General features: G+C 37.9%; 2 protein-coding genes across 2 annotated transcripts; one reads left to right on the top strand and one right to left on the bottom strand.

Moving 5' to 3' along the window:
* The first annotated feature begins 5,866 nt into the window (after window positions 1-5,866).
* On the top strand, window positions 5,867-54,522 carry LOC139739853 (casein kinase I-like). Its single transcript, XM_071650454.1, has 7 exons — window positions 5,867-6,420; window positions 9,258-9,364; window positions 11,712-11,838; window positions 18,700-18,798; window positions 20,330-20,469; window positions 51,732-51,885; window positions 54,134-54,522. Exons 1-7 carry the CDS (start codon window positions 6,256-6,258, stop codon window positions 54,386-54,388), a joined length of 1,047 nt encoding a protein of 348 aa, XP_071506555.1. The 5' UTR covers window positions 5,867-6,255; the 3' UTR covers window positions 54,389-54,522.
* Window positions 54,523-64,564: 10,042 nt separating this feature from the next.
* On the bottom strand, window positions 64,565-92,138 carry LOC139739880 (ATP-dependent RNA helicase SUPV3L1, mitochondrial-like). Its single transcript, XM_071650483.1, has 15 exons — window positions 91,705-92,138; window positions 88,254-88,331; window positions 87,547-87,769; window positions 86,809-86,977; window positions 85,707-85,818; window positions 84,534-84,611; window positions 83,851-83,994; window positions 81,890-82,018; window positions 80,963-81,056; window positions 78,551-78,641; window positions 71,311-71,520; window positions 69,787-69,963; window positions 68,437-68,585; window positions 67,053-67,243; window positions 64,565-65,588 (listed from the first exon to the last, which is right to left on the bottom strand). Exons 1-15 carry the CDS (start codon window positions 92,084-92,086, stop codon window positions 65,215-65,217), a joined length of 2,601 nt encoding a protein of 866 aa, XP_071506584.1. The 5' UTR covers window positions 92,087-92,138; the 3' UTR covers window positions 64,565-65,214.
* Between the last annotated feature and the right edge of the window lie 14,223 nt (window positions 92,139-106,361).

The following is a 106,361-nucleotide window of genomic DNA, read 5'->3' as shown; positions in this document are numbered from 1 at the left end:
CATTTAGGAAGAGTTTCGAGAATTACACTGCAGGATTTCTCTTCTTCGACTGTAGGCGCCAACGTCGGACATAAAATGGAGGTCCCGTGTATGAGAGAGTCACAGCTCATGCACGTAAAAGATCCCGCTTCATTCATTCATCGCAAAGAGCAGGGTGTCTAACCCGGTGAAGTGGTCCCACCCCACATCCAACTGGACCCCATGGAAGACCAGCTTAGTGTAGCTGAATATGGGCTATCCAGCCATCTTCACAGATGGAAAATGAACAACAACAACAACAACAACAACGTGAGAATTAGCAAGTGTAATATAAAATTTCTTTTCAGACAACGCCCCTTTTCCTGATCGCGAAAGAGGTTGGCCCAGATTGCTTTCTTTACACCACTGGCGTTTGACCCACTTACATTGAGCCTGAGGTCAATATAAGCAACAATGTGCAATCTCGATATAACTTCTATCTGGCCTTTTCAGTTCCACAGTCAATATTCTCTGCTCCGAAGTTGGCTATTTTCCTCCACTTATGCGTGTGTGTCAGTTTCAAACACAATATGACCAATAAATTTGAGAATTTTCACCAAGAAAAGGCTGAGACATCGTCCACAGTTCAGATATGAATATTAATAAGCGTTGGGTTATTTGTCATAAAATCTTTTCTCCAGTAAATTGCAGTCTGTTATGTTGTCCCCTTTATAGAGAGACATTATTGACAAACCACAGGCCCTGTGCGTGTAAAGTCCATGGATCCAGCGCTTCGCTCAGTGCAAAGGGCGTGCATTGTTCTAAAGGGCTGCACGAAACTGCAGCCATTTGCTTCATAACAATAGTTGCGATCACATCGACGAGTTACCTTGTATACTTTGGCGCTGGTTATTATGCAACAAATTTAGTCAATCACGTGCAGCGTCATGCGGACAGTATTACTAGTATTCAAAATGTTGAAGGAAAACGTTGGCCTTTTAAGATATTCCGTATGATAGTTCGCACATCAAAATGTTCTCCATGAGACATGAGAGAATGACTGTTAATCAAAAGTAATACTTCTATCTTACCTCACATCCACATGTGAGTCAACATGCCGAGAACACCTCCCTGGAATAACGAACAATAACCATTGACAAGGCGGGGTGGGGTGTAAAGCTGGATCGAAATTTGTCAACGGCACACGACGAATGATGAGTGCCGTCTACGGCACTCATATCAAACTGTACACACCGCCATCTGTAGTCGAGGCACCACTTTCTTGGACGATGATTCATAATGTGATTTCGTTGAATAATACTAGTTCCGAACACGTCATGTTTTGGACTCTAGCCTGTGGCGACGGGTTGGACCAGTTGCTCGATCTCTGCCATGCAACTTTGCCTGTAGATTTTGGAAATGATGAATGGGCAGAGTTTTGGTTGGTTATACATTGACATTTGTGATCTGTGTCTGAAAAGTGTGTGCATGTGCGTGTTTGTGTCTGTAAATGTGACATTTTAACTTTGTGCTATGGGGATGGGATGGGAAGTTGTATTTTTATATAAAAGATTTCATTCACACTTGTTTAGTGTACTCGTTGACAGGAGTTATTATGTTTTATATATTTATTTTTTTATATCTGAATAATATTCATATAATTGAACAATTATTTTGTTTACCTGAACATGAAAGTAACAATTCAAGTGTACTCCGTCACAGGAGATAATGACATGTTTCGTATATATATTCATTTCGTATATTTGGACATTCAAGTGGAACATAGCAACGAATGATATCAAAATCAAAATACACATTTGCATAAACTGTGTGTGTGTGTGTATGTATGTGTGTGTGTGTGTGTGTGTGTGTGTGTGTGTGTGTGTGTGTGTGTGTGTGTGAAGTGTGCATGTAGAAAGGAATCGTCACCGTCCCAAACATGGCATTGTTCAACTTCAAACGGATCCATTTCCCGGTCTCTGTTACGTCAGATTTAATGAGTCACATAGCAAGAATTACATATCACATCATTGATCTTATCTTTTGATAATATGACGAGTGCATGAGAAAAGAATACAGAATCATTACGAGCCTAATTCACTGTTTTCGTGATGAAATATGCATATATAAGGATTCATACATTTATAATATTTTTCCCCGGCCAAATACATTGTTTTGTCATTAAATTTCATATTAGAAGCATTCATTTTCGTCAAATCTGCCCAGGCATAAAATCGCATTTGCGCGTTCCAATTCATTGAATACGAATACATTCTCGGCAATAGTTATTTAACTTCGTCTTCACCTGTCGCCAGCTCTTTCTGCATATTCAAATTGAGATATGGGCAAAGAAGTTCATAAAAGGAATATTCAAATTTGACCTGTACAATGTCCATTTAAAAGTACATTGTATATTACTTGCAAAGCGTTTTGAATTGAATGAAACGTCTACATGTGGATCACACATGATAATGCAAATAGATATAGATGAAGATCGGAAAGCTGTATGATGATCATAGATATCAAATGAAGATTGTAAACACAATATGATGATCTTATGAAAAATATGTAAATTAGAGATAAAGACAACCGATGACATGACGAAACGGATTTTATATTTAAGTTTACATATGTAACTTGTTTAGTAAAAGAAAACAATCTGGATGTTCAAATAAATAAATGCTGATCATGATGAAAATATCAAGATAAAAAGTAAAAGCCACTTCCAATGACTAGCTGGACACCTATTCATAAGTACACTTGCATTACGAAATTGAATGCTCAGTTGTGAAAATCGCTTGCTTAAAAATGAAATTGAAAGTGCTTTTAAGTGCTTATCGAGTCCATCGCATACAATTTGAATGCATAAACTTGGAAATCCGTACCCAAACACGAAATTGAATGCTCACATCCGAATTAAAACTTGGGACCACTTATCTAAGTGTCTAGAAACGAATATGAAAGCATTATGTGAAATCGTTTGACCAACGTCACTGCACCACTTCAAATATAAATTGAAAATAAATGACATTTTAACGAAATTGGCAGAAAAAAACCTATATGATTTGTAGACCTAAATGAACAAACAATGACGTATATACACAAAAGTGCTTTGAAACGTCAGATACTTCCGTGATCTGCTGTATCAGCATGTTTTTAGAGGGGGTATCGAATATAACATAGGGTAGGCCGTATAATTTCCTTGTTTTTCTTTTTTCAGGTAAGACGTGCACTTCCGTCACTATCATCTCTGTTGTTACGTCATAATATCTCTATTCCGAATTAGTACTGCCTCCATGTCTCTTTTTCAAGCAGTGTTTTACAACATTTAAAACCAAAATTTCTATAAAGTTAAGGTTCGCAATTGCCTTAATGAACTTGCCACCTGATAATAATGATAATGATAATAATAATATCATTTATATGACCATTTATACGAGTGGTTGGAAAGCCCCCTGGTGCTTTATTCATACAAAAAACTAGCAAACTCAATAAACAAAGGACAATGCAAAACAAAATACAGTATCGAAAAAAAAGACACAATTATGAGATACAATCGCAACTAACCGAGTGCACCTCCGGAAAAAAAATACAATTGATTAACAGGATAAGTTTTTGAAAAGAATTTTAATTAATTCAACAGATGAGACATTCTGAATATAAAAAGAGAGTTATTCCAAAGGGGGAAGCAATGAAATAGAAGGCTAATAAAAAAAATGATACAGTGATGATCATGATTTATCTTTGATATAATTACCATACCATATTCGATTGCGTTATAACATGAATTGACAAGGAAACAACGCCAAACCCCATTCAACTAACTTATGCTGTAACATCAGGGGAAAACATGGGAACTTTGATTAGTTCAGTGTATTGTTCTGGTATCATTATGCACCCCTGGTTCACATGGGGTAAAACAAAATAACCCTGATCATCTGACGTGGACTGTATGTATGTATTTATCTATCAATTATTTGATGACAAAGTGTCACGGTAGGAGAGTAATATCAGGTTCATGTGTACTCGAATGAATTGATTACTTTTTTTCTTGTCCGGTAAGTAAGGACGTACGTTTTTGGCAGCATTTGAACTCAGAAATTAAATGAAATGAAACTAAACGAATTGAATTGAACTGAACTGAACTGAACTGAACTGAAATGAAATGAAATTAAATGAAGTGAAACGAAACGAAATGGAATGGAATGAAGTGAAGCGAAATGAAAGAAAATGAAATGATTTGAACTGAACTGAACTGAAACGAACTGAAACGAAATGAAATTAAATGGATTGAAATTAAATGAAATGAAGCGAAATGCAATTTACCAAATACTAACATAACGAACATTGTCAATATAGTAAAAAAATAGTCAGTAGTAGTTAAAGAACACTGTTTGTAAAAGAAGAATCGTCATTAGCGTGCAGGCTAGTCGAGGCCAGTCCTTTCGACAATACAAATTATATTCCGTATTTGCAATATTTGTAGAAGGTATTGTCTGTGCACATATTTACAGGTTTTCATTGGGGATCGTTTAAACACTATTCGATAATAGATATGTTTGAAGGTCAAGAGTCTTCGTATCCTCCAGACTTGTACAAACAATTTGATACGATTATCGACAGCGCAATTATTTTCAAAATTAAGCAAAATGAGGGAATACGTAATTAGGTTATTATGGTCAACATTTTTTTCTTTCTCTCTTTCCCGATGATTGTTCTTATTTACATGTTCATGTATCTATTGATTTGTTTTTTATTCCAATAAAACACATAAAAAACAAACAAACAAACAAACAAACAGCAAATATGAACTAAGTAATTTATTCTACGGGTGGAACTTCTTCTTCTTCTGATTAAGTCTGCCTCCTTCAATAGACTGAAGATTCTTGCAGACTGGTGCTATTTACTTTATAATACAATTTATTTACAGATATTTACAAGCACATAGAAAATTTGACGAAAATAACTAGCCACTGTGATCAACCGTTAGACGGTTTCGAAATGATGCCACAGATGGCGCTGAAACAATTTCTGACGACAGGGAATTCCAGTTCCTTACAGTTCTTGGGAAGAACGAATGGCGATGTGATTCAGTTCTCGAACTTTGGAACAATAATCCCCAAACATTCACACAATAAAGTTTGCCGTTTAGTTGAAAGATCAGAAATGTATATGCCTACGACTGGAATCAAATAGCTGTCATTGAAAGGTCATTGCACATTCGGGTTCAGCAATACCCAATTATGACTTGGTCATAAATGCATCACAATTAATCTGTTCTTATCAAAAAGACAGTAAGAACATGATTTATGTTGTGGCTATACTGTTCAAACACAGAATAATCGTTTATTTACGTCGATGAAGTGCAATTTGTCAATCAGTTTACACAATAAAAGCTAGTCGACGCAAGAATTACTAATCTTACATTTGGATGAAAAAGAACAACTCATCTCAAAGTAGCATTCGTGTGAGGAATCTTGACAGTGTTTAATTTCTTTCTGGTACAGAGGCGTTTTCGCCCAAAATATCACAGAGGACTGCAGGTCACGTTCCACCCTTCTTATCCCCTCCTCGTATCGACCCCGCCCTAAAGGGCGTTACTCTCCGTGGGCAAGTTGCTCTGGTTACAATTATTGGATTCTTATTGTCCCATAATGCAATACGAAGGGAGCCGAATTTTGTTGTGAACAGCAAAGAGGTCAAAGTCTTTGTGTCGTCCGACGGCCGCACGCGCGGATTCTCGTGATTGGTATCCAAAATATGATTGCAGGTACCATTGTACTGGGTAGGTTCAGAGGGCGTACGTACGCGTACGCATATCAAACGTGCGGTTACGGGTATGCGTTTTTCACAGAATGTTGTAGGATGCTGTTGTGAGGCAAGGTACGTACGCACACATACACTGTAATGTATGGTGTGTCTATCGACGTGCGATTGATAACGTTGGGGAACCATAACGTTAGATCCGAGACTCGGGTACACCACCGTGGACTGTGTATATGTACTGTGTTATATGTGATCCAATGATACGTACATTACACATAGCTGTGCAGTAATCATATTCCAGGAAAAGCGGCGAAGTACTTTTTGTTGTTAACCGATTTTGTTGATTTATCAACAAGTACAATGACTGTGCTTTCAAACGATATTTTATTGGTAGGATAGAAATGTAGTGTGATGTTTATCCGCAATGAAACCGGGTGAAACACCGTCAAAATTGTGCTTTTCATTTCAGTATTCCTGTAGATAAAGGTAGAGTCTCAGTTGCATAGATAGGCGCAATCTTAGGGAGAAAACATGTCGGCTGCGCCTTCAGCTGCAGGTTTGCATGCAGGAGCATGCCAATCGTCTGGACGTGAATTCTTAGTTGGTAGCGACAAATATAAGTACCGTCTTGTGAGGAAAATAGGAAGTGGGTCGTTTGGCGACATCTACTTGGGGATCAACACTCAAAATGGAGAGGTAAGCGTCACTCTTGAATGAATGCTTGCTGACTAAACTTGTGTCGAGCAGTGTTCAATTCACACTGTTCAGTGTCCATGGTCAAACTGATTTTCATTGTAACTAAAGATTACTGTTGCAATGGAATTCACGAACATATGTATCATTAATTGTACTTTGTATTCTTCATTAAAATTCACAAGCTCCATGGACCATGATCCGTCTTAGTAAATCTATTCTTGGATTATCATTAAGCGTTCTATTTTAAGCGAAGACGCAATGAACAATGAGATTACGAAATCTTTTGTTTGTGCAACATTGATTAGTGTCACTTAAAGTTTCAGATTCCAATATATATGATATAAATTTCTACTAATGTTAGTATGGTTGGACCTACTACTCATCGACCGCCTAATGTTTATTTGCTTGATAAGAATATTTAACACTGAAATTCACGTAAAAAACTTGACCTACGTGATTGAGAGAATCCAGCTCTATCAAATGCCATTGTTCCCTTTTCGATTCGAAGTTTCAGTGCATAAATATCGCCGTCAAACTTGCGTGGCCTCGTTTCAGCTCCCCGCGGTAACACTCCTTATTGAGATCGACCGCTGTTTTTGCATTGACAATGCACACAAACCGAGTTGTATCAGTTCGGGAAACCCACTCACAAGGGGGGCCCCTCCTTATAAGTAACCCGTCCCCCTTATAAGTAACCCCGTCCCCCTTATAAGTAACCCCCGGGGCACCCCTTATAAGGAGTCTCCACGCTTTTTTGCAATGCAACGCGAAAATGAAAGGACTGCGGCAATTCGCTTGATTATGTCCATATTAAAAGCTTGACAAGTTTCCTAGTTACTCACGAAATTTGAGCAAAATCGGTTTGAGGCATCATATCTAAAATCATGGATTTAAATGCGATGTCAAACGACCCATGCGAATGCTGAAATGCGAGCGATTACTGGCGTGAGTGTCGCCAGGCGCGGCGGCGCAGCAATGCTTGAGTGCAGACGTGGCGACCGAGTACGGTACTCAGTCGCCACGTCTGCACTCAAGCATTGCCGCGCCGCCGCGCCTGGCGACACTCACGCCTGTAATCGCTCGCATTTCAACATTCGCATGGGTCGTTTGACATCGCATTTAAATCCATGATTTTAGATATGATGCCTCAAACCGATTTTGCTCAAATTTCGTGAGTAACTAGGAAACTTGTCAAGCTTTATGGACATAATCAAGCGAATTGCCGCAGTCCTTTCATTTTCGCGTTGCATTGCAAAAAAGCGTGGAGACTCCTTATAAGGGGTGCCCCGGGGGTTACTTATAAGGGGGACGGGGTTACTTATAAGGGGAACGGGTTACTTATAAGGAGGGGCCCCCCTTGTGAGTGGGTTTCCCGAACTGGTATTGAATACCGTGTTGCAGCCGAAGCTTTTTAGAAACTTCCATAGACATTACATTACGATTCAGTGAAAATATTCATTCGAAATTTTGTCCTTGATTAAAACCATTAATGAACAGTGAATTTTCGCGTTTTCCCACACCATCCTCATCAACAGTCGAAGCCAATGCATTTTTACGTGCTTTGCGCGCAGTGAAGTGCGTACTATTAAGCGTTCAGTGCGCCAATTAATACGCGGTCAGTTTTAAAGAGGGTGGTCGATAGTAGTAGGGCTATCATACTACCTTCTAGATTCTCTGTAGCGGGCATAGGCCTACCCTTGGCCTTACCTATTTTGGGCATGGTCAAATTTGGACAGAGGCTTGGTCAAATTTTGGTACAGAAGCCATACAACTGTACATTTGTAGTTTAAAGGAACACAAAAGGAATATTACTCAAAGAATAATGTTTGATTTTAGTAGTGTGGACATGTGTGCTGAATCTGAGTGACTAATTTAATGATTCTGGAGTGGAATAGTGGTTTGAGTGGTTAAAGATTGTTAATGACAGCATCCTGCTGACGATACCCAGTTAATTTTCACTAAGTTTGCATTAATTTTTACAAAAAGGAAAATGGTGCACCTACATGTACGTGTACACGAAACACTTGTGTTAACTGTACATACGACAAACACAGATGAAGCATGGTGAGCTGAATTCACAACATCACTCCTTGAGCTGAAATTTCCAGGCTTACATTTTTAAATGTTTAAAGATTATAATTTATGACACGCAAGCAAGAGATACATGTATTCCATAGTAGTATAGTAGACATAGCAATTTCTTACAGGAACAACTTTATCCAGGCCAGGGTGAAAGTGCAATCCCACTACTCAACCATAAATCGAACGTTAAGTCCTCCATCCCCACAGTACAATCACTGATTCGCACATGTATTGTAACCAATAGTCATGGGTGCTAGAACAGTAGTTGTGCATACCGGCATGCGGCGCATCACATACGGTATATCATGACCACTACAGTAGCTGTGGATGATAACTTGTGAAGTATTGATATTTTATTTTCAATTCCAAACAAACCACATCAATGTGTAGCTGGCTGGAGATAATGCTTGAGGTGTCAAAAGGAAAATTGGAAATCACAAACTTTATCAAAACATGTGCTTCTTTAAACCTGAAGAGTTTGCCTGTTTATTCATTATTCATGTAATTCACTAGTGAGCACTTTGAAACATTTTTTTTTTTTTTTTTTTTGCGGGGGGGGGGGGGGGGGGGGATGTGCTTACAGTGTCCACTTCTTTAGTGCCCAAATGAGCAGAGTGTGCTGTATCTAACATCTTAGTTTTCTAAGTTGGCAGTTTGACGATAAGGCATTGATTCTGCCGATTGATATTAAGATATTTACATGAGCTCCTGAGCAGATGTACACAAACTCATCAGTTTGCTTTAATTCTTTGCAGGAAGTGGCTGTCAAATTGGAGGCAGAAAAGGCAAGACACCCGCAACTGCTGTATGAAAGCAAGTTGTACAAAATACTACATGGAGGTCCTGGTATTCCAACAATGAAGTAAGTGGATGGATATTACCATTGTACTCAGACACATGATAACCAGTACATTAGCCATCACAAAGCTGCATGTACATTTTCAAGTCAAGAGTCCTGTACTTTTTATCATGTTTGATAAAAGAAGCAATCTATTCATTCTGTCATCAGATTCATGTAGTGCTGCTTCTAGAGTATGGATAATGAAAATAGTGAGATTGTGATGAGTATGATATTAAAAGCAGGAGCTGCTTTTGTGGATATTATGATTAACATGGTAAGTTGCATGAGTTTTTCCATGTATCCTTGATCAGCTGACTCATACCATTGTTCTCTCATGGAAAGGGATTTGTTCCAATTCATCCACTGCTGACAGTCAAAAAGCAAACTCACTGTTCTCCCATTAGAAAACTTATTCATGTTATTTGAATAAACACTTATTATAATGCAGTCACACTCATACTTAACTTCCAAGCTTATACACCCATAAGTACACACATAAACATTTAAACAAAATACACTTATATAATTTACTGCCTCTTCTTCCACTGTAGGTTTTTCTTTTATGTATTTATTATATACACTTGTACATATGTATATTGTGTATATATATATATGTAGTTTTTTTTTTCTGTCTGTCTGGAAATCACATTATTTCTTCATAGGAACTTCAATTTTTTAATTCTTGATCAGCTCTTACAATGTAATAACTTCCTCTTATGATTCTCTCATGTTTTTTTTATTTTCTTTCCTGTAATGTTTAAGTTGCATAGCACTGATATCATGTCTGAATTCTGCAAAATGTTGGTGTTGACTTGTTTGTTTATGTCAGACTTGGACTAACGTGCAAATGTTTGCACATGATATACATAGGGCAGTCTATGTGCATGTATTTCAGTGATTACTCATCACACTTGTCACCATGGCATGTGTTTCAAGTGAATTCCAGTCAGTCTGCAGATGCATGACAGTGAAAATTTGATAGAAACCAGATAAAGATAATAAAGTTATGAAATTGTGAAGTTTCACTAATTTCCATGAAACACTTCTTAAACAGTCTGTAAATTTTGCATAATTATGAGTGAGTTGATGTCATCTCCTTACAAATTGCCATGTAGTTTGTTCACAGAATCTTTACATTATATTCAGGTTTTTATGTTTAGACGCAATTATGCACCAGTCTCAAAACCTACATGTAATACACGATGTATCTGAATGACTGTAATATTTTGAACAAATTCAGCCACGAATAACATGATATTTTACATTTTTATGACTGAAAAATTGCATTTATGTCATTATTTTGTTCAAGATCAATGTAGAATTGTGAGGTGATGACATCATAAGCTTATTCATTTGCATGTGTACTGTTCAAGATCTGTTTTGAAAAAATTAACATAGTTTCACAAATTTATAATGCCATGATTTTTATCTGGTTTTAATCAAATTTTTAGATACAACTGATGTGCTCGTAAAATTTTACTAATTCCTTTCAGAGAAATTAATATCGCGATGAAATTTTATTGTGTTGGATGGTATTCAAAGAAATATCCTTGCCATGTAAGTGAGTCATACAATGTATGATTGGTGTAACTCTTATAAATGATAATTTCCACCATAGACTTACAATTACGTGTGGTCTTCTGATATAAGATGCTGACTGAGTAAACAGTAACATTGTTGGGAATTTCCTGATAATCATCAGCATCAGTGCTTAGAATTGCGCATTGCAATGCGAAATATGTTAATAGGTTATACATTTACATTAATGCCAATACTGTCCACCACTTATATTACATGCATTTTTGCACAGAGTGAACTCAAGTTGTAAAGAAGCATTTGGCCTTTTACTGCATTTCATGAAATCGCTTTAACTAGGGTAAAACTTTTTTTTTTTTGCTTGATTTCTTCTGGAAAATGTGTAGTATTGAGACTTTTCATCTAAATTCAAATTGCGCAACTTTCCTTTTAAAGGTTCTGTTTACCTTTTGGAGCAGTGATTTAGAAAAAATTTTCAAGATATCACATTTTATGCATATATGTGTAGGTCTGTTGTGTCACAAAACATCCTACCATATAAAATTTTTACAATAAAGCCTAAAATATAAGGAGATATCAGTATTTTTCTCATAAACCATAACTGTAGACGATTACTATTGTTCACATTTTGTGTATTTAACAATACTTTAACATCGATAAATACGGATTCAAATTTTTACAGTGGTTGTTTCTATCCTGAACTCAAATTTTAGAACTATTTTAAAGCACTCATGCTGGGTTTTTGTTTCTTCTGCAAATGGTAAAGTATGCCTTTAAACTTTGTGCTTCCAGTGTGAATGTCATTGGTGATTTCATTTTGATTCTCTAATAGGTGGTTTGGACAGGGACACAGCTACAACATCATGGTCATGGAACTACTTGGGCCCAGTCTTGAGGACCTATTCAACTTCTGTGGTAGGAAGTTCACAATGAAGACCGTCCTCATGCTGGCTGATCAGGTATGTACACTGTATGGGTCACATGTAAGATTATTCTGAAATGGAAGTAAAGCTGGAGGATGTCAGTGGTTAAAGGTGAAAGAAAAATCTGAAATTTTACCATTTATGCTGTGAATGAGAAGTGTTTGACATAATATCACTATTGTTCATGGATTTCTGGCAGAGCAATTTCATGATTGGAGTAGGGTTCCAGTCCAGGAATATGCGATATTGAGTGCAGATCATCCTGCATTATTTTATTAACGACAGTGCATGTGGTATACTTCACAATGTTTTCGTTTTTGCAAGTTTTGCAAGTCAACCAATATTTTCACAAAATAAGCATAAATAAGTGTGTTTTAAATTTTTATCTGAGTTTGGGAATCACAATTTTTCCTCTGAGAAGTACTTCTTTATCATTTCATCAGTGTGGTTGTTACATAGTCACAAATTCATCCAGGAAAGTGTCAAATTTAAGCACTAAGATAACTCCAATAGACAAGAGACATCTCAGGTACATTGTACTTTGCAATGAGGGTCATTTTGTATTTGTCAAAGAACACTACTGTATGTTATACAAAAACATACATAAGTATGCCAGTTGGTTGACTTTTGAACTATATGCTGCATACATGATTACAGTATATAAATCTCTGTTGTATATTTTCCTTCTCCAGCTGTATAGATATGACCTGCTCTCATTCTTATGAATTTTTTCTGTATGATATATCTCTGTGAGGAGTATGAAGCCCACCAATTTTTTCGTTCAGCTGTAGGTCTGTTAAGGGTCATCCTCATTCAAATGTTGCCTTGCAGCTCAGGGCCACTGATATACAGGAATTTTTCGGCCTGTTAAACATATGCGCCAGTGGCTCATACAGCATTGCCACGGGAAGACACTGTTTTATTACATCGTTAATTAGTAGACCTTTAAGTACACATTATACAGTAGAGCTATATTATAACATGTACATTGTATACAGTGTGATTGGTTGTGTGTGTGTGTGTGTGTGTGTGTGTGTGTGTGTTTAGATGGGTGTATTACTTCCAAAACAAAGCCCTCATTGTCTATTTGATATCTAATTAAGTGTAGAATGGGGAGGGGAGGACAAGGATGATCATTGATTGGTGTTTTGTATTATTGAATCTTCTAATGGCATTCACTCCTATGCCACGGCTGATTTTCCATTGGAGTACAGCCCATATGTATGTAGGGCCTATATTGCTGCACTTCAGTATTTGAGCCATTGCATGAAAAGGTTGACTGTTTGTAAGATTGGTTGGTTATGTTAGATTTGATTAATCCATTTCCGAATTCAGTGTCATATTGTACTTTGCCACTTTGATAGTCATGCCAGAGAGCCATCCATGTACAGTACCTGTATCACACCAACTTTAGGAACAGTGCAGTGAATTACTTTACCCTCTCAAGATTGACCAGGATTGTCGGATGTTCCTAGAGAAAAACATGTGCTGGCTGCACGTACATACAGTATTTACAAGGTCGGCGTACATCAACGATTTGGCCAGTCGCACCACTTGCTTGTAGGAGAAGGATCTACCAGTTTAAGCTGATTGTCACTATGAGTAATATTAATAAAGACAAATAAAGAGCCCTAAACGCGAGTTTGTACATGTATCATGTCTGTACACCGTACCTCCAAATGTACGGTACCGTCACAAACAAAGACAGTAACAAAGTTCAGTCTTTACCTCACGATACTGTACATGCGCACATTTAAAACATAATTGTAAACACCCTGAAATACCCTGTCATCTGTAGTGATAGTCATTTTTGCATACTGATTTTATACAATGTGCAATGTGATGTGAAAGCCGCACAACTACTTTGGATTATGTTAGGCGTGTGCATCATGCATATAATTTATGATGTGTTCAGCAGCAATTACAGTAGTTATCAAGGCTGTAGATATGGTACAGTGTATTGATATTTAAATACCATTGTACAACACACACTTAAAGGAAGAGAAGCTGCCAGTCCATAAAGCTGAACTAAAGACATATTTTAAACAAATCACATAACCTCAAATTGTTCATGAGCGTGCCTCTTTACCAAATACCTGATATACTAACTTCTAAGATTTTATGGGTTCAAGGCAGATATTCAACCAGGAACCATGCAAAAAAACAAACAAACAAACAAACAAATCCAAACAGGCTAACTGTAAATTCTATATATTTCAGAGCAATGTTACCAGTACTGTATCTTTCAAGGAGAAGTCCTTGTTTGTGCTTTGTGACTGGTGTTTCCACCATCCTTGTGGCCAGTGATGATGATTGCACACAATGTGTGAAGCATTTTCCTGCAGCAAAACCAATGACAGCTAGCAGCTGATGTCTCACCTCTCTGTCCATATTAATCAACTCCTTGGCAGATTGCCCTTCAAAGTTTCTAGCGGTGTGAAATGAGTCATGCACACTCTTTGTGCTTTTACTTCATATTTACCCAGCTTTTAAAACTTCATTATGTGGACACTGGCTAGATTATGTACACTGTACATGTACACATTATGTACAATGTACAGTGTACAATGTATGTTCTCATTTTGCATGTCATGGAAAAACTGGTTCAGAGTGTTGTATCATGCACAAATAAGTACTGTACCGGTATACACAATATATATATATAAAGTGAAGTTTTTAATTTTTGCCAATTTTGTGAGTCAGGTGCTAATAATTCACAGATTGAATAACATGTGAAATCATCAACTCTGATCTTGACATGAATACGATGTGCACATGTACAACGGTAAGTTCATGTATACATGCTCTGCATTACTGTACTTCAAGATCATGAATTTAACCAAAAAAGTTAAATATTAAATATATGGCGTATACGGCAATAGTTGACGTACAGTGTACATACATGTACATGTATTATGTGCATAAATTCCATTTTGATAAATGTGACACTAATTTGCTATCAGTTGTACCAGACCTGTAATGATGATTATGTATTTTCATGTTTGTGTGGTATGCTCGAGGATCATTTTCGCGTCAAAAGGAAAGTTAAGTTGTTTGAATTAAATCGTGTGATCACAGCAACAAATCTGTGAGTATATTCACACTATTCAATTTCTGATAGACATTAAAGTCACAAAAGTTTAAATGTCAGAAAATCATATTTAAACAAGTACTGTAAAGTTCCGTGTATAAGACGCACCCCTAATTTCGGACCTAGAATTAAAAAAAAAAACAACCCACGAATATGTCCACGCAAATATTGCGTGTGTCATACATATTATTTCAGCTCAAAATTTCCCTAGAATGCAGCATGTATTTGCTCTATTTTTCGTTTCCTTTTATATTTTCTTTTAACGGTATTCATCGGACATCAACAAAATATGGAAGACGCAAAATGCGAGACTTGTCTCGGTACTCACTTGCTATTGTTTCGCCTTTCAATCGTGGTACATGTGTCATGCATATCGTACTCATGAGTGTACAGTACGATCTTTGCTGTCATACATAGCAGAGGGTGTCTCGCATATTGACACATGTCAGACTGGAAGGTTCATAACGAAAAATAAGAAAAACATCAACAAGTGTAGCAGAGGGATCATACGGCAAGACGTACGGTGCGTACGGTAATTACACTCATGCACTGTTACCAGTAACATGTGTGTCTCTTCAAGGAGCTTCAAACACACTCCTTGGTCTCTTGTACCATGCTTGTATGCGCAGTGCTAGCCTTTTGCAAAAGGCAGCTCGCTATAATTTCAGCACACGCACACAGAGAGCAATGGACTTGCACACACAGCGCGCAACGGGCAAGCGCGCTTCGATCCGATCGCTGTGTGCACGCGAGTCCATTGCAAAAGCCTCTCTGCAGCTGCTGCCTTTGCCAAAGGCTTGCTAGCTAACTAGCTAGCTAGCTACAGTGTTGTAGCTATGCTATCCTAGCTGGCCTCGCACTCGTGAAATGAAGAGCAAACGAACGACATGGATATGCATGCATGCTTCACACATCGTTCATATTTACGGTGACAGAGTGTCGATCCTACTCCGTATTTTACAGCTTTTGTCTATGGTCATATTGATAGTAGTACATTGATTAAGTTTTACGGTATCGGTAATTTAGTAATGATACCTGTACATCGCGTATTCCAGCTACTAGGTTGGCTGTTGGTAGCTTGGTAGACTGACATCGGTAGCATACAGCAGTGCTGTTACAGCTGTTGTCTATGGCCAGATTGATATATCGTTACTGCACAAGGCCAATGTAAGTTTATCTCGTATTTGCAGCTTTTGTGTGTGTCCAGATTGAAAGATCGCTCTTTTATCCGTAAGTTTTAGTGATTGCTTACCTTCCAAACGTCGATGGGCATACATGGCCCCAAGTTGGCCTTATAAAATTGGGTGTACATGACGGATTTTTTTCCGTGATTGGACTGTACCCGTGTATACGACGCACCCCCGATTTTCAACGTTTTCCGACGAAAAAATAGTGCGTCTTATACACGGAACTTTACGGTATCCTGATATTGAAATAACAATCTTAGTAATTTGTAACAACAATTTTTCCGTTTTATAATTTTGCAAATGTTGTTTACACAGAGAAATCAAAGTAAGACTTTTGTCAAATTCACAATGAAGAAACCTACAACTGCACTTCATTTGTAGGATGTTTAATAATCCACTATCCTATGTACAAATGCATCACACGAGTCATCAAAAAATATGTCCGTAATGGAATTTGCTTGGAAAACCAAGTAAATATTATTGTGCAAATAACATCACAGCCTATAACTAAAGGTAGTGTACATGTAGTGTACAATTTGTAATCATGTGTACACTGTATGTCACATGAGATGAATTATCATTCATACATTATGTGATATACAATGTACAGTTGTACTACACAATTGTCAAATTTGTATTCATCTTATGAAGACTATGATACAGTGTATAAATATATATATATATATATATTTTTTTTTTTAGTGCAAGGACAAAACCTTTCAGATATTTTCATTCGTGTTTATGGGGGTTTACAGTGTTTTACAGTGTATTTGTAAACTGTACAACCTGTATGTACAGCATACCAGTTCTACACTAATGTGCATGATGTACTGGTGTAGGCTACATGTACACGTACCTCTTTATATCACATACAGTTAATACAGAAGTGTATTCTACTGATATTGTGTATGTTTGTGGTTTTCACCAGTGGGAACAGATTCCAGTTGTGGCAAGTGGCAATGCAGTGTGTATTATCTGTTCTGATGCTACACCATAATATGTACACATGTACACGTTGTACATTTGCCCACTTCGGAATACTAGTACATGGTGTAAAGCAAACTAACCGCCTGGTGAAAATCATGCATTTCCTGCATTTTCTTGTCTGCCTTCTGTGTGTGTGTGTACAGTGTAGGTCAGCTACATAACGTGTAGGCACAGATAGAGAGCAGGAAGCTACGTTGTAAGTCAGGAACAGTTATCCACACACTCAAAAGTATACTTACTGTTCACACTTCAGCCCTTTCCACAAGTGCTAATGGTTGGTAATGAGAGACTAATGTAGAGTTTGTCATAGCTGGGTTCAGTATTCAGTGTAGTCCAATAGACTACCATAACTGTGGGACCAGTTGCATTAAACTGAATGATACAGTGTCACTTTACAATGAATATTCTGCAATCAGTAGTACAACTACCATCGCACCACCAATCAAACCCAAGAAATCAGTGCTATTTTACATCATTTGTACCATCAAATGTAAGGTTGTCATGTAGTTTTATACACGAGGTCACTTATTTTTATTGTATAATGTGTTTGTAATTAGTTTATGTTTTTATATTTTCATTAAAGACTTGTTTCTGTCTGTAATCATTCTGATGGAAAGCACCTCAGACTTCCTGTTTATTTGTTGTATTTGAAGATTGTTCATGCTTGAGGTTTGTGAGTGAATACAATGACATTGCATAATGACAAATCAAATATTATGGCCCATGCATTTACTGAATTTTATTTCAGAAGTGCGTGTATGGAAGCCTAAATTGCTTAGCATGTTTACAGAAGCCACTTGTGTGGTATACTCCCACTATGCAAACTAAAACACAAGCTTTCCACATGTGTAAACCATACATGATAGTACCAGCAGTCTGAACCACAGTCACAGAATTAGTACATGACTTGCATGCAGTTGGTACCCCCTTTTATAGGATACCGTACCAAGTTCTTGCATTTATAAAATGCAATTGCCCTAATACACATGTTCCTGGGGAGTGTATTTATTATTTACACTCTACTTGAATGCTCAGTCGGGCAAGTGTACATACATACATGTATGTAGTGTAAGACATCTATTTTGAAATTTCTATGGCATCCACAGCAATGTTATATGCATATTGCTGTGAAATATTTGCATCGATAAAGTTTTATACCAAAAGTTATGTGGAGCTTTAAAGGGATGGTACAGTATTGGTGGAGATGAGATTTGGGCTTTAAACTTTTTGCAAGATACCAAGAAAACACTTATGATAATTTGTACAGAGCATACCATTTTAAGAAGAATTCAAAGTTTATTTGATGAAAATCGGGTCTGGAATGAATGAAACATCCAAAAACAAAGTAAAACAAAGCGATCGTGAAAAAGTGTGGGTCCCACACTTTATTAGAATCGCTCTTGTTTTTTGGATATCTCAGCCATTTGAAAACCAATTTTCATCAAATGAACATTGAATCCTTCTTAAAATTATGTGCTCTTTCATATTTGGTAAGAGGTTTCTTGATCATTATCTCACTTAGGAATGTTCAAAACATGAATCCCCGCCTCAACCAGTACTGTACAGTCCCTTTAATACATTGGAGAGACCAGATATTACAATTTGGGCCATGTTCATTTCTTCCTTCAACAGATGATTGCAAGAATTGAATATGTCCACACCAAGAATTTCATTCATCGAGACATCAAACCAGACAACTTCCTAATGGGCATTGGCAGGCACTGCAATCAGGTACAGTGTATGATGATCAAGTCTGCATTCTGGAAGGCTTGGATGGAGAAAAAGATCTCACTTGTAATCATGTCTTTCAGGGCATGTTTCAAAATCTTGTGTAGAGTCTAGACGATTCAAAAACAGATCCTTTGCACAGTGTGAAAGCTGCAAACAGCAACATCCCTTTGAACAGCAGTGTGTTGCAACCCCATGAAATGTCAGTCAAACCCAAAGCTCTTGAGGTGCATGCATTCAAAACACTTGTCTATGTGCATGCACCCTACGTTGTATACCTGTATGTGTGTCTCCATAGAGCACAGGGTATGTTGATGGAAGTGAATGAAAGGTCAAGCTAACCACTGCCTTCTTCAGGATGTGTGTTTCTTTTTCTTTTTCTTTTTCTTTTCTTCTTCTTTGGTTAAATCACTCAGAAGGTACTTTGGACATTTGAAATTAGTGAAATTTTATAAAAAGCTACCCTTGACCTTGTTTTACTGAACATGATCTACAGAGAAAAGTGATTGCACAGATGAATCTGATACGCTGTCAAATGTGATAGCCTGTAAAGTGCATTGAAATGGTTACTGAACTAGCTAGTATTATAATTTTGTTATTTGATGTTCAGAAAACCAGAATGGGTAGCATGATACTAGTTTTTAAAGGTGTTTACAATAGCCTCTAGGCCATCTTTGCATGAATCAAATTGTATTCATGTACAAGTAAGGACACTGATGCCTGACTATAAATATTTAACAAATTTGATAATTTGCTTTGCTTGTATGATGCTATTATGGCTTCATCAGTTGAATGCATGTCAACAGGCAGTATTCATTATCATTAAAATGCTCTCTTTAACCAAGTAGAAGGCCTTTAGTAATCAAGGCAAATTGAAGGAGACTTGCTTGTGATTTTTCATTTGAACATATATTGGTCATACTGGGTACAGGGTTTCAAATAATTTATAGTGATAAAGATGAGGAATAAGAATGTTTTCTAAATACATTATAAATCACAATGAACGAGGATGATGATGTAGCAGTTTCACATTAGAATGTATGAATGGGTGCTCAAGGAAGCAGAGCAAAAGAAGAAAGCATGCGTAAATTCTACACAGAAAAAGTTATTTAATATACAAGTTGTATTGTAATGAAATTACATTGATACATTACTGGAATATGTTAGCCTCTACAGGTACAGTTATGTCATTATCTTTGTGGAAATGTAATATGTCTTGGGGTTTTCAGAGTATTGGTGTATCTGCTCTAAGACCACAGTAAATTCCACACATCTCACATGGCACTATTGATTTATGTGCTACATGTTGTGAAATTATAAATATCATCTGGACTGTCCCTTTGAGTATAAAGTTGTTTAAAATTGTAATTATAAAGTCAAGAAATCAGAACTTCCCACTTGGGATAATGACAAAAAAAAAAATTGATTTTGTGTTTTGAATAGTTACTGTCTTCATAGCCATTTAGGGCATGTTGATCTATGTAGATTACACATTCCACTGGTCATCAATGTCTTGTATTCTTTTTATTTGCAGCTTTTTCTCATCGACTTTGGTCTTGCGAAGAAGTACAAAGACTCAAGAAGCAAACAGCACATACAGTACCGGGAAGACAAGAATCTGACGGGAACAGCAAGATATGCCAGCATCAATGCACATCTTGGAATTGAACAAAGGTAAGGAATGCCTCTTCCCCCCCCCCCCCCCTTCTTGCTGTTGATTAGATCAGGGTCCTGTTGCATAAAAAGATACAATCATACGTAAGTCACAAAATCAAATGTAAGTCAGGTATCAGCCAATCCGAAGTAAGTATTCAAAGACTTATTGGGTATGTTTGATTTCGGACTGTTTGATCTTGAAACTTAATAGTGCAGCAGGGCACAGGCTAGAGCAGGTTTCCCATAAGGCTAGTGATTTTTTTCCTATTTGATTGATTGATGTAAATAAGGATGTTTACTATGTCATTATATATTCAGGTTTCCATCCAGTTTTGATGGCCCATTCACATTCATTATTAATTCTGATAGTTCACGCTTTACTGATAATGTCCAAATACCCAGTATGGTACAAATGTGGTATGTAACATGTAGATGATAGAAGCATGCAACACAATTACACTGAGTAGAACTTTTGGATTTGTGGTCGCATGTGATGAGGACAGATGTACAGCTAAAGAATGTTGAATCAATATCTTTTGGCTTTCAAAAGCTGGTTTTTATTATGAATGATTTCTTTTGCAGCTGGTGGCATTCCTTGGGTGCCAGAAATTTCTCCTAGAGCATAAATTTACAAACAAGGCTGTTATCCTGAAGTCATGGTTAATATTTCATTAAGGCTATTAAAACACTGGTTGTTTGCACAACAATTATAAAGCAAGTTATTCAGAACACTGTAACAGAATGTACCAAGTTTAAAACAAAGGAACTCGGAAATTTGATTTTCAAAGAGACAATTATTGGTCAAGACCCTGGTTTTTCGATTGAGAATTCATCCTTTGGTAGTTTCCCTGCAGTAAAAGTGACAGCATAATGACACACCGTTATCATGCAGGTGAAATACATCAATGTTAAAAGAATGTCATGACCATGTGAAAATGTCAATAATTAATTCAAAATGGCTTTCTACCATCTGATCTGAGAGGATTTTTGCGGTCAATTTTAGTACCCATCTAACACAAAGAATCAGTCACATGGGTAAAGCCTGTTACTATGAAACCCGTAAGAGGTCAGTTTAGGCTAATAAGTACTGAATCTAAGTTTGTTACTTGTATTTCAAATTTTTACTAACATGATTCTCTTATTAAGTGATGGTTAGTGTACGAGTGCTTAATTGTTCCTTCAGATAAATCTGTGAATCACATATGTACGTTGCTGCCTGTGTGAGAATTTTCTACAGCTATGAAAGTTGCATGATACAGTATCTGCTGTGCAATTGTATGGTCAGGAAATGTGGAATATGTTGGAGTCAGAAGTGAAAAGATGACCCATGTCCAGGAAGTTTGCCAATGAGCTGTCAAGCTGATTTTTTTGGTACTTTTTTTGTATAGTGATTGTGTGTGTGTGTATGTGTGTGTGTGTGTGTGTGTGTATGTGTATGCGTCTGTGTGTCTGTGTGTGTTGGGCTCACACTCACAGATCTAATACATTGTACATTGTTCTCAGATGTGGTTGAGGTGGTTTGTACTGTACTTTAAAACCAGAAATCTTTGTGTGCATGAAACTTTTGCAAATTTTATGAGGAGCTACAGTTCACAGGAGTAAAATGCACATGAAAGATTTTGTCATTGCAATCCAGTGCATGTTAATTATATGTACTCACAATTTTTCCATTGCCTGCAATTCGCAAAGATTCATGTTGTGAAAAAGGCAGTCTGGTCCAAGTTGTGAACGTTTCATGCTGCAAATGTCTCTGGTTTTGCTGCAATGCTTACATACAAGTACATTAGGAAATCCTTTAACATATCATTCATTGTGATTAGTAAGGATGATTAAGAGAAGTATTTGGTGAGGAATCCACATGCTTGGTCGCTGAGGTAAAAGAGGTGTGCATGGAAAGAGGCTTTGTGGCTTTGTTTATTCCAAACTTGGCAGTGAAAAAGGGATTTCCCATATTTTTTTTGTGTGTGTGTGTGTATGTGTGTGTGTGGGTGTGTGTGTGTGTGTGTAACAGAGGCATCTGTTATTTCCAAGAAGTAATTGTGCTGTGATACTTGTACAGCTGTATGGCCGTGGGGGAGTAAATAGTAAAACAGGATGTATGAGATTGCCAGTAGCAGTGCTCCTATCCTTGTATGCTCATGCCAGTCTACATTTAGATTGAACCTTGGTGTGTATACCTCTTTTTACAAAATCTGTGTAGTAAGACAGAACTTGTCTTTTAAGTACAGTATTGAACTCTTGAAAAATAATTGCAGTATGTACTTGTATGACCTTGGTCGAGAATGACAATTAGTACACCTGTATTTTTCTATTACAACACACCAACATCTACATTGTATCCACAGAACGTACAATGTACGTTTGACATTGCAGAAAATCTGTAGCAATGGCAGTTATGGTGATACATATCAAATGTGATTGTATGTATGTGCGTACATTCATTGTATAGCCACACAACAGGATATGTCAGGGTTCAGCCCTCTGACCATGAAGAGTAGGAAATTGCAAATTACGGAAGAGTAAAATCATGTCAGAAACTGCTGATTTCAGCAAGAGGTACATTGTACATTGTATTTGGTAATGTTTTGGTGATCATTTTAAGGAGAAAACTCACCGCTGCAAATTTGAATTCTTCATCTCGTGTGTTCAAACTGTTTATAGTGCAAGTGTTCAGTTCCTGCAACTAGGGCTGTTCAGTAAAAACAATCGCTCATGCACTGGAAAAGTATCTCATACCTTTCCAGTAAAATTAATTTGCTGTTTCCCCATGATACTATTTGTGCATTGGTGTTCATGCCATTGACAGGAATGGGTAAATCTCCAGCCATTTCAGGAAATGTGTTATTTCTGTATGGTACATGTTGTACAATCAGCATGTCATGTAAGACATACACAGGGCTGCCAACTCTCACGCATTGAGCGTGAGACTCACGCATTTTGGTCCTTTCTCACTCTAAAACTTAATTTCATTTGCTTGCATTTCTATTGATCTAACTCATTTTGACTCCTAAATTATAGCATTGGCCTATGGGAGTCTCACTCTCAACTAGTTTCCAGTGTTGGCAGCCCTGCATACATGAACATTGTGTAATGTATGTCTTCAACCATTTTGTGCATTTGAATTCATAATGTGCTCTGTAGAAATATTTGCAGAAACCATGGGATAATACAAGCCATGGGATAATACATTCAACAAACTACAATTGTGTTGTATTGACTTCCATGACAGGCCAATTTAAGATACAATTGTTGGATACCATGCACCAGAAAGTACAATGTCCTACAAAATGAACATGTGTATTCAAGTACTGTAGTCAATCTTATACTGTGTACTCAAACATGAGAACAACACTACATGATATTGTAGTGCTAGAGATTTTAGTAGTTTCCATTCACAACTGTACCACCAGATTGTACATGTACATAAGTATGTACATATGGAGACCAAAACAAACAAACAAACAAACAAACAAACAAACAAACAAACAGATAACAAGTGGCATGTTACTCTGCTAATGTCATTTTTTCCCTTTCAAAATATAGGCCTACTGGTAATCTTACTCATTTTGTACTTTGTGTAGGATATGTTTCTGCTGCAGGTACATTGTACATACAACGTTGTAGTATGTAATGTCATACATGCACTGCTCATACGCTAGTTAATTACAGTATTGATAGTATGCGTTTCATAGTGGAGGATTGATATCAGTGCAAAGGCTGTCTTTATTTTTTAGTTTTTGGCATTGACTTACAATGTAAGTAAGGGACTCGACATCTACTGGAAAGATATTTATTTTCTGGCGATCCCAGTTTCAGTTTGCGTTGCAAAGTTGCTTGGTGTCACAAGTATTAACCAACCGTTAGGGGAGGATGTTAAGCATAATCTCCCTCCCTCTCTTTCTCTCACACACACATGCACACACACATACACACAGCCCTAACTACGAAAACAATCACTTAAACAATACAGGAGAAATAGAATTCCGTTTCTCTGAAGCAGAGATGGTTTGCCTTAACTTGAAAAAAATAAAAAAAGGGTAATCATGGCTCGACACTAACTTTTTTGTTTGATGGCCCGATGGGGCCACCAAAATCCTAAATTTCAAATTTTTGGTGGCCCGAGAGAAAAATTTGGTGTCCCGAAAAAAAACCAAAAAAAACCATTAAAAGTCCTTTTTTTTTAATGAGTCAAATATTTAAGATTTATGATAGTAAGAATTAGAAGTTGGACATATCTACTCATAAATAAACTTCAACAAACTTGCAACACTCACTCTCAGGCACTGATTCAGTCCTTTTCATCCATCCTTTGAACAAATTTAACTGCTAATTTCCGGCGCAAAAAGTTACGAATTTATTGACATACTTTTCAAAAATTTTTGGTGGCCCGAGGCGGGCCACCAAATTTGCCCCTTTTTTGAAATTTGGTGGCCCGACTTTCATTTTTGGTGGCCCCGGGCCACCGGGCCACCGTTAGTGTCGAGCCCTGGTAATGGAGGGGGGTTTGCTTACAGCTGGCTCTATGCTTGGCGTACTGAGTGCTTTGTTGTGCGAATGTAAGAATCATAAAACAAGGGTGCCAGTTTTCAGGCAAAAGCCTGAATTCAGGCCCTGGTAGTATCAAAGTTCCGGCCCTGTCTTGTACACTGTACAAAGTAGCCTGATATGTATACTACAGTTGCTGTACATGTATGTGTTTCAGGCCCTTTCATTCATACAATGTACTGGCATCCCTGATAAAAACAGTAGACACTACAGTTTCCATTGTGAATAGAAAGCTTGACCCAGCAATTCCATTGCAGAATCACAGAAATTAACAAGTTATGATAGGGGGGGGGGGGGGAATTCATTTCTATTTTCAGTTGATGGGGTTCAGAAATTGTGGCTGGTAATGGGTATAGTGATAAAATAGTGATGTTAAGACCTGCTGCATGCAAATACAGACCTACATGATTTACAGAAATGTTGGAATATGCATTGTACTTTGTAAATTGCTACATTCGTGCATACAGGGTACACATGTGTTATTACTCCATGCCAGAAGTCAAAAGTAATATCTGATGCAGCAAGTTCTGGTTTCAATATGTACTTTGTGGCATCACGGTAGGTCTACATGTGTGCGGTAAGGCCAGCTACAGCTTGAAGTTGACATCAAAGGTGGCTTGCTTGCTCACAGTACCTGAGGGGTTGTATGTTGGCTGTGAAGTGCGGGCAGTCCAGCTTTCAATGTTTATGCCTGGTTAATGGATGTCTTGGCAGGGTTTCAATTCGAGGAATTCCTCACAGCAAATCTGGCTGGGGCTGGCTGGGATCCATCCCACATGATGTCATTATTTGAATATAGCATTGACCCGAGATAGATTTCTCATTTCATGCCCCTTTCCTCCCCCTCCCCCCCCCCCCCCCCCCCCTCTTGACAAGCACGCATACATTTAGGGCCTCTGTGTTTGATATTCAACTCAAGTGTGTCATCAAAAGCCCCCTCCCCCCCCCCCCCAAAAAAAAACAACAACAACAACAAACAAATAAATAAATAAAAATAAAATAAAAATAAAAAACACAACAACAACAAACAAACAAATGAATAAATAAATAAATAATAAAAATTAATAAATACAAAATAAATGAATAAATAAATAGATAAAAATATATAATTCTAATAATGTAAAATATAAATGAATATGTAAATAAAAACAAATAATTAAATAGATTTTTAAAAAGATGAATAAATAAAAAAATCTGTCATGTACCTGTGGTATGCATCTACAATGTACAGTGTACTGTATGCCATATTATTGTGCAGCTTACCAAACATGCAAATTGTACACAATGTACACATTTGTTTTTAAAAATACAGTGTACAATGTACTACACGTACACTGACATGTGTTGTAGTTCAGTATGATCTTGGTAAAGTCAATTTAAATTCGAATGCAGACATGTACAGTGCCGCTCACCAAAAAGTCTGACACGTTTACACGATTCGGAAGAGTGCCCACACAGACGCCAGTATCGTGTATTTGGCACGACTACACGTTTCAAAAGGTGTTCGGAGTCAGTGCGCTCGCGGGGAAACGCGTAGTCGCGCGAATTACACGTTATATCGGAAGCCGACCTCCGCTGACCCGAACCGTGTAATCGTCGAAACGTGAAGTATTTACACGATTCGTCCGCGCGCGCTCTCCGACTCGGAGATGCATTGCCGTATACAGTACACACAGTGTGTGTGCAGTGACATCGCTCGCCGCTCCGACCCGCTGTTTAGGTGGTTTTATGCACAAATGTGTACGTACAATGTACGTACGGCCGGCCGGCCGGGGTATACAGCTGTACAGTACCGTACAGAAGACTGTGTGTAAGGTTGGACCTACTACTCATCGACCGCCTAATGTTTATTTGCTTGATAAGAATATTTAACACTGAAATTCACGTAAAAAAATTGACCTACGTGATTGAGAAAATCCAGCTCTATCAAATGCCGTTGTTCCCTTTTCGATTCGAAGTTTCAGTGCAAAAATATCGCCGACGAACTTGCGTGGCCTCGTTTCAGCTCCCCGCGGTAAATCTCGTTATTAGGATCGACCGCTGTTTTTGCATTGACAATGCACGCAAACGAGAAGTGCGTACTACGTGTTCAGTGCGCCAATTATACACGATCGGTTTAAAAGACGGTGATCGATATGCAGTACAGTAGGGCTACTTCTACATGTCGCATGTTGTAGGTCCATGGTGTAGTAGGCTAGTGTGGCGTAAATTTTCTAGGTTTTCCGTCCACTTTCTTTCACTTTTCTCTCTTCATTCGTATCATTATATCCCTTTATTTTCAGAGTGCAACCGTACTTCTGAAAGTGTTTTATTCATTTTTTTGTTTTGTTAAGTGATTATCTCGTTCGCAACAATAACGAGGTGAGTTTTTGTTCGGGTGTTTATTATTTTTTTTCTATTCTGATTGAACGATCGGACATGGCATGTCACGTCGTGCGAGAGGACAAAGTTTGAATAATTGCACCCACTCGTTTGTTTCCGTGTTATGTTAGTACACTTCTGGTATTTTTACCGTTAAGTGTCTTCGTCGTTCGTCTTCAAGCTTCATGTTTTCACCCTGGGTTTCCTCATCGTGGTTTACCACTGCCATTTTTTTTTCCGGCACAAGATGTTCTGTGTGCATTATATATACCTGTATATATATATATATATATATTTTTTTTTTTTTTTCGGTGAAATGACATCGTCGATCGTCTTCTTGTACAGACTACAGTATTCAATTCATCACTCTACATAACTTTACTAGCTTAACACTACAGTACATTGCATTGTGGTAGTTTTACACCTCCCATTTCATTTTTGCTAGGTAGGTCTGCGATGTTTGAATCGTTTGCTGATGCGATGTGTTTTGTGACAGTGACTATGATGGAAGTTATTTTAATTAAGTTGCTGTGGATTAGATTGGCTGTAGGCCTATACAGTACCATGATAACAATGATAATGAGTCTTGAATCTTTGTGGTATTGATGTAAGAGCTCTGATGATGCAATTTTCGAGTGACCATGACCTTGACGACGGCGATTACGATTAGATCTAGCCTAGATCTAGACATCGAGGCCCATGACGCGAGTGACACAGACAGTGCACGGGGGCTGACGCTCGCTCGTGCACAGAAGTGGTCTAGTGACCAGCATTTTCTTTTTTCATTTATTTTTTGTTTCTTAACTTTGCTTGTTCACTCGGATGTAGTGCTACCAAAATTTATGTCTCTGAAGAAATTCAACCACACTCCTTAATTTGTAGACAATCAGTTTGCTCAAATCCAGTCTGTAATGCTAACTTAATTTCCATTTTAGAACTCGATGGAATCCCATTTTCTTTGCTTATTTTTCCACTATCAAATTATTTTGATATAACTCTACGGTATTTTTGATGTACATGTATTGCATTCACCATTGTACTACTGTATATCGATAAAAAGCGCCTGCTGAGCAGGTGTTTCGTGTTTTTTTTTTTCTTCATTTCCTTCCTTTCACTTTCTTCTTTGACCCTGGATGAAAAAAAGAAATCCAATCTTGCCATGTAAAGACAGAACAAATACCATCGTAAAAATATGACAGTAAGCTAATAAAAAGAAAAAAAATAGGCGAGCAATGAAAATACTTGTTTGCAGGAAAATCATAAATCAAAAGTGATTTCTTATGAAGCACATCTTTCAAACATATATGCCCTACAACAGCTTAAATGATGAAGTAACTGAAATCTGAAAATTATCGTGGCAGCAAGTCATATTGGTAGCGAGTTCTGACTAAAAAAAATGATAATAATGCCTCCACTCCGGCACCATTTCGTGGCGGAGGCATAAAAAAAAAAAGAACTGTCAGACCATTTTATAATGTCTGAATACGTATTTTTTTCACGTAATGGAGAATGTTATGAAACCAAACGCCACCGATAAAATCACAGTCGCTAACAACTACAAAACCATAACAGCTGATTACTTATGCGTCGTATCTCTTTAACTTTGAACTTTTATCTTTCGACCCCTTCCGGAGTATGAGAAATGTTCACATTATGTTTACAATATTGTACAGCATTAAAGAATCACAAAATGGCAGTTTTGAAAAAGAAAACACGCAAGAGATGAGATACTATACCTAACAATAAACTTTTCACAAGAACTATGAGCAGAACTTCTGTAATATTACTTTAACAAACTTGGCAAGTTTAAACATCACCTTCATATTTTTAGTATTAAATAACGCATTTATTTTCAAAATATTTTGCCTAATTACGTATTTCTTTGGAATATGAATTTTCCGTTCCTCGGAAAAGTAATCGCACTGGAACATTAATGAAAGTCATCACCAATCGAACCGACGTACTGTATAAGTGGTTTCTTTCGCGGTGGCTTTATTTTCGCGCTTTGAGGTTGAACCGCGAATTTAACATCACGCGAAAATGTTTTGAACTCGTAGCTTGTTACAACGCTATCATTACCGACCGCGAATTTAAACACACGCGAAAAAGTCGGCACCGATGGAAACCGCGAAAGTTTCTGTACGCGAAAGAAACCACTTTTACAGAGTATATCTGACGCCAACTAACTGCAAGAAGGCGCATGAAATTTAGACTTAAGTCAAGAACTCTGCATATTATCATTACATTTTGAAATTCAAAATTCATGGTAAGAAGATTCCTTGGACTGAATTGGTATTTATGAACGGGAAGTCATTACTTTTGTTGCATCTGTTTGCCGGTTTGCATCGACGTAAATATGCACGGCGATGGAGGTATTCAAAATTTGACAATACACTGTAATTGTAAGAAAGAGCAAACCAAAATAAAATGACCGGACGCAAAATGAATCATTATTATCTTTGAACTATTTATGCTAATTACTAAGCGATGATGATATCTAGCGTTAAAGAACATGAGTACCAGTTTGCATGCATGTTTGTATGCAGGTACATGTATTATCCGTGTTTGTATCCAGATATAGGTGTATGTGATGCACATGCAGGCACGTGTAATGTGTGCACGTCTGGTAATTTTAACTACCTTTCAAGATAGTATACGTGATTAATGTTTCATGAAATTGCACAAGGAGTATAATCCTGCCCCTTTTGTTACAATTCCCGACCTCAAAAACATCAATCGACTAACTGCTGCTTGTATTTCAAAACAACAGAAAGAAATACAGAATTACGACATTCAAAATCCAGGTTTGGGATCATAATGATACGATGTCATGCACAGTTACTAGTATGTTAATAACGAAGTGAAGAGAGTATTTAGACAGTTTTTAGATCCATGAGGCAAGACTACGAATTCACAAATTTAATGTTTAAAGTATGCATGAAAGCGTATTTCTTATGTAAGACAGTTTATGTAAGACCGTTTGTGCAACGATACGCACGCATATTATGATTGCACTGTATAATGTTTAGATGTAGAAACAAGCTCTACTCACCCAAGCTTTAGCATCCATTGATGCTACGAATATGATTTCCTTATTTGCATATTTTGCTACAAGTTGGTACATGACTAAATTTATGTCATAGAATTTGAATTTGCATTTAAGACCATACCAAATAACGTGATTGCCAAACCGGCTATAAAAGTGAGTTGGACAGGAGACTAACTTCATCAAAGCAACATGGTGTGCTCCCAACTTACTCAGTTCTGGAGCGCTGATAGAACCTGAGCCGTATATGGAGTTTCAAACATCATTGTCAAGGCGAAACAGGGCCGATGATTTCGCACATTATCTTCCAACAAAGGGATGTATTTGAGGAATCATGGACCAGGTGCGCGTCGGTCCGTCCATGAATGAAGACAAATCACGGATTGGGCGCGCGTCGGTCCATGATTAAAGATGCGGGTTTCGCCATTACGTAACACACATTCAAATGGTTTATATTGTCATTGTCAAGGCGGAACAGGGCCGACGATTTTGCAGATTATCTTTCAACGAAAGGATGGATTCGACGAATCATGGACAGAGCACGCATCGGTCCATGATTAAAGACAGGGTATCCGCAAAATCAGCTGTTTCCAATCGTCAATATCTAGGCGGAACATGACCAAACTTTAAAAAAAAAGAAAAAGAGAGAGAGAGAGAGAGAGAGAGAAGAAACCTACGTCAATGTCGCATGACCCAATGTTACTTTGTGCACTTGTAGGCCTTATTATACGTTTGTATGTGTCTAGGCACACAACTCCCTTCTTAAAACTGTGATGTTGAAATATGCAATGAAATCGGCAATTCTGTTTTTTATACTTGTCTATTATAATTATTATGATTGACCGTAAAGCCACTTTTTTTTTTTCTGGGCAGATCGTGAGATGAATGTGACGCTGTCATGGTTGCCATTTTTGTCCTAAATAAAGAAATTAACCCTTACTACTTTGCTATGGTATAAGCCATATCAAATTGTCCAATATACTATAGTATCGTTTGTATTTATGAACGGCATTTAACGGAAAGTCATTACATGTTTGTTTTTGTTTGTTTGTTTTTTGTGGGGGTTTTTTGGCATTTGATTGACAGTTTGCATCGACGGGACGCATGGCGATGGAGGTAATTTGACAATTAGTACTAAGAAAAAGCAAAACAAAATAAAGATGACGGGACGCAAAAAGAATCGTTATTGTCTTTGAATCATTTTTTTTTCTTCATGCTAAAGACGAAACGAGGATAATGCTATATACACCTGTTGTAGCTTTAAACAACATGTGTATAATACATTGACATGCATGTTTGTTTGCAGATAGTGTCTGTGATGTATGCAGGCACGTGTGTGTGTACTGAGTACTTGACTTACAAACGCGGGTAATACCTGCATACAAACGTACTTTTATACAGTCATGCATACTCGTTTACCAATGTATCAACGCTATATGATAAATAGCGTCAATTAGTTGGAGAAGAAAAAAAAAAACACAAACCAAAATAAAAAAGACTAGACGCAAGATAATTTTGAACTATTTCATGCTAAAATCTAAAGACGAATCGTGGATAATAATCGTTAAACAACATTGTATGCATGTATGTTTGTATGCAGGTATTATCCGTGTTTGTATCCCCGATAGGTGTATGTGATGTAGGCTATATGAAAAAAAAAATAAAAAAAACATGCAGGCACGAGTAATGTGTACTTGATGGTTAATATAACTGCCCATTCAAAGATAGATACATGCATAATAATGAATAATATTTCAAGAAATTGCACAAGGAGTTTCAAGCCTGCCCCATTTGTTACAGTTCCTGACCTCAGAAACATAAATCGACTAAACAATGTTATTGCTGGTTATACATGTATTTCAAAGCAAACGAATGAAATACAGAATCGTGACGTTCGAAGTCAAGTTTGGAATCATCATAATGATACGATGTCATGTTTATGTTAACGAAATGAAGAAAGTACTCAGACAATTTTAGATCCATAGGCGAGACTGTGAATTAACAAATTTAATGTTTAATGAATGTATGCATAAAAGCGTGAATATTATGCAAGACAGTTTGTGCAATGTGTATACGCACACAATCATGTGTGTATTAATGTTTAAATAGATTCAGCTAGTATTATACATGCTCACTACATAATGGTACGTATAACAGGTATATAATACATGTATTTGGGTTTGCGATGTTCTTCACGCCTGTTTTCTCCGTAAGTGGGTTGATCATTGTACACTATCTTTTTTTAGCGCAAATATACCCTGTATAAAAATTTCACTCTGTTAGAACACCGCAACAAGCCACGCTCATACAAATACTATAACACCACGATGTCTTTTGTCTTTGGTCATGAAAATGGCATGCCAAATGATAACTCTATAGCCATCTGTTTTACCTGTAGAGGTAATTATTTCATGTAAAGATTAAGGAAAATTGAGAAAATTAGCAAATTTGTGGCAAGACACATTTTCTTCTCGGCGGGAAAACCATCAGCGTACCAACCCTCCGCGAGCTTTGTTTAATTAATCCAGGGAGGTGAGACTCACCTCCCTGATTAATCCCAGTGCCTTCGGTTCGCACTGATCTCCAAGATCAGAAGAGGGTCCACTCTGTTCCGCTTGGATGCTATAGTGCGGGACAGATACTAGCCGCTCACTCAATTAGCTGTCCCTCTGAAAGGATCGTCTTTCCGCGGTCACCTTCATTGTAAGCTGTCTTTTATCACCAACTCCGATTGTCGACCTTGATGCCTGCAAAAAGATGAGACGTTTTTGTCCCTCCTCATGCCGATTTCGTATAGTTGATGCCGAGAAGCGAAACACGAGCTAGCAGACAATTGAGACATTTTGTTTGTCTTTATCGTCCACCAAAGTACTAGTTCTCTCTCCCTTCTTCTTTATCTCCTTTGAAACTGTAGTGAAGTATAAAAAAAGTAGTATGTTGCAAAATCATTTATCCGCCCGCGGGACTGAAAGTGATTTTGCAGCACACATGAAAACTAGCTTTTAACATTGTGTTTCATGTTTTCATTTGTATTCTCTTAATTCTGATTACATCGTGAACGTGTCTTGTGTGTGTGTGTGTGTGGGGGGGGGGGGATTGGATAAATTTTGACTAAGCTTGCTTGGCTCGTTCATGTTTTCTTCTTAAAAAGCGCTGAAGTCCATCTGAAATGATGCTCGTGACGCTGTTAAATAATCAGCATGAAAAGTACGTAAGACAACCACCGCATGCGATTATTAAATAAAATTGTTCGATATCTTATTGGAACAAATGAAATGCAAAAACAAACGATATACACTATACTTGTGCATAGCGAAATACATGTCAGAACATAAGAAACCCCAATCATTATAGCCTATACTAACGATGCATCCCTGTGTAAAAAACAACATCAAATTATAATGTTCCTGTAACTGAAAATTAAGAACTAAAAAAAAAAAAATGATTTGAGAAGTTGTGTAAAGGAACTGTATGGCAGAAGACTTCTGACGGAGAAAAGGGGAAAGACTGTTCCAGAGAGAAGGACCGATGTGGAAAGGGCTGTGATTTCCCAAGAGTAAGAGGATCTAGAACCAGGAGAGGTAAGTACCTGATGCACAGAGTCTTCGAGGGGGTTTATATGAACATTATAGAGTTGTGGGGGTATATACGAGGGAGGATCCATGGACTTTGGGATGCGTATAACACCACTAATATAGACAAGCATCACAACTGGGCTACGGTGGGCTGCCGATGTTGTTGCTGTTATTTGGTTTTAATGGCGTGTATGTATTACGCAAGATTCTTGGGGCGACGTTAGCCTTTATTGAAGCCCGTCTATAGTATTTATATTTGTGTAATCATTTTAATTATTCATAAAATCGCAAACAAAAAACTTCATATATTATATATTTTGGAAGCGTAATAAAAAATATTTTGGGGGTTTTCAGTCCAAGGAAACTTCTTGTTTTGAATAAAAAATTCAATGATAATATGCAGGGTCTTTGGCTCAAGTCTAAATTCCACGCGCCTTCTTAAAGTTACACATGGATACGATGCATACAAAGTAAAAAAAAAAACATAATAGGTATGCGACGAAAATCCTTGTTTGTAACATTATAAATCAAATGTGATATCCAATAATCTTATGAAGCAGTACTTTCAAACACACAAAAGCTTCGGTAATGAAGCACGTGAAATCTGAAAACTAATGTGGCAACAAGCGATACTGACAGGGAACTCTGCCCCCCCCCCCCCAAAAAAAAAAAGACAAAAAAAACAACAACAACAAACTGTCACACCATTTCATGTTTTAATTTGTCTTATTTTTTTTTTTTTAATGGGTGAGATTATGAAACCATAAACGCCACCGATAAAATCACAATCGCTTATACAATTGCAATCTAATGCAGAGCTGTAGGGTACAACTGAGCTACTCCGTAACAGTTGATTACGGGTACTAATTACTTACTGTGATTCTATTGGTGGCGTTTATGGTTTTAAAATCTCACCCATTAAAAAAAAAGGGAAGAAGACAAATTCAAACATGAAATGGTGTGACAGTTCTTGCCAGAGTTCCCTATCAATATCACTTGTTGCCACGCAAGTTTTCAGATTTCACGTGCTTCATTACCGAAGCTGTTGTACATTTAAAGAAAAATAACTGCTTCATAAAATATCACCTTTGATTTATGATGTTACAAACAAGGATTTTCATCGCTTACCAATTTTTTTTTATCAGTTTAATGTCACGATACTTCATGGTGGTATGCGTTCTGTCTTTACATGGCAAGATGGGATTTCTTTTTTTTTCCATCTAGGGTCAAAGAAGAGAGTAACAGGAAGGAAATTAAAAGGATAAAATGAAATAGAGTCTACATAATGTACCTGCCCAGCAGGCTCTTTTATAACCGATATAACACAATCAATAGTGAACACAACACATCTGAAATTCAGTACCGGGTACACTTCTGGATAATTGTTCAGCGGAAAAACGAGCAAAGAAAATGGGATTTCATCGATTTTTATTAAAATAGAAACTAATTACAGACTGGACATGATGCAACCTACATTGTCTCGGCCTAGCTTTTGGTTAAGTTTCTTCAGAGACATGAATTTTGGCAGCAATGAAACCGAGTGAACAAGCCAAAGGAAAAAAATAAATCAAAAAGAAAAAAAGAAAGGAAAAAGAAATTCCATGTCTCGACTAGACCACTCCCGTGCACGACGAGCATCAGCCCCCGTGTCAGTGTCTCTCTCGTCAAAGTCATACTGGCCATCGTCGGCGTCATGATCACACGAAACACATTGCATCAGCATAAGAGTTCGTATATCCACACCACCACTCATTATCATCACTATTCCAGCCAATCTCACTCACCGCAAAACCCTCATAATTACATCATAGTCCCTCTCACAACACTTAAACAGCAAACAATTCAGACATCACAGACCTAGCTAGACATTTTGACCTTCATAAAAAAAAAAAAAATGAAAGGGAGGTGGGGGGAAGAGTTATAATGAGCACACGAAGACGATCCACGATGGCGTGTTTTACCGTAGAAAAAAGATACACAGAAAATCTTGCATCGGACAAAAGGAGGTGAAAAACTACGATGAGGAAAACGAGGGTGAAAATCCGATGCTTGAAGACGAACGATGAAGACACGTTACGGTAAAAATAAATACATGTACACTGTACTAACATTCTTTTTGAATACATGTACACGGAAACAAACGAGTGGGTGCAATACAAAGAAAGTACGAATACTACGATGTCCTCTCGCATACTTAGATAACCTAGGTTCTAGTACTTCTACATCATGACATCATTGACATGTAGTAGAATCTACATCGATCAATAAAAACAAACCTCACAAACACTCGAACAAAAACTCCAAATTGTTGCAAACATGGTAAAAAATAAACAAAACACTCTAAGAAGTACGATCGTACTCTAAGGCTAGTAGGCCGTCCACACGTGTAAACGCGGCAGTGTGAATTTACGATTACGTACATGTACGCGTACGCCGGTACGGCAGCATCAAGGCAGCATGCAGCAGCTCTATACATGTAACATGTACACTTTTATTACGTTTGCGATGTACTACAATGTATTGTGTGTATCATTATGTGCCACGTATTGCGACTGTGGTGTCACGTCGACGATTTTAGTGCTGTGCATGCTGTACCAGTGTTGGTTATTCCGCACGCAGAATTTTCCCGCAGGCTGGTGGCAGCAGCAGCTAGTGTACGCTCGTTGGTATGATACGACTACTAGTTTTATCCAAAGATTGTACACTATGCGACGAATACGATCTTTGGTCGTCTTTGCGTGCATTTAATACGTACGTATCCGCTATCCATGCTCGAACGTCGTCTGCTTTGGAAACTGAGCTGATTCGATTCGATCAGCGCGCACATTGTGCACACGCATGCAGCGCGCCCGAAACGTGTAACAGGAAAAAAACACGTTTCCCTCGTTCCCAACCACGTCGGACATCGGCACTGAATCGTGACGTTCTGAACGCTACACGTTTCCCTCTGCGGGCGAGCCTGTGCGAGCGAATCGTGTATAATTCACTTCTACTCGATTCGCTCACGCGAAACGCGTGAGCGAACCCGAAACGTGTAAACGTGTCAGACGAATTGCTGACCGGTACTGTACTCCTTTGGGTACGTCATAGGGTAGGGCATTGCATGATTTTTTAAAAAAAAAACCCTCATGTTGTAAAGATTACAGTAGGTCTATGGCATACCAGGTATCTACACCATGTAATACGTGTTGTATGTACAATTGTACAAGGCAGTGAGTCACTGCTATCTCTTTTACAGGCGAGAGCACATACTACATGTATTACAATTCCTAGGAATACCAGCCCCTACTGTTTATCCCGGTGCCTGTTTTCTGGGTTGGATTGAAATAGGATATGGGGACACTGCATGGAGGAAGTGCAGGGGGAAATCCACACACACAGTGTTTTGCACTGAGTTACTTTAGGGACTGCATTGCAAATGTACACTACAGAACTTTTGTGTACCGGCAGTGTAAATATCCAGAGGACTTGCTCATAAAATATGGCTGCTCCTCACAATGATTGTATCTACAACATTACCTGCAGTGCTGTTCAAAGTGACAATAATTCAAGTTTATGTTCCACCCATATGCCTTATTCACATGTACTTTTATATGTTTGTTCGAGTACCACTGCATGCTCCTTCAGTTGTGACAAATATGCTCAAATGCCTATTATGCAGTTTATGTTCTACGCTTGGAAGAGCCCACAGTGTGGTTTACGATGTTGTATTTCTTTTTTTTTTTTAGCATGATGTATTATTATTGAGAGGAATCTTTACACTGTTCGATATGTTTGTTTTTCTCCATAAAGATTTTGAAAAGATCTTGTCAAGGAGGCCTGTGCTTCCCAAGGTTGTAATATACAATGTCAATATGCAAAGTGTAAAGTGAGTGGGGGACCTTAAAATAAAAAGTGTTTTTCAGTGAGAAATCTCATGGCATGAGAGGATTAATTCAGTTCCTGAACATTTCACTCATTCAGCTATTAATGTTGTCAACATCTTATCTTGACAATAGTTTGTGAAGACAAGCCACTGTGAACACAAGATGGGGGGGGGGGGGTGTTCAAATGATTGTTTTCTTATTAACTACAAATGTATAGCTTATTAAATGCACTATCTGGTGACATTGTTCCTGTATTGAGAACTCCTTTTCATTTAAAATCCCCATGATATAACAAGTGCATAATTCTAAACACTACTTCAATGACTGTAACATTATGAAACATGTAGGACACTATACGTTTGCACTGCAGGGTTAAGCCAGGCTGACACTTGCACGATTCTGTGGCACGCATTGGCACGACTCGAGTCGTGCCAGTGCGCAAACTAGTCGTAAACTGGCGTGAACTGTACGTAGACCCGTCGTGACCTGCGTGCCATGTCCGGACGAGAATTTTGAATTGTTCAAAATTTTGGTCACGACTTGCCACGACAAAATCGTGGCCAAAAGTCGTGCAAGTGTCAGTCTGGCTTTATACACCTGTAGGAAAAAAAAAAAATGAATAACTCCCTCAAGTTTGATGGCTAGCTTGCTTCCTCTAAAACCACTAAATGCAATTCATCTAATGTGTCTATTTTCGTTCCTGTTGATTAGATATCTTATTATTCTCTCTACCTCCCCTTTGTGACACACCCAATAATTGACAAGAATGAGCATTCAAATGTTTACTGTTTGATTTGATTTGATATTCTCTTTATTGCATTGCTTTCAAATAGGTCATACATCAATTGTCAACAATTCAGTTGGATATGATATACATTGTATGGCATTGCACAGTATGGTTATTTTACTAATTTCAACAATTTTCATTCCATACATGTACAAAATTTTATAATTACACTGTAAAAGTTGTATTGTAATCTGTTGTGTTGTAACGTGTAATGCAAGTGGGGATGGTGTGGTGCTATCCTTGTAGCCTCATCCTTTACAGATGACTCACTACCTAGTAATGGTGTTTTCCTCCAGAAATGGACATCATTCCAGTACAGTGAACTTTCAGAGAGCGAGAACAGTAGACACTGTGTATAAAGTCAGTAACTGAACAACAGCGCTGCATGACAAAGTCCCCACTTTAACACCCATTGTGGTCTTTTGTGTCTATCCATGACTGTATGGAAGTGCTTGTCATATGTGGTGTGCATATGCCTTTGTTTCTTTGTCTACCTCACCATTTGGTGTTCAGTAACCTTGTTTGTGTCTGTCTTTTATGTCTTTATGTGTTTTCTTCTTCGAGGCTGTGGTGCACAATACAGGTCTTTAATTTGTTGCATACACATGTGCATAGTTATGTACATGTACATGCGTCCACAAAGTATGTGTGTGCAATGCAGGACTGAAGGTCCTCTATCATTTAATTAGCAAGATATGCCTCTGAGCATTTCTCATTCAATATTAATAAAGACTGCAGTTTCTAAGACTTGTCTTCATGTGTTCAAATTATAATTACTTTCTGATCATGTGAAAGTGACTTGCTATGATTCAAAATACCACCTCTTACCTGTATAAGCTAACAAAGGAATTTTGTTCATGGAGGTGTGCAAGAAAACAACATGAATACAAAACTGTTAGTTCGCTTATTTGATAGAAAAAAAAGTTTATATTATAACGTTAAAAAAAATACTTAAGCTTGAAAAACAGATGCTGAAGATGGAAATTTTGGTTATCCAATAACTGAAAATTTTATTTTTCTTTAAAAAAAAAAGTAAGTTAAGTTTTTGATGACACTGCAGTGTATATTGGCCCACAAGTAAACATGTATATTTTGGTGTACAATGTATATTTGTGCTCTCAGTAATTTTAAGGTTACAACTTTTGTGCAACATGTTTGTAGCTGGTCTGAGGTAAATATTTATAGTTTTAAAGTTGATTGATCAGTCCGTGATCAGTCTCATACCATATTTGGATTAACATCAATAGCCAGCCACTCTATGAAGTCATAGAATACGCTCAGGCTGTTTGTGTGATCAGAATGACTGTGAAGTAAAGAATGTATCAAGTTGTAGGTAAATTTCAAGCTATCATGCTGATTTCTTAAATTCTCACTTATTTCTTGCTGTGTGTGTGTGCTGTCTTGATATTGGAATTCTCAAGGGCAAATCATAATCTGGGTGAATGATAGGACTAATAGGAGAAGAGCAAGAAAACCATCATGGCCCAGAATCATGTTATTTAAAGGTGTCATGCTGTGACATGCTGAACAGTGCAGAGATCTATAGATGCAGGTGTACTGGGAATATAGATGTCTGTGAATGAAGGCATACCTATGGTATAGGCCTAGTTCTGTAGCATGATAGGCAATAATATATCTGCTGGTAGGAAGTTCTGGTGGCAGAGGTATTTTGTGTTTTAAGTTCTCTCAGACATTCTAGATGGTACTGAAGCATTTGGTTTGGAGTTGTTTTTTTTTTTTTAGTCTTGTCTTTTTTTTAATGGATAATAAAGTAATGTGTGATATCACAAATGAAATAAGTACCATGTACATATAGTCATGGAGAGTTCTTGAGATGAAAGAACATATGAAACTGACTTCATGTATAATGTCTTAGACTTATCTCATGATGACTACTGTAAGCATCATTAATTTCACATGATGAGCAACTTCAAACGTATTAGCAGGTTCCTGTAATACAATAACATTGTATGCACTGAGCATTTGCCTAAAGTATGTTATCTACCAATTCATACACTCACACAGACCAAAGGAAAAAGAAAAGAAAAGTGTTATGACATTACTATGCATGAATATTACTACTTTGATACTGGGCAGCATGCATACTGATCACAATGTACGTGCACATCTTGCCTCACAACAATTTGGCATTACACAAGTACATTTGTACCCACATTTCATTCACAGACTCAGTATACACACAAACGATCCATTTGAATGTACAGCCAGCACAGGAAGATACTAGCATGCACATATGTGTAGAACCTTGTAAAAGTGGTAATTTTTGAGATGTTGAAATTTTCACGCATTTCGCACCACCAGAAACTAGTGCAAAGATAAAAGCACACGAACATCTTTGCTTGCCATATGTTCCTGTACTTAGTGTTTTGATTCTATGGAATTAGAAATATGCGAAACTCTTCTTACTCAACCAAGCGCGAAAAATTAGTTGTGTGAAAATATCAACTTTTACAGCAGTATAGTTTATCATATGACAAAGTGCTTGATTCAATCTGTTTGAATTGAAGAAAATTGTGAAGACTTTTTCGTGGGGTTTAACCCTATTTTAACTGGGCTATTTGAGACCAAGTTTTTACTGGGGGGGTCAATTTGACCCCCCCCCCCTTCCGATCTTGGCCACCGATCGCGCGATCGCCGCAAAATTTTGCCTGAACGTAGAGCCGGGTGTCAACTACAAGATTACATGGTCATACAATAGGCAAATGTTGATTTTATATGTTTTAATGAATTAATTATGCAAATTTACGCATGAAATCATATTTTCACCTATAGCTCCATCAAAAAGACCAAAGAATTGCTAGATTTTTGTGTCAGAGTTCCTCAAGAAACATCAAACAATTTTCTTGTAAAAAAATAGCGCAATCAAAATCATCAGTTTCTTTTGTTTTTTATTGTTTTGTTAATTTCTTGTGTATTTTATTGCTTTTTCAACCTTTTGTTTTTTATTCTTTTTTTGCCAAAATTTGTTGCAGGCACTTTTTCAAGCTTATCTACATTAGAATTAATTAATTTCAATGGTTAAAAGTTGAAATAATCTAATTTATATCAATTTAAACAAAAAAACACAATTTGCATTGGATTTGCACACGAAATCATGTATTTGAGCTGTTTTCGGGTTGACATGCATATATGCAAAACATTGCGTAACTTCAGAACGGTGTGCCCGGACGTCGCAAATTTGGTCTCAAAATATGCGGGAGACTTCAATGAAAAAAGTCATGAAATGACGCGGCAAAATCTTTGCGCGTTGTGGAATCGTGGCGCGAAATTTCGAGGGGGGTTAATTTGACCCTCCCCCCCCCCCCCAGTTAAAATAGGGTTAAAATGAGCTAAAAGTAGCACAAAATCTGTTAATTTTTCTGTGTTTACAGCACTAAAAATTACAAATGGGTTTGTTTTGCTTCAGTACATTGTAAGAGGATAGTAAAATCCTTACACTCTCATGAATCCAAGAGTTTTTTTTTTTTTTTTTTTAAAGATGATTTACTTTCATATTTACCATTTTGATTTTACCTTCAAATATTCATAAAGTTGCCTTCATCTCTTCTTCTTCAGTTGGAAAAATTTCTTTCTTAGACTCTTTAATGGTTTCAGGTTGCTTCCCTCCTCTTTCAAGTTGTACTGTGGGTAGATCATTGCTTCAGTGCAGCCTGTTTTCATTAATTTTTCAAAGTTATTTGGTACATGCTGTCTGATATAGACTGTGGGATTATAAATGGAACCAATGTCAGCAGGATGTTGATAATTTCAAGCCACCGATAGTGAGAAGGACAGGGCTAATTCAGAGGGTTATGATACTATAGGTACAGTATATGCAGAGCTCTGTATACTATGTTACATGCTAGAGTGCATAGCCCGCAAAATGTGTGTACACCTCTACATATTGTATGGATATATGTAATGAATATATACAGGTATGGTGAATTCTTAAGAGAGATAATGTTCAGTATATTGTGTGCTCGGTGCCAGTTGAATGATTGTCATTTTGAGCAAGTTTAAGCATGATGTATCAGGCTAAACATGATTATTACCTTGGAAGTAATACCTGAGCTGGTATTTGTACATGTAGATGCTGTACAAGTTGTACATTACATGATACATCATACTACCAGGTATAGATGGTGAGATATCCTTGTTGACTTCATACTGTGCATATTGTATTGCATGTATAGGGAATGATGTGTTGACTCAGAAAGGCCATTTTGCATGTTTTACATGTTGCGCCAATGTTTGCTGTGACGATGAACCCTTGGACTTGTTTATTTCAGGGAGTGCAGTATCTGGGGAGTAGACACTGATGTAATCTTAAAGGTACATATCAGACACAGTGTATTCAATAGGATGCATTGTAGGAGTCCTCAGCTGTACTGTGAACATGCACATGCAGCAACTTACACGGTGTAAGTCCAAGTGTGGTTTTTGGAATCTTCATCAAAAAAGAAAAAAAGAGTATGTCTGACCTGAGCTTTGATTTTATAATCATGTTCTAACAAATGCCTTTGTAAATCTGTGCAGATGAGCCAAAGATGTCAGAACCTCCTTTTGACCAGAAGTTTTGATATTCGCATTCTGAAAAGAGCCCCCCCCCCCCCCCCCCCCCCCCCGATAAAGCAAACAAAAGTAAAGAAAAGCAAAGAAATTACAATCGTCTACATGCATGCCTTGGCTTGCAGTTGAACCCGACATTGCGTGCATAGTGCAAGGTGACAAAGTTAGTGGTGATTAAACAATACTGGAACACTTTATGAGATAAAAACAAAACCGCCCAGTATTCAAGGAACAATTTCTTTTCACTCTCCTGAATGTCGAAGCATTTCAAAATAATCATCCAGTCTCAACATCATAGCAAAGGCTGTGAAGTTCTGCTCTGAACTTTCAAAATGTTATCAATACTGAGTGAAAATTACATTTTTTCTGCTGATAGAACAGGACACATGGGGCTTCATTGTGCACCAGTATGTACTGGACACAAATATATGACATCCTAGCTATTCCATCCTTATTTGCATGGCTTCAAGCATCGCCATTATTAAAATTGTGACATACCTGTAGGCTGACCTTTTAAAAAGAAAAATTTGTTATTGGAATTATGACTTTTATATTATTGTACTTCCCAAGTGTATTGTGCATTATCATTGCTTTACTGGGAATCCATCATAATGAAAATGGCATGGTGAATGTTGCACATTAAGTTTTCTCTTACAAGAGGACTTCACGATTGTATAAATATCTCTGCAGCTTGGCTTCTGCCACTACGAAATATATCCAGAGCTTCATTGTACTGTATTGAATGGAATTCATTAGATTGTGTGTGATAAATTGTAGTTTTGGTACAATCTTTGAGTGTGTATTTTGGAGGTTGCAAATATATGGGATAGCCGAGTCATAAAATTAGATGTAAAAATTGTTTGATTCAGCACATGAAAATTGTAGATGTGCTATTACAGTACATGTATGTAAATTGATGGACTTGTTCAGATGAGCCATATTGTTCTTGACCTCTGCCATATTTAACATGTTATATATTTATGTAGCAGGGGCCACAAAACATTCTTTTATTTATTAATGTGAAAGAGGGGTCAGGGTCGATGCTACCTCCTCCGCTTTTAGGTGCTTAGACAGGAAGAATCTTAGGACAGAACGGAACCTTTGAAAAGTCTTGGGTGCTGTGCTTTTTTTGTGTGTATTTGTGTGTTGTTGTTGTTTTTCTTCAATTTATTCCCCATATGTTATATGTGGTTTTGTTTTGTAGAATCAAAACAAGTATGTGTGTTTGTGTATGTGTATGGGGGGGGGGGGGGGGGGGCTGCTGTAAACTACCCAACATATGATTTTGTACAAAGGAATTGCAGAAATACATGCAATGTGTCCATAAAGCACTTGCATATTGTATTGAATACATTTCATGGTTCTTGATTTTATTGAACAGAGGTACAGTAATAACGTCTCTTTCTTGTTCTTTTACGTAGCTCCCACAAGAGATGGGTCGCTAGTGTGCACTTAGGTGCAGACACAGGGACCTGAGGATCACATATCACTGGATGTGAATGTTTCAATTTGCTTTATTGGTTTCATCTCAAATGCAGTTTACACAAGAGCATTGATATAAGTTGCAAGATATTTCCGTACATTCGGTATGGGTTGCTGAATATTGTGTTTTGTAGTGGATATTAGATATAATATTAACTCCGTCAACCCCCTTCAGGGGTATGAGAGTATAACACATAGGCCCTACAGTGTACTAGTATGTACAATAGTATAATATGAGAACAATATTCATGTGCAAAAATATGATTCATTAGGAAAGTGAAAGTTTAAGTATGTTTACTTTTTTAGAGTCAAACAGGAAGCAAAAACCTATATTATGGAATGCACTTGGCTTCTTGATTTGAGGTGATCATGTGATTTAAAGTCCCACTCTGAACATGTCCATGTATACGTGTTGTCAGCCAACTCATAAAGGCTATTCTTGGGGTGTGATAAGTCATAGGAGTAGACACACTGTTCAGATGTTGCTTTTTAATCACCTTTAAGAGAGAGAGAGAAAAAAAAGCACACACTTAGAGATCAGCCCTTGCTGACTCACTGGCAGGCTGGATCTAGGACAACAAAGCAGCGACAACCCTATCACACTGCTTGTTGAGGGCTGTACACAATGTGAACGGTACAGTATGCCACAAGGCTATTGACTGAGATGTGTGTAGGTTTTCCCTTTCTGTGTAGACACCCACTCGAATTGCACAGGGCAGGTCCCTATGGTATTAGAGTACATGTACTGTACTTACAGTTTGAACTTCAGCTTTCAGAGCTGAAGGAGTGCAAGTTAGAACATTAGTATGAATAACTGCAAGTCATGGAAGGCAGTTATTGATCCGAGTGATTATCATGAGTGAACACCTTACACTGGAGACTTTGTGCATGTACCTCTCTACCTCCATATTGTCATGTTCCTTGCATCCATCTTTGCAGTATTATGGCCAGGAATCATATTCTTTGTGTGCAGGTAGTCATCTGTAGATTGCACCTGCAACTGTGGTCCAAATTGTTGCCATGTCATTCAGGGCTACTGTAAAAGTGGAAATTTTCGCGGTGTTCTAATTTTCGCGCATTTCGCGCAACCAGAAACTAGCGCGAAAATAAAAGCACGCGAATATTTTTGCTTGCCATATGTGCCTGTGCGTGATGTCTTGATTCCGCGGAATTAAAAACACGCGAAACTCTTCCGACCCGGCCAAGCGCGAAAAATTAGTCACGCGAAAATATCCACTTTTACAGTAATTGATTAATAGTAAAATCATGGAATGATTTTCCCTGACATAGATTTTCCCCATCTTAGTAGTATATTCCAGAAGAATTATGATTTTCAGTCTATTTTTTAAGTTTCTTATTAATATTAAGAATTGATAAAAAGTTCTAGCTGTGAACCATTCATTCTGTAATTACTGAAGAAAAAACAGTATAATAAAAAAAGCACATGCAGCATCATAAATGGTACAAGTAATTTACCTCCATTCTCAATCTGGTACAGATAATACAGCATGCTGGAAATACACATGTATGTAAAATGAATATTAATAGCCTGTAGAATAAATGTGGCTGTATGTAAGCCCACATACCACACTCGCCATGTCCAATATCTGTCGGCACCACTAAACATGATGCATACCTGTGCATCTGTATGATCTGTGTAAATGTTCACATTACATTGTCTGTCACAGTGCTTGTTTATATAGAACAGATAATACAATATGTACCATGTGTATCAAATATCACAGTCCCTGGCTGATCAGTAATAGAAAGCTGTGTCAGGTTAAAATCCCACTGCTGTGTGCTCAGCACAGAGAGTGCTGGCTGTGCTGCATAGACCCATTGACCCTCAAAACAAAGACTGGTTTTGTTGTTGTTTTAGCCTTTACAGGAACTCTCCCCCATCCCAAAACAATCAGTTTCTTTGTGCCCTAGGTACAGCTGTCATGACACAGAACACAAGGGAACAAAGACTTTCAGGGTGTTCAGACGAAAAAAAAAATCACTTGTGTGTGTGTATGTACAAGAACGGTATAGCTATCCCAAAACGGTTTAGCTGTATGATGACTTTATACGTCTGAACGCTGACTAACGAAACGATGTATAACGAAACGACAGTCAGAGCATCGTTTTGAACTAGAACTCTATAACGAATCAGCATTCCATCGTGTCCATTGTGCTTCTGAACGTATGGTGACCATAGAACGGTATAACTAAGTGGGCAGGCACGAAAGGTGACCCCATAGCTGTTGCTCAATAACATACATTATAACAGCATGCGCAGTGGGAAACTGCACTTCTATACGATGTTTTCCAGAACGGTCGAGATTAGCGTCTGAACGGTCTGTCGGCTATACAATGATGCTTTATACGTCGTTTCTTTGTCGAGTTTCAGTGTAAACTGGCTTGCGTTATGAACTGGGGGTTTATTTGGGATAATATGGAGATATTGTCAGTAGTTGCATTCACATTAGAATCACTGTGGTATTAAAATACCATGGTAATTTGTTGTCCCTGTTCTTGTTCACAAAATACCATGGTATTTCTGCCCGAAAATACACATCTCTGAGGTGTCCACTGTGCAAATGTACAGTGTATATCTTCTATAGGGAGTAGGCAGTTGTGTTATCATAGGCCACATGAGAAATGCAGTGCTGTATGATGAGTGGTAATTCATGTTATTATTATGATTCACACTCAAATCTACTAGGTATATATTTCATGCAAAGTTTGAATTACCATGAAACCATCCACAATGTAAGGTAAACATACAGAAAATTCAACATACTTTCACTTTTCTTGCATAATGAAAAAGAGCACTTGGCTTGCCTCTTTCAGAAGACACGGGAGATAATATTCCCCTAAACATACATCAGTATTATATAACAAGTCAAGGGAATGTTTGCTTTTCAAAAAAAGATGACATTTTGTTTAATTTTCTTTATATTTTCTTTATATTGTTCCCCGCATTAGACATCACTATTTACTGTAGTAGTCTTCTCCTCCAGCGATGGCAGCACTGAAACTTCAAAAATCCCTAACTTTTGGACAACTTTTGGACAGAATGTCCGATTTCCCTGAACTTTCACTGATGTGTTCTGTATACTAAAAGTGCTGCATTTACTCAAGCCAAACATAAGGTGAACTTGTCCTTTCTTATATGCACATTGTATGTTCAAATGTGATTAGTTTTTCAACCTTAAAACAGAAAAGATCATCTCCAGCCAGGACTGCAAATACAATTTGTATACTTCTTGGTTCTGTAAATTCATTCTGCCAGTAGCAGTGTGCAATGTGTCTCCATTTATCTAGTTGCTCCATACAGTACATGTAATACAGCCTCTGTGTTAGCTTTGAACTGTTGGCCACTACTGTATGTGGTCACAGGCCAAATGTGAGTCGTGTGTACAGTATCATGCTATGTGGTGCATTGTCAGGCAACAAATCTATTGCCAAAGGTTCCTTCATACACATACAATTGTACATGTTGTTTCCATGACTAGCAAGAATCTTTTGATTCCCAATCCATGGCTACATTTATTGACATCCTTCCGTAGTAAAATCAATTTTACCTTCAGTTTCAGTGTGTTTATGACTGTGATAGGAGGTATACAATTGTAGTTATAAAATACACACTTTTATATCCCATTTTTATGATGTCTTCTCCATCAAAGCAGTGGAATAACAGAAAATTTATTTATGTTGCAGTAACATTTTTTTTTTTTTCATTAGGGTGGTACATTATATTTCCATTTACCTTAGCCCTGATTTAACAATCGCAACTGTATCTTTCTATGATTCTGCGAGAGATGTTACAAAAAGGGCATTTTATACATAGTTGGTGAAATACAATGTACCATGGCTTGACAGTATACCAAGATTAAGCGCGAATGGTGTCACAAAATACCACCTACAGTGTGTACCTTACAGCAATGTACAGTATAATCTCATGTGACCCGACACACTTTTTGTATTTTTCCTGTGTGTAGGAGATACATGTACATGCGCATGTGCAGTGCTTTAATACCAGAAATATCACAGTATTTTGTGAATGACAATGTTACCAAGTGAATTACCAAGGTATAAATGTACCAATCAAAGGCTGCAGAACATTTGAACATGTGTATGCAGCCACCTCCCTGGTGTATGTGTGTGTAGGGGTAACATGGGGAGGGGGGGCTGTGGAGTGGGGAGTCATGGGTCAACCCCCTGCCCATTCCTACGTGGAATGTAGTGGTGTGTGTGTGTGTGTGGTGGTGGGGGGGGGGGGGGGGGGGTGTTCCAGCCTCTTCATACAGGGCTGATATTTTCACCTTGACCTCAACTGCTGTCCAGTATGCCAGGTTCCTTGTGGAGTTCCACTTCCTTGGCATACATGGAATTATACACCAGAGCAATTTACCAGTGAAACTGAAGAGAACATATACAAGGGGTGTATGTAGGCAGTGCAGTGTATTGGGAGGGGGGGGGGGGGGGGAGAGATGTGTTACAAGTAGGTGTTGTAGTAGAAAGGAATGGGATGGAGCCGTTGTGTACTGCAGCTAGGAATATACAATGCATGATGCAACTGTGAGTATGGGATGTGAAAAGAGTGTAAAAGTCTTGTACAAATTCTTATTTGCTCGTTAAAAACCAGAGCCAAGAATGAGATAGATAGGCCTAGTACATTTACACAGTATTTAACACATAGGCCTTCATGTACTCACAAGTTTGCTTTCCAGTGTAGTAATGTATTGTAGCTCAGTAGTGCAGGATTGATGATCAATCATCCTGAGTCATTTTTACATACTTCCTGTGGCTCTATTGAAATTATCATGCCATTTAATAGAGAACTTTATCCTTTTGTTTTTTTTTTCCTTACACCCAGGAAGAGCTGGTGCAAATGTCAATGTACGTGTATAGGCCGACACTATAGCAGGATGCTACATAAGCACTTGCCCAGGGCAAGTGAAAAATCAAATTTGGGCAAGTGTTTTTGAACAATGAGAACAAATACTTGCCCAAATTGGGCAAGCAAAAAGTTTTGAAGCCACCTTTTTTTTTTCTTTTTTCTTTTTTACTTATTCCCCCCAACAAACCCACAAAGTCAACCATACAGGAACCCAAAGATTGTTATGGTTGTTTACTGATGCAACATACTTAATATTTCATTTCAGCAATTTTCCTACAATTTATGTGAAGAAGCCCTGTTGCAATGCAATGGCAATATTTGATCAGACCAAGTGTGTTATTCCATTGCGTTTAAGCGTGCAAATCAATGTGTGATGTGTGCTGTTTATTCCAATGATTGTGTTTTATTAAGCCCTTGATGAACACATGATTTTCTATATCATTTCCTTATATTTCAGACTTTCTTTTCGGGCAAGTAAAATTAATGTTCGGCCAAGTGTTTTGCAGCAAATTTGAAAATCTGCTAGCCCGACTGGGCAAGTGGTAAAATAAAGTATTATGTAGCACTCTGACTATTAAAGGATTGTTTTGTGTACAGATCAGCCATGTCCCATGCCATGCCCCTTGAGCTACATGTATACACCATGTCAACAGAGTACCACTGTGGTTGTGCAGCTGCTTGAATGTATTACACTGTGCATACATGTGTACAACTGTTTTCGTTTCTCGAGCCAGTGCTGTTCCCACATCCTGTGCAGAGCTTGAATTCTGCTCCTGGATGTGTAGTGAGAAAAACAACAATAACAACAACAACAGCAACAAAACTTATGGCTGTCTGTAAGAGGAAATGTATGTACAAAGTGTATTTCTGGCATTACCTTTAATAACTCATGAAACACGGTGATAGAGTGATATTTGCATAAATTCATTTTGCTGTAAATGCCTTCTTAGAGTGCAGGTACACCTGTAGCTTTACATACGATATGTAATGATACATGTATGCCAAGGGATACAGCCCACATGCTAGGATTGCATGCATCATATCATGCTAAGACAGGGAAGAAACAAAGAATCTGTGATTTCTATCCAAATATCTGTACAATAATTATCACAAGTGTTTAGTTTGTGTTGTACAGTGTATGGGTTATGTTGTAAATACAGTATTGTGCATATGCATGTGTAGTTATGATAGGAATGTGTAAATGACAACTGGAGTTCTGTTGATACTGGTTCTTCATATAGTACACGTAGTCACCATCACCCTTGTATTCCAAAGTAATAGAAGCTTACTGTGAAGGTACAAGCCAACCGATAGTTGATTACTGTAATTCACAGACTACCATGGCAGTTTGTGCCATGGATGGATGTTGTAATAATTCGTGACTGTGCTTTTACAGTCCCAGGTTTTGTATCAGCATGCCGCTACGAATACAGTATTTTTCAATTGAGGATGCATGCTCATTCATTCTTTACAAAGTTTTTTTTTTTTTTTTTTTTTTTTTTTTTTTTTGATTGGCAGCAAAGGACACATTGTACATGAATGAATGAATGAATGAATAAATGAATGAATGAAAGAACAGGTTTTTTTTTTTTTGGGGGGGGAGGGTTGGGTTTTTTTTTTTTGGTACATGTTTGTGTGAAATGTATTCAGTGAGCGTAGTCATTTGTCATTTTACCGCAAGTGGTGAGAGTAATACCATGGAGCTATTGTATTGTTACAGGTTCCGTGGTAATGCACAGTACTGCAGTCACAGTGTGATCATTCAAACATTACTTTACTTAGCATTGACTTGTATGTAATTCATGGAAGGATTGATTTCGATGTTTATGAAGAGAGAATCAGTATCTACTCATCTTCTCTCTCTTTCTCATAGTCTCTCTCCCTCTGGTATCCTCCATATATTGTCTTTCTCTAATGTTTACAAGCAGTGTGTAGTGATAAAAAACAGAGACCAAAACTTTCATTATTACAGCTGTTACAATTTTGTGCACTCTGTAAACTACAAACTGGTAGCTATTAAACTATAGACAATGTAGTAACTTGTAGTAACCAGTTTTCTTTTCTAACCTCAGTATGAAAATTACACAATGCAAATAAAGATTGAGTGACCGTGTTGTCTTGAAATAATGTTTTTTTCTTTTCTCGGTTCTGTCCTTCACAGTCGGAGAGATGATCTGGAGTCACTGGGCTACGTGCTGATGTACTTCAACCGGACCAGTTTGCCCTGGCAGGGAATGAAGGCTATGACAAAGAAGCAGAAATATGAAAAGATCAGTGAGAAGAAGATGTCCACACCTGTGGAAGTGCTCTGCAAGGTAATAATTACACTTTCTTCTTTTTCTTTCTTTCTCTTTTGTTTTGTCAGAAGAAGTCCTTTACTGATACAACACATCAAACTGTGGTTTCCTCATAATTCTGCAGATTGTCCAAAAATGTCCTCCCACGTACATGTATAATGTTCAGTAGGCCTTTCTTCATCTGACTGAAGTTTCAAAATGGCATGCTATTTTGTAGTTTCAAATTAGCCTGATGTCAAAATAACCCTCCAAAAATCTTGGTCTAGTTTGTGAATTAGCACGCTACTTGGGTTGCTTCTTCATCAACCCGAAATGTTTTCAATCTCATGCTTCTGATTGAACAGCACTCGAGCCCACACAGCTTGGACACTGCGGTATGGCTGCACAGAACCCTCCGTAGATTAGAATTCTGTGGCTGGAGTGAGTGAGACGAGTAATGTGCTGGTTTCGAACTGATGAAGAAACACATTCGTAACATCGAGCTATTTTCCTAAACTGCAAAATAGGCTGCTCCTTTGAACTTCGGTCTGATGAAAACACACATATTATTTGATAGCCCTTCTTGCAGGCAGATCCTATTTCTATACAATGTGTACATACATTTCTTATCATTCTGGTGTCGAATTGGTTTCATGCATGCTGCCAGCTTTTCATGTTTGATGAAAACATTCACACTTTTCTCAGGAAACAACCTTTGGTTCCTTTCTATTTTCTTTCTTTTTATTATCTGAATATCTGATGTAAGTTAAGTAAGGAAGATGGAAAAATACCTTTTTTTTTTTTAATTCAAATTTCACTTACAGTGGTTCGAAATCGTTAAGCGTCAGAGTTGGCTTGGATGTTCACAACAGATCATCCCTTAATCAGAGTTCTCTGAATTTCCATTAGGTCTGTCCCCCCCCCCCCCCCCCATCCTTTCAGTGTTTGCCCAAGGCAGTTGAGTGAATTCATTCACATAAAAAGGTAGATGTATAAGTACAATCATAATTCCCAGCTACGGTGAGTGTATTTCAATGAGAGAGCTCTTGAGAGTAGAGCTATTTCCTGTAAAGATCACGCAGCCAGTTTCCGGAATAAATTTTATTGATTGTCAGCCTTTGGTATTATCACACAATAACCATGCAGTATATTATGCATGGAGCAATTAGAAGTGCATTCATATCTATTGTTCTTTTTACATACTTACAACACCCACCAGTCATCTTAAAGGGCCTAAGTTTTCTCCTACAATGTAAATGCTGAGTTTCAGTAATGAAATTTATTCTGTGCTTTGTTAACCACATTAACTGTCATTCCAGAGGGCTGAGAGCCCCAATTCTCTTCCCCCCCCCCCCCCCCCCCCGCCCACTGCCATTGAATTCATTGTTACACCTGTTTTCTCTTAGACAATCAATTTCAACAAAGCATATCACACACACAAAAAAATAGATAAAAGAATGCACTCCTGAATGTTGTTTTTGGCTGATGTTCACACGTTTCTAAGAGTTAGTGGAAGGAAATAACAAGGTCCAGCGATTTGTGTATACAGCATATGTATCACCTTATCGTATGTGTGCCGAGTCCAGTCCCTGCCTAATCATGTCTGGACAAGCCGGCATCCTGGTTTTGAGGGTAAATAGTTGTCAAGGGAGATATTGCTTTCTATCCTTGTCTGTAAATATGGGCCTCAGATTACCAAATACCTGCCCCCCCCCCCCCTCAAAAAAAAAGGTTGCTTTACCATTCATGAAGCTCTTAGTGAGAAACTAGGGATGAAGGAATTAAAGTGTGGAAAGCATCACTTGTTGTTCTATTTCATTTGTTTGATAGATTCACATGAAGTGGGCATTCATGTCTTTTTGTAGCTGTCTTATACGAGGCACAATTGTTCCTTTTTCTTTTATACATTATGAACCACAAAAAATTAAATGCATGTGTCTTTGTTTTGAAAAGAATAGATAAAAAGTTCAAGGTAGCTGTTGTGCTGTTATGAATTGTTATCTTGTTATTTGACAGGTCTCTCCAGTTGTGTCTGAAAACATTTTTTAGTGACACTAAATGTTTTGAGGGCATTAGTAATAATTTGGAAATTGATATGCCTTGTTTTCGATATGTTCTGCGAACAACACTGAAAATTTCAGTGGTGGGAATTCCTAAAAAAAGGAACAAAAAAATGCATTGCCTAGGTTGCTAGTTTGAATTTAAGAATGAATCAATTTTTCTGATGTTCGAGATTTGTGATTTGAAATCTCACCTAGACTTATTGATGTTTTGTTTCCATGTGTAGGGATTCCCAGCTGAGTTTGCCATGTATCTCAATTACGCCCGTGGGCTGCGCTTTGACGAGGGACCAGACTATGTGTACTTGCGCCAGTTGTTCCGTATCCTGTTCCGCACCCTCAACCACCAGTACGACTTCACCTTCGACTGGACGCTTCTCAAGCAGAAGGTGACCCAGCAGTCCGCCTCGGCCAGTGTCTCAAACGGTGTCAACGCCGGCACCACCAAGCACTCGGAGAGCAGAAGTAAAAGCAAGCGCTGAGGCCGGAGACGCGCAGAGGTCACGCCAAAACCCGCACACTTCTCACGGACAGCAGCGAATGTTCAGCACACACGCATACATAAATGGGCAGTCCTTTTCACTATCAAGATATGTGTTGCCGCCAATAGATATAGACTGATCCTTGTCGCAGAGCCTAAGGCAATATAGCAAAATGCAGACCAGTCAGAGACTCGCTCGCCTGTTAACAGGACTAGCACAGAATGGCTCGAGAGACACCAAACTGGCAATCTCATGTAACTTAACTGTCTCTTGTTACTTGGAACAAACGGTGAATCAAAACAAAACAAACAAATATACATGGATACGTAGAGAAAGCCCATGGAAGCATCAAATACAGGATGGCGCCATGTTTTATGAACATTGTGTATTTTTTTGTTGAAGATGGAGTAAGTGTATTACTTGTTAAGTTGGTTACCCTGAAGAAAATTGAAATTACACCATTTTATGCAATTGGTATGTCTCAGTGAATTATTTACATTGTAGACTGATAGTGAATTTTTTGGGTTTTTTGTCCATGATTGTTGTACCAGCATGTTAACTATAAGGTGTTTACTCTGTCAGTGGTAACCATATAAATACTTTTCACTATTTTGAGTCATGTTAGAACTATCACAACAAGATCTGCTAAACATTGTATATGATGTAGACTTAAGATTTCCTTTGATTATTTGACAAGATCTGTATACAGAAAACAAAAAATGTCTATAGCATTTTTGTAAAGAGAAAAAGAAAGCACACATATCAAAATCTTTTCTCCATTTTATACATGTAAGAAGTTTTCCTTTGGTGACCAAATTCGGCTTAGTCCAGAAATATAAATGTATTAGGATACTGCCGGATTGAAAGACTATATACAATCAGATCTTTGACATTTGTTGGACTTAATTCACAGTAGCCTGGTATCAGACGCGGACTGCTGACACTGTATACATGATTGATAGTCTTCACTGTATAAACAGGAGGCCAAAATGTGACAGTGTGATCTAGAATAGGGGGGATGAGACTTATAATGGACTGACTGAGAGAGAGTGAGAGAGACAGAGAGAGGGAGAGAGAGAGAGAGAGGGATCACGAGTTAGAGATGGTGAGGAAATGTGGAGAGATGCCATAACGTGTAAATATCATCACACAGAAGATACAAATTTCTGTTCCGTATTGCATGTCAGTGTTTTCTTTTGTGGAATAAACTGTATATAGTGTAATTGTAGAGTCTATGTGGACAGTTCAAAAAGAAAAATACGAAAAAAAAAGAGTCATTTCTCACAATGGTATACAATGACATGCAATACCACTCGCTTTTCAGTTGTAAGCCGATGTTGGAAATTGCGTTGAGCTTGTTTTTTAAAGGAGAAGTAGAGCTTGATGAATTTGATTTCATGTAGTCCCTTAAAAATGTTACGTATCACTGGCACATTGGGACAAATGGAGCGTGTTTAGCCCAGGCCTGGTTTTGCTGTGCCATTTTACAGAGAGATAGTGAGCTGCTTCTTGAGTTGACTGGTGACAAGCTGAGTTGAGGAGGTTGTTCCAGTATGGAAGCTTGGTGAAAATGGATTAATTTCAGTTATTTTCTTTCGCCTTATGTTGTCTACCCATTGCTATATAGAATGCTTTAATCATTCTTCCTTACATCCATTCTTCATTTATTTTCTGCACTGAATCTCTTCAAGACAAGCGTTTTTCAGTCATTGTTTGGAAAGCTGATTCCTTGTACTTTGAGTTCAAATTTTTGTTCATATCCTTCAAGGACAATATTTGTATTTTGCCTTCGTTTTATTTATGTAATAGGTACCATTAGGTCATTGTGTTTGGGGATTTTGTCTTCTACCTGTTATGAAAAAAAAAAAATGAAATGAAATTTAGCATTTACTACAAATTTACTACAAATTTAGCATCTACTACTACTGTATGTAATGAAGAAAAACTGGGACATTATCATTGGTCAAACAGGTAGTAGGTGAGAATCTGTGCCCATACTGCTTTTTTTTTTTTTTACAACAGGAATTTACTTACCATTTAGATGAGGGTTGCCACATTTAGAACAGGTTGGCCCTTGCAGACTTCTGTGCTTCTGCCACCGTGTTTGCAAAGGAAGCAAGTCTGGTAGGTGGGCAGTACGGCGACATGAATCCTCCACTTCGGTCAGACCCAACTTTTGACAGCCATCTTTGGGAAGAGCCCCATCCACCTGTGTGTACTGATTAATGAGACAGTGGGGCCTCAGTAGCTCAGAACATTTGTCAGGCGTCCACAAACCTGTCACTCGCGATGCTCTGATTCCCGTGGCTAGACAACGCTGACTTGCTTCCAAGTCAGAGGTGCCATAGATATATGAAGGGAGTCTGCAAACTGGAGCAAGAGACTCTCAAATAGGAATACAGGTTGCCAGATTTTCAGAAGAAATTTTATGTTATCAAAGCATATCTAGATTCAGATTGCTGGTGACTTGTATTTAGGACATTATTGTTTGTTTATAGTAAAAACATGCTGGATTAATGAGGTCAAAAGTAACATTTCTTTTCTTTTTCTAGAAGACGTTTGATCAAGTTTCAGTTTCTTTGGCAGGGTAGACACTGCCTATATGTATATGAGACAATGAAGAAAGTGGTAGAGAAAATCTTCATTCTCAAAGGCACATCTTCTTCCTCAACCTAGCTTTCAGTTATTTTGTGAATTTTTCCAAACAACTCTCAGCATGTTATATTTCAGCTGGTTAAGTGTTCTTAGAAGCTGCGTGAATAATTTTCACTGCTAGACTTTTTCGTATGATTTTTTTTTCTGTGATAATCAGCTTGGTGTACTTTTGAATGTTAACACCATGTTCCCGTGTCATTGTCAATTTCTCCCTCTGTACGTTTTGTTTCATACCTGCATTGTGTAACATAAAGTTGTACATTAACTTAATTTTCTTGTGATGTTTATAATAGCGCTAGGATTATGTACAATTGTGTTTCTTTTGTTTTAGGTAGTCATCGTGGGTCATTGAAATCTTGCAAGACAGACGCCATTCTGTCACCGTGCAAATACTGTGTGAATGGAGAAGGAGCGACGATAAAGGGAAGCGTATTTGTGTCTGTTGCATCATTCTTCCCGAGCATGTAATGGAATGTATTTATTTGTACTTTTGTGTAAAGAATTCTCATATTTGTGAATGTGAAACTGTCACAGGGAGAGGAAAAACCGGAGCAGCAAAAATTTCGCCGCTCCCCTATCTTTTTTTCTTTTTGAGCCGTAAAAGTCTTTTGATACTATGTCTCACTCTCTCTGTTGTCAGGGGCGAAATCAAACGTGGATTATTCCTCTGTATGTTTGTATCCTTATTGCTTACTCCAGTATGTCGTGGTTATGACTTCTTCACTGTTGAATTCACAAGCCTGGGAGTTAACGATCACCAAATATTGTATTGTTACCTTCTCCTGTTGAGATATACAGAGCGAAGGGAGTCGTGCACTATCCAGTGCTCTGTACAGCAAATGTGAATTTGTCGGTAAGGTAAATAATAAAAAAGTAGGCATACTGCTGTGATATACATTGGAAAAAAAAATGAAGAAACCACTGAGGCTACCTGTGTCCTTTGTTCTGTGTGAGTGAAGTTACGGTTGATTTAAAGGAGAATAAAATCGAAAATATTATATGGATTGAGTGGATATGGCAATATTGGTAGTAAACATTAGTAAAGTTTGAGGAAAATTGTACAGTCCATTTAGAAGTTTTGAATTTTTAAAGTTTCAATGCCGCAGTCGCTGGACGAGAAAACTACATTTTGTGACATCATGAATGAATAGCAATATAAAGAGAATTCCACAAAATTTCATTTTGTATGAAAGATGCATATTCCCTCCTCTTGGCACTGACATGTGTAAAGTGTAATATAATCCCTCCAGTCTTCTAAAAGAGATAAGTAAAGTGCTCTTTTCATTTGCTAGAAAATGAAAATGAGTTAGATTCTCCTTATATACTGTTTATATCATCGTCCATGCATGACATCAAGTTATGTTGTAGCCTTCTCAAACAGGGATGATGGCACCGAATCTTTAAAAACTCTACATTTTAGCAGATTGTCAGATTTCCTCAAACTTCACTGATGTTCTTTACTGAAATTGCGGCATTCACTCAATATTATTTTTGGGTTTCTTTCTCCTTAAAATGTGCGTAGTAAACCAGGATTATACCATCCCTTTAACTCTTTATGTGCCATGCTGGAAAACCCTGTGTGCCACATTATTCTGAGACACCAATGTAGGCATGCTTTGAGAAAACATTCTGTTTTTCAAATCTGTGTAACTTATATAAATTTCTGCTGAATTAGACATGCAGAGAGCAAAGTCGTAGAGGAAATGCCAAGTTTTGCTTTGATGTAAATTATATGACAAATCTATATGATTATTTTTCTTTCAAATGCCCAGTAGCTACATTACTGTAAAAGCATGACTCTTGCACACAAAACAGTGACAGAAACTTTACATTTACATGCAAATTAAATGGAGCTTTCTACTCCATCACGACTTAAAGTTCAGTTTTATGTGAGAGGAACGGAATCATGAGAAACGCTTTCATTGTACTTTGGCATTGGGCGATTTTTCGATCGGTTTTGGCGGGTTTGTGCGTTTGAGCAGAATACGCTAAGTTGGCAGGCCATCGACTGAGTCAGTCGTGTGAACGGGGCACAAAAAGAGTTAAGACTGCAAACATAACACAAAACTGGTAAAACTGCACGTTTACAATGTTTATGTCAGTTACATGTACGTCAGTAGTTCAAATTGTTTACTTACACCAGGTTTCAGATTTGATCCCTCACCACCTATTTTTCTAACACTTATCTCCTCGCTATTACCCAGTTTGTGATGAAAGTTGTCACTGGTATCAAATTTCCCAAATTATTTTCCAGCTTCCACCAGAAACTGAAACTCTGCATGCGATAGATGCCTTCTTAGCAGTTTTGGTATGTGGCAAGGCAACACACACACACACACACACACACACATATACCAGAAAGAAACTTGTGTATGTTTGTTAATTCACTTTGCGTGCAAGAATGCAATGTGGATATGAGTTAATATCAATTTCATCATGTTTACATTTATATGTATGCTGTGCTTGTTTCCCAGCTTTAAAGGGGAGTTCCTAATCACTTATGGGCGAGTCTGAAAAGAAATAGTAAAATTTTATAAGCAAAACAAAGACTTAATCAAAATCAAATGAAAATATGGGAGTTCAGAAATAGTAAAGTTTTGGTAATTTTTGCAAAACACTCCTTGAACTGTTAACATAAATATGCAAATGATTGAGCAATTGATGTCATCATCTCACAATTTTCCATTAATCTTGTAAATAAAATTGACAAAGATTAAATATTTATCCTGTAAATGTGTAAAACAATATTTGTTTTTTTCCTGGCTGAATAACTTCAAAATAATGATCAATCAGATATACATGTATTGGGATTTTAGACTGGGGCATAATAGCATTTGAAAAAGAAAAAAAAAAATTCAAGATTTTGTGTACAAACTATATGTATGGCAAGTTGTGAGGTGATGACACCAACTCATTTGCATATTCATATTGATTATTCAGGAAATATTCTTGTGAGAAAAAGCCAAACTTCACAATTTCTAACTTCCCTAATTTCTATTCAATTTTTACTTAATTTAAACTGTCGTAAAATTTCATGTGGGTAAAATTTTACTTTTCCATATAAGACTACTTTTAAACTGGTCGGGAATTCCCTTTTTAAACAATAGCAACAATTAAAGATATAAAAAGGCCCAATAGACTTAAGACGACACCCATGAATTGAGGCTGTGCTCATGTTATCCTGATTGTACGTGGCAGTTCGGAGTTCTCTTTGTGTATAGGCAGAAAAAGGTCATTTGCACCAACAGGCATGTTTTGAAATTCACTGAGATAAGCAACTATGATACAGTGTGATTATTCACATAATTCTTGGTGCAGCACAACTACCTGACAGCAAGCCTGGTATTTTGCAATATCAATAGAAAAAATTTATCAATACATTCAATGCAAAATAATAAAATGGATGCTTCCCTAAGTGTTAATTGATGGGCCATTCTGGTCACCTGGTCCATGCAAGATTAATTTTACTTTATTGAAACATGATTGATGAATTCCATAAAATGTTACCTTGGGCAAGCTTAGTTGCTTTGAAAACCAGTGAAGTGCCTAACCAACTGAGAAAAGAGAAAGGTCATTTGTACCGTGTGCACAGACTAACTATGAACTGGCTTATATGTAATACATATGTACTACTTCATCACTCTGCCTAAGCCAGTGAAATTGTGTGTGCATATATGTGTGCTCACTTTATATTCAGATGCCTTAACATATGGACCGCTGCTGAACAATCAACACACACCATCTGTTGATGTTCGCAGTTTGTGAATTTTGTTTTGAAAGGTAGACCCCATTCTAATAGAAAGAGCATATTACTGTATATGCCAAATATTTCACGAGGTTTTTATTTTCACGAATTTCGCGAGTCATGTGCTATTCGCAAAATTAAAGACACACACATATGACTCTGATCCCAATATGAATGTGACGCACACGTATACATTTCTTTGTTCAGTACAGTACTCCACAATCACAAATTTAACCACTCGAAAATTGTCGAGATATTTAAGTCCTGATTCATGAAAATTGAGACTCGCTAAATATATCCATATATCCATATATATCCATATATATTATATATAAATATATCCATCCTGATATTATTTTGCTTTGTACGAAAACAAACAAATCAGAGAAATAGATCACAGAAAATTTGGGGGAAAAAAAATCAGTCATGCAAAAAAAAAAAAAAAAAAAAAATCTGTGATCTGATAAAGTTTAGAGAGTAAGACAAATTGGCAACAAACAAATCAGAGAAATAGATCACAAAGAAATTGGGAAAAAATCAGACACACCAACAAAAAAACAAAAAAATTGTGATCTGATAAAGTTTACAGAGTAAGACAAATTGGCAACTCAGTATGACATAGACGCTGAGCAGCTCTCTATTTGTTTTTGTACACACAAAAAAAAAAAATCACTAATTTTCATTTTCGTAAATATTTTGGCACAGACAGAACTTACCTGCTGTAGAAAATATGCAAACAGGTAATACTATTATCATACAACAAGAACAGATCTGCAGACATTTTTTTTTTTCTTGTGAGATACATGAAAATTTGTGACTTTTTGTAAACAAAATGAATGGAAAGCACCTCAACATCTACATGTATGTCACACAGAATTGCCAAATTTGACTTTCCCTCTAAACTCAACAGTTCTTAACTTTTTGTGTGTGTCTAACTTCTTTCAAAAATTGTCACTGATCTACTTTACAGATTTTTCTGTTTTTTGATACAAAGCAACATAGTATAAGGATGGAAGGCCCCTTTAAGAATGCTAATTTATGCAAAATCATTCAAAATCATAGCTGCAGGGTATGCTTCTTCATTAAACATCCAAGTTTCATTTCTATGTTTTATCTTGTTGAGCCAAGAAAGAAACAGAGAACAACTTCAGAGAATGTGAAGCAACATAGTGTAAGGATGGAAGGCCCCTTTAAGAATGCTAATTTATGCAAAATCATTCAAAATCATAGCTACAAGGTATGCTTCTTCATTAAACATCCAAGTTTCATTTCTATGTTTTATCTTGTTGAGCCAAGAAAGAAACAGAGAACAACTTCACAGAATGTGGAAGTTTGGTGTCAACATAACTCATAATTTACTCTAATTTATCATCAAAATTACACAAATTTTTTCTACATTATACAATGACCGATGTTGAATGTCTTGGTTTTACCTGGTAGACACGAGATACACAGAACTTCTAAACAGAAGACTGACATTTTGTATGAAACATACATTGGGCTTATCCATGCAAATTTATTCAAAATTATAAAAATGTTTCTCCTCTTTGATATAAAATACATGTAACATATTGCAAGAAAAATAACTCTGAAATTGCAAGGAAAGGCTCCGCTCTGCCCTACCTATTCCACAAGATATGACTTCTCTCTGCCCATTCTGCAGACATAGCTTCACACATGTTCCGTTTGCTCATATTTGCATCCCAACATGATCACATTAGGGCTGCCGACAGTCACTTGTCAAAATCAGCAAGATTCCAAATAGCTTTCAGATAAGTACTTGTGTGCTACAACTTACAAGTACCTCAATAAGCAACAACAATTCTCCTATCGGGAAGGCTTTTAGATTCTTTCATCAGTACATGACGAAATAGTTTGTACCAATATGTTTTTGTCCATGTAAGACTTTTGGCCCTTTCAAAAACATCCTGATGCTGATTTATTGTTCATAATATCTAATCAGGTCTTGATAATAAAGTAAATATTTTATTCAATTGAATTGAACTGAAGTGAATTCAAATAGTTTAAAAACCCAGCAGCATGGGGGAAAGATTGGCTCGATGAATCAATCTTTTTTCGCTGCTCATCAGGATTTATTTGAAAACCATTCAACAAATGCACAAAATTGTGTGAAATGGTCTATATATAGGCCAAATCTGATTATCATGAGTTCATGGACCATCAACAGACACTGATGAAGTTAGTCTGTGGAACATTTTCGGGCTAATGCATACATTTCACTCTCTGCACTAATATCAGAGTAAAGACATGCTTTCAGAATTTACATGCATTTTGTCCTGTTAACAGACACACAAATCTGCTTGGCCACACATACACACACACACTCACACACACACACACACATAAGAACACACTATTACATCTAGAGGCAAATGCACATCACGTGTCAAGTGAAAAGGTCATACTTGAAGTCAAGGAAACTCTTTTGTGTGCAAGAAGACTTTAATATATTCCGTAAATTAGTTGCCCAATGTGAAGGATCTGTAAAGAGATTTTCTCTTCTTGCTTCCATTTCAGCTTCATTTCAAACACTGATATTGCTCATTTCATTCAACCAAATGAGTAATTGTTTACAATTATCACACATTTTCCTTCCAGTACAAAGATGAGCACATATGCATATACAGTATATCTTGCACTTCATGACTGAATTGTAAACAAAGGGCAGGTGGCTCAAAGTGACATTTCATATTTGCACTTTCCCTTCTATCTCTGTGTATAACGATACTTATCAAATGAAATTGTTTATTCCGGCAGCCACAGCGAAAAGTAGAAACCTAATAGCTGGTCGGCCTACCTGTTTTGTCATAACCTTTAGTTCACACAAACAAAATAGACAAGGCCTAGACAGAGGTCCAACACTACTCCAACGGAAATATCGAGTTTGTAAAAATTGGTCAAGGGCAAAACCACTGAAAACACCATTAATAATACTGATTTACTAGTGTCATGTTTTCTAACTGAAAAAAAAAGTCACTAGTAATACTGCTGAATGCCCGCTCAACTGAAAGAAAGCGATACATTATATCACAGAATGGGACACGGGAAGAGTACTATGATGAATGCTTTTTATGAGCTACATTGTACCTTTCTCATTTGCTGTATAGGCCCACACACAGAGATCTGTTGCAGTCTTTTACATCAAACAGCCACATCACCTTTGCTTCCACTTTTTGCACGTATCTTCAGAAGGGAATGACATGTCGACAAAAGGGTTTACTTTAATCCATTTACAAAGCCTGGAACAATATACTGATGTGAACGATGCAACTCAGTGTATACTGGTGCGAAGGCTGGAGGTATAAGAGGTGATGCATGTAATAATTAACTTCTACTGCATGCACGTCAATGTACTGTATAAAGGACTTTATTATTGTGATAAAATTTGCGTTAATTTTATCTCTACATATTACTTTTTTGAGATTTGAACATTTGGGCCCGAATTCACGAAGGTGGTACAAATGAAACCATTGCTTAAACCATGGACAAATACCATGTAGCGCCAAGTGTCACATGGAATATTTTGTTACGAAATTGGTCGTTTCATCAATAAATTGACCGTTTTGTTAACGTTGTGGGATGAAATGTTCATTTAGTTACAAAATGTTGTTGTTTCGTTACAAAAGAATAATTTCATCTACGAAATTACTGAATTTGTAATCAAAATATTCCAAGCCACACTTGGCGCTCCATGGTTTTTGTCCATGGTTTGACCATGTTTCATTTGTACCACCTTCGTGAATTTGGGCCTTGGAGTCAAGCTAGTCTTTGATACAGTCCATTGTTTAATATGTTTGGATATTGAGAAATTTCAAATCCACCTTCATTCTATACCATTACGATGAGCAGCAACCCTATTCACATTCAGTGTCAGCATGTTCCTCATATACATGTAAGTATTTGCTGTGCTAAACTTTGATTTCTTGCATAATCGTATGATAGACTGGATATCAACTGCCACCACATAAGAATGTCACTGACATGCCGAAGACTGAGAAAAAAATCTTTTTTTGACTTTGGCAAAAATATAAATCTCATTTCAATCTTCCATGTTCAGTCTCTAATACAAAAAAGGCAGTATCTTTTAATTCATCAGCATTGTGCTTCATGATAGAAACAGTACACTGAAATATCATCTGGCTTTGCCTGTAAATGTTCGTCATCAAATAATTCTATCTCCATTACATAGATGTTGATTAACACAATACGGGTGTAAAAAGAAGTGCATGACATGCCTCACAAAGGTACGTTCACCAGTGTGGTGTCAACACGGAGATTTGGTGCATATTCCCCAGGATTGTCTTCCGCACACATCAGACGTACTATTATCCTTGGATGGTTCCAGTTTTCCTCTCAGAGGGAATGCCTGGTGATGACGACAAACATTTCACCTCATACGATGCTCTTATTTCTTCCGCTTTCCCGTTTTCCTCCGTGGCTTTTTGCCGCCATCGTCGTCGCCGTCGCTGTCCTGACTACCGAACTCCGTCCTGCTCCTGCGGCTTGCCCGTTTCCACTCAGCCTGCAGTTGTTCCAACATCTCTTCAGAGATCAGACCTTGCTTGACCAGCTCCTTACTAAGACGACCGGACAACCCACCCAGCTTCCTTGAGAGGTCCTCTGTGCTTGACCTTCGACCTCCCAATGAGCCTGATGGCGCCCTCTTTGGTCGGCCCGTGCCATCCTCGGAAGAATCCTGAGAGCCTAACTCACCATCACTGCCACTGCCTCCTGTCATTCCACTGGACTGTTGGTCGTCAGGCCTAGAAATAGTCACATCTGTTGGGGTGAAAAAGTTACAAAAGTTACAAAATCACATCACTGCCTTGCGAAAATGTGGCATTCACTTTCATAAAGCTGTGATTTGAACAGATAAAAACCTTATCATCATTGTCAACACTTTTTCCCCTTCATTCAATCTCATGACCATGACAGTTATGTCTCTCTCAGACACAAAGGCCCGAATTCACGAAGGTGGTACAATTGAAAACCACAGTTTAAACCATGGACAATTTGTATGGAGCACTAAGTGTCGCATGGCCTATTTCGTTACGAAATGATCATTTCGTCGACAAAATGACTGATTTCGTAACGAAATAGGCCATGCGACACTTGGCACTCCATACAAATTGTCCATGGTTTAAACCGTGGTTTTCAATTGTACCACCTTCATGAATTCGGGCCTTTGTGTGCAGTCTCAGCAAGCGGTGACTCTCCGTGGGTGAACGAACTCAAAAGGGCACAAGTAGAAACACTTCAGGAGCATTCCTGTGCCCAACTTTGTGTATAAATGGAGTATTTGTCCAGACTTGAGACACAAAGACAGCACCATAGGCTGACAACGCTCTTCAAAATGTTTAGTGGAGCATTAGATGTCCCATCCCACCCATGGCATCTGCTGAATATAAACCACAGAGAAGCAGATGCAGTCATGACAAGCAGTTCTGTGTCTTCCAGCGTTCATCAACACCTTTCAGTCAGTCATTTTTCTGAGAAACAGTCAACTTTTGGAACAACCTGCCACACGCAGCTGTTTACCTATCAACCAGTGCATCTTTTAATTCTGCCCTTACTAATAAATGTGCAAATCAAACATGTCTACTCCCGCTTGCACTATAAATTGTGGTCATAGTCCTTTGCAGATCTTTCGGAAGGGATCAACGCAGGGTACTGTAAAAGCTATTATTTAAGCGTACTGATATTTTCACAAATGAGGAGGTAACAGACATTTTTCCGAGATGTTATTTTTGTGATTTTAACTTCCAGGCTATCGTAAGTGCACTAATGCCCGTCTGCTTGCTATACAGTATGTCCCCCCAAAAAATTACAATTCACTTTTCGCATTGATAACACCCAATATGATTAAACCATCTAAATGTAAATGCTCTTGGAAATGCAAATTAATGTGTGAACACAACAGACAGAACAGATACACAGATAGAGGGAAGAGATTCCTGACATGCTCTACAAAATTCCTCATTTCTCTTTGATCACTGAAGCAAATCGAATGGGGTTTTCTGTAAGATGTGGGCAATGAGTTATAGTTTCATACCCTGAAATTGTATTTGGATTGATTCACTATTTTTAAAGCTATTGCAGAGGGTACCATTGTAATTTTTTGGGGGACATACGGTACTTTCGCATGTTGCTAGATTACGTGGTCCAACAGTGATCAGCGAAGTTCGTTAAAATTAAACCCTGCGAAAATAACATCTTATGCTGTACTCAAGGTTCCCGTCTCACCTCCTCTCTTGCCATGCCTCTTCCTCTCCTGAATGTCTGGGTCAGGGAGGGAGGTCATCCCGTTGGATCTCGTCTCGCTGGCCCGGATCAGCCTCGTGATGTTGATCACACCCATCTGGATGATGTCGTCCAGCTCGCCTTGGATGTCTTGGATGAGGGCAGTGTCTGGAAACATGTCCATGAAGCGGTAGCTGTGGTGAAGATGGCAACGAAAGATTTGTGGTCACTCCATATATTGGTCATGGTATACACCTTTAAACTTTCCTAAAGTCTCTCTGTTCATCAAGCATTCCATTTTTTAATTTCATAGTCCAAATTCCATTATACACAAGGAACTTGATTATCCGGCCACGTCGGGATCGGCGGGCGTCCAGATTACCGATTTGGCCGGATAAGAGAGATATGCTCAAATACAGCATTTCTAGCATATCATGCTCAGGGTATACACATGTTATTACCAATTCATTATAGTATGATCATCTGCATGGCAATGTCATTTTTCATAGTACATGATACGAAAATAAAATGAAATATATGTAAAATATCTCTTTATCTATTATCTGTGTGATCGATATCGACCGACAATGAGATCAATATTGTGACGCGTTGAATACTGCTACTACATTGTACTGTAACCACTGCTGTTCACTGAGTGCCTGTGACAAGCGCAGCACCAGTCATCATTATCATCTCATGAACTGTTCCGCTGTAATGATTGGAATATGTCCCGTTGTGTATTTGCACGATACTGGTTGAACGTGTGTTTGTTTTGAATGAGATTTGGCACTGAATATACATGAAAACATTAAAAACGATGTCAGCCAGGCGACGTCTTGATATAAGAGATCCAGATAATCGAGGTCCTACTGTATATCCTTTCTCCCTTATCTTCCCTTGCTTATCATGCATTACTCTACTAGAAAATGTTTGTGTTCAAATATTTGTTCTTGTTGTCACTTTCTCAATGTCATTATGGTCATAATCATTGTTATCCATTACCTTTTTCATCACCTTTACTACATAAGTCTTCTCATATCCTTAATCAAAATAATCTTCATCATTACCATCATCACGATCATTGTTATCTTCTCTATTGTAATCAACGTCGCATTTGTTACCTTTATCGTAACGATCACCGTCATCATCATTGTCATGACTACCTTAATCACCAAAATGGTCACCATCATAACCATCATCAATATCATTGTTATAATCATAATTATCATTATCATCATCACCACCACCATTACCACCAACAGCCACTACCACCACTACCATCACCATTACCAATATCACTACCACCACCACTATCGCCACCATTGCGCACCATAATCAACATCAAAGCTACCATCACCATCATCACCACCACCACTACGATGATCACCTCAACCACAGGTAGAGATCCATCACGTCATGCACCGCCTCTAGGTGCATCAAGTCCCGGATGTTCTTTGGCACCCTGAGTGGCCAGCCGATGGAGCGACAGAACCAGTCAAAGGTGATGGGTATGTTGCGGCTGTACTGCCTGGCAAACTGTGGGAAGTGAAAGTTGAGTCACATGATTCAAAAGTAAACATCTTCCTGAGTCTATTGCGGAATTACCCTGGGGCAGTACCTTTTTGTTGTTGTCGTTGTGTGTGGGGATGCAATATATCATAACAAGAGTACATACAAATGCAACTCCCTTGGATGGACTGCTGCAAGCTGTTTCCTAGGCATTCAGCAAGATCCAAGCACAGCTACATGCACTGGTGCACTGTAAAACAAAGCATCATCCATAATTGCATCATACACTCTTCTAATGGTTTCAAACTCAGTTGCATAATTTCAATTGCGTAACAGTAAACACACAAGACATACCGGTACTTCACAAAGAAACTGCTCAGTACACACTATCACATCAAAATGACGCCACCTCAGATTATAGGCCATTTGAAGAATTATTTTTGCTACTTTAGAAGGTTGCAACTTGATGAAAATTGCATCTCTTGCATATATCTTAGTACTATCATACATTGCAGGAGACTAAACACATCAACTCCTGCATCTCACCTCTGCTTGTGGGAATGAAAGCATGCTATTAAGGGACATATTCAATTGCCTCATATGAAATAAGTGGTACACAGGCCTTTTCTTTTTAAATTTTAGGGTGTCTTTCCATCTGGATAAGCGTTTCAGCGACTGAGGCCAGAGGTAAGTCATAGATTGCATGATTTTATCATATAATTGATTTTATGTAGAATTCTTATCTGAAAGTCTACAGAAATGGGACACACCACTTAATAGCCCTACATGAATTACTACCCTGAACTATTCATTGCCACAACCTTTCAGATAGAATACCTATCTCTAATCCTGGAATTTCAATTACGATTTTGATTTCCTTAAAAAAAATTCCTGAATGAACAAACGAACAAACACAAAATAAGATCTTTCCTGAAAATAAAATATATGTATATGAAAAATACAATATTTTACAATAAGATTAAAATGAGTACATTTTCAGCTACACAAGATGCTTCTTGGGACAGATTTTTCATGTTAAGACAATAATTCAGCCATTGAGGATGAGTTCAAAGAATACTTGGGCAAGTGTCTTTGGGTAATGCGTGTTGCAGCAAAATTAGCCGGTCCTAAACGGTTAAAAGAGAATGAAGTGGGATGTGAGTAGTAGGCCTACTAGTGCTATCTCTCCAGAGGAAATCCACACCTAGTAACCTACTATTGACCTTACCTTGAGGAACATGGTGCAGATGAAGGGTAGTTTACGGTTGATGGGGGCGCAGCAGAAGACATATCGGGCACGGAGGTGGAGGGGAACATGCTGGATCATGTCAGCTAGGAACTTGAAGTCATCCACATTGCACACAAAATAATTCTTCTCCACTTGGGACAAGGTGATGAAAATATCCTGGATTGGGCAGAACAAGCAAGAAGTCATCATCAAACCTTCTATCATGAATGGAAATGGGTCAGTAGCTTGTATACCATCTGGGATTTTTAAATTCTTCCTAAATCATAAATAAACGCAAACAGAGGGAAACTGATCAGAAAATGAATATAATTAATTAGTGGAAAAATGTGCAAAAAACCCGAATAAATCCCATTTTCTTTGCTCATTTTTCCACTCATAAATCATGAAAAGTTAAAACTATTCTTATTCTCATGATGAACATAAACCGTATTTATCATGATAATAACAATCGTAAACTGAAATATACCAGTGTCTGAGAAGCAGATATTAAACCCAATTCCATACTCGAAAAGCACTCGGAGAGTGCAGACCTCTGCCAAGCAGCTGATTTCCATCCATACACACATGCTGAAAATCGCCCAATTTCCCAATATAGAAGCATTTTGAACACAACATCAGCTCCTAGCTATGCAGCGTCTTTCCATTCAAAGCAGGCGCTTTAGAGCTTGTATGCAAACCTCAAATATGCACAGCCTGAAATCCCAAGTTCATTGACCCTATCTATTCGCTAGATTACTTATACTGCTCTCCCATAGTGAGCGAAAAATGTCTACAAAAATATCTAGAAATTATAAGAAACTTTTCACTCTCACGAAAATCTCAAGAAACGCAGGGATTTCTGGTAAGTAGATGTTCACACTTTAATGCATTTTTCACTGTAGTGAAGGATGCAACATCAAATGTTATTCTTCAATGTCTTAGTAACTCACAATTCAATGTGATACATTATCATCTATATAGGACGTTTTAGCAGCGCATTGAGTATTGTTTTCCGCTCAATTTTTACCGTTCAATAATACTAGTAATCAGAGCATATTGAACGAAACGCATAGGCCAACTAATTCCCCATAGGCTACCATTGTTACTTGCCTTTCAAGATCACACCGTATTCAGTCTCGTCTGTTGCGCGAGCGTTTGCTGAGTGCGCAAATGTTTGCTACTAGTGCGCGTCATTTTGTTACAATTCACAAGCGTGCAAACATTTTGCTAGTTGCTTGCTTTACACGCAGTTTTAGGGGCTTCCCCTTTTCAGCGCTGGATGTGACTGCCAAGTCAACTTCAAAGACGAGTAGAAGCTCGGTATTTTTGTGCAGTTTATGTTTGCTCTACTTGATTGTAGATGATAATAATTATATTGGATGGCCTTAATTCATGGAATACCAGGGAATATTGCACAAGTGTCAATATTGCACTCATCTTTGATTCGCGCAATATTGACCCTAACTCGTGCAATATTCCCTGGAATCCCATTCATAGCCATCCAATATAATATAATTAACTCACAATCAAATTGGAGAGTGTGGCATCAGGCAAGTGGTAGGCAAAGAGTTCGATCTGCTCTGCCGTGGGATGGAGTCCACCAGCTTCTATTGTCTCTACAGGGTGTGCCAAGATCTCCTTCAGGAGGGGCAAGTCTGTGGCGTGAAAAGTTGTCGCTTCTCCCTCCTCGAACTGAGTGCCATACCTTCCCGCCCTTCCAGCAATCTGCAAGGCCTGTGGGTTAGACATCAGGATTTAGATACAAGTTATAGCATAGAAAAGATGTTCCTGCTGATGCAGAAATGCAACATCACAAGAGGGAATTTATAGATCAAAGAAACCCCTCTAGAATGAGTTTTTTTCACATAACATCAAGGTTCTCGCCAGGAATTTATTCACGCTTGTCGGCATTTATGCGCGCTGTTCTGGGCGAAGCGCGGAAGCCTTTGCTAATGCTCAATACAACACAGATAAATCGCCGCTAAAATGCCACTAAATGCGACATTTTCACGGAGATGTAATGAACGTTGTGAGGGGCATATTCTCACAGAAACAATGCAGAAACTCCATACCTTTTGTTAGCGGCAGTTCCTAAATAATAAATGAAAGAGAAGTAGGTGCCGATGGTGGAGGTTCCGATTTCTTTTAGGCCTTTCCTGTTTCACTGTTATAATAATTAGCCGCCTCTGCATCGCAACAACGCGCGCCGTGTTGCTTTCTCGCCGTCTGCTCGACCACGTGGTAGGCCTATTGCATGCAGATGCGCGAGAAGCGATCGAGAACTTTCGGGACATCGTTGCACTTTCATTTCTGGGTATACTGCGGTAGTTTGGCCGTGACATCAAAGAGATATCATACAAAAATGTAATGATGGTCATTATTCCGAAGGTTTGTTTAATCATAAAATGAAACGATTCATTACTGAGTACTTCGAAGGTTTGTAATCGAAAACAACAACAACACCAAAGGTCGGTACTACAGATGAATGTTCAAAATAAAACTGATTTCGTTCGAAGATTAACAAGCATTTTTTCTTTATTATTTTCCGATCAACGAACCTTCAGAAAGGAATCTATCATCTATCATCGTTATTGTTTCAGAATAACAAACCTTCAGAATAAGAAAACACCCTTTTGGGGCCGTTGTTGTACTCCGAAATTATACTGGCAGAACATTCGAAATAACAAAACTGATTTCGTTTGGATATAAACGAATATTTTCTCCTTTATAATTTTTCTATTCACGATCATTCAGAATTAAGAATGTAGAGTATTATTTTGCCATTATTCTTTCGGAGTAACGAACCCTGAGGGTAAGAAAACTGTAACCGTTTTCATTTCTTCTTTATCGTTTTCCGATTAACGATCGTTCAGAATTAAGAATCTAAAGTATTATATCGTTATTCTTTCGCAGTAACGAACCTTCAGAGTAAAAGAAAACTGTAACCGTTTTGGGGCCGTCGTTTTATTCTGAAATTTCAATGACGGAAACGTTCGAAATAACAAAACTGATTTCATTGTGAAATGAACGGACATTTTTTAAAATCATTTTTGGATTAACGAACCTTCAGAATAAGGAATATAGTATTATTTTTTCATTAATCTGTCGGAGTAACGAACCCTAAGAGTAAGAAAAGTGCAACTGTTTTTGGGCAGTTTTATTCCAAATTTCACTGGCAAAACGTTCGAAATGACGCACTGATTTCGTTTTGAAATTTACGGACATTTTTCTTTATTCAATTTTCGGTTAACGAACCTTCAGAATAAAGAATCTATTATTATTTCATCATTACTACTTCTGTCGGAATAACAGACCCTTATAGAGTACGAAAACACGCTGTTTTGTGCCGTCGTTTTATTCCGAAATTTCACTGACAGAAACGTTCGAAATAACAAAACTGATTTCGTTGTGAAATGAACGGACATTTTTTCTAATCATTTTTTGGATTAACGAACCTTCAGAATAGGGAATCTAGCATTATTTTATCATTAATCTGTCGGAGTAACGAACCCTCAGAGTAAGAAAACTGCAACTGTTTTGGGGCAGTCGTTTTATTCCAAAATTTCACTGGCAAAACGTTTGAAATGACGCACTGATTTCGTTTTGAAATTTACGGGCATTTTTCTTTATTCAATTTTCGGTTAACGAACTTTCAGAATAAAGAATCTACAATTTATTATTTCATCATTACTACTTCTGTCGGAATAACAGACCCTTAGAGTACGAAAACACGCTGTTTTGTGCCGTCGTTTTATTCCGAAATTTCACTGGCAGAACGTTCGAAATGACAAAACTGATTTCGTCGTGAAATGAACGGACATTTTTTCTTAATCATTCTTGGATTAACGAACCTTCAGAATAAAGAATCTAGCATCATTTTATCATTAATCTGGCGGAGTAACGAAAAAAAAATGAATCCTGGTGGCGATAACTGATGCTGGTGTAGAGAAAAACAAAGACAGCTCGCTCAAAAGATGCTTCCTTCTTTGCAGATTATTTTCTCCCCAGTCATTCCTATCGTTCTCCTCCCATGAACCCCTGCCATGCACGGACGATGAACAAAACAAAATGTTACCGATGCTGCAATGAAAAAAAGAAGAAAGAAACACTCCCTCAAAGCAAATTATCTACACTTTTCAAGTTGAACAAATTGATGTTCGTAATGAAGAATAAAAAAAAAAGCACGACCTCAAGCAGTGGGGAAACTTGATATCATGGCTTGTGGAAATTTCCATGATATTTCCACGAAAGCCAGGTGTCAGATAAAGAATGTCGCGCGTACTGCCACCTTGCTTCAGTGGTCGTAAACAGCGTGTACATAGCATGTAAACCAACTGGGAACATTGATGAATGATCATCATTTATTTTCTGCCCATGAAGGCCCCCTAACCCACCTTTTAACAAACCAAGCCAGAAGCACGTGGAGCATTACGTATACGTTGAACTTGAAAGACCATCATGACAGAATTACTATAAATTTCGGCCCGGAGAAGGAAAATGGAATATTCACGAATGACCTTTACAAATCCATAGAAATTGAAAAGGCTAAAATGGAACGCATGGCTTTTTAGATTTAAAAAAAATAACCCACTGAAACTACCAAAACCTAAATAACAATTTGCATTTGCTTACTCCATCGCACGTTCTTTTTTTCTTTTCTTTTTTTAACGAAAAATGGAGTTAATTTTCTCTCTGCGGCAATGCTTTGAACACATCTAATTTTGCGTCATTGCCGATGGCCAGCTTCCTAAAGAATTGATACGAATCCTTTCAAATATACGAAACAGTCTAAAGATCCTGGATCCTGGCGGTGAATTTCGGTGGTATTATAAATCCTGCTCACTATCAAAATTTAATCATCTGTTCCTTGCGCCATTTTACCAACCAACTGTTCCTGAAAATTTCATCCTAATCTGTTCCCAAATTTTGACTTATTTTGCGAATAGAGAGACAGACAGGCAGACAAACTAACAAACAAACCAAAGCAGCCAAAAAAAAAAAAAGAAAATACAACCTTTGGCGAAGGGGGGCATGCATTTCATATCGTTTGTTTTTGCGTAACCCGACAACAAGCGTGACAACAAGCGAGCACGTGTCAGCCTTCCTCAGCCTCGCTCGGCCTCCGACCCTCTCTTCCCGTCCTCTCTCTCCCTCTCACAATACACTGTAGCGTTGTACACGCAGGCGGCTGGATAAGTGGCCGGCTGGGTGCTTGTGCATGTGTGTGTGGATCCCAAATCAGAGCGCATGTGAGTGAGCAAGTGTGTGATGTGGTGTGTATCAGCAGGGAGGTGAGACCTCCCTGGTATCAGCTAGTACGTCGCTCTGTTGAGCCGCGTTGTTGTGATCGGTGCGGTGACTGCGTGGGTAAATTTTTGCGCTTGTATAAGTATGTAAACTGCAGCTGCTTTCAACATCTAGCTTCTTTTCTAGCCAGATAATAAAGACTGAAAAAGGCGAGAAATTGGTCCGAACTTAGCTCGTCAAGCAAGTTACCCTTGTCGGCAAGTTCACGCGTAGTGTTACCCTTGTCGGCAAGTTTTACCCTTGTCGGCAATTGCTTCTTCAAACCGCACGCTTGTCGGGGCCGACAAGGGTGATATACGCTGGCGAGATCCCTGATAACATTACATGACATGTAACATGCTCTCAATGAGTAATGTTTTTGAAGATAATGATACTGTTCATCTTCCATGCAGATCTGTGTGTGTACGTGAGCCTGTGCATATTTTCGCACTGCAAACCCCAAGTTAGGCATATCTTAGGAATTTCAGTTAACAGTTCTTGTTTTTAATTGTTAGAATACAAACACAATCTCTGTTATGAATGTATATTGTAGAAAATTCCATTGCAATATATTTGGTTTAATGATTGTTTTGTCACTGAACTATTTGAAAGATATCAATCAAAGAGTTCAGAAAAGTGAGAAAAAATTTTTAATTTGCTATATTCCCGTTTTTAACATGGCTGCCATGAAAAACTGTGAATGCTTGTAATACCCCCATCTCACTAGACGGCGATTCCGCTACGATCATAAAAAATCGACAAAGCGCTGCGGATCGTGGCTTGATCGCTTTAAATCTTCTCCATCGTATCTTAAGCGGTTCAGAAGTGCGGAGGATCGCCACCATCGCCATGGTCGGCGACCTCGCTACGGAAGTTTTGAACATGTCCAAGACTTCCGTAGCGAGGTGGCGACCGATCGCCATGGTTTTAGAGCGTATCACCATCGCATCACGAGCGCATTAAAAGCTCCATATTCGTAGCTTTGAAGGGGTAGCATCGCGCAAAGCATAACTCAAGCGCATCAAAAGCGGCTCCCATAGAAAGTGATGCACAGACCAGGAAGGCGGACATGAAGAAAAACGTATAAAATTAATTTTTCAACGTACACTCAGTACGTATCTACTTTGTTTATTAAATTGTTTGTTTGTCATATATCATCGCAAGTCAATGAAAGTAAAAATTAAGTTGTAATATTTTCAAATATATCTTCATAAAATTGTCTCATTGTAGGATATGATTTGTAGTTTGCTCATAAGCCGGTTCTTTAATATTATATACTCATTTTATCCTTTCAATTGAATGGATGACTTAACTAATAGTGCAATTTCACATCAGGTTCTAACTGGTGTGTTCTAGAATGCTAAGATATAAGGGTAAAACCATATTCTGCATATCCATGTTGGTTTGACACTGACATCTGCCTGAAGAAATTCAATCATGAAACCCATTTTATAACCCGATCGCTTGAAATCGTAGCACGAGTCCAGCGTAAACATATCATTGTCGCTCCGATCGTATCACTGTTGTAACGAGGTCTTGATAAGCGTACGAATATTGCAACACAGTCGGATCGATCGCAGAAGCAGCGCATCTCGTCGGCCTGGAAATGAGGCAATAACGTGGCAGAGTCGTATTATCATCGTCGCGCTATCGCCTACAGCGCAAATTGAGCGTGGAGAAACTGCAGTGTAATCGCCTCGGAGGCCAAAAAATGGAGACGGACAGCGATCGCGCCACAATTTGTTAAATCTTCACAGATCGCCATGGTCGCCACGGTCGCCTTCCTAGTGAGATGGGGGCCTAAGCAAACAACCAACCAATGGCTATAAGTCCCCCCCCAAAAAAAGAGAAAAAAAAAAAAAAAAAAAAAAAACTAGATATATCGCTACAGCGACTGATATGCCTCCGCCATAATGCATGATTCTCCTAATAGGTCTATAGTACAATGTCTTGACAATGTGTGATGACAGTTTCACACAATTGGCAAAATATTAAAATGACAGGTTTGCCACAAATGTGCTGAATGTTCACTTTCCTAGAACTAGGTTCAATTGGATGAATGATTAAAATGTCAGAGTGCAGGTATTTGGGGAACTGATGATTTTTACTTGACTTTTGACCCTTTTATAAGTTTATGCATTGAGTAATTTTCAAGGTATTGAGGAAAAGTATAATTTCAGTATCAAATGGGAAAATAGCATTATCTAAACCTGGCCTTTGACCTTTGACCTCACAGTTCCAAAGAGAATCACTGTTAGGTTGAACATGCATAAATATGTAAGTTTCATGATGATACCTTGAGTTCCTTTTGAGATATGGAGGAAAAAGTGCAATTCAACACTTTCCCTTGACCTTTGACCTTTTGGCAAGAAACTTCCCACAGAATATATATCGGGTAATACATGCAACATCAAGTTAAAAAAAAAACCTTCAGGCATTGCATAAATATAAGGAAAGTAGTGATATTTTGAGGAGTTGACCTTGACCTTTGACCCCCTGACCTTTGAACCATGACCCCCAACTTCCCTAGATAATCACTGCCCATTGGAACAAGCATATATACTAAGTTCCATGAAGATACCTTGAACCATTTGCGAGATATGGAGAAAAACATGAATTTTCAACCTTTTTTTCGCAAAATAACCTGTGACCTTTGACCCCGTGACCCTAAAATCCAAACAAAGTATTATCCCTCCAGGATATACCCTCATACCAAGTTTGATGTAAAACCACCACACGGTTCTTGATATATCAACAAAAACAAAACGGGACGGACGTACGGACGGACAGACGGACGACCCAAAAACATAATGCCTCCGGCCACTTTGTTGGCGGAGGCATAAAAAAGTGCTAGGCAATGAGAATAAAGTGCCTGGCCTAGGGTCACAAACACTGCAGCCAAGGGACTTGAATGCCAGACCTCAGATTAACAGTTCATTATCATATCCACTAAGCCACAACAGTGTAGATGGAGGAGATTTAATTGAAGATGTGTCATTTGTGGCAATAAATTGTGCTACATGGAAATGGGCTCAGCACATTGATAAAATTGAAATAAATAACTTTGTACCTAATTTTCCCATGGGCACTGGGATTATTTTACTGGTATTGCATAGCAATTCGCTTTGAATTTGGGTATGACTACTATACAAAATTCCATTTGTATAGCAATTTTATTACACAGCATTATACACTATTTTGCTTAAAATGTACGTCCATCGACTAAAACTGCTATTCAATTTCGCAGAGGGAAACTATTCCCTCTACTAGACTCATACAACCATCATCTTCAAATTATTGAGTGAATTGGATACTGATAATAAGAACAACTTGGATGAACCAAAATCAAGATGCATCAAGAATTATGCTCATAAGTTCAGCATTAAACTCAGTCCTTCCTCTAGGCTTTGAAGTTCTACAAAGCTAGCTGTTTATCTCTTTAGTTGGATCAAAGCTAATTTGCATAGATGAAACTTACCTGAGAAGTTGTAAGTCTGTCCATTTCCTTTTCTCCTTTCTCATTGATTGTCGGACGGATGAGGGTGTTGAAAATCACCCTTTTGATGCTCCTATGTCACAGAACAATAAAATCAAGGAAATAAATGACTGTCAATCTGCACAAAGTTTCGGGCTGTATGACTACTTTTCCATTAAACCTCTGCTTCATAAGGATATAGATTTTGATAGTACCATTGCAGAGTTCTCACACATGTAACACCTTTAATGTATACAGATAAAGCATGGACTTTTTTGAGGTACAATATCTCCAATAAAATGCAATTCCTTGAGGATATGATAAGGACAAATAGCCGCAGGAGGAAGGTCTAACATTTGCAAAAATAAATCAAGATCATGAACCTTGCAAAATCTAATTCTTTTCTTTTTTAAATTCAAAAGACAGCCATAAGATTGCGCAAGGATGGAATTATTGCTTTCCCCTTTGCATCTAGCTGGTAAATCAATGACTGCGAATGACATAGCCTAGAAAAGCTTCAGAAGATCTCTGATGTGAAGATCTGAAGAGGTTTTCTTTTCTTTTTCTAGAAACTGATAAGAAAGAAATAGGAAGAGACAGAGACAAAGAAAACTACCCAGTACTTCACAGTACACAAATGTTTGTAGACAAACATTTATTGTGATTTCAATATTAAGTTGCTCCACTTAACCCTAAAGGGGCCGGGCTTTTTTGGCTATGCTCAGGCCGGGGGGGGGGGATGGATTCCGCCCCCCCCCCCCCCCCCCCCCCCCCCCCCCCGAGATCTCGGCCATCGGTGGCGCGATCGCGATGAAATTTTGCATGCGTGAGACCCGCGTCATAATCTACAAGATTGTGTCATAAGATTTTTTGAAACAATCAATTTCTAATTTTAATTAATTAATTATGCAAATTAAGCTCAAGATCATATTTTTGCCTAATTAAAAGCATTGAGAGTCTAATTTTTGGTCTGTAAATCTGTTTCAGCATATTCAACGATTGTACATCACAAAAACTTCCAAAATTAATTTCAATTCTTATGTATTTTATTATTTTCAAAATTTCTTATGTATTTCCTCGTTTTTCAACTTTTGTTTTTTCTTTGTTTTTTCATTGGAAATTGTCACTGACCACTTTTCTACCATAATTACCACAAAACTAATCAATGAAAGTGATTAATTGTAAAAATAATCAGGTTTTTATGACTTTCACGACAGAGCACTGTTTTCCATAGGAAATGTACACAAAATTACAAAATTGTGCCCGTTTTGGGGCGACATTCCGTTACAAAAATGGGCGTGGCTTCGCAAAAGTACGCGCGGACGTCGCAAATTTGGTCTCAAAAGTTGCGCGAGACTTGAACAAACAAAGTCAAGAAGCCTCGCGACGAGGCCTTCTCGCGTAACAGAATTATAGCGCAAAACGCCCCCCCCCCCCCCCACCCCTTTTAGGGTTAAAGGTGCATGGTCCCGGTGTTTTAGTCAAATCAGTACGCGGGCGCACGGCGCAAGTTTCCTATAGAGACCTACGCTATTGACTCCTCTTTAGCGCATACGCTTTGGCCCACTTCCCCAAATCCGAAGAAGTCCGATCCACTGTAGTCAGTGGTCCGATCACAGTTCGGCTCATGATTCGGCCAAGGGGATGACAGCTTTAGCAAACTTCTTTTGTGATGTCATAATAACAAGCACATATGCACGCACCCTGGCATTACTACAGACTGCGCGATGCGCAGAGAAGACAACGAAGGCAACGTTACTTAGCAACACCTACGCACTTTACTCTTGATGACAGCTCAACTTCAGTAATTTTCGTATCAATGCTAACGGTGATCGGCAGTATCATCAACAGCGCCCTCTACACTCCCGGGACTATGCCCCTTTAAAGGTAAAACATAGTTCTCAGAAGAGCTCAAACTTCATCTCTCACAACTTCAAAATTGCTTGTAAAACATCAAAAGGATCTACCAAGAAACTTGTCTGGCTGATGCAATTTGCCAGGATAATGAGTGGGTTTTGGAGTATTTTGACATCACAAGTGTAAAATAATTTTGATTCTTCCTGTTCAGTTGTGGGTAGGTTAAACACTACATGATGACCGATCATGCCCCAGCAGTAACATTTCACAGCAAGTTGCATGCAATGCCCTCTTGAGCAGAACATTGATGTATATTGCTATGGCTTGATTAGTAATCGATTACCAAACATTACATAGCAGCTACGATTGCACATGTTCTGAGATTGCAATACTGTTGTTTTACCCTTTTGGCTAATCTTTCAAAATTTTCCCTTTACCCGACTAGAATTGTATTATCAGTGTCATATTTTAGAACAAAAATTGACAGTTTCTGTAGGCATGTGAGAGTTATGTATTCCCTTTAAGAAGCAGTTAGCAAATCCCTCGCGTAACACTCACAGATTCAGTCCCATGCCGATGGCATCTGTAGCAATCAAAATCTTACAGGGATCCTCAGGGTCATTGAACTTTGCTGCCTGGCTGAGTTTGGCTCCTACATAAAGAGAAAGAATACATGACATGGTATCCCATCATGCTTCAGAACAATCAGAATACACAGAGTGAATGTCATCTGTCTTCTGGTACACATATTTACACTATTGGGCAAATAATGCTACTCATTCAGAGTTATATACGAAATTAGGTCAACACAAGTGGACATACTAACTAACCTATCAATTCTAGAATGAATTTGAAATCCATCACAATCTATGTACACTGTTTCCATTCAGTGGCAATACCTAAAGCTATTATTTACATAAATCTTGCAAATTCTATCAAGATCAGTCTCCTGAGCTCCTGAGCTAATAAGTCTCCTGAGTGCTATTGAGTGAAAAAAGATTTTTTGCTGATGGATAGTATTACATCAGAAAGTAAACTTGAAAGTGCAAATATTCCCCATTTTTACATTGGGTCCCACACTCCTATCAACTGTCCCCGAGCTGCGCGGAGAACTGTCATTCAGGTAGTGCCATGCCACTGACCACCAGAATTCACACATTTGATGAACACAGCCGAGCGCTATCAATATAGAGCCAACTGTCACTCTCCCAAATTTTGTCCCCGGACCCCCACAAGCTTCAGGGGAACACTGGGAGAAGTCCTGGTGAGCAGCCACACTTGTTTTCGAGGGGAAAGTCCTGCATGGGACCCAGTATGAATGAGTGGCAAGTAATATATTCTACTCCCAAGCATGCACTACACTGAAATACTGTGACCATCCAAACATGTACTCTACTGAAATACTATGACCATCCAAGAATGCACTTTACTGAAATACTATGAACATCCAAGCATGCACTTTACTGAAATACAGTGACCACCCACCTGGGGGCAGGGAGCCGTAGATGACAGCGCACTCTTTTCCCATTGCCTCCAGCTGTCTGCTGATGGAGTAAAGGTCATTCTTACTGAAGGCCACGATACAGTCTCCTGGTCTTACATTCTCCAGACTCCCTGGTGACGTCAGGAACAAAGAAACCAATTATTGAAATATCATCCGTGAAATCTCTGGCATAATTAGCATCATAGGCCCGAATTCACAACGGTGGTTTAAACGTAGACAATGGTACCAAGGTACCAAATTTGTACCATGGTCTAAAATTAGCGTTAATTAGGCGTACCTTTGACATTTGTGTATCAATGCACGCTTGCTACTATACGTCTGTTGGCGTACATAATCCGTCAATCGTATTTACGCAGAAGAAATTTGCATAAAATTGAACAATTGTTCAATTGTACCACCTTCATGAATTCGGGTCACATAGTTCATATACTCCAGGCAACATGGTCTACTGGTTAGTACACTGTGCTTCCAAAAGGGAGGTCTTGGGTTCAAGCCCTGCCTTCTACAAATCTGTGTCCTTCAGTGTTAATACACTGTAACTAAAATGCTCCTCTACACCAGGGTGCATGAATGGGAACCCATTAAGGAAGTTGAATGCTACTGTGGCTGGATTTTAATAGCATGTGCGCATTTGAAAGTGGCAGCCTAGCTGTCCAACTCCACATGGTATGGAGTGAATACAGTGTAAACTGAAGTTTGATTCCAGTGACTAGGGTACTTTATCATGCTGTGAATCTATTACAGGGCACTTCAAACACTTTGACCACACCACAGTGGAAATGCCCTGAGCAAAAATCCCAATATTTGCAGAATTTTTATTTTCGTGGATTTTGGAATAATTTTTGGCTAGCGCGAATTGTAAAGGATAAATCCATGAAAATATCTTCACACTTTTCTATGCACATTTTGAGCATATGTGCATATGTTAGTGGCTGCCAGTACAGGCATGGTTCATTCAAATGGATTGTTTGTGTAAATGTGAAATTGTCTAGAGTCAGGCCTGATACGCACATATCTGTATGCATGTTGCGCAGTAAAGTAGTTCATTAATTATTTATGCCTGGGAATGTCAAATCAAATTCTGTATTTTTTGTGAATTGGTAGAATAGGTACGAGAAAGCAATGCAAATTTGATAATCCACGAATATGTTTTTGAGCTGCTCAGCGTAAACATTTAATCTCCTGAAAATGAAAATGTTTACAGTATCATTATCAAGTAAGAGCTGAAAACTCACTGATGTCCTGGACAGTGTTTATAATATAGACTACCTGGTATATATATGGATCTTTGTAAAGGTTCGTAACTCACATGACAGTGATAACTGGATAAGATCAGAACTTTAGAACACAAGATCCTGACTTTTAAATCCTGCCTGGCTTTAGCACCCTTGAACAAATTTAATCCACACTTTCCCTCTTGATTTGCTTGGCAGAACTGGTGCAAGGCAAAGCTGGAGTGATAACATTCCAGAGCTCTCTGTAATAGTAGTGTTCACTTCAGAGAGGTTAGTGTAGTTAACTAAAGCTTTCTGTTATCACAAATTGAAGGGAGAGTATAGTAATTGGTTGAGGTGAGGATTTAGCCTTCAACTCTTTGCAAGGTACTTAGAGATCATTTTATGAAATGTTAAAGAGCATACAATTCTAAGAGGAATTCAAAGTTCATTTGAGGAAAATCCTTTTTGAAATGGTAGAGATATCCACAAACAAAGTAAAACAAAGCGATCCAAATAGAAGGTGGGTCCAAACCTTTTATTAGGATTTCTTTGTTTTCAAAGCCAATTTACATCAATTAAACTTTGAATACCTCTTAGAATTATATACTCTTTCATATATGTTATAACAGGTTTCTAATTATCTCAAAAAATCATTATCAAAAAATGTCGGAAACCTCTAGCCCCATCTCAGCCAAAAGTGTAACATCCCTTTATGATCTCCCTACCCAGCGCTTCATCCAAAATCTTCAGTGGAGTGAGTCTCTTGTAGTGTCTCACTTCTAGCTCCTCCCCAGTCGAGACGGTCAGTTGTTGAATGAGGTCGATGGCCGCTGGCTCCCCGCACAGGTGAATCTCCTTTGCATTGACCCCTGGTGTTGGCATTCCATACACAGCAAACAGAATGACTCATTATACAATGTCATCATTCAAATTAGTGCAAATAGTCTTCTCCTACAAGATACTATAATCATACCAAGCATTTCACCCATGGATATGATCGACAGCAAAACATCTGTGATATCACAGAAAGAGTACTATAGGTTATAATGGCGGTGACAGCTGGACAGATTGACAGGTCATAGTATAATCTGAATTTCTTCACAACCATGCACACAGAGGAAAAAAGTAACGGCGGTTGTTTCAAACCTTTCATATACAAGAAGGCTTATGATGTACTGGACAAACATTTCATGTTTACTTACTCATTATTCAACCACACAACGATTTCACAGCTTTTCCAGTGATTCTATTATTGGGAGAATACAGGAGGCTCTCTAAATGGTGAGAATTGTGCCTCAAGTTTGGTGGGGGAAATTGTTACATATTTAATACAGATAAGAGAGGTTCATATCTTTAGTAAAAGCTCTCAAATATTGTATGGTTTCTTAAATGAGACGATAGGATTTACCAAGCAGTGCTCTAGTCCACGCCCAGCCACGAGTAGGGTCTCTCAACATTTGAATCTCATCCACCACAGCAACCTCGTCTGAGTAGGAGAAAAGTGATATACACTGTAACTCATTTCAGAATGGTTGCATGGCATCTGAGCAAGAGAAAAATTATATATCCCATTTAAGAATGGTTGCATGGCATCTGAATAGGCATGGGGAATCAAAATGATGATGGAAGCAACAGATCAATAAATGTGAAGCAGGACACTTACAAAATAACCACTACTAACATTCAACTGAGTTAAATAAATTTTTGTCTTTGGAGTCATGGGGTAAGCTGAACATGAGCAATAGAGCAAATATATAAACGAAGGAAAAAGGATCAGGTGATAGTTTCACATGTGCCTAAATCAAGTTTGGCAAGGCAGCCAATGCAAATGCAGGGAACTCTAATGTACTGTCATTAAAGTTCATTTTCAGTGAATGCCATTCCATGTGTTTACCGCAATATATGAAACAACAAACTTGCACATTTTTATTTTCATGTTAGTTTTGATTCTTGATCAATGCATTGAAAATTTCATGGCGACAAATATTAAACATTTCCATTTTGCAGAATCATATCAAATCATGAATAATAGACTAACAGTGTGATTGAAAGAATAGTGGCTGGATAATTCAATCAGGAGTAAGTGAACAATTCTATGCACTATGGAATGAATAAATGAGTCAAACAATCAAGTACAGGGGAATTTTGCTGCTTAAATTATCATCTTGTCATTAGTAAATGGTTACCTCTGAATTTCACTGCATATCTTACATTGGAGAAAGATTACATGGAACTAGTTGATTTGATTAGATTTGCACAAAGATACATTTGTACAATTTGCCAATTTGACAGTGAAGCAGGAACTTAAATCTTTAAAATTGTATGCTAAATTTCAGAATAAGTTGTCAATGTAGCAAATAAGAGGTATTGCAAAATTCTGCAGCCAAAACAAACAATTAATGAATGAATAACAAAGGGAACATAATTATGAAAGGAAATATTTAACTCTACTTTGTGAAACACACACAATGAATAGTTAGAATAATTTTCAAAAATATACCACATCACACTAAAGAATGTCATCTTAAGGACTTCATTGGCTGAGGTATGATATAGAAAAGACATTGGTGTCATGGCTCACATGGTTGGGAGACACTCGTCATCTCCACAGTGCAGGCGACGTGAGAAGATGGGATGCAGTCAGGATGGGCAAACTTCCTCTCCTCCCCCGTCACTAGGTCACACATAATACCCTGAAAATAAGAACCACAAAGTCTCAACAGTACATAGGCTCTTATTTCAACAGCAACAAAACTGTACTGATATGCAGGCTAATATTCAATCTCTTGTGCTCTCGTTTTAATTATGGCTCTTTCCAAATGAAGAAATGTCACTGTGTGACAGACATATCGGATCAGAAGACTCCATTATCATTTTTATTATCATGGATAGATTACGATGATGAATATTTGTTCTTGTTTAATTCACAGGAAGTGACTATTGTTTGCAATTGTTGGGGCAGCCGAATGAAATATGGACAATGCAATTCAAAATCATAAGTAGCATGGCCTTTCTATGTCTTGAAACTAAATGTTGGCATGCAAAGATGAATTCAAAACCTATTGTAAAATGATAACAGGAACCAAAGGCAAAAATAAAACCCCCAGTGTTTGAAGTAACAATTTACACAAAAAATGAAACAAGTTTGTAACACTGTAATTGGATTGGTAGAAACCACAGTTATGCATGATTTTCACGCTTCTTTTTACACAGCATTTTTTTCTACGCACCGGCACCTGGTTACCCAGTAAAGTTTAAAGAAAAAGAGACAACTGACGCATGGTTAAAACATATTCTGAGGCCAAATGTACTTTTTTGGTGTATGAAATGGGAAATTGCTTTTATCAAGCAGGCTGAATCAAATTTATGAAAACAAAACCTATGCCAATGAAAAACAATAACTACTTATTTTGGATGAAGAAAAATATGCTAAATATACAATGTACTGGTACGAGTGGTAGATACCTTGGCATACATCTAGATGCAGTTCTGGTCACTCTTTGTCTACCACTACCTAGCATCTCACCTGGGTCCCGTTTCATAAAACTTGTTATCAATAACAACTACCACATTTCTATGACAAATTTGCTCTCAGCCAATCAGATGCAAGGATTCCTGTAGCTTTATTTATAACAACCATCATATCTTGTCATTGATAACAAGCTTTATTGTCGATAACTCACCCTTTCATTAGTCTTTTTGTGCACCTCATTGGCTAGGAGTTTCAGGGGTCCACAGTAGACACCTGACTTGGCAGTACTGAACCTCTCCAGGGCGTGGTAGGTCTTCCCGCTGTTGGTTGGCCCAGCATGAAAGACAATCTTCCTCTGAATGGCCCTGGCTTCCGGATACCTTGGGTGGAGGGTGGCACAGAATATGGTATCACTTCTAATTTTGAAATTTTTTGATTATCTTGTAGAATGTGAATTTCATAGCAGATCATAGTTCATAGAGACAAAATACTAACAGTGACTGTCATTATACTGTGGACATGAGTTCATACATTTAACATACAGGTAGTCTTGAAGTGACAACAAGTCTGTATTTTTTCCATCCTCAGCATATAATCAGAAACAGGTTGCAGAAATGAATTATAACCTTGATTCTATTCATGGGCTCACCATAGGCTTCCTCGTTTGTTTGTTTTTAAAATCTACATTAGCATAATCATCACCACCTGTATCATCATCATCATCATATCACGATCAATATCATAACTTCAGTAAAATATACAAGAATATAAATGATGTCACCATTTGCAAACACACACAAAATGCGAGAAATATAGAGAAGTATTGGCTGATTGTTTATCTAATTGGTTATTTGCTTGTTTTTGAATGTAAGAATCCAGATCACGTCTGATCTGTATGCCTGAAGGGAACAATAATTGCGTCACTGTTAGTAAAACTTGTCCTCTTTACCAATGAGCTGGGTCAGAGAGGTCACTAATCTTCTTCAGGTCTTCCATGCAGTCCAGGGCAGGGAAGATCTGGCGAGCATGGCGCATGAAGTAGGGGAAGATGTCGTCGATGTGCCCCGCCCCTACAAGGATGTCGCTAAGGATGATATGCAAATCAGGCTCCAGGGCCTCAGCATCCATCACATACTTTTGAAAGCTCACAAAACTCTGGTGGAACAAATTATCTGAAAGAAAAAAGTTATGTATACTCTTACTAAGAACAATCTTCATATTTGATGTGATCTGGAAGAAGAGAAACTGAATTATTTTGTTCTTTCAAAGTAATTTGCCTGGGCAGTAAAATTAGGAGAGGAAGGTTTGTGATATGATTATTATCAATTTGATGAAATATAAAACATCTAAAGAATATATCTAAAGAAAAGGCTTATTGAAAATGATCCTTAAACAAATGTCATGATATAAATATGTGCAATCATTTATGATCATGTGATTAGGTTGAAACAAACATGAGTACAAACTACACAATAAAATTCACAATAACTTGAAATCAAGTCAAAGAAAGAATACAATGTACATTATAAAAGAAAAGAAGGAAAAAAAAAAGAGAGAAAAGTCCATATTGCATCAAACAGGGAGCCTCCAGATAACTCGCTATAGGCAGCAGAGTTCAGTAAGAATGGGATGATCTCACTGTGTGTGTAGTCTTACCATCTAGACCTTGCTCAGCAGCCAGCTTCTGGATTGGCAGCCTCTTTGAGAACTTGTTCAGAATCTTCAGTAGCTCATCTAGTGGATTTGATTTGAAAACACAAAATAATACACACCTTGATATCAGTTTAGGTATCAATGATTTAAAGTTTAACTGGAATATGCATACTTTGTGTTTGTGCCAGAATAGGTGCACAAACTTGAGCAATTAAAAATGCAGTTCTACATATTTTATAAGTTTTTGTGCATCATCAGTCTATCTACATGTGACAGGATTTTTTTTTTTTAAAGGACAGACGTACCACAAACAGCTGCCAGCACAGTCTGCTCACAGTATTTAATTTCCTTTTTAGATGTGCTTATCCTTCGTAAGATATTATAATGAGAATTTTAAAACAGATGAGAACAATGTAGAACATTACATACCATGTAAACTTAGCATTATGGTCAGATAAATATTTCGTGTGACACCTTGCTCTTACTCGCACCTATACAGGGATATCTATTTGTAAGCTTATTATAACTAGTATAAATGGTACAAAGCATCAAGTAAAATTCCAGTTAGAACTCTTAAATAATCTCAATTTCATATAATCTCATTTTTACCCTTATTACATTGATAATTATTAAGGTTATATATTATTAAGATTGTATGAAAATGAATAACATTAACCAGCAAAGCAACATTAGGCCAAGTAAAAAAAGAAAGCAGTTTCTCGTCCGGGTTTTTTGAGCAAGGCGATGAGGGAGGTCCTTACTATTTAATATCTTACTATTTTTTCGAGGATTGTCAAAATGAAAGTAATATGTGTTTCTCGTCCGGTAATTCTGAGAAAGGTAACGAGAGAGGGGTTTACTATTTTCTATATCCAATTTATGAAATGAAATATCACTCTGGTAGCTGTGTTATGAGAGACCAGGTCCCAAGTGTATGTCTTGCCTGCACTCTGTGCATTTTCAAACAAATAGATATATTATGTACCATACTTGAAACGAAACTTCATGCATGCAGAAATACATTTGCTTTTTCTTTCCACTACAGATGTCAAGGGAAAATGACCATCTTAATACTGGTATTTCTGATACCAGTGTACTTGCAATTCTGATGTATTGTGCTATTAATTGAAACAGGTATAAAACATGTCTTTCAACAAATGTACGACTGAAATTAATTCCATGATATTCAAAACACTGCTTTATTTATCATTTGTGTTTATGACTTTTTGAGTCCACACAGCTGGTATGTATAGTTCTTCACAGTACAATTGTAGCACATTCAACTGGAAACTAGCTTGTACAATTGCAGATGGATGTCAAAATGATACTGATGTGGCATTATAGCATTAAACATTTAAAGATGTTTCTTCATGTTCTAAAAAGACATTTGATAATCACTCATCATTTGGATGATGAATTATTGTATACCAAAACTACATAAATGTAGTAAAACATGTACCTGTGCAGGTAAGTCACATTCTCCCTTCATTTCTTCCATGGCCATCATTACAGTGATACCAAGAAGCAGCAGTGATATAAACAGCAAAATACAACGTGTAATGACAATTTCAGTTCACGCTCATCAAAACTGCTTATTACTTTTCAAAGTTTTGGCTATTAACATTCGTTTGTGGGTGTATTTTATTTGTTTGTTTTGTGTGTTTTTCCCTCGTGAAAGACGTAATGATTTCTTCGTATCGAACGTAAACTGCATGTTTACCGTAAATAAGCCATTCAGCTCAGCTCAGCTACGGCGCATTCGATTCATCGAACTTGCAGTAACCTCTTATAGGCAGGAGCACATGGCGCATTCCTTTAAACTTGAAAGTGAAGCCACGTGTTTGTACATCGGCGCTTCCACACACAGCGCGGCATTTTGCGATCATCGTTATAGCAGACTTTCCGATTCCAGTCAGGGGAAAAGGAATTGGAATACTTCGGAAAAGACTGATGTTTAAAATCTAATGAAATGAAAAAAGCCTGAAAACAACGCGTGATTATGTTTTCATAGTAAACGATAATTGGAAACACGGAACAGAGTACCGGTATCGCATCCGCTCACAAAGAAGCTCTCTTGAGAAGATGAAAGCATTCCACGTCCCCTGCTAGATAGTGGAAGCTTCCATAATCATCCCAGCAAGTTTTTGGAGGTACATACTTGCACTTGTACACATTCACTGCGAGAAAGCAATCAATCAACGCTGAACATTGCGTAGTTTGGCATCTTTATCGTGCTGGTGACCAGCTCGATGCTTCGGCATGTGTCATAACGTTATGTTTAGAGCCTGTAGGCCTCATAAGTCGACGAGTTTAATTCAAAATAGCAAAAAGAGGGAGATTGAAAAAATACGAATTCTGGTGGAAAAATATGAATTTTGGAGCTGCTGAGTACTAATTTGTGCTTCCAAAGGTTGGCAGCTCTGGGCCCCGTTTTATGAAGAGTTAGAATTGATTATGAAGTCGATTTCAACTGTAAGTCTATAGCAGACTGTGTAGTAAGGAAAATTAAAATTGATTTATATCTTTTGATAAAACGGGGCCCTGGTATTAAAGCCGTTCGCTGTGCACACGTGCGCTTGAGATCGGTTCTCTTCATCACTGCACTCCACGATTTTTTTTCCAGCTCCAGAACGCGCGCATGCTATGCTGGCTGGCTGGTCTCCTTTATGACTAGTATGTGGTTACAGTACATCGCGCAATCAATCTAGCAGCACATGAAGCGGGCAACAGCACGAGAAAAATGTACAGAAGGTGCTCAACGTCCTGTCTACACCACGACGTACCGAGTGCGCTGTACATCACAGCCCAGGCCGCGCCCGCCCGCGCCCATCCAATTACAGTTCAACTGCTTTGTGGGTCATTCCTTCTTGCCGAGCTCGCAGTGTGAAATGCATGCGTTATTACATACGCACTACAGAAGCTACAGCTGTACTACAGCTATAAAGTAGAGGACGCAAGGCGTAATTAGAAATGAGACATCACGATTGGTAGGTGAATTGTCGATTTTTTTTTTCGGCGGCCGAAAAAATAGTAAAATATCAAAAAAGTCGATGCGGCAACTGAAAATCGATGCGAGCGGGGAGCGGGCTGGGACGAGAATTATGAATTTCTTGGTATTTTCAGCGCCATTTTGAAAATAGTAAATAGTAAAAAAATCGACGCGGCGGCCAAAATCGATGCGCGCGAGGACGAGAAACTGGTTTCTTTTTTTACTTGGCCTTATTTTTACCCATATTTTAAGCATTTTTTAGTCATGACTTTACCTTCGACTTCACTCATTTATCATAATACAATGCAAATTGCTCAGGATGCCAGAGGACAGTTTGTTCTAAAAAAAAATCATATATAATCATGTTGAATTTTTTTAGAAGTAGAGCCATAATAGACCTAGATCTAACGTAGTGCAAGAATAGAGACACCATGTGCTGCTGCGCTGCGCTGCTGTTTAGCTCACCTTTCTTATTCTTCAAATCGCCACCCAACTCTTCGCCAATGTTGATGTCATCTGGATTGTTTGCGGCTTTGACAGGAACAGGAATGAACAACGCGGTCACATTTTTGTCCCCGTTTTTATCGGAGAGATTCCTGCGAATTTGCCAACATAAACGTGGCTCTTTTGACGATTTCTGACGAGGATGAAGTTGCTTTGCAGAAAGTACGGCAGCTGAGAGAGTACGAGCGGGTTGCTCGCGTCCCGCTGGCCCGCCAGTTGCCGGCCAATTGAGTCGTGATATCGCGCTAAAAGTTGGAGACACGCGAATAGTTTCCCGGCTTGATAGGGAAAGACAGGAAAACCTCCTTGCCAGCATATGCGATTTTCCACACGTTGTTGACATGGTAGTTGTTTAACTTCGTAAACTGTTTCAGGTTATGAGGTTCTTCATTTAATAATTTCCCTTTTCCGACCCATGCTCAGGCACAGTTACATGTACTTTCAACATAACATGCATGCAATGCGAACGCATGTATATGTAAATGTGTGCATATATGTATTACGTAATTCATAGAGGGCGACAAACTACTGAGTAACTCGTGATAGAGGGCGTTTAGGAGAAACGGTGGGGTTGTGGGATGAGCACAGTCTCAGCGGAGGACTTGTGGAAGAAATTTATTTTCCATCACTTGGACTCTTTGACCAAAAATATATTCATTTTTAGTAGTGTTATCCAGGATACTCTTAAAAGGGATTGTATAGTTTTGGTTGAGACCTGATTACATGTTTCTGACATTTGTGTGTGTGTGTGTGTGTGTGTGAGATATTGAGAAATTTCTGATGAAATCTGAAAGAACATGTCTTTCTAAGAAGAATTCAACGTTTACTTGATGAAAATTGATTTTGAAATGGCCGAGATATCCAAAAGAGAGCGATCCTAATCAAAGGCGGGACCCACCTTTTATTACATTTGCTTTGTTTTACTTTGTTTTTGGATGTCTCAGCCATTCCAAATCAGATTTTCATCAAATGAATTTGGAATTCCTCTTTAATAGAATACTAGTCTCCGTACTATTTTCATAAGTGGTTTCTTGGTACTATCTCACAAAAAAGTTAAAAACCCAATCCTCATCTTAAGCTATCGTACAGCTTTGGTTGAGACCCAACTTCAGGTTTCTAACATTTTTTTTTTTTTTTTTTGGTGAGAAATGAGAGAACTCTTATGAAATATGAAGGAGCATGTAGTCAATCATCAGAAAAAGCAAAATCAAACCTTTCCAGTAATACCTCACTTGTGACATAACAAGGAATATTCTGAAGTTACGATTACAGTTATATTTGATATTTTATGTTTTTGTTTTTAGCAGCTTCAATCACCAATATCTGAATTTAAGAAGAATGGAGTTAGCTCGTTTGGCAATGAAACTCTTCATGTGCAGAATTTACACTTAGTTGACTTAAAGATAATATAAGGTTTTGGTACCTCAAAAGTTTCCCCGAGTTTCCTTGTCTTAGTTTGTGTTTCAGGTTTAAGTACCTTTCATATAACTAACACTGTGTGACTTACTCGCCCCAAAGTGCTCTCATGTCTTAGTAATCATGCAATAATGGTTTCGTACAATACGTGTGTATTGATTCTCGCGGTACCGCGTCGAGTCAAACTAACGGCTCGTTCAAATTTTTCAGAGCCCGCTCTGCTCTGGTACGAAACCATTATTGCATGATTACTAAGACATGAGAGCACTTTGGGGCGAGTAAGTCTCACAGTGTTAGTTATATGAAAGGTACTTTAACCTGAAACACAAACTAAGACAAGGAAACTCAGGGAAACTTTTGAAGTACTAAAACTTTATGTTATCTTTAATTAAGATAGGAAGAGATCATCCATTAATAGAGATATTTTGGGATGTCATGTTTATGTCTGCTTGGTTATACATGTACCAATTTCTTGCTCAACCATCTATAGGCATGTGTTAAGATTTTACCTCAATTCAGTCATTGTTTCATCATGGAACAACTCTAATGATAACAAATTAACAATGAATGGACACAGACCTACTAAGTCCCACGCCTCCTGTGAGCCTCACTCCCCATCAACCCATCTCACACTCACCCGCCCAGCAATCATTTTCTCACCCCTCCCAGGAAACACAACCATAGCAAAACAATATGTTACATCAATATTGAACATCGGATGGAAAGCTGCTGATGCTGAACCGAGTAAGATTAACTTTTTTCTTCTCTTTTTATTTGCTAATATACATGTACCTACATGGCTGTATCTTACAAATGACAGCTACTAGTATAAGATTCACCATTCCAAATAAATAACCCAAACAGGTCTCTAAAAATTGTGCCATTGTACAACATCATGTCAGTCATACATTCTAGATGCATTCACTCTTGTCAAAAATTAATTGATAACAGATAGATGAGAGTTACTGGTACAGTGGACTCCCGCTATAACAAAGTGCTCGGGACCGGCAGCTTTCTTTCCTTGTATCGAAATTTCGCTATAACCGAACAAAGTAACAACAAAGAACATAGAGCTGATAAAGTTGGAGCATAAATTTTTTTGTTGTCGTAACCGGAATTTCGTTATAACCATGATCGTTATAACGGGAGTGCACTGTACTCACTTCCAGCCACTTGAGAATCTTGTGACACAGTATCTTCTTTTCTTTCGCTCCTTGAAGACAATTGCTTCATGTAGCATGAATACAAGTTCACAAATGTTCAGTGAAAACAATGACTGCATAATCCTTTTCTGTAATAAGCATTTCTGGTAAAATTGATCATGAAAGCTTAGCCCAATATACAACATATGCATCAAGTTTATGGAAATTCACTTGTATATTCCATATGGACAATATTTTCTCTTACTTTGCAGACACAGATACACATACACACACAAACACACACACACACACACACACACACACACACACACACACGCGCACACACACACATACACACACACACACACACACCAACATTCGCACAAACAAGTCCTGCAAAGTATTTGTGTAATATAACACTATACATTTCACGATCAAAAACCTGTGCATGATACCGCTGTTTCAGAATACAAATGAAAATCAAATACATGTATACTTCATTTATCACATCATTAACTTGTATTTTTTGTTTGAACCTAGTTTTTATCCAAAAGGGAAGGGCCCACAATTGCTAAGTACCAGTATCTGAAGAGGTGATTGCATATATCTGAAATCAAATGACAGTGATTCTGAGAATATAATCATCAATGCCATGACCCTCAACAACATTGACTAGTCATTGCATCCTGTAATAAGACTAACATGACATCAGAACTACTAATACGAATAACTTACAAGTATGTGATATCAAATGGTTGGAGACAGACCTTGGTTTTATTCTGATGAACACTTCAATGGCGTCCAATTACAGGAAAGAATGCTCACCTCATTACATGCGTTTATAGTAAGAAAACAACAACGCTGACAAGAATTGACATACAGTCTGTTTGTAGAAATAATGATGTGGTTTTATGCCAAATGCTTTATTTCATCCTCACTTCCTCCTACACACTAGATTGATACCACATCCTCTAAGAGATAATCATTCTTGAGAAAAGAAACATCAACTGAGCGTGCCAAATTCTCACATTTCACCCGGAGGAAGGTTAGGCCACGTAAACAAGCTTGCAGGCATGTTGCTTGAACGAATACATTTAAAGGACCCCATCTCAACCAAAACTATACTATCCATTTAAAGGAAAGTGAAGGCCTCTTCATTGCACTCATACAGCCACTCATCTATTCCATTTATCTTGTACAGAGAGAAGACAAAACTAATGAATCAGGGCCGGCGGAGTGTTTTGAAAAGTGGGGGGGGGGGGGGGGGGGGGGGGGGAGGCCCACTTCTGGGTTTCATGAGCTAACAAGCAAAAAAAAAAAAAAAAAGGCCTTCAACGCAACTTCTGGTGCCACTTCCGGGTTCCTTCAGCTGACAAGCACAAAAAAAGAAGCCTTCAGCTCATCTTTCTCAATCCACTTCCGGGTTTCTTCAGCTAACAAGCAAAAAAAAAAAAAAAAAGGGTCTTCAGCGCAAAAACACAACCTTACCGTGCTCACACTTCAAGGTCACTATTTCTTCTAGTGCCACTTACGCACTTCCAGGGTAAAAAAAGTGGGGGGCCCAAAGTGGCGACACCTCATGTATTTCTTTGTATGGTGCAAAAAAAAGTGTGGGGGGGGGGCGCGAGCCCCCCCAGCCCCCCAGTTCCACCGACCTTGTGAATACATGTGACTGGAAAATTGATATGCACTTATAAAATCTTACATTCTATCTAATTGTACATCTACAATGCACTTAAATGCATATGAAACTCTGTATCAAGGTGAAGCATGTTCAAGTGGTAAATGTACAAAATATTACAAGGTGAATTCTATTCAGAAACATATAATATTCATCACTATACATAATACTACAGCATGAACAGTCACTTCAAGTAGACCTTTGTCTTTACACACTTAACATAAAGATACAAGTACCATGCCTTAATGACTAATATGATAAATATGTACTGCACTTAAATTTCCAATGAGTAAACAATTGTACATTGACATGCCAGGTGAATGATATCATTTTTGTTGTTGTTGTTGTTGTTGTTGTTGTTGTTGTTGTTGTCTGGTTCACATGCAAGTTCATGATATTGATGATTTTCCACATCAAAGAGATACTGCAATGCTAACCATAGATAAGCTGTCCATGATCATAACACATGTACAGTCTTTCCTTGGAATAAAACTCATTTCCTGGTAATGACTCTACAGTGTACTCATCAGTCAACAATTAGTAAAATTACTTCCATCTTTGTGAAGTTTTTCAGTAGATTTGCCCATAGGTTTACATCCAAAATATTCAAATTCAACTTGATAGGGACACTGAAGGTACATCTCAGTTTACAAATCAAAAGGGAATATACAATAAATATATGTGGATTGAGTGAATGTAGCAATGTTAGTGGAATGCAAAGGCCGATAAGTGAATTTTGAGGAAAAGCTGAAAATCCATTCAAAAAGTAGGAATTCTTGGTGCTTCTATTGCTGGATGAGAAGACTGCCACAGTTTAAGATGTCACAATAGGACAGCAATATCAGGAAAATATATACAGAATTCAACATATCTTCATTTTTCTAGCGCAATGAAAGAGCACTTGACTTACCTCTTTCAGAAAGCAGGGGGAATTATATTATCCTTTGAATACAAGTATGCCAGTAACAGGTCGAGGGAATGTGTCTTCTTCATCAAAATAAAAATTTACTAGACAACTTTATTTAAGCAAAAACAGTCCACTGTTTCCATGAAAATGAAAAAAAAAATACAATTAGAAATATTTCTTTGCTTTAGATGCATACTGATTTTCAATCATCTCCATCAACTCAGTAAGCATTCAATGTTTTCCAAAAAGAAAATAAGGTCATTTGAACTTGATAGCATCAGTGCTCACATATGCCTATGAGTGAAACTTAATAAGAAACTTATTTTGGGGGAAAAAATACATTCCTGTCTCACAAGAGTGTAATCTTGCACACATGTACACAGGTTCCATCAAGAAAAATTATAAGGATTACCATGACCTACAATTGAACATTGTCAAATCAAATTATCGATATTACAGCTATCCTCAGCAATGAACATCATTCAGAGCTCAATGTGCTAGTCAAGAGTGTATGCATAATACATTCTTGGTCAACTGATCGAGAGCATCATTTGCATCAGAAAAAAAAAAGATGGAATAATGAATTTTGTTGTGAGGATTGAAGTACAAATCAAGCCTGCATAGATCTTTTGCCCATACAACCTGTAGTAATTTGCACTCAGTGTAGATTTGGGGAAAAGCTACCATTTTATGTATAGCAGTGACGGAACAGGTCCACATATCATAGAAAATTAAAACAGAAAGAGCAATTTAACATACAAAGTGTACAATCAACTCCATTTACTATTCTCACATAGTTCTGTCTAAACACCCATGTCTATGCAGTGATTGGATTGAGGTTGTAGACTGTAAATGTAGACCATTGAACACATCAAATGATTCCACTAAACTGCAGAATTACAATGTAATCAAGCCATGAACTGAAATACTGAAATTATCATTGATGCCTTTTGTGTTATCTATGCTTTCAAGCATGCCAATATCACTGAATGTTGGATGTTCACACAATTTATCATCCATTGAAGAACGAAACACATAGAGCGGCTCTCAGAATCCTATTCCTTGGGACTCTTCCATCATTCTTTCAGCCATCTCCTGCTCTCGGACCTTGTCCTGTGCGTCCTTCTGCATCTTCTCCATCTTCTCCAGGGTCACCGACTTCAACGGCAGTAGTTTGGGCTTGCACAGGACCATTGCCGGCTGCTCCTCCTGATATACAAGGCCCTGCTTCGGAAGGACCTCCTTGAACACACCTTTGTTGTCAGGCATGGTTCAATCTCTTGCGCATGCACTTCCTACGAAGACACAACCACCACCACAAGTCTACCTGTAGGTAATGCAATATCTGATGAGCTAGGTCTGGTGTGTCAAGCCCTGTGCTTGTGTTTAATCCAGTGAAAGTGCTCTGGTAACCTGTTTTGCTGCAGCTCAGGAGTAATTCAGGATTAACCCTTCTGTTCTCAGTCAGCTTATATTACATAGACATGCTTCATCAGGCATGTATGTAATCCATTAGAGCTTTGACCATTCTTCATGTACTGTTGAGCCTAAGGGGAAAAATACAGAAGAGAAAAGAAAAAGATATGTATATTGTATTAAAAAATTGAAGGCATACCTACAGTACAATCATCCCACTTAATTTGGACCTTGACAAATGGAAACACTGTATTAACCCGTTGAGGACGGACTGATTTTGCTACAACACGCATTTCCCATAGACACGTGGCCGAGTATACTCGAGACTCATCCTCAACGGGTTAATGGGACAATATCACAGAAACAATTATTGTGGCACTCCATTTCTTAGCACCAAAGAGACATAGGGTGAAATTTATAGACCTACATGTAAACTTGATGGCAGATTACTGTATAAAAGATATGTATATGACACAAATATTTCAACGGTTCAATAGCAAATGACCATTAGCCGTTATGGAAGCCACAAATGTACAATTGTATGTGTATGAAGAACCATTCGATAAATGACCTTGATTTACTGCTGAACAAAACTTAGTCCACCCAATGTGTATGCTATACCCACCCAGTCCAGCCCCTTGATGAAAGTTGTTTGAACATTTATGCACATCTATCTTTTTTGCAAGATTCTTTTTTGAGAAAAAGAAATGCTGTCAGAAGTACATGTAATCTTGACATTGAGGAATGCATTATACATGTGGATACTAGGACATGGAGTTGGGATATGCTACATATTACATTCGCAGTCAACACTACACTGTCAACAGTTTAAAGCTGTTACTGTATTGAGTGTAATAATGTTATCAACACCTGCACCAAGGTTCAACCTTCAGTGCGTGCCAAGATTAGACCTTGAGCGAAAACCCGCTATTACTCAGGTTTCTACATGTAGCAGGTGGTCGAATTTTGGACAATGTTGTAGCGAAATTATGGGCAGCTTGCACTACCACTGTTACGTTAGTGCATGTTTAGACTTGGCAGATCAAGTCTAGAAGTCTAGAGACAGAGTTGACTACACACTTAGACTAGAGATAGAGATCGAGATAGTGAGGAGAATAGTCTGTCTAGAGTCTAGCTGTTAATGTAGGATTAATAGATGGTCAAATGCACCCTTTTAAAGTTTAATGTAAAGAAAGAAAACTTGACTTTTAGCTAATTAGCTACACAGAGTGAAATTATAGTCTGCTGTCATATTAATAAGCATCCATGTAACTTGACCGAATGATCAGTCTGTATCTGGTCATCGGGGAAATGTTCCGCGGAGACTGTGTCTGGCTTCACGGATCCCCCTCCTATAGATACAGCTACAGAGGAGAGCGATAATGTCAAAAAAAAAATAAAGACTCCTCCGGACAGACAGATCTTTCTGTCTACCATGTAATATAATTTGGTCATAAACAATAACAATTCTAAATATGTGCTTGATGTGAGGTAATTCTAATCTGTTACAGATTTCCTTTCGGTAAGAATTACAAAAATTAGGCGTCTAGATTTTAGTAGTTGTCATACATTTACCTAGTACGTATTACACAGCCAAGTCACTGTAAAAACGTTTTTACAACGACTGGGTTAATCGTTGTGTATAGTTAACGTTTACCAACTTGCTAACAACAAGGTCAGGATCGTCTATTAAACGTACAATGCCGTACAGCCATTCGATAGCCTAACTATACATAGATGGTTTGGAGTGAGAAATATGGGAGAAAAAGAAAAAGATACTTTTGGAAACTGATTTTATTATAGGAGGGAAAACAATTGGCATTAGCAATTTAAGATCAAAACAAATGTATTAGCAATTTAAGATCAAAACAAATGTATTTGCAATTTCTTAAGGAAAAAGAAAGTGCAGTACCGATTTTTGACAGAATTAAATGAAATTATGGGTTTCTGTTAAGGAGATAGAAAATATATTTTTAAGGCCAAGACAATGTACACTAAATAGCCGATTACGAGAGTTTCAATTTAAACTGGTGCATGGTAGATTGTTTATACAAATCATCATCTTTTCAGGTTCAGTTTTGTTGTAAGTAACTTATGCTCTATTTGTGAAAAAGAAGAAGAAACATACAAACATTTATTTCACACTTGTGAGCATGTGAAATTAATCTGGGAATTATGTAAGAAAATGATAGAGGATGTTGATTTAAAAAATTGTACTTGGGAAGAAATTCTGTTCAGGAGGAAGGAGGGCAATATGGGAAAACACCAATTGTTATATCATATTTTAATTTTGGTTGAATATTTGATTTTTAAAAGTAGAGAATATGGAAAGCCGCCTATACAAAATGATATTTTAGAGGATAGATTTGAGGAAAAGAAATTAGCATCAATGAGGGGAACTTTAACCATTCATTTCAGTAAATGGGAAAATTTGAAAGTAAGTATGGAAGGACCCGGGGCCAGATGTCCACGGGGAAGGGGGGAGGGAGGGGAAGGGTAGTTGGGAGGGGGGGGGGGGGGGTGGTTAAAGGGAATATCGATTCCATTTTGGTGTGTGTATAGATTGATGACATGTTAAGTATTCTTTTCTTTTTTATGAATGTACTGTCATGCTGAAAGTACAGCTTGATTTGATTTTAATGAAAGTAAAGGCATTCCAAAGTAAGTAAGCAGTGTATGTTGTTGTTGTTTTTTCCGGTGCATTGTATAAATTTATTCTTTACGAATGTAAAATAAACTGTTTCTGCTGAAAGTACAGCTTGGCTTAATTTCACTATAATTGTGTTATGATGAATTGTGGATTTTGTAATAGGAACCTACATGTGATTTGATTTGTTATGAAAATGTTTTGAATATGGAATCAATAAAAGATTATGGAAAAACAAACATAGCCCAGTCGTTGTATAAACCAGACGCTGCCGCTGTGCTTTGCACAGCTCAGTCACAGCGTCTGGTCGGGCTACTATCGATAGCCAATCTTTGCACACACAAAAACGTACTTATGGGACTACACATAACATCACCAATCCTGTTGATGGACAAAAACACAGTCTATGTACAAAGAATGTGTTCTCAGGCATTAAAATTGGAATAGGCCTACCTTGAAAATTTATCCTCCTGTACTTGTAACTGCCTGTGGAAGTATGATCGTACATCAGAACTGTTATGAATTCACGTTTTACAGCTGGGGATTCAACGTCGCTATCGTCTCTCTCTGCACCGCATCAGTCTCCAGGAAAAACACAATAAGACTACTAACAAAGGAACGGCGGCCCGCTTATCTTGCTTATAAATACTGCCTGTACGTTTCGATGTATAGAGATCAGTGATTTCATGCGCAAAACTAGAATGCATGTTTTTGCAACTGATTGACGAATTGTTTTACATCAACCTAACCTTGTAGACAAAGTTTCCAGTCCCCATACTCAGTTTCGGTTGAGCCGGGCCTTCAAGTGTCCAATGATTCTTTATTATGGTTTTTAGAGATAATGACATCAACTCTTGTGAAATATGGAAGAGCATATATAATTCTAATGCCTAAGAGGAATTCAAAGTTTATTTGATGAAAATTGATTTACATGACTGAGATCTATATCCCCCAATTTAAAAAAAAATAATAATCCTGATAAAAGGTGGAACCCACCCGTTATCAGGATCGCTTTGTTTTACTTTGTTGTTGTTCTTTGTTTCTCAACTATTTCAAACCAATTTTCATCAAATGAACCTTGAATTAGAATTATGTGCTCTTTAACATTTCATATACTAGTATAGGCCTATAGCGGTTTCCTCAACCAATACTATAGCACCCAATGATTTTGGGGAAAAAATCTTGGGCATCACACTCGCATTGGATTCTTAGTCGCGATCTCCTGATTTAGACTAGACCTGGCTATTGCTGAACAGGCGTCATCTTTAGTATTGTTTGGTGATTGAAGGGCAACATGTCAAACAGTTTTATATTTCTACTTCCGTGAGTGTCCCATATATAGCCAATCATATCGTCCTGCAGTTCAAAATAAGCTACAAATGGCACTGGGATGCCATTTTGTAGTATAAAGGGTGCAAGCATCTTTAAAAGAAACTGCTGTTTAATTATCCGAAAACTGATCAATTAAGAGTCAAGATAATAATAATTTCTAAGTCGTACACATAGGCCCATACGCACTTTCTCGACTATATAAGGTGACGACCAAAGCACATTAATACCTTCAAACTGATGCCCCCTTCATTATTACATGTATATTTGTCAAAATTATCTACATGTAGAAATCGCAATGTGCTTTTATGGACCTTGCGATACTGTAATCGATACTTCTCTACCAAGTAAGATGCTACAATCTAGGCCTAACGTATGCAATGTTCTCCACTGATAAATAACTTAATCACTTGAAACGACACCAACTTGTCTCTATATCCACGAAAAGTATTTGAGTGAGAAGCGATTACGAACAAAAGAACAAAAAAGAAACACTGAATATATCATAGTTAAATCTTCAGAGCAAGCAGGCCTATACTGTATTTGAAAAATTTAACATTGTATATAGGTCAATCTTTTTATACAATCCATTTCATGTAGGTTAAGTGCTGATAAAGGTGTATACCATAAACTTATCAAAATCTAATGCGTGTAGTAATAAATCATATTGGAAATGGGTAATAAGAAATTTCTCCATTATGTAGGTCACCTTGTATCATGGATATTTAAATTATGATGGTATACACACGGTTTTCATTTTCAGCTTAGCCGTATGACGATTGTAATATGATTTGACAATTGTCTCTTCTCTCTATCATAATGATCGGTGATTAATGTTCAAGGCTTATCTTGTTCTCATTGTATCTCTGTACTGTTGTTTGTTTACTTTGTTAACCGTGAAATCACAGAATCATAATACAGTCCCATATTATTGTAAAAATGATGGGTTATCCTGCTCAGCTCGACCTCCACGGTCACGCTGATCGTCCGAGCGGTCTATCAAAATGGAATTAGTTTTACATTACAAGTTATATGCCGCTTTGACGACTGTACGATCCTCTGCATTCACACTCCCAATACATGCGCCATTGTTCAGTGAGATCATTTGATTCGCTTTATCCCGAGTGGTTCCCAGTTGACTTGTTCTCTTATTCTTTTTTTTAATCTGTACACATGTTCGGATGTACACACTGTATGTTTTATTGGCTTGGAAATAAAAAGAAATGACTGTATTCCATTTGTAATAATATATTCAATGCAGAAAATTCCCAATAAATTCATTTGAATTAGATTTTGAATTTAATACAGGGAAATCAACAAAACAACTCTAATATGTAATACGCCTGTTGCAACAAGTAAAACAACATCACAAGAGGCCACGTGCATGAATACAGAACTCTGCCCCCAGTGGACTATAGCCTTGTTAAAACAATGCATGTCTGTTGCTATATATACAACCAAAACAAGGCAAACGCAAACAAGAAACAAAGCAACGCAAGTCTATTTGCATTAATCACATGGATGTTCGTATTCCAGGAATTCTGCTTAATCTGTGGACCTGAACCACTCGAAGATGTCATCGTACATCGACTGTATTTAGGTTTGAATTGGGGTCTGACGCACAACTTGTAATGAAAGACACTGCTGTTGCTTTAAAAGGACGAATCGTGAAATTTGCTTGAAAAAAAAAATTGAATAGATAGGCCCTACTCTTCCAATGTGATAATTTGTGATATAAGATACAATGTAGGTCACACTATGGTGTAGGGGGCCCATCAAGTTTGAATGCATATTGGACATCATTAAAAAACGGTCTCTTAATATCGTTATTTTATTTTCTGAGTACCTCAAATCCCCAGGTATGCATCATTAATTTTTTATGCATTGAATTCATGGGACCTATGAGTAAAACGTTCTTCTTTGGAAAAGTACTTGTTAACATTTTCCTGTGTTAAAGTCAATGGCAAAATCATGGTATTAACCAGAGTTTTCAGTCTTTACATATATAGTTCTTCTCGGAAAAAAAAATAAATGCAACAGGCATCTGGTCATTATGCACACGTATACATGATTGTGTTTGCCGTGTTGCGTTCTTGTTCCAATCTTATGCGTGGTGGCTTTTAGTGTCGAACCATGAAAACGGATGCACGTCAAGTTCATATTCATTCGTTTTTTTCCACAATATATAACACAAACATAAATCTCACTTTCTTAAGTGACAAAATCAATGCATACAAACAGAGAAAACAACAATAATAGCAAAAAAAAACTAACAGTAGCGATACATTGCAATAGTTGCTAAGATAACGAAAGTGAAATAGTTTTCAATACATGTATATGCACTGTGACGAGCTCGATACGAGCTCGATACGAGCTCGATACCCACGAGTCATACAGCCCACGAGTCATACAGTTCCAGAGCCAAGAGCTTATAGACGCTAAGGCCCGATTTCACGAAGGTGGTACAATTAAAGGACAATTTCACCTTCATAGACATGTGGGTTGAGTGAATGCAGCAATATTTGTAAGACACATCAGTATAAAAGTTTTGGGGAAATCGGACAATCAGTTCAAAAGTTATGAATTTTTTAAATTTCTGCTCAGTCACGGCTGGATGAAAGACTACTATAGCGTGCGATGTCACATGAGTACAACCATAATACAAATAAAGAAAGAATAAAGAAAATTCAACATATTTCCATTTTTCTCGCATAACAAAAGAACACTCGACTTCTCTCTTTCAGAAGGCAGGGGGAATAATATCACCCTTATACGTCAGGAGCAAGTCGAAGAATTGATGTGCACTTTATTCAAAAAGTAAAGTTTTGTGAAATTCTCTTTTTATTTTCCTTATATAGTTGTACGCATGTGACATCATACACTGTCATAGTAGTCTCCTCTTCCAGCAGTGGCGGCGCAGATACTTAAAATATTTGTAACTTTTGAACGGATTGTCCAATTTTCTGTTAATATTGCTGCATTCTCTCAATCCTTATGTATATGAAAGTGGACTTGTCCTTTAATGAAACCATGGTTCAAAACATGGACAAAAACCATGGTTCGCCAAGTGTCGCACGGAATATTTCGTTACGAAATCAGTCATTTCGTCGATAAAAATGATTATTTTGTAACGAAATGACAACATTTTGTAACTAAATGAACATTTCGTCCAGGAAATGATGATTTCGTTAACAAAACGGTCACTTTGTCGACGGAATGACCAATTTCGTAACGAAATATTCCGTGCGACACTTGGGGCTCCATGGTTTTTGTCCATGGCTTAAACCATGGTTTCATTTGTACCACCTTCGTGAATTCGATCCTAAGTGAACAAGGCCCACGAGCTGCAAGCTAGACACTAGAGGATTACAATAAAACTATACGTACACGGGGCTTAATGTACATAGTGTCGATTCACAGTATTTTCTTTGTGGCAACATTGTACTGATTTTGTGTCTTGAGCACTATGTGTATGTAAATATTTTGTGTTGTTGAAAATGAATGAATGACAAATGAATGAGCTCATGGACCTTTTTTGCTTAATGTCGGCTCATGGACCTCATTTGCCTATAGTGTCCAGCTCACTGGCCTGTTTTACTTAGTGTCTAGCTGTATGCGGGTCTGTTTTAATTGGTGTTTGTAGTTCGTGGGCCGTTGGTTCATTTGATGACCCCCATGAAAACAAGTTTTAACTTGAGGTTGAAGACCGTCCAGTACTTTTTCCTTTCGATGCTCTTAAAAAGAGGCATTATCCACGCAGAGTGAAAGCAAAAGGAGGAAAAGATCCCCGACAATTTCGATTTTTAGTTAGCTCCTTTCCTATGTAGTGATATGACAAGTCACCAATTATGTAGAAAACGTATAATAAGTACGAGTTTATTTTATCTCATACATGAATAGTGTTCTTGTGTGTGTGTGTATGTGCGTGTGTGTGTGTGTGCGTGCGTGTGTGTGCGCGCATGTGTGTATGTCATTTTGCTTCGATCATGCGACAATATTATTGTATTGACTACCCAGGGAACTTGCCAGGATAATTTGGATGGAACTCAGTTGAACACACTAAAAGTCAGGGTCGGTGCT

Source organism: Diadema antillarum, unplaced genomic scaffold (genome assembly GCF_040938485.1).
Source record: "Diadema antillarum isolate AM-2024a unplaced genomic scaffold, OU_Dant_1.0 seq00000821_RagTag, whole genome shotgun sequence".
NCBI lineage: Eukaryota > Metazoa > Echinodermata > Echinoidea > Diadematoida > Diadematidae > Diadema > Diadema antillarum.
Note: the sequence above shows the minus strand (reverse complement) of the source record. Positions and strands in the feature narration are given on the sequence as shown.

Coding starts and splice junctions, on each gene's coding strand:
- LOC139739853 (XM_071650454.1), top strand. CDS start 6,256: ATGTCGGCTGCGCCTTCAGCTGCAGGTTTGCATGCAGGAGCATGCCAA. Junction 18,799..20,329: donor TTGGCAGGCACTGCAATCAG/GTACAGTGTATG, acceptor TTTTATTTGCAG/CTTTTTCTCATCGACTTTGG. Junction 20,470..51,731: donor CATCTTGGAATTGAACAAAG/GTAAGGAATGCC, acceptor TGTCCTTCACAG/TCGGAGAGATGATCTGGAGT.
- LOC139739880 (XM_071650483.1), bottom strand. CDS start 92,086: ATGTCAACAACGTGTGGAAAATCGCATATGCTGGCAAGGAGGTTTTCC. Junction 84,612..85,706: donor GACGAGTGTCTCCCAACCAT/GTGAGCCATGAC, acceptor TCTCCTACTCAG/ACGAGGTTGCTGTGGTGGAT. Junction 81,057..81,889: donor CTACGGCTCCCTGCCCCCAG/GTGGGTGGTCAC, acceptor CTCTTTATGTAG/GAGCCAAACTCAGCCAGGCA.